This window comes from Cyanistes caeruleus, chromosome 1 (genome assembly GCF_971803275.1).
Source record: "Cyanistes caeruleus chromosome 1, bCyaCae1.hap1.1, whole genome shotgun sequence".
Taxonomy (NCBI): Eukaryota; Metazoa; Chordata; class Aves; order Passeriformes; family Paridae; genus Cyanistes; species Cyanistes caeruleus.
This window is the reverse complement of record NC_141701.1, coordinates 54437084-54581262: the sequence shown is the minus strand read 5'-3', so window position 1 is coordinate 54581262 and position 144179 is coordinate 54437084. Positions and strand designations below refer to the sequence as shown.

The 144179-nt window shown below is 36.1% G+C and overlaps 1 protein-coding gene and 1 long non-coding RNA gene across 3 annotated transcripts; one reads left to right on the top strand and one right to left on the bottom strand.

The window, feature by feature from the left end:
- Window positions 1-38191: 38191 nt before the first annotated feature.
- Window positions 38192-129698, bottom strand: CDH7 (cadherin 7). Of its 2 annotated transcripts, XM_086893608.1 has the most exons (15): window positions 129622-129698; window positions 126077-127344; window positions 125517-125657; window positions 122801-122942; window positions 112292-112699; window positions 81879-82173; window positions 74307-74426; window positions 71820-71987; window positions 70287-70474; window positions 58554-58807; window positions 54660-54796; window positions 52614-52735; window positions 51103-51220; window positions 48823-49074; window positions 38192-41496 (listed from the first exon to the last, which is right to left on the bottom strand). In XM_086893608.1, the coding sequence occupies exons 5-15, from the start codon at window positions 112499-112501 to the stop codon at window positions 41003-41005; spliced, it is 2358 nt and encodes a 785-aa protein (XP_086749734.1). In that variant the 5' UTR covers window positions 112502-112699; window positions 122801-122942; window positions 125517-125657; window positions 126077-127344; window positions 129622-129698; the 3' UTR covers window positions 38192-41002. The 2 variants fall into 2 exon arrangements, with proteins under 2 accessions (XP_086749734.1, XP_086749744.1); XM_086893618.1 differs by lacking the exons at window positions 122801-122942; window positions 125517-125657; window positions 126077-127344; window positions 129622-129698 and adding an exon at window positions 121503-121584.
- On the top strand, window positions 121388-123457 carry LOC147655512 (uncharacterized). The gene is made up of 2 exons (XR_015288220.1): window positions 121388-121534; window positions 122286-123457. It is a non-coding gene; the product is annotated as an uncharacterized LOC147655512 (long non-coding RNA).
- Window positions 129699-144179: the final 14481 nt, after the last annotated feature.

Below are 144179 nucleotides of genomic sequence, written 5' to 3'. Positions count from 1 at the left end.
AGCAAAACTGAGGTATTATTTTGATTTCAAAATATTCAGTTTAACTTAGTCTACCTTGACTTTACACAGGTTTTAAAAATTTCACATTCTCCCCCTATGTAATAAAGTAACTCTCAATAGGGAATTATTGATTTTCTTCAACATCCCACTTTAGGAAAGCCTTGTAGCCACTACTAAATCTACATAACAGTCTGGTTTGATTTTGTAATCCCATAAAAGGAGACATTTCTTCTTTATGTTCTCTTATCTTCCATATTTCTTTCTGCATAGTACAGTGCCATACAGTGCACTGAAATATAATGGATAATTAGATTTCAGAATTCAATTTTTGGCAACAAATGTTACTTGGAGATACATTTTGTCATGCTTTTAAATATATCTGGATAAAATCCCTGGAAAACACTTAGAACTGAAGCTGATTAAGAACATAATTTTCCAAATGTTGGAATTAAAAGCAAAAAATGAAAACTGGAAGATAGTACATTTCTTTTTATGGCATTCTTAAGTATAAAATCAGCATGTAATATATAACAGTTGTCATAATTTTGCCACGTCTCTGAGCAGGATGTATTGTAAACAGCAAACATAACAAGTAGATATTAAAAACAGTGTGAATTTTATCAAAGGACATGAAGACAGTCTGCTGCAGGGCAAAAAGGCTGGTATTTTTCATGTTATTGCATTAAAAACAAAATAATTTGGTCACTAGAAAAGTGACCAATGTCAGCTACTAAATTTTATTCATTTTAGCGAGTCTAGGTATCAATTGCCATAATTATGATTGGCATAGCAAATGTTGACTTTATTAATAGTAATTAATATAAAACCCCAAACCAAAATACTTATCGTATCCTATCCTTCTCTGTCTAATAATATTATTAATATAAAGTGAGTTTAGAGCTACTGAAACAATAAGTTAGTGTTTTATTTTAACTTTTTAATCATTTTCTGTAGGGCAACACAAATGCCAACAGTTAAAATACAAAGATGAATCAAAAGTGAACAGGAAAATTCTAATTCTCTCTAAACTCACTGTGGCCAACCTTCCCACTATGTATAAACTGCATACTAAAATCTTCCCTCTACCAAAAGAAATAGTTTTAAAAATAGCTAGGAAATTAATGACACATCTTTCTGTTCTGCAACACTGAGAATGAGCCAGGGCTGGGCATACATCTGGGACCTATGTGACCCCAGCCATGCTAGTTTCAGCAGCTCTTGTTAGCTGACTTCATCCCAAAGCTGATGATTTGAGTTGCCCAGCAACTCAACTTTGGATTCAGATTTTCTTCCAGAAGCACAGGTTGTGGATGTCATTCCTTTTTCAGTTATTTACAATCTTTGCTATCCAAGAAGTGACACAAAATTGCACTCATTAAGTTGTAAATGTAATTTTTTTTCTCTTTCTGTACTGTTAATTCAAGTAGTTTGTTTTACTTGTTCCCTGGATGTTGCACACACAAAGCCAAATGAAAAAAATAAAAGATCTGATCTCATGCTGCTGTGTACAGCTAGCTGATTCAAGAGGGGAGCACATATAAATAACAATCCCCACTGCAGTAGAAAATATGATACTAAATAAATAAAAAAAATATTAAAAATCTTAAGTGTCTGAGAGCGCAAAATGTATGTAGTAGAACCATAGAACAATTCAGGTCAAAGGGAGTTTCCAGAAGTTGTCATCACTGTCAGAAGGATCCTTTGCTTAAAGCAAGCATAGTCAAACCAAGTTTCTCAGAGTTCTGTCCAGCTAAGCTCTGAACATCCCAAGGATTGGAGACAAGAAGTGTGTAGGCCCCTGTTCCAATATTTTACTACCCTAAAGATAAAATAAACAAGCAAAAAAAAAAAAAAACAAAAACCAAAAATAAAACAAAAAACAAACAAAAAAACCTGAAAAAACTATATAATATATAACTGAAATTTCACATGTGTACAGTTTTTGTCCATGGCCCTTTGTCCTATCACTTTGCACCTTGAGTCTGCCCCTTTTTTGTCCATGGTTGAAGTGGTTGCTGTCCATAAAAACATCCCCCAAAGTTATCTGCTCTCCTGGCTAAACAGGTACTTGTCTCAGTGCTTCCCTATATGCCACATGCTTCAGCTCTCCGCCAGCTTTGTGGCCCTCTACTGGGCTCATTTCACTACATAAGTGTCTTTCTCCTGGTGGTGAGACTAAAACTGGAGAGAGATCTTCAGGTAACAGCCCCAAATGAAACATTTTATACATCTAATTCATTTAATAATTGAAATTCATGGAACTAAAAATAATCTTGAAGTGCCTTCAGTTTGGCTTTGAAAAGTGTAATGTTTCCAGCTTTGTAGATGTCAAAGCAATTTCACTGGCTGATTCAGCTTCAATTTTGGCACAATCAGCAGACTGGCATCTTGAGCAAATAGAACTCAACCAGAATATGAAGAAAGAACAGCTTGTTAAGCAAAGAGAATTCAAGGGCAAACAAGGTCTGGTGAGGCAAGAAATGTTTTAAAATTGATACTGAACCTGCATGGATAACAATAGAGTGAGCTGAAAAAGCTAGAAAATGTGCTGACCTATCTCAGTGTTAGTGTTTAGGTATGTGGAAAATAATTTGTCCTTAGAAGACCAATAAGAAGCAGCCACGAGGATAACCAGAGGGCTGGAGCACTTCTCCTATGAAGACAGGCCAAGAATTGTGCAGTCTAGAGAAGAGAAGGTTCTGAAGACACCTCCTTGCAGCTTTCAGTGAACTGAAAAGAAGGGACATTATAGGCAAGATGAAGAAAGAGCCTGTAGTGTCAGGGCAAGCAACAATGGTTTTAAGCTAAAATAGGGTAAATTTAGAGTGGACATGCAGAAATTTTTACAGTAAGGTTTTTGAGACGCTAAAAAAGTCACCCAGAGAAATTGTGTGTAGTCCATGACTGAAGCATTCAAGAACAGGCTGGCTGCAGCTTTGAGCAACCTGGTCTATTAGAAGAGGTCCCTGCCCATGGCAGGGGGGTTGAAACGTAATGAATTTTAAGGTCCCTTTCAATTCAAACCATTCTATGATTCTATGAAATGTTAGTAAGTTTTTCAAATCTAAATCATAGTAGATGTGGGGAGCAAACTAAGAAAATATAGCAATTATTACTAAAAGTTTACTACATGTTCATCATCATAAAAATATTAGGGTACCTTGGCTCTTTTTCCTTGTCATCAGAAGGTTCATAACCCTGTGTACAATTAATTTGACACTAATTAAAAACTCTTTAAGTACCAACATCAGTGGAATAATTTTATTTCTTTCAGTGTTGCTTTTAATTTAGCTAGTCCACCCAGCAGAACTGGACATAGAAAAGACAGTTGGACAATAATGATTTTATTACATATTTTAAAAGCTAAAGAAATCAACTTTTTATTTTTTTTTTTCCTGGATAACAATAAAAGTCTGGACCACTCAAAGTAGTCAGTCAAGCCAGAATAGCTAAAGGCAGCAGATAGACAACAAAGAGTGGGAAAACTTATAACAGAACTCCTGGGACATATCAAAATATGTTGGACATAGAAGAAAAAGGCAAAAATTACAAACTCTCAGTATATATGAAGACTTAAACCATTCTGAATTATCTGAATCTGAGAAAAATCACTTTCAATAACAAACTCTAAAACAGGTCTGAAAATCCTCCTGTTGAATAGCTAGGAAAGATGGGACTAGAAAATATACATTTTTTTACCATGGGTTGTATTAAATAATTTCAGTTCTTTCAAATAATTATTTTCTTCAGCAGGATTGTCCCAACATAAAGCAGTACATACAAGGCAGATGATTAAACACCCTTGACAATCCCAACAATAGAACCAAAGTAAATGAAATTACACCTTTGAACGTAATACTGAATTTAAACAAACAAACAAAAAAAACCCACTTGTTTAAATTTTTATACATTATCAGTGTGAAATATCTTAACTAAATACTTTGTTATGTATTAAATGTGTCAGTGAGATTATATGTTGAAATAGTAATTTGATAAGGTAAGTTTTTCTGAGACATCATTTTTCTTTTCAAGTATAAGAAAAGTTACAGTTAAGTCAGATCATTCCAAACTATGGGAGCAAAGGGAAGAATAAATAATAGTTGCCAAACAAAAGGACATATAATACTAGAGTCTTTGTAAAGATTAGATATGTGGAACCAGAAATTATGAAGTCTTGGTTTTCAAATGAAATAATAATTGAAATTGTACAGTAAAATAATGTAGGAGCAAGAGGACAATTCTTATCCACAACAAAAGCCCAGTCCAACCCAAAAATTTCTGTTGCACATCTACAGATGTACAGATGTAGGTACCCTTTGAGAAGAAAGACTTCATACCTCCTCTATTGCTGATAGTGCCCTTTCTTCAGGCTACAATGATCAAGATTTCTAAGAATTTAAAGAAAGGGTTGTGGTAAACAGAAAAATCCAAATCAGGAAGGCAGTTGGAACTGTATGGTTTCTCTTTCTTAGTCTTCAGTTTCACAGCTAGCACTGTGGTTAACACACAGGTGGTTCCAGAAAGTTTTGTCTTGTTCAGTGAGTTAAAAAGAAAAAGAGAGAATGACCCATAGAGGAAGGCTCTGTAGAAAGCAATCTGTGAAAACATAAAAACGTTCTGCCTGATTCATAAAGGTCATTTAGATTCAAGTGCTTTAAATAAATGGATTAGCATAAATGGATTAGTTAGCCAAGGTTTGCACACTACTTTGAAGATATATAGGCTTCATACTTGCTCCTAAATGGACTGCATAAGTCATGCAGAAAGTATTGTTCTCTGAGTCAGTTAACTAATGAGATACGATTTCATTCTTGAGTACTAAATAGTTTTGAGTTAGATATTATATGAATTGTGTGTCCATATGTTCCTAAGTTTATAGGTTTGTTTGTGTTGATGACATATTTACATAAATCTTGTGATTAATTTGCAAACATCTTTAGTTATAGTTATATTCATCTGCTAACAGATAACACTAGACAGGTATTTAAATTAATAAGCAGGCCTTCAGTAAGATTAATTTTTACAAAGTTTCCAATTAGCATGAATCAACTGGTTAGTTGGAAATGTCCAACTCCACGCACATAGTGGAATTGTTTCATATTAGTCAAAAGATAATGTACTAATGTGCTCATGCAATGAAAAAAGATTACATTCTTCAGTGAGAGTAAAGATATATCCTGAGAATTCTCAGTAATTCTATGCCTTCTTTAGAAAAGAAGCAGAGTTCCCAAGTTCCTAAGACTGAGACCAAATGAGGAATATTTACTACTTTATTACTTGTGAATTTCTTTGAAAGATATTCTTACAGACTTTTTTCAGCTTATTTGATCTGCCTCTGTAGCGAAGCTTTCCAACAGCAAGAGCGTATTAGTAGACAATTCCTAAGCAAAGTACTCTCTGTGTATCTAATCTTCATTTCACGCTTTGTGTGCCATTGACTTTGACCTTGTAACTAATAGTAATAAATACCACAGCTCTCTTTGACTGCACCATATTTCAGGGCATACTCTCTAGCAGAATGTCTCAGAAGAACATTACCAGTATGTTATGGGACATATTCTTATGCCTCTATTAGCCATAACAGAGAAGGGAGTGAAATTGGACTCTGGGGAACAGTTTAACCATTGTCTAATGCCAAGACAGATCAGAGTTGTACTGGTGAGCGATCACCTCACCTGTCCACAGAGCCTCAGGGCTCATGGTGAGGGGACGAGGCAGCTTGGAGACAATAATGTGACACTCTGCAAGAATGCAAATTCTGTCACATCAGTGACAATGGCTGGAGATTTATAAGTTATACCTTCATTCTGGTACCTGAATTGAATCCACTCCTGCATAACACCCCTGTAGATTATTTTTTTTTAATCTAATATTATTAGTGTGCCTCATTCTGATGATACGCTACGGTGATAAACCATCAGTGTGCTACTGCTCTGATGAGCAGTTGCTTCAGCATGCCATTGAATCTGTCATGCAAATGATGTATTAATAGGGCATACTTGATGGTGTGTTCTGCAAAAGGTGGCACTGCCTGGAAAACAAAGGGTTCAGGAATGCATTCAATAAGATTGCAAGACAAAAAAGTCAGTCAGCATGTGCTGAATGCTAAAGAGCTGCTTCCCCAGCTACACTGCAGGAACTTATTTTTCTGAACTACTTGTGATGTTATTTTCATGGAAGCCTAACTTGCAGGAAAGAGGCACAAGAAAACAATTTTGAAAAGTACTACTTCAATTGAGATAAAACAACCTGTATAAATGCAGCTTCCTGCCTTTTATCAAGCATGAGGTTTTAATTTCACTCCACAAAGAACAGGGCAGAAAGGAAACTACAGAAACACATTGATTTAGTTCTATGATATAGCTATATTAAAGGGAGTAGAGAGCTGCTTTAATAGATAGATAGGAACCTTACGGACATATTTAACATTTTCCATAAGTAAAGATCACAAGAGCAAATTTTTTTGCTGTGGTATTTTAAATGTCTCCATAGCATAAGTAATACCACAATAAATCTTGTAACTAGTGATCACATCTCCATCCCTATCCTTTATTGTAATCTAGATGAAAGAGAAGAAAATACCTTAACTAAAAATAAAATAAATCTGTGATCTTTGTAAGCACTTTCCCAGGTATTAAATTATGATGAAAATTTAAAAGGCAGAGAATATTTCCATTTTTTAACCTACCTTGGCTTTTTTACTCGAAAAAGTAAATCTTTGAATATGAGATACCTTTGAATTCTAAAGGTTTTGGTTACTTTCCAACTGACCATACTAATATAATCATGCATTTAAAGAAATAAAACCAAATTTAAAAATTTATAAACATCACTCCAAAATTCCTGAAAGTTAAATTAGGAACTTTTTAATCTGATTTGGGAAACCACTTAATAGAAATTTTATCTAATCAAGGTTGAGGTGACAAAATATCTCCACAGTCTTTAGATTTTCCAATTCAATTTTCTAGCAGACAATGAAGAAAATATTAACTTACATTGGACACAAATCTGCTATTTTGTCAAAAAAGTATAGAGTATTATATAGGCATATAATATTATGGATCAAAAGCACATATTTTCTATTACATGTAAGATTGAAAAATGGTGATAAGATTTGTTTGTACCATAATTATACAACTAATGGTACAGAATGTTGCTATGTCATGTAGTTGCAAATAGGATAAAATGTTTTCCAACTACCAGCATTTGGACTGTATTAGTACCACATAAGTACTAATAATTGTCATTACTTTTACAAGAGACTACTGCCTGCTAGTGATAACTATAAGTTTATTCTTCTCTCTTTCTTATGTTATTTACTGTGTTTATTGGTTCATTTTTCTTCCAATTTGACAATGATTAGAAAAGACAGAAGAAAAAAGTTCTAACATGAAGAATCTGTATGTCCAGCTCTTGTTTATTGCTTCAAATTACATCTTTTCACTTCAGCAGCAGAAATAAATATAGAGAAAAATTAAAAAGAAAAACAAATAAACTAAAATAAATCCTTGACATTAAACAGTGATGTTTTAATGTTTGGAAAACATTTTGATTATTGAAATAATTGCTTCCTCTGCTGCTGAAATGTGCTTTCCTATCAATGTTAAACAGTGTTTGTCTGAATGCTGAACACATTTTTTTGGAAGTACTATGTTTGACTATGTGTAATTTTTCTGGGAAGGAAATCAATATCAAATTACAATAAAGACAAGCCTGAAGTAAAAATTGGTTTTGCCTGGCCATTGGGTAGACATCTCACTGGTGAACATTTAAATACATAAACTAACTTTGCAATGTATAATCCTATGAAAAACTTATCAATTCATAATAATGATTTTCTGAAAACATCCAAATTTTGACATTTAGAAGGAATAGTAATTTCTTCAAAAGATCCACCATCTCACCTCTTTTTCTGGTGAATATAATTTAAAATATTTTTTTACAATATAGTATAAAACAAATAAAAGACACTAAAATATTCAAGACAGTTTCTTCCCAATGTACATATTTACTATTTCCTTAATATGTAATACAGTAAATCAAAAGGAATATGAATTTTCAGAGGCACCAGCACTAAGAATAGTTTAAAACCTAAAATGCAGAAATAATCTGAATCCAGCTTTAAAGGGAAATGGTGTTATACAAATTAAAACACAGTTTTTTTCTTAAGGGGTTTAAAATAATGCTTTTACACTTTTAAACTTTCAAATTTTTCACTGAGTTTTTAATCAAGGCAATATCTTTCTGGGAAATTTTTCAGTTTTGATAATTCATTTACTGTCAGAAACATTTCAGTAAAAATTTTCCAATCAATCACTTCATAAGCTGTCTTCTAACTGCTAGCATCTAATTTCCCCATAATATGGTGCCCATCAAAAATGTAAATGTCGTTTCTCTCTTTAAATATAGAGCAATTTTTTTTTTTCTAATAAAACTTTCAAGATTAGGTGAAGAATCGCTGAAAGCAGATTGTTTGCTCATTTTTCATGGCAGACTCCATCCAAGATTTGGATTACTGTTTTCCTTGTGACAAGTTCCCTATGAAATTTCTGGGTAAAAAATACTGCTGTCTATGATCCTGCCTCTTGACATTTCTGGATGGATGGCTGCTTGATCTTCTTCCTGATTTTTGAAGATTTATGGGATACTTCGAATAGCATATTGTTTTCCTAGTCCCTGAGGTAGAATTCCAAAAGTTCTCTCCAGAAAAACTTGATGACTTTGTCCCATCTCTCCTTCCTGTATAAGAAAGCAGGAAAAGAGAGTAAAAAAGTGCACGTCTTTGCAAGTCTTAGTTCTGTAATCATCTGAGTGACTCTTTTCCCGAAACTGAATTCACTGGAGATATTCTATTTTCCTTTTAGCTGGTTAAATGGATACTTGAAGGATCATAACTAGTGTGCAGCCTGGCTCCAACTGTCGGAGGAAGTAAAAAGAGATTTGAGAAAAGATCGGCAGCTTCTCTCCACCAGAAGAATTTTGCATACTCGTGGAAGCATTAAATGTTTCTCCTGCTTTGCTCTTCACTTGTGAAAGCATTCTGAGTAGCTGTTAAGATTTTTTTTTGCACTAGAGGAAAAGCACCACTATAAGGAAAGAGAAACAAGAATATACTTTTAATAATATTTAAGAACAAATTAGAATTTTGGGAATTAATCAGACCAGAACATTAAGGAAGTGGACCCAGAACTTCAAAAATCATCAATCTGAGTTCCTTTACTTACAATATTCAAAAATCTGGGTTAAAAATGTGCATTTTCTAAGAGTCATGTTCAAGAATGCTTCTGGAAAGGAAATTGACAACTGATGTCTAAAAAAACGTGTCATTTTAAAAAATGGTGGTGTAAAATTCTTCACATAGATTAATTTCTAGGGCTTTTGAGTCTTTTTTTTTTCCCCTCATTGTTCTGTTGAGAGATGCAGTGTATCTGGCCAATATTCTGTAGACTGCTTATACATTATTTCAAGGAATGCATTAATTGTTTTTTTCATGTTCTGTAAACAGCAAAAGCAAATATATGTGGACAAATATCTTTTCTTGCAACTGACATAGTGGGGCAACAGTAACTCTTAAAATGATATTTTTAAAAACCAGCACCAAAATCAGCCTGCAATGGGCAGGATTAATGTTTCTTGAATAAGACCTACCTATAGTATAAAGTGCAATTAATCCTTTTATTATCTTAGAACACGTCTCTTATGCATTCATAATAATATTTTAGGTATTGCTAATATAAAATGCTTTCCATTATGAAAGCATAAAGGAAGATAAAAGGTTGCTGAAGACTGCTGATTCTATGGCAACCAATTTTTTCTCTTAATTAAAATGTTTGTATTTAATGTTTTAAAAATACTTTTCACAGAGAGAATATGGGAGACATGGATTGCATTTCTGCAGAGATGTTATGTATAAAGGCATTTTATAGATGTAAAGGAGTGCATAGGAACTTATTTTCAAGTTATATTACTCTTTTCTATAAAATTATTGCTTTAATGAGCCTAACTAAAACATTAGTCAGAACCTGAAGACTGTGAAACAATCTCTTCTTCTATCTCTCTTCATCTCTCCTTTTGTCTCCACCTCTCTTCCTCTCCTCTATTTCTCATAATTAGAAGAAAATTGTTTGACAATATTATGCTAATTAGTAGGCAATGAGCCACTATGAGATGCCTCTATGATACAATCTATAGTTCACATTTTATAGCTTATCTTTCTATGAATGTTCCCTGAAATAAAAAACATATTATTATATTTATTATACAGTGAAATATTATTAAAAAAAAACCAAACAAAAACCAAAACTTATTCTGCTGGTATTCCTCAGTGTAAAATACATTTGTTTTGATTGATCGCTCCTGCAAGCCTGAAATTCAGGTTTTGTTCTGTCTGTGCTGATCTCCTTCCTTTTATACTCGGGTGAAGTTCCAGCTATTAGCATGACACTGACAAAGATGCTGACATGAGGTGTTTGAAACAAAAGTTTTTGAATTATTAATGAAACTACAAGGACAAAATCAAATGATTCAATGGAAGCTGGGATCTTAAAAAGACCAATAATGGGCACTCAATTTTAATGGAGTTCCTAAGAAACACTGAAATGCACCATTTCATTTGCCGTTAACCTTTTTGATATGCTGCTCTTTGGACTTTAAGATCTTTTATAGAGAGTATCTCTTAGTGATAAGGACAGGTGACTGTTCCATTTAAATGAACATGCTTAACTTGAACATGGCAGAGGAGTTAAAATCAGTGTGGGCTGAAAATGAAGAGATACAGCAGCTTTAGAAGATACCACCAGAGACAGAAAGGGGGAGAAGGAGCTGTGCAAAAACAGGCAGCACTTAGTATGCTAAAAAAGAAATAAATAGAAACACCACTCAGAAACAGAACAAATGTAACTTTATCATTAATATAGAGGTCTGTATGTCTTCTCTGAAAAGGTGCTAAGGAGGAGCTTTCTTAGAGCTCATCATGCAGAAATAGGTCTAATCCTAATGGAGGAAGAGTCCACACAATCTAATGCCACTTGAAGCCTTGAGGATGACCACTGATCTCATGTTGTGATGCAGGACCTGGGTCTACAGAATCACAGAATTAGAGACTATTCTGAGTTGAAAGGGATCTACAAGGTTGCTACAGATTTCAACGCCTGGCCCTGCACAGCCCCATCTTCAAGAGTCCCACCATGTCTCTGAGAGTGTTGTCCAAGCACTTCTTGCCCTGTGTCAGGCTGGTGCTGGGACCAGTTCTGTGGGGGGAGCCTGTTCCAGTGCCCAACCACCCTCTGGGTGAAGAACCTTTTCTTAATATACAACTTAAACCTCCCCTGACACAACTTCAAGCCATTCCCTCAGGTTCTGTCACAGGTCACCACAGAGCAGAGATCAGTGCTCACCTCTCCTCTTCCCCTCATGAGGAAGTTGTAGAATGCGATAAGGTCTTCCCCCAGTCTTAATTTCTTCCGGATAAACAGAACAAGTGACCTCAACTGTTCCTCATATGGCTTCCCCTCTAGACCCTTCACCATACTCATGGCTCTCCTTTGGATATTCTATAACAGTTTAATATCTTTCTCATACTGCAGGGCCAAAAACTGCACACAATATTCAAGGCAAGGCTGCACTAGGTGCAGAGCTGATTGGGACAATCCCTTCCCTATTGCTGGACTTCTCTCTGACTGAATGAATCCAACTAGGTTAAGTTTTTAAAGCAAAACTGTAGGGATTTTTATGAAATTTTATAAGCAAAATAATTTTATAAATGATATGATAAAGGTTATTTCAACAACAATTGGCAGAAAAACAGAGTCTTAACTGCCTGAAGTTTTCCTGAACATAAAAACACCTAAAGTTTCTTCTGCTCCCAAAGAGGCTGTTTTACAATCCTCTGATGTCTTCTGGGAAGTTTCTTGAGTCTGTGATTATGAGAAATTTTGGGATGTTATTTTCTTGATGGGTAAGGCAGAAAGAACTGACTGGAAAGAGACTACTAGGAGGTATCTTCCCTGATACTAACCCTTAGCCTTCAAAAATGTACCCACTACAGGAGAGTTGCCTCTGTTCCTTCACGCCATAGGCACGTATACATAGCTGCAATCAGTAGTCACAGAAGCAGCTTATTTTCACTTTTTAATCACAGCCTTCAAAAATACCTCATCATCATGTTGTGTTATCACATTATTCAAAGAATATTTTGTATTCATTCATTTTATGTTTGGGTCACTAACTCTGAAACCTTTTTGTCTATGGTTTTTGGTGAAAACTTTTAAAACTTTTTACAATCATATTTTTTAATTCCCCTAACTCAGTTTGTTCGAGTATGGTGTTAATAATGCCAAAGTTGTTGATTCAATCCATGTATGGGCCACTCACTTAAGTGCTGGACTCTATGACTCTTGTGAGTCCCTTCCAACACAGAATATTCTGTGATTCTGTGTCAGGACAACAGTAATCATTATTCCTTCTTTATTCATCAGATTTTATAATAGTTTTTTTGGGGTTTTTGTTGGTTTTTTTTCTTTTCCTCTTTTTTTCAGTTTGTTGTTTTGGTGGGTGGTTTTGGGATTTTGTGGGGGTGTGGGTGTGCATGTGTGTATATTCAATTTTTCCCTTTTCTTCATTTTGAAATACTTTAATGATACATAAGAATGCTATAGTGGAACATTCTCTGACTAAACTACTTAGAAATTGTCCTAAATTTTTATTGTCTCTATTCAATAATTTCAGTCTGTCTTTGGAGATTCATAAACTCTTGACCTATACTGTTTATACACTTCATAGTCTTGTTGAGGGGGTTGAAAAATGTACTTACTCAAAAGAGGCAAATAAAATTACATTTTCTACAGCAGATGTGATTAAGAAGAATCTCAGTTTTGACATGTGTAAGATTTCTTACTCAATATGAATGAGGAGAAATACGAATAACAAGGAAGAGAGTCTCTGCTGCCATTGCATGGGGTGATTGAAAGAAAAATGTCTATGAAATGCATTTGGAAGTAGGAGTGATCAAAGAGACTATTTCCTGAGGTCTCCTCTCCTCTGTGATACCTTTTTAATAGCAGATCCTGTAGTGCACCTGGAGATTAGGAGCTGTCTGCTTTGTATTTGTACACGTATGGATTAGTTAAAATGTATAAAATCAAGTCTGTATTCAACAGTGAAATTATTTTAAAAGTATTTTATAATTTTAGGAACACTGAATTGAATACTTTTATGACTAAACTTGTGTAAGTGATACTGGAGGGGAATATGTTAAAAAGGGAGAGTTTATGAGTTCAGAGTTTGACTAGAGGAGGGTTTCACTCACAAATATGGACTTGGTTTAAAACCACTACCCACTCTTTTCAAGATGTCTATTGAAAGTGTGTTGTTTTTTAGAAGTAATTTTGAACAGCTGTTAATTAGGAGAGATTTGATATAAAATATGTAAAAATTTCTGCTCCAGACCTACCACTTAAGGCAGGTGTTTTTACTCAGTAGTCACTTACATAAATATTCCTTGCTGGAATTTACTACAGCACCCAGACACAGGAAGCTTTATGACTGTTTTAGGGGCTGGTGCCATCTAATAAGAACATTAATCTTGCTCACATCACTTTTCCAGTGTTGCAGAGCAGAATGAGTTAAATGATGTGAGCAGCACAGCTGATTTGTTAAAGCTTGTGCAGCAGCAGCCTTGAAGCTGATCACGCGACAAGAACCGCGTCCGAGAAGAGGAAACATTGCATCCTGCTCATGAATGCGGCATAACCTCAGCACCCTCTGTTCAGGAGGCGAGCACAGTAACAAGTAAGCAATAAGCATTAAGTGGAGCATCTTATCACAGCTTTGGAAAGTATAAAATGAAGTGCTTGAAACCAATAGAAGTCTTTGCGTTAACGCTGCAGTGTCCGCGCCCTATTTTGTAGGCATTTCAGGACATTAGTATTTAAATCTGCATGGTGTTCCTTTTGGTGTGTCTTATCCCTTCAGGATAAGAAGAAACCCTTCAATTTTGGTTCAGTGACTATGAGATTGAGAACCGCTGTTAGGAAAGAGCTTAACATTCACAGCTTCCACACATTTGGTAGGAAACTGTCTTGTAAGACAAAAATCTAAGCAATACAATAAACAATAAACATTAAAAAAAGCCTCTCCAAAACATGTCTCTAGTCAAATTCCAAGCTCTTATATTTTGCAAAAATTTATTTCATGCTTTGTAGAAATATCAAATGAGTAGTGATTTTCTAGTGCTGCTAACAGCAGGAGGTCAGAAGTAGGAGTAAATAAAGTGGAATTTTAAGTGATAAAAAGTCCAAGAGATTATACTCTCTTGTCCCCACATGTACATTCCCCATTTTGCAACTGGAAGCTGAGTTATTTACAAGTGACTTGCATCACTTCCATTCAGATTTCTCATATTATTTTTATTTCTTGCAGGTAGAAAAAAACAAGCCTTTCTTGCCAGCCTTCAGTTATTTAGAATATTTTATTTTTTTGCCCCTAAAATGTGTCATTGTCAACATAACTACTGCATGTGACCATATAGGTGGATGGTTACTTGTTAAAAGGAGGGACATCCGTAAAACTGATGAAGGGACCATGCAGTGCACAAATAAGGTTTGCAGTCTTGGGCTCCTACCTGTATTTACTTTCCCAAACAAGTAGCCTGCTTTGCAAAATCTTTGAATCCCAAGGATTTTACTGGGAAGTAAAAGAAACTTATTAATCTTCATATCCACTGAAGATTAGCATTATTCCCATACTTCTTACTGAAATCTAAACACATTTCTGCTAATTCTATATTCAAAAGGGTTTCTTCATACCCATCTCATCTGTAAGAACCTCTTCAATATTTATCTCTAACAAAGAAAATGCATTTTTTTTCTTACATATCTTTAGGGGGGCAACAAAACATTCAGTAATAATCTTCTTTCTGTGATAGGATATGAAAACATACAGAATGAGATTAAAATTAAATTGTTAAAACTGAAACTCTTAGAACTCTTGTTTGGGGAAATAAATTAATGAGCTCTTTATGTCTGTATTTCCTCCTAACTCAAAAATGCAGCAAGTACTCTCCAATGTTAATAAATCTTAGAGAGTAATACTAAACTGTGATTTATAGGTTGGTCCCCAAGGAAGTCAGTAATGTTCTTTCAGTATCTCTTGGGCTTCTAAAGGCTTATGCACTCAAGAGAGATTTGATTGCTTGGCAAAGATAATGATAAAAAGGACTTGAAAAACTTGCAGAAACATAAAGATCAAGTATGAAAGAGGAAATTTGGTGCAAAACATACCTGCCACATTTTCTTCCTAGTTACAGCACCTTCAAAAGTGTGAAGTTTCTATGTATGATGTGAAGAGAAATGCAGAAAAAAATCAGTAGCTTGTTAAGAAAATTGTTGGGATGTCAGTTAGCTCACAAAAGGATATATCTTTGTAAAGGATTTTGTGAATGACAGCTGTTCCTCTCACCAGTAACTGATGAAATGGAGGTGACTGCTCACAGAATAGCAATGGCAATATGAGGGGCAAAGGAAGAAAATGTGACAAAATGTACAAGTAATATAATACTTGGCAATCAGAAGAAGAAAAAGGTGATGAATATACTAATTGTTCTTCAGATTTTATATTCTTATGTTACTTCATCAGCAAAATAAAAGCAAAGTATCAGATTAAATACCAAGTAGAAGTCCATGTAGTCATTTTAAATTTGAGATAAAACTAAATTAAAAATGATGAAGGGTCACAGGATTTTCAGAATAAACATTAAATTCACTACTGATCAGAGGCCTGTCCTTATCAAGTTCATTATAATTCATAGAAGCATAGATAACTAGGCTCAAACAAAACCCTGAAGCTCACCAAGTCAAGCCTTCTACTGAAAGCAGGGTTAAATTCAAACTGAGATCAAAAGTCTCATAGTCTTAAATCAATTGCTCATTGTCCACCTGAATTTTGAGTAACTGCCAATAATGATAGCTGAGGGACTGGGAAATTCCAAACTGATAAACATGAATTTCAACAGCTTGAGCTAAAAAGCCAATCTTTTGGCAAGCCTTATGTACTTATATATATTCATATTTTTTGTGAATTGAGGAAGGTTGAGTGCTTAGCCCATATTCCCTAGTCTGCTACACTGTAATTCATCTTTAAAAGAGATTAGGTTAGCTCCAGCCTGTACTGTGAAATAAAAAGTCTTGTGCTGTACAACTTGGGCTTGTAATGCTGAGAGTTATGCTGACGAGGGCAACTTTAAGTGTGCCTATACCTGACACAATATACAAAAGAAATAAAAGCCCATCAGCATAGCAGCTCATTGGAGGAAATGCTCTGACTCAGAAGGAAGTTTCAGAAATAAATTAAAGGAATCAAAGGAGAGCAGAAAGTAGTTTACATTTTAAAAGTGAGGAAGACCTGATGAGGCAGCAAATATCCACTAGAGAAAATTCATTGCTCAAACATCTCAAAAAAGGCAAGACATAGACGATAAGCTATTGCTAAGGAATTCTTCATATTCTGATCCCAACACAGGCATAACTTTAATGTTAGCAGCAGCTGGGGAAGACATTGTCTATAGAAGGAAAAAAATCTATCATTATTATTATTATTGAAAGTATTAGAAATAAAAGGCTCAATGGGACTATCCTTTTCATGTTCCGTGCATTGTGTCTTATCCTTCCCCAGAGTAGTCCTTAACATTTCTTTTTTCTGCAGACTAAAATACCTTTCTTGCTTCCATGCCTAACATTTCTTTCTGCTTGGGAGAAATTAAGTCCAAATGCCCTAAAACCAATAAACAGTAACAAAAGTTAAATTCAGGGTGCACTTTGATGTAGATATTTCCACATTTGTTAGCTCCCAAGAACTGTCATTATCCCAGATCGTTTTAATCTTCTGGCAAGTACCAGTGGCCCACACCAGTAGCCTGCAAGCATTTACTGTCACAGCTGAGGCCCCCAAAAGTTGTGTGAAGGACCACTCAGAGGGAAAAGCCAGGGACATAAGAAACCACGGGAAAGTGCATGAATGTTGGCAGTCAGTAAGTCATTACCAGCTTGGCCTTAGTCTGAGTTCAGATGAAAAGTGGTGGTGGGTTCAAAAGTTTAGTTTTCACAAATACTCTATTTTTTCTAGGTAAGAATATTACTTGTCATTACAGCCTTTTCTCACTGTCATCCACTAAGTGCTTTTTGTTCAGAAGGAGCTTGGTTCTCTTCATATATTTCAATTTCAGAATAAATATTTTGATTTTCAGTTGCTAAAATCCTATCTGGAAAACAGAAGAAGTGAACAGTAGTCTCTAAAAGCAAGGAGGACAGATTTCTTTTTTTTATTTCTTTTTTATTTTCTTTGTATTCTTTGAATAAGAAAAGAGTATGTTTGCCATCAGAACTTCACGAAATATAGTTTCCCAGAAAGCTTCTGTTTTTCCATATGTGGCTTTTCTGGAAGTGGGGATCGCTAGGCTGAGATGATGATCAAAAGCAGCACTGTCCTTGTTCTGTCTGTGCCTGTCCCCACAGCCCTGCCTTGGGCTCCAATAAGAAGGAGATGCCCGATGCCAGGGGCTGGGGCTGCCCCAGTGCCCTCCTGGCTGCCAGGCTCCTCAGCTGTCACAGAGCCCCAACACCCTCCTGCCAAATAATCAGGAATGAAACTGCAGATCCTTTTCCACGTGTTCAGCCTGTGTATGAGCTTACTATAGCAGAGTTATAAAAATTAAATAAATACTGAACAGGAACAAGAAAATGAGAGATCCTTAATTGTTTTCAATTAATTTTAATTGCTGACATTTTAAGCAGCAATTTAGATACCTGAGTTCTTCCCTTCTCTGTCTCTAGATGACATTGTGATTTATGCTAGTTTTTTATTGCTTTGGGTCCTCTCAGTGCTGTTTAAAAAAGAAGAGCTTTAACAGGTGAAAAGTTTAAAATCCATTTTAGTCAAGTGAGACATGGAGACAGGATAGCATTTGAAAGCTTAGAAGTTTATTTCAAGGAGGGAAAAGGGATAAAAGGAGGCAGCTCATCAGCAGTAGACTGAAATCCACCTTGCCAGTTTTGTGTATTTGTGTTATATATAGCCACTGCTGCCACACACACATCATGCACTGTACAAAAACAACCTTTGGAACCATTGGGACTAATAAAAAGAAAGAGGTTTTTCCTGACATAAAAATGGGGTTGGTTGTTTTTTCTTCACTTTGGCTGCTGTGGCTGTTGTTAAAATAGGACAAATATTTTAAGGTAAATCTTATTAAACAAGATGGAAGAAGACCAGCAGCCCAAACTGACAATAAAAGGCATGTGGAGTTTTAGATACCATAATCCATTTATAAGTATAGTCATTTTTCAGATGAATATTTCTTAAGATGCCACTTGCAAACACTTGCAAAACTCCCTGCAGTCGTCAGCTAGATTTGTCCCACGTACTTCCCTATCCTTCACTGTGTAAATGCTGACACCTTGCTCTTTTCTTAAATCCACAAGCCATTAATTACTGACAACTTGCCTTCTACCTCTGAGGTACCTTAGTGACTATAAGATCTATTCCAAGTTCAAAGTTAACCATCTTATGCTATGTCAGGGCTTTGCTGCTGCTGCAGCTGTTTGCAGATAAATAATTGAATGTTCCACCTATCTCATCTGAATCAATGTCTGTCTTATTCTACCTGTGCAGCTCCACACCACTGACAGACTTCTTGGTGCCAGTGTTTCCAGCATTATAGCCTGCACAGTCATTTTTTATGCACATTAGCCATTATGATCGAAAACTTTGATAATCTGCTTGTTTCCTGTCAAGATATACTGCCAAAAAAAAATCCCTCTGCAGCCCTCATGGTCAAAAATCACTAAATGATCAGTGATGTGTTCAGTGAAAATGGGAATGAGTTAGATTGATTTTCCTGAAAGGCAGAATTTTTATGTATTACGAATAAATAATTAAAGATTCCTATAACTTAATACTTCAATTTAACAATTAAAATATGCTTCCACCAAATGTCCATATTTATACAAAATTGTTACATATTTTACTTAGATGAAGGTGCAGCTGGAGCTTTATGAGACACCAGTTTTCTATAAATATAAAAATTAGGTAATTATCACTGTTGTGCAGCAGTAATAAGCACAGCTGGGAAATGCTGCTGCAGTTGTTTCTTTGGCTACAAAGCTAAATTTCAGACTTGCAGGTTCTCTCTAGTTTTCATCTGTTTTTTTATCCTACGTGGAATAAAACAGCTTCAGCATATCAGACTTAAACCTGTGCCTTGTCTGTACATCTGGCTGTCTGTGGCATGTTCCAGGACAGAGAAAATGGAGTTAGTATGATTGTTTCTGTGCCTGTGGATCAAGCCACAGACCTCATTCAGAACTGAATCATTGATATGCCTAAGCAAAAGATGAAACTGAAAACAACAGCACTTTACTCCCTCTCCTCCCTCCCCTGCTGTAAATTTCCTAGCTGTTACAATTAAAAACTGGAATTATCTTTTAAGCCTTTCATTCTTCTTTTGTCTTTCTTTTTCTCCTTCCCTATTTTTTATTGAGTAATCAAAGAACGGTGGTGTTTAAACTAATGGGCAGTATGCAAGAATGCTAACTATGCAATGATAGACAGCTAAACTGAACTAATATTCAGGAGGCTCTAATTACTTTGAAATTATATAGACACATAGGCACCTGGTTGCTAACATTTTAAATTGTCACCTGCTAATTAAATGTGAGACATTCACGTACAGATTTCATTTATAGCTTGTAGAGCTTGAAGCTTGTTCCTGACTTGGTAGAAATTGCAGTCGTTTTTTGGCTTTTTAAAAGAAAATAGGCATTTAATTGAGGTATTTCTCTTTACTTACTCTCACTTTGTATTTCTGGAACCAATATGGAGCTGTTTTTTCTACTCCTTCCAACATAAGAGGGTCAGACGGTCCTTCTTTGTAGTGCATTCTCCATGATCTGATATGATTGTTCTTAATATAGAATTTACATTATCAGTACAGCTCCCTTTGGAAAGAAGATGTCCCCAAAAGCTGATTGGAAGAGTGACCTTTGTTGCCCTGTTGCACTGGCCTTCCAAGTTGGTTGTCAATGCAGAGGACAGCTGCCTTTCATACTGTGTAATCCATTGTAGGTGTATTTCATTCCTCATCCTTTTTTGGTTTTATAACCAAGAAGTAAATATTACTTATTGAATATGTAACTTTGATACAGTTTTATTTTTTGCAAATTACATTGAGAAGGAAATCATGTAACAACCAAGTCAAAATATCCACTAAAACTTTACTGAATTCCACAGGATTTTCAAGTGTTCAAGGTTTGTGAAGAATGAAAACACAGAGCAAATTGTATACTCTTGACAGAAGGCATTTGTTTAATTTCTGTTAAAGAAGACATTTATGAAACTTGTTCATAGTCTGGCTGCACTTCAGCTTCTGGCAATCTCTCTTCTAAACCTCTATGAAAACCACTATCTGTGGTAAACCACTATCTGTGAAACAAATTTCAGGGACCGCATCCTGATTAGTTATTTGGGTTACTGGGAGGGGGGGGGGGGTTGTTTATTTTGTCTTGTTTTGTCATCAGCTCATGCAGAAGGAAAATATGTGATGAAATAGAAAACAGAAAAAAAACAAAAATAGAGAAAGTGGGAAGTAATGTCATAACTTAGTAGAAAAATTGTAGCAAAACTTTGTGCAGGCCCTGTAGGAGAGAAAGATGATTTTATTAAAAAGTAAACAAAATGGAAACAAATAAATAAATAAATATACTCGATTACATTAGTTCACATTGACAGCCAGGCTCACATACTCACAGGCATCAAGAGTTTTGTAGTTTAGCATCCTCTTCAGTGTGCAATGACCTTCTTATACAATAGTAGCTGGCCCCAAGATGATACAGTTTCCAAAGAACAACTCATCACCTCCTCAGTTTTTCTTCCCCATTTTTCATGTGTCTAGTGGACCCTTAGAGATTAATCTCTCCATCTTATTCAACTTCTACAGTCCTTCAGAATTTACTCAGTTATTTGCCTATAGAATAGGATGTTTTGAAAATCAGTGCTACATGCTATCAGCATGTGCTGTTCTTATAGGTTTAGTGTTCTGCTTTTCATTCCATCGCTTCTGTAGCAGAAAAATCCTGTTCTCCATTCACACCAATCTTAATGATTTTACTGCAGTTCCATAGAAAGTTGCAGAACCAATTTCCTCTCAACTAATTGTGTCAACTAATAGATTAAAGTCATCTCTCAAAATGCAATAGCCTGGTTTTGTAAGTAAACTGTGCCAATAAGTAAGCATTACTGCCTTTTCAGATGTGACAGATGAGGAATATACATGAACTCATAATGGTCCTTGGTTCTCTGATGAGTAAACTTATCATTACCAAAGAAGATGAAGTCACTGAAGTATGTTTATACAGCAATTGGTAGTTTGTTTTGAGGAAAACAAAGTATGAGTAGAATAAAATTAAATAAAGCAGGAAGAACATATATGCCTAGAGATGTGAAAGTGCTTTCCATTCTCGACTTTCATCTGGGTGGTACAGACTAGGATATACCATCTGCCTTGTGTCCTAGAAATACAATTCTCATCTCAAGCCTAGAAAAGTTTTTTGAGAACCTTTCAGCACATCCTCTACTTGCTAGGTGTTTTCTAAACCAATTTTTCACTTTTGATTACAGGGCCTTTAGTCTGAACTATAGCCATTCTTAACATTTTTGTGGAACTTCATCTCATCTATGTGTTAGCATACCTCTCCAGATTTTCAAGGCTTCCTTGAATGACATCATCTTCTTATCTAAAATGCTGATGTAGTATTAGAAATTATTCACATAAATATGTTGTCACTTCTCAAAAGCACAGCAGAACCTGGATATTTTATATTTGCTGCAGTTTCATCCAAACTGCAGTTATTACCACATATGAGTAAGACTGTGTGAGGAGGAAGGAGAACATAAATGACAGATGATTACTCTCCATTATAGTGCTGAAAAGCAGCCAGTTACACCCTTCTTTGCTGTAGACCTCTACTTTCAATCTGTGAATAAAAATTTAAGTATGAATGAAAAACACAGAGCTGATCACATCTTGTAAAGGATTTTGTGGGGCCATATGCAATAACAAGCACACAAACCCTGTTGAAATTGGAAAACTGCAGTTCTTCACTGTAAACTTCCCTTCAAATATATGACAAATTGATTAAGGTGTAGCAAGATATACTCAAAAACTATAAAAGATTAACAGATCTTTTAATTAAATGTTGTATAATCATTCCATGTGTTAGATATTTTGGTTCCCTAGCACTCTAAACAAAGTACTAACAAGTACATTACAGCACCCCAAAATAATACAAAAGTTTAGAAGTTTAGAAGTTTTCTAAATATGTGTATATGTTTTAAATAGTACTTCTGCAGAGATGGGAAAGTAGCATTTTATACAGGTATACCATAAAAATGTAATTTTAAATGGATTTGAATGCATTGGTAATCCATTGGAAAATTTTATACAGTTTGAATATTTTAACATCTGTCTGAATTCATAATTAAAAAAATGCTTAATGGTATTGCAAACACTAGTGAGTACTCATGAAAATGCATATGTTACTTCTTATTCTGTATTTTCTCACTTAAATATTGATCATAAGGAAAGAATCTTCTTCCCTGTCTTTCTTGGTCTGATTCCACACTGCCTTAGGTAATCACTATCTTGTGTGCAAAGAAGTGTGGGTTTGATCAGAATAGTAGCATTTTACATGCAAACTGAAAAGCTATAAAAAATTGCAGAGGCTTCAGGCACTAAAAAAATTGGATTCCCTGCCTAGGTTGGATTGTATACTGCTGGCTAGTACCCAGTTTTGCAAAGGTAAAAGATGCACAGAAGATTTATAGACAGCTGTTCTGTCAGGCAGTGAAACTTTAAAGCCATACTTCCTCTTTCTCCTTCTGGTTTCTTACCAACTTATTTTTGTTCTTGTTTTTACTAACATACAGAACCACATATCACCCTACAGGAAGCATATATAGAGTTTGTCAGAAGACTGAACTTATTTTCCTGGCAAACTTATGCTAGTAATAATTAAAAAAGCCTATGTCAAGTAAAAAATCACCTAAAATAACTAACTGCTGGTGTTGGAAAAGTTATGGCTCTGCATGTCTTCCTTCACTGACTCATCCCCTGAACGTTACACCTGCTTTGGGGAATTACTGTTCAGAAAGGCACATTGTGTTACCTCGGAAACAGCTGTGACTGCATGTGTATATTTAGATAGAAGGTATTTCACTTCCTTCACATTTCTGTCTGATATGCCATTTACTTTGTGTTTAAGCTGTTAATGCAGTCAGCCCTTTGCTATCACATCTGCTTTCTTGAATCTACCCAGCTGCAAGAGATGGTCTTGCAAATATGTACCTCTGCTGACACTGCCACATTTCTGTTATTTCCAAAATTTCTACAGAAGAAAGAGTAAAAGAATATTATTAACATATTTAGGACCAGAAAGATAAATTCTATGCACCATCTTTAGAGAATTCAATATTTCATTAAGACAGGTCATCTAATAAAATCACACAAGGTGACTTCATTTCCTTTCATTTCACTTCACAATTGAGGACAAGGGTACTTGTCTGTAAGACAGATCCTTGGCAGGAATGAAGTATAGCTAGGTACAAAGGAGACTAGAATTATGGAATCTTATTTTTGTTACGGGAATTGAATTGTTGTGTGGCCTTGGGTAAGTAATTTAAATTGTCCATGTCCAAGATCCTTAGCGTCCTGTTTCAATAGAGTTTTAATAGTTGACTAAATGCTACTGAGCTTCAAAAATACCTTGGATCCTTCACACACAACACATAATATATATTTGAAATATTTCACTAACATTATTATTTTTATTATACATTGACCTTTCCCTAATTAGGGGAAACAGATGCATTACTGATTTAAATGCAGCATGATTCTGCTGTGAGTGATTCTAATATTTTAAGTCATTCTGCTTTCTGTATAATAATGATATTTACTTCAAAAATATGTATTTCATAAAGCTGATATGTAAAAATTAGTGCTTTAAATGTGATAACAAAAGAACTGAGAAAATACATCCAGCAATTTCCTGCTACTGTCTTGCCATGATAGAGCAGGAAAAAGTGGTGAAGAAAACTATTAAGAAAAAGTTGATATCTTCATACAGATCTGCTTCCAAAACGGTCTACATTTATTTTTGCATATAAATGTGCAAAATAAATAAATATGCAAAATAAACTGTTGATTGAAATTATGTTTATTCCTTCAGTATTAAACATATGATTTTCTCCTTCCTTAATCTCAGTTTACCTTTTTATTTTTATCTAACAAGCTTCTTTTTCTTTTTTCTCATTTCTCTTTTAGAGTCCTGTAAAGAAAAATATTGCATGTGTCTTCTGGATCTCTTGTTCTTTTCTATTTAGTGATATATAGAGAGCAGCATCAGTCATCATAACACAGTGATGAAGACTCCTGTGTGCAAATATCATGAGGCTATTCCTGCCAGCCTGAGCTGTCTTTTCCCAATTAACTAATGGCAAAGCGATCTTGAATGACACATAGTAGAGGAATGATAAGAGGTAGTTTCAGATATTCAGCCAGAAATGAGAGAAAATGAAAAAAGTGAGATAAGTTCTAGTAAAGAGAAAAAAAAAAAAAAAAAGAAAAAAGAGAAAAGAAAATTCAGAGCAGCTTAACTAAAATTGGTGGTTTAAGAGGTATATACATTTGCAGTGTTTAAGGCACTCTAACTGGCACTATAACTTCTAGGATTTTGTTCTTTGCCATGTCAAATTTCAGAATGTTGTTTTAATACCCTAAAAAACAAGGGTTACACAAAATGGGGTACTACTTCTGTAATCATGTGGGAAAAGAAAAGTCAATAACATAGCTTAAATGCATATTTAAATTCAAGTAAGTAAGGAAAGTAAGTAAAGTAAGTAAGCTTGCAGGGGAAAAAAGAGTTCTATAGCAGCAGGGGTTGGTGTTCACCATTTGTAGATAGAATTGTATCTTCTTGGACAGGCACTGGGAAACCTAAACTCAAAAGTCATAATAGTATGTTCTTTCACCCAACTGAAGATTTCAGTATTTCATCATCAGATCAAAAGCTACAAAAATGCACAGAAATAAAGCCGAGAATATCAAAGACGTTGACACTGTCCTAGATTACAGGAAGAATATGAGCATTTGTCAGATGAAACTATCTAGGTAAGGAGATTGAAAATAAATTGAAACAAATTTCCAATGTTTTCTGACAGTCAGTTTTTGATTACTTCCTGACTATTACTTCAATGATATATGAGGATCACTTCAGTATCTAAGTACCTAAATATCTAAAGTATGTAAATACCGTGTAGATACTTGAAAAATGATCAGTATTCCTAGTGCTACTTTTGAACCTGTACTGCAGTCAGTGATCAGTCTCCAAATGCGTTTTGGGAAGAATGAAAGGCAGAATACCAAAAGAAAAGCAAATTTATTTGTCTAGGACACAGTCTTGGTGACATGTAAATTGTGTGTAGTACCAAAAAGCAGGGTTGGCATTTTTGATCAGCGAAACCCTTATGTTTATTTCAAAAACCTTTGAAAATTTGCATATAATGAATTATATTACATTATATGAATACACATAATCCTTCATCACAAGAACTGAGATTTTTGTTTTATGTAATCCTTTTTTGTCTAATCTTTTCAACTTCAGTGTTAGAGCCAAAATCATTAGAAACCTTATCCCAGAACCTTACTTAGAAACACCTTTCTGATTGTAATGACATTATTCATAACCATCTCAAATCCCTCTGCATAGGACATGCATAGGCATTGTCTTCTAGAGGCAGATCATTCTTTTCCTTCTTACATTTTCACACTTATAAAGAAGGTAATCTTCACTCCACATGTGTTTTACTATCTCTTCCAACATGAATTCATAGGGATTTTTTCCATTTTTACAGTCATACTTATTGTCTTTTTCTCTATCAAATTCAGATAAATTTTACCTTTTATTAGCTGACTAATATTGTATACAATATTTTGAGTAAGATCATGACAGTATGTTCAAAAATAGGAGTAATATTTTCCTATCTGTAATGAGAATTCCTTGTTTGAAGCACAACAGGATATTATTATTATTTTCACAACCATGTCACAGTCATCCTGTTACTCACCAATGTATTCAAGTTTTCCTTTTCCTTCTTGCATACAATGAATGTAGTTTACATTTACAGGCTCAAATTCTAATTAATCATAAATTATTTATCTTTAGATTTTTTTTTTATTTAATTAAATTTGATTTCCATTGCTTTAGCTCCCAAGTTCATCCAACTCCTTCCACTTACTGATCAGGTTTGGATAACACTTTCTACTTTCTAACACTTCCACATTTCAGGGTGCCCACTTACTTCCTGCATAAAAGTCTCTAATGGAAATATTAAACATATCTACCACAAGAAGAAGGACTGAGGGAAATAATTGTCTAATTTCTTCCCAGTCTGATCTGTTTAACTCAACTGTTGCCATGTTCCTGTTGCCTTGCTATTCATAATTCCTAATGAATATGAATCCACTCCTCTATAGGGAAGTGTATGAAGTGCTTTGTAACTCTAGACAGATTGGAATGACTTGACTACAATGACCTAATAGATCAGCTGTCACAAAATATTTATATTATGTGTATTTCCAAAAAATATATATAGAGTGAATCCACTGTGCTAGATAATAATTTTATAACTTACTCAAGGGTCCACAAAGTTGCATGGATTTAGCAATTTTTTCTCATAGCAAAAATATGTTCTAGGCCATTATGCAGCACCACAGCCTGTTATGTGCATATATCTGATGTACTCACAGTGATGTGTTTTCTTCTTTTCATTCAGAGAGCATTTCCATCATTCATTCATAGTACTAGACTTTAAATTTCAAATTATGTTTCTTTAAAGAGCTATATTTCTCAAGTCAGACACTAAATGACTATTTTGATTGTTTTTAGGATTTGAAATCCAAGTTTTAATTCCCTTTCAGATATCCTGAAATTAGCCACGTAATTTTTTTGTCATCGTTTAATTTCTTACTTTTTTTAATTATAATTGGTTACTATTTTTTTTTTCTGTATAGCAGTTAATTTGAAAAAATTAAGTCTGAGGCAAAATTATTCCTTTGGCCATTGGAATAGATTAACATTGATCTTTTCTCCTTTCTGAGCATATATTAGTGTCATTTTTCTTCTGTTTCCTTTTCCTGCTGTCCCTTTTCTATTTTTATCTTTGTCACTGACAGATGTAATTTTCTTTAAAAGATTCAGCTTAACTGTATTTTGACTATTTTCATTTTGTTTCTATGCTTCCTTGAAATTTTGTCATTGGAAAATTTATTGTAGAGTCTTTTTCCATACTTTGTCATTGTTTTCCTAATAATTGTTTGGACTTATGTTATGTTTTTTGTGTTGGTTTTCTTCTCATTCAGTAATGCTTCCACTTCTTCCATATGAGTTCTCTCCAGCTTTGAATGAAAGATCATGCTCAAATTTGACCTTTTTTACAGAAAATATTTCTTTGCTTATTCCATTCCAATAGTTGTGCTCATCATTCAAGCCAATCAACATCATCAATTGGAAATAAAAAAGTCAGAGGCTAATTTTTGTCTTACATTTCAAAATATCAGATTGCTTTCTGTGCCTAACTCTGTTATAAATATGCTTTCTGATCTAAAAGAACTTACTTCTCTGCTTCATTTCAGCACTTGGTAGAGATATCTGCCCTCTCCATGTGCAAGAATAATTTGTCCCTAAAGTTATTATGATATCTATTTTTAAGTATATGCCTAGAAAATTATAGTGTTTTAGACCTGTTTTACTTGTTACTTCCAGAGTTTTACAGAGCTTATTCCATAGTGAGCTTCTTATTTCTTATAGGTAAAAGGAAACAAAAAAGTGAGGAGAAAGGAAGACTCTGGAACTTTATCAAAACCTGGATTTAAAGTCTATCTAAAAACATATCTCATTTAATGATTACTTCTGACACAATTTGAACATAACTGATAGATGTTTTGAAAGTTGAGCAAGGTAGGATATTAAATATCAGAAAGGTTTTATGACTGACCTTCACTTGAATTATCTTTGCTTAGTCAACAATCTTCTTTTGTTTCCACTGCTATAAGAAAAATGCTGAATTAACAGTTCATTAACATCTAAAGCTTTCTTGTTCTTGCTCTGTGATGGCTAATACAGCTGGTGTGACTAAAAAAATAGGCCTGAAGGAATTTTGTAATCAGATGGACAGAGGGAGGATATTTTATTCTGTGTGTTGCTTTAGTTCTTTTTGTCTTCTTTGAAATTGCTGAAAAAGTTGTTAAATTAATGGTCAGCAGTTATGTGAGGACTTACACTCTATGACCTAGTTTCAAAACAAAATTTATTTGACACAGGCTCCCTGATTGTCACCTGAGTGTAACGCAATGTCATTCAAATATTATTGACTAACAACTGTTTCCTACTCCGTTCACATAAGTAGGTTTTTCTTCCTAATTCACTATTAACTTTCTGAGGCACAAAATCCATTGTCTTACTCCATCCTTACACTATACAGTGTCACAGCTTCTTAAAAAGCTTTTCTTTTAGAATTCATAGGATATGAATATATTATATTAATATATGTGTACATTCACAGAATACACATGCAGAGGAAGAAAACATAAGGTAGCATATTGGTTTTATGTCTTTTGCCTGCCTTTTATACAAAGGAAAAATTCTGATCTCATGTAAATAGCTATGGAGAAAACTGTTGAAGATGGATCTAGAAGGCAACACTACCAGAAGCAAAGATTACAAAACCCATTCCTGAAATCTAATTTTGCAACTCAAATAGTGAGAGTGCCTGGTATATCTTAGCCTTTTAGAGACTGAAAGATTGTATAACAAAACTGATTTATTAAAGGAAAAAAGAAGACAAGGGGAATAAGGAGAGGAGAAATAACAGAAAAAAGTGGAATATGGTTTTAACAGAAGTCTGTAAAATCATGTGAAATGTCATTTATTTCCAAGCTCCCAACATGGCTAACCTCCATAAAACTGGTGTACTGTCACTGCTAATTGATCTTTATATTTTATGCTAATATTATATTTTAGATATATTTTAGAAATAGGAGAAGGTTAAATTTATTTCTTGCAGATTATAATTTATATATTTGTTCTTCCATGTTCAATTACATTTTCTGAAGTGCTCTAAGTTTAGTAATTCATACTTAACAGCTCTCTGATGAATACACTCAGTTGTATACAAGATGTGCTGTTTCTAAGCTGGTTAAAGTTGCATCCTTTTAACCTAACATCATATTGTCTTGTACACACTCAGTCTTCTGCCTGTTGGGTGTAAATAATACCTCTCTATGTCCTTGGACAGTATGTATAAAACCCGTTACATTTGTTGTCTGTCTTGTCAGTAGGATCTCACTTATAGAAAAAGCATTTAAAAATAAAAATAATAAGTTGTTTCAGGAGGTACTGCAGTTTTATCTGAAGCCCAGGTAGTTTGCTAATCTTCTAAAGACAAGATTCTCTGATTTATTCTCCTGTTCATATTGTCAAAAAATTAGATTTTATAGGAGACTAAATAGTAAAAATAAGAGCCTTATTGATGTTCTTCATCCTGCACATGGAGTGCATTGGTTTAATGCTGTCTGGATGCCAGGTGCCCACCAAAGCTGCTCTATCACTCACCTCCAAAACTGGAGAGAGGAGAGAAAATATAGGAAGCTAAGGATGGGAATCACTCACTGGTTACAGTCATAGGTAGAGCAGAATCAGCTTGGGGTTATTAATGGAATTTATTGCCAACAAAATCAGAGCAGGATAATGAAAAGCAAAATAAATGTTAAAAACGTCATTCCCCCACCCCTCCCTCCTTCCCAGCTCTACTGCCTCGCACCCAGTGGTGCAGGAAAACAAGTAATGGAGGTTATGGTCAACTCTTCACACGTTGTTTCTGCCAGTGCTTGGGGAGAGGAATCTCTCTCTGCAAACTTCTCCAGTGTAAATCCTTCTCACAGGCTACAGGTCTTCATGAACTGATCAAGAGTGGGTCCCTTCGCACAGGGTGCAGTCCTTCAGGCACACCCTGCTCCAGCATGGATTCCTCACAGGTCGCAAGTCCCACCAGGAAATCCCCTATTCCAAGGACTGCAGGGAGACAGCTGCCTCACCACAGGTTGCAGGGGAATCTCAGCTTCAGCAGCTGGAGCACCTCCTCTCCCTCTTTCTCCAATGATCTTTGGTGTCTACACAGTTGTTACTCTCACATATTTTCACCCTGCTTTTCTCTGGCCACAATTACATCTCCACAATAACTTTTTTCCCTCTAAATGCATTATTGCAGAGGGGATACCACCATTTCTGACTGGCTTGACCTTTGCCAGTGGCACATCCGATCTTGGAGCCAGCTGGCATTGGCTCTGCTGGACTTGAGGAAGCTTCTGTCAGCTTCTCACAGAAGCACCCCCTGTAGCCCCCTGCTGTTAAACCTGACCAAACAAACCCAATACACAGAGAAGAAAGAAGGCATAGATAATTAGAAACTTTAAAAGACTTCCTTTTTAAATGCCAAAAATTTCCCAAGAATAATTAAGGAGACTTTCTAAAGAATTTAGCTTACAGAGTTTTAATGTGACTTTTGCTGATAAAGGTTTATGCAATGCTTTGGTTGTTTGTTGACAACTAGATTTCCTAAGGTAGAGACTTTTGTCATATTCCACTGTCTAAGGGGTGTTGTCCTCAGATGTCTGGTCTCTGGGGAATTTGGAAGATGAGGGTTCAGTTCTGATCATGGCCCTTAAGAGGTCTTTAGCTATCCCACTGCCATTGATCATGTGCCTAAATACTGCTAAAATTCTGAGGCTGAATATGCTGAAAACCATATTGTTCTCCGGGTCAGTTCGCTGCTGCTCTAGTGTCAAATATGGCACCAAATAATTGCCACCATATTGCACAAAATCTTAGCTATAAGAAGACAAATAAAACAACTGTAGTTGCAAAAAAATCCTCTTTGAGAACTTTGAACTCACGTCTTATGTTTCTCTGGGCCTTGTTTTTATTTTTTCTTTCTCTTAAGCATGTTGAAAGCAAACAGTGGAACAAATGTTCTGTGAGATCCCATTTAGTCCAGAAAATAATTTTGCTGTCAGATATTGGCATCCTTTTTAGTTTACTCAGAAAAAAATATAAGCAGTCCAGATTTATTGGCCTGAATCTTGATGAATTATTTCACACATTATTTTTGGACAGCATGGTCACCTTTAAATCTAATAGTGTGTTAATTTCTTCTGTATCAATTGGTTTATATAATTTCAATTTGCCAAAAAATTACAGAAATAAGGTGATAGACTAAAACTTGCTTTTCTACTGAAGTTGATAAGAGCTTACATGAATTGCCTCCACTCTGGTTTTCTAAGAGAGTAGTGATTTTGCTTTTTTAACCTGATGATTCCTTAGGCACATGGCAGATTAATCTTAGAGATATCATTTGGTGAGGTAGTCTGTTCAAGGCCATTAGATTTTCTCACATTGCTTTGCCAATAAAACTTGCTAGTGAGGGAGCCTTTAATTTCTTTAATTTCTGATTTCCAACAAGAGGACAGATTTTCAAATTTACAAAGCCATTGGGTTTTCTTATGATTAAATGGCAAGCAAGATGAATTAATTATCCCTCTTCAGATGGAGCTTCCATGTCAATAAATTTTTTATTTTTTAATCTCATATTAGTTAAACCATAAGGTTTTAAAGATAGATGTTTTACTTTAGGATTGGGTATTAACAAGCTTCAGCTGTTGAAATAAGTTAGCTGAGGAGAACATACATTCTCAAAACCTTTCTGGTTACTTGCAAATATGTCTTCTTTCATATTAAAGCATCAATCAAGTATTTGTCTTTACCTCCTTGTATAATATATTCCTTCAAAGGAAGGCTATGTAGCCTTCTTTTACTTCAGTACAAAGTATACTAGTCCTCCAAATTATTTGTGTGGCAATGTTCTGTTGCCAGTTTGAGAGACTTCTTACTTTGATGACAGAATGACTAAGCAAATTAGTTTAATGGCTCTTTCTTTGAAACTCTATGAATTATAAAATGTCTGAAGTTAAAGTATTGGAAACCATTTTGTGTGCTTCCCCCCTCCCCACCCCCACCGAGCACTCCATCGCATTGTTTATGACTATCACATTGCGTTTGTATGCCTTCTTAATGCCAGACTTGTTTGTTTTCTGAAGCTTCCTTGCCATCCTATATACAGCATTGAGATTTCATTGTTGCTGACATTGACTAGGGAGTAGTTTACTCCACATTTTTGCCAGGGATTAAATAAATTAACAAAACAAACAAGCAGTTATGTAAAAGTTGCCATATTATATTCATTCTCCAAAATACTGGAAGTCCTTTGTTCCTCTTCAGGTCTTTTTGTCAACAGGTGACAAAGATGGATCAATCAGTGCCAGAGATCAGATCACTGACAAATCTGGGCAGATACTTCGATATTCTGATTCCAAGACCAGCAATGTCTCTTTTTGACAGCATCATTGCTATTAGTAGTAAGAGTAACATCAGTATTGCTGTTCTGTTTTTATGGCTTAATCGACATCTGTGACCAGTGGTATGAACCACCAGACACAGGGAACTCACAAAGTTACATCTCTTCTCTAGGAAATACCAGCTAGAGGAAGAGATGAGCAGTGGAAGGATGAAGAGTGAGGCAGCAAGACATTGTCATTTACTGTAGGGAAAAGACTGAGGCAAAAATTAAAGAAAACTGGGAAGTTATAACAGTACGGAAAGAATAGGGGGGGAATGCAATTGCTGTTCCTTGGATGGAATGTAGCCAACATGCCCGACTTCCCACACACAATATATGGGAAAGGAGGGATGAAACTGAAAGAGGAGCAGAGTGGAGAAATGATGACCAAGCTCAGCTGAAATCCTTGCAGAGGAGGGAACTCAGTGATTTTTTTTTAGATGAAAAGCCACATATCAGCTTTCTACCAAGGGAGATAAAAAGAGTCTTGCTGTTGAACCAGAAACCAGGGTGAAATCACTCTCATCATAAATAATATTGATGTCCATCTCCATCCCAAAGTTATATCAGATATAATAGCGATCCTCTATCCCAAAGCTACCTGTCTCCAGGATATAAGCACTCCTCTCTGAGCATGATATATGTCTAGAGTTACTCAAGCTCCACCTAGACACAAAGAAATATTACAAAAGTTAATATTTGGGAGAAGTTAGGGAAGACTCCATGATAACTGCCAGAATCAGCTGACAAGCTGAACATGTCTCCTCCCTCATGGTGATGTCTATCAGGTGAGAATCACTCTATGCACACTGAATTATTATCACTAGCTAATGTTTTTAGGGATTAGAGCTTATTCATATCCTGTTTTGAGTAAGTTTTTGCAGTCAAATACTATCACCAGAAATCTTTGTGCCTTAACCTTTTAACCTTACAATTTACTATTATACCAATAATATTATTCTGTAAATTGTTCATGTGAGTCCTTCAAGGGTGCTGGCAGTCACTGGCAGTGGGTTATGCTCTTGGCTGCAGGGGCCTGGGAGGGGATCTCTCCTACGCTGCTGGTGTGTGTCCTTGAACAAGTTAATTGAACAGCCCCCTTTTTCAGGGGGCTGCTCAGTGGAGAGTCCCCTAATGGGATACTGACAAACTGGTTGGGCACAAGGATCTTGGCTTTCCTGAGGTCCTGACACACAAATCAGGCACAAGGGCTTTGACGAAATCTTCCCTTCCATGTGCCATTCAGCATGGTCCTCCCATACCATCAGTCTTATCTATACTGTAGGTGAGGCCAGACTTCAGACTGCCAGTCAGCCACAGCTTTGGTCTGTGTTTGCTTTACCTCCTCATGAATGCAAAATTGATCAGAAGGCAACACACAGGCTTCTCATTCTGGTCTGAGAAAGCATAAGAAAGAATGCAAACAGTGCTTGGTAAAGGACAACAGTCTTTGCAGGTGGTGTTTAGGAAAACACTCAAGGAGTGATGTTACATTTAACCAATGATGGTGGGCGTGTTGCTTTAATGACCAATGAGAGTTTTACCTCTCAGACCTTCTCGAACTTGTCTATAAAAGAAGATTAAGAGTAATAAACTTTGCTCTCTTGGACAATGCAGCTGAGAGAGTCATGTCATACTGCTTCATCATTCCCAAAACAGTGAGACAAGACTGATTAGAATGAGCACCATTGACAGATGCCTTCTGGGTTTCTATCTGGCTTTCAGTTGAAGTCAATTGGATTTTCATCCATATTCACTACAGGTGTTAAATTCAAAGAGCTTGCCCTTTCTGACTTCTCTGCATATATCTACCTGTTCCCAGAAAGAGAAGAAGTATGGATTGCTAATTACCTCTGTTTATTTCCAAGGAACAGTGGCTTCTGAATATTTAAATAACTGCACATTTTATAGTAGCTATTTGAATTAAAAGCCCTTCACGGAGATGCTATGTGAATGAGCCAAGTTGGTCTACATTAATCTCTGAGTCTCAATAAAGTATATTGACCTGCACTAAGCTACAATAAAAAAAATATGTTGTACATACTATATTAACCTATTTTTCATGATCAGCTGCTACTAACTATCATTTTATCATATTATTTTATTTTGTTATCACATACTAACTTCCACTAAAGATAAGTCAAATCACAAACTACTAGAAACAGAAGGGGAAAAAACATGAACAAATATCCAGAAAAAATCAGTAGCTTCATCAACAGGTTGCATGTCCTATGAGAGCTTTATGCATGTGTTCCTCACATCTAGAACAGGAAACCTTCATGTCTTGACCAACTGAAAATTTCTTATTAAGATTATCAGTTATGTGTTTAATCTCTCCCCTTAATAACTCTTTCTTTATATTTGAATAAGAAGATGAGGCCAGGCCAGGCCAAGAACTGTAGACTGTTGGAAAATAACGTTTCACAGGATGGAAATATTATTTCCTGAAAGGAAATTGTAATTCAGTAAAACATTATTTTTTCACATCAGTTGATCATCTATAAAAAAAAAAAACAAAAACAAAAACAAAAAAAAAAACCACAGAAAAAACTTGATACTTTTAACCTGTCATTTTTTTTTTTTTTGCTACAGCCCTTTTCTGTGATTTAACAAAATCTGAAGCATCAGTAAGGCAAAATATTTGAATTGAGAAGATTATGGTTAATCTGAATTGTACCTGCAGTTACTGAAGTCAGTAAAGCTACAGATAGTCCCACAGTCTGAGGGAAATATAATAATTTAATTCTGATAGCCTGAAAATTCCGTATGTTATTTATTTTAATGAGAAAATGTTTGTGTTTTGCTTTGGTTTGGTTTTGTTCTCCAGGCAGTATTTTACCATTGATATTTCATCAAATATAAACCCTTCCTAACACTGTATTTAGCATGTGCAGAAATTATCTTTATGAGCAGGGGTACTACTCAGTACAGCAAGGTAATGTGTACTGTGCTACTGGTAGTAAGTAAGTAGCTTATGAAATTAAAACATCCTATAAAGCTGCATGCATTACCATTCTAAGAGGCTGTGTCTTCCAATACAGAAAAGTCGTTAGAAGAGATTGTGTAAAAAGAAATGGTATCCAACTCAAAGCAGCAATCCCCCATCCTGACAGTGTAAATGATCATTTATCTGTCTCCGCTTGCAGTGTATAAATCTTGACACCTCTTGAAAGCCATAAGGAGATCTGCCAAGTACTTCAACATGCTCAAGATTTTGCCTAGCATTTTGTTGGTGAATCAGTAAACACTTCTTTCTCCATAAAATTTCGACAGTCTGATGACAATAATAAAGGATGTCCTGATCATTAAGGAAATAGAAGGACATTAAAATTCAGACTGAATATTCTTGTCAGACTCAAATGGTCTAATGCAGCTTGAATATCTGGCTCGATATCACACTATCTTAATTTATTAGTAGTTGGTCTCAAAGAAAGGAAAAGCTACCAGTGTATGAGGAATACTAAAGCAGAGCAGTAATTAAAATGCTGCATTAAATGTCAGTGCACATAGGGGCTTCTTGTACTGGGGCTGTTTTACTTTGCAATTTTTCCTTCTTCTTCTGTGCATCTACATCATGACTTAAATAATTATGATGAAACAAAGTTACAGGTAACAAACCTTGACAATTCTAAAATATGATTTCATTAAATGTGTAAAAATTGCTGATAATAATGCTGGAATATTTTAAAGTTTCAAGCTGCGATCCATGTCTTTATTTGAATGGTGTTAATACCAGCTTAAGTATGGAATCTGTGAGTTTGTGTTTCAAGAAAATGACAGATTAGTTTCATTGCAGTCTGTTGATCCTCTGTTTATCTTTTTCTTCACAGCTTCTTGACATCAAAGAGAGGGAACACCTCAGGACTTTCTTTTTGCTATTAACAGTACAGTAAAAGGTGGGTTTGGAGTCAAAATAGAAGAAAAGTCAGGATATACATGGCCGGCATGGTTTTGACCAAAGGAAAACAAACCAAATAAATTCAATGAAAAAGGTCAGGTCATTGAAATATAAGCATTCCAGCAAGAATACCAATTTTAACACTAACACAAACATAAACAAACAAGCAAACCTCACCCCTCCCCCCCCCCAAACGACAACAACTTCACAGGTCTGAGGTAGAATGATCTAGGCATTCAAGACATAATCCGAAAAGAATATGAGAATAGAATGATAAGGTAAAGAAAAAGTAATAAACAATAAAATATATAATAAAAATATATTTTTAGCTTCATTAAAAGTGAACTGAAGAATAATTATTGGTATGGAAGAAATCATTCAGGGGTGAAAACATATCTTAGGATGTATCTGAAAAACTTAGCTGTTGTTCTGGCAGACTTAAGGATAGCATAGTTAAGAAAGCAATTTTTAGAGCTCTTGGTACCTTGTAGACTTTCCCATTTCTGTCAAATAAAGTGACATTTCTGTCTTTAGCAATTCGCTTTTAGTGTCACAGACCAGTAAAAATATACTTGACCCCGTCTATCGCTAATGAGGTGAAGCCAACAATGCCTCAAAGCAGTATTACTCTGCATAGATTCTAAAGTAGAACAAAAATAATCTATATGCAAAAAATTAAAATCAGTCACATGACAGACTGCAACCAAGAATTTAATACTAGATTTGATATAGGTAATCGTGCTCACCTTTCAACTCTTTAAGGATCTTAAAAGCCAATGTAATTGTATGCTTGATTTATATTCATATTTATTTCCTTTTCAGAATGACAAACTATGACTTTTCTTTATATCATACAAGAGTATCTGTCCATAAAAAATAAGATATATTTTATAATATGTTTTCATCCAAAATGTCTAAAAGTAAAAATATAGGAAACATTTCTATTAATTATTGCTAGCACTAAAAGGGTAAACAGAAAAAAAAAATTGAGAAAAGACCTTAACTAAAAAGGTACATTGTAATGAATCGTCCCTCTCCGTTTCGAAACTGCAAATAAAAGAAAGAGTAAAAAGGAAGTTGGGTTTTTCCCTCCCATAATTCTTAGGGAGTATGAGAAATTTGAGTTGGTACCATCAAAGTTCATGAGTGAACTTTGTGCAGTCACCTACAGTGATTGTACTAAACAACCATCAGAATTAGAAGGCTTAGGAGGGCCTGTGCTATGTCTTAGTGGGAATATAACCTAAAGTACACTAAATTTATTCTTTTGAATAAGGAATATAAATCAGAATGTCCATTCTTTGAGTCTCTTGAAGTCCATTGATTCCAAGAGGAACTGAAAGCAACTGGTCAAAACAGAGGAAGAAGTCTTTACCACGAGTCTTCTTCAAACAGCTTAATTTTATGTAAGGGTATTCTAGCAGCACTTTTAAAACTGTGCACTTTTCAAGATTCTTGGAATTCTCAATTTAAAATAAGCCTATTCAATTGGCATATGGCAGAAGGAAAGACAAAGTTATTCCACTATAAGATGGGAGTGATTTCTATGTTTGACATATTTTTTATCTAGGATTTATGGCCTCTAGTTTATACCGAAGCTGTTCAGAAAGTTAAAAAAATAAATATGATTGGAAGTCTGTTTAAGGGGCTGTTCTAATTAATTTTCCCAAATAATTTCATTACCTTTCCAGGACAGAGAAAATATTTTCTATTATATTTTATATTATTTAGTCAGTAGAATATACTTTATGCCATCCAGCTATGCAACACAAATAAGACTCAATGAAAGAATTTGAATTGGATTACAAACTGTAAAAACCTACAATTGCAGTAATTTTTGACGAGCATTATATAGTGTGTATATTACGCACACCCTATGTATATTCTAGGGTAATATCTGTCCTCAAACACAAGGGATTTCCACCTTCCTTTCTTACTGCAACAACACTATCAGTAGACAAGCATGTAGAACATAACTGTAAACTTAATTAGAAGTTAGAATTAGATTAGAACTGTGCAACAGAAAACATATATATGCAAGAGTTTCTACGATATCAGAATAAAACTTTTTTTTTTTTTTTTCCTGTAGGAAGCACACCAAAAAACCCCCACCCTAACATAGTTTCTTAATAGTGGAGATTTTTGAGTTTTTTACAGATACAGAGGGTGGAAAACCAAGGAAATTGGGCTGTTTACTCTAAATCACATTTAAATCTCCTGTGAATGTTATGTGCTAAAATCAGCATTTTTGACATTTTAATCCAGATGCATGAATTATCTTCCCACAAAGAACAAGGAGATTAATGAAAAACTGTTCTCTCACAAGCTTGCTGACTTAATACCTGCTTGAATCCTGCAGCATATCTCGCTCTCATTAAACTGTATACACATGGTTCTTTTTTTTCTATTTTTTAATATTTTTATTGAAAATCTTACATGTATGACTAAAAGTCATGGACGATATCTTTCAGTTCCATTACAAAATCTGTCATATATATATATATGCCTATATATATATATTTCATACAACTAGAAGCAAATCTACTGAATTATGAAACAATGATTGTCTATTAAAATGTAACTCAAATTATGTTGTAGATGATTAAAATTATTTTTCTTTTCTGTTGGAGCTGAAGGCCACTTTCACATAGTTAATTGATAATGCTGGGCTGCAAAAATTACAAAGCCTTAATGATAATTTCCCATCCCCCAGCCTCACATCACTCATACATTAGAATTTCAGTACAAGGATCCTTCTCTCAGAAAGAAGTACTTTTAGAGTGAGCATCATCCTCTGTGGAGCACCTTCTGTTCACAAATACAGTTCTGTAAACAATTCTGTGTACCTTTCAGTAATTGTAGGCAGGTCAAGTCATTTCAAGTTAGGTACAAGCAAAAAATTTGCAGGAACAGACTCTAATTTAGGAACTCATCTACATTGTATCTAAAACAAAAAAAAAAATCTGAAAGAATACCTAAACCCACTATTTTACTTGAATATATGCCTTATTATGTAGTAATAAATCATGAAAGATGAAGTATAAATATTGTCAGAATCATAAAAAAGTTGTCTTATTCTAAGAAATCCTACTTCAAAATCATACAGTATATTAACCAACTATAGTTTTCCTTCTGTTTTGGCACTCCTGAACGAGCATAGAAATTATGTGTAGTGAGTTAACACCTTGGGGAAATAATACTTATGTGCAGCAGGATCTAAAGATGACTGCTGAAGTTAATAGTATTACATTGCTTAACATAAGAAAGAAATAGAAAAATCTTTTACTGTGATTCATCAGCAGCAAAAGAGAAGGGGAAGGAGAAAAGCAAGGTGTTTACAGTCTTTGAAGTCTACAGCATGTTTAACCTTGAAAATTAAATCTTGCATTAAAGACACTCCCAGCTACCTCTGCAGTCTTCTTTCAAAAAATTGAATGTACAAATATTCTCTTTAAATGTCTCAGACTTTGTAATGGCTCAGAAGAACAACTGCACATCCTTGGAGCTGCTCTCCTTTCTGTGGGTGAATGGTGGGTGGCATTGTTTACTGTAATTTCTCCACTTCCATGCTTCATTTCCTACATTTATCTGAGATTGGAGAAAAATCAGCATGTTCTGACAAGTCTAAAACCATGAGGCAGTAAAATGGACCTGAATTTAGTGGAGATTGGAGTTCCAAAATAAATACAACACTTTATGTCAAACAATAATAAAAAAGGATAAATTCTCCTGTACAAATCAGAAGAGAGAATAAAAAATAGCAAATAGATAGCAACACCTTTTTTATACCTACATGGGCATCACAAAACTTCCCAACCATAAGATTACATGTCCATATTTATCATTTTATGTCGATTTTCGTCTACTTCGTAAGTTGATGACACACTGTGGAATTTCTTAGTAATAACAATATTTTCTCAAAAACTACTCAGAAAATTAAAGAGATTTCTAATTAAATAGCTCTGAAAACAAGCAGGGAGAAACACAAAAAATATATTTCCTGGGCTTTTCTTTGTTTTCATCAGTTCTTCTGCTTTTGTTCTGGTAAGATGTATGCACAGAGTAAAGAACATTTGCTAAAAAACCCTTGCCTGTGCAAATACCATGAACTGTATTATTTTTATTGATATTGTATTTAGTAATATATTTTAAAATTTCTTTCTTCTTAAAACAGAGACTCTGCATTCTCAATATAGCAATACTGTGAAGGCATCTACAGAGTATCACCAGCTCACTGAGGTGACTGTATAACACACTCTTGAAAGTGAGTTGCCTCTGCAGGTATTTGAGGGTTGCTATCTATTTGAACGTGGCAGAGCATTTCATTTTATCAAAAATGCCACCAAACGCTCATATTCTGTGTGGTCAGTGCAGTCCCTAGGACAGGTCTAATGAAGATATGTTCCACCAAGGAAAGAAGAAGAAAAAAAAAAAAAAGGAAAAAACCTAAAATTTTAAAAATGGAGAAATATTTACAACTTTCCTCAGTCTGTCAGGTTGAGTTTTCTGTTTTAATATTCTTCAGTGCATTTTCAGAGAAAGGTTCCAAGGCTAGGAGTATAAGCAGTCTGGTCCAGTCCCATACATATCTGCAAGCCTTTTAAAACGAGGGCCCCAGTCACTGAGGTAATCGTAGTTCTGGTCAGAGTTTGAGCTGATGGAATCTAAAGAACTGAGTGACTCTGCCACCGAGCCGTTCCCCTCAAATGCATACGTCTGCAGGGAGTCGTAGGGTGGCGCGCAGGGGTCCACGTCAGCTTCTTTTAGTCTTTCCCAGATAAATTCCCTAAAAATGACATTATCTGGGATACTTTTAAAAGTTGGTCTGCTCAAGAACTGAATCTCAGGTGTCACGTCCCTTCTGGTCTTGGTGTCCCGCATGATGTTGAGGTTCCTCAAGGCAGCCATGTCAAAAGCCTCTGTGTCTTCTTCTCCACCACCCTCGTCGTCGTACCTGACAATGTTTTCTCTGATATCTCTCTCTTCATCAAAAATGAGGGGCTCTTTTTTCCGTCGCCTCATGGTGACAATCAGCAAGACAAGAACTGGAAAAAAGAAAAGCAAGAGCTTTATCAGTGCTGAAGTTTTCTCGTATTTTCCTAATGTTGGAAGCACTTATTAATTTATATGGCAAAGACCAAAGGAAATAGCAAGCAATTTATGTGATTAGATGTGAAACCTAGCAGATTGTGAAATAACGTTTAAACCATAAGCTTTTTAGACACTAAAGAATCTATTTCCCAAATCATTTAGGTATAGCATCTTCGTCTCGAATTCTAATATTATATATTGTCTTCTAAACATAAATTTCAGTACTAGTTCTGTCTGACTATGACAATCTCAAACCAAAAAATTATAACAACTAAAAAAAAATAATTAAAAAAAAATACCTTTACCTGAACCCTTAAATGCCCAAGGGGTAAAAGCATATTCATAAATTGATGGAACAGAAATAAAAAAAATGTAGTTTGGGAAGTGACTGAACTAAAGTCACTGCACCAATATTTGCTGAATAAAAATAAAGTTAAAAAGAATTTATATAGGAGAACACTGAATTTTTAAGCAATGTGTAAAATAAGACTGTCTTAAGTCATGGAATAAAACCATCTCTATATAAGATCTCACTTTCCTGAAAAGTGCAAAGTATTGCACTTGAAATTTATGCCTTATATCTAATGAGAACTGCTAGGGCTAGAGTTTACTGGATGAACCAGTACTGCAAATGTAATTGGTTATTTAATTTTAGCTCTTAAAGTTTCTTTCAGCTTGAAAGCTAATACTGAACTGCAGTTAGTACTAGGCAAAAGCACTGCAAGAAACTAGCTCAAGGCTCCTCTTGTTCTAATACAGTTTTGGTAGAGAAACAACACTGGTGACACACAAACTATGGAACCAATACTATGAATATTGCACCCATCTGTGAGACATGATGGAGTGTGAATCATCCACCTAGAAAATAATTAATACTATATTGCAGCATCTGGATAACATTTGCTGAGTTAATGCCAGTCCTAGGAAATCACAGGCATCACTGTGATTGTAAAAATAACAGTATATTGAAAAGTGTCACTCCACATTTAATTAACCTCTTCTGATTTTATGATTATTTTTAATGTTAAGAATATGTGATTATGTGCACTGATAACATTTTCAGTCTTACAATGCCAATTAAATGTTGTAGAAACATATGGAAAAGCAAAAGCTAAAAAGTGATAGATATAAAATTAAGATTGAGGTTCCCTAGGTACTCCCAAAAGTGGCTTCCACAAACTGCATGATGCAGGACTATCATTCTTGAAAGCCTTTTCATGGAGGAATCTTAAAATCAGTATCAATCTAGTCATTATGAGGAATGACTTAATATAAGGACCACTTGGCTAGAATAAACCAGTAACTTGCACAAGCAAGAAAGCTGTCTACAGATATTATGGTAATATTTAGAACTGGCTAAAGCTGGAGATGCCTTTCTGCACTATTTTTATTTCCCTTCGGAGCCACACATCTAAAAATAAAACTGCAACTACATTTCTTTTGCCCTAAATTTTTTGAAAAATATATTAGGCAACAATTCTTTCCTCTTTTCTCAGTAGCTACCAAGCATATATCCAATAATCCATCCACTAATACATGTCTTGTGACTATAGTACTACATAATCAGCATCAGCCTTTCACATTTTTTGCCCCTGGCATCCACCTGATTCATCCTTTATGTATTGAATTCAGAAGCCACTAGTTTGGGGCATTTTGCTTTGAACAATATTTACATAAGCAGTTTAATAATATGAAATATTGACCTTTAAAGTGACATTTGTGGAATTTCAAAACATTCTGATATTTGTATAATACAAATTAAGCTGTAAATTATACAGCAGAGAATATAAAATTGTCACCAGATAAAATTGCACTCCACTCTTAATATGTTTCCTTATTGTAAAAGATTTTTTAAAATGAAATTAGCTTGCTGACAATACAAATAGATATTTAAACCAAGATTTCTATTGACATAACTTCATAATTATTATTTTTAACATTTACTGCTACATTTTTATTGCCATAAAAGTAAGCAGCTAATAATTTACTTTACTCAAGTGTAAATGCATTTTTACTCTACTGTCCCTCTTAACATACTTCATGTTGAAAGTTAAAGACATGCTAATAAGTGTAAAATAAGAAACTTAGTAGGAAGGTCTGCCTAAAGGTACAATAAAAATCAAGATACAATGAATGTTTTATATAGTGTTCCTTCTACCTCTCACACTTGCTTGAAGCCAAGAAAAATATGGAGTCTTTCTAAAGGTTAAATATTTTAGCATTTAGATGACTTTATAAGATTATTAATTTCCAGTCTTTCCAACAGCCATGAACAATAAAGTTTAACCTCTAAATGAACAAAGCTTTAGCTGCACTGCAGGAGCTGCAGAGATGAATACAAGTCCTAAACAATTTTCACTGCTATCTAAATCAAATGCAAATGATTTTAAAGTTTTTTCATTTCTCATTAAGTCATGGTGGGTTTTTATTTCCTACATTTATGACAAAAGCAGAGATTAAGTTAGTAATTAGGACTCTCTGAATTTCTAAAAACCTAATTTCATGATTCTTAGAGAAGAAATAATACAGTGGAAAACCTTTAGGCACATGTGTATTGCACATCAAGGGCACTAGATTGGCTCCATACTGATACACCCAACTTATACTAAGGAGATGACAATACAGATTTTGTATGTGATGTAACAAATAAACAAATTAATCGATATTTTAAGCAACTAATAACCAGAATTAACAAAGACAGATTTAAATTAACCTTTTAATTCTTCTGGTTTACTTGATTTTTTTAAAAATATTGATTTCCTTTAATAGTTACAATAGCCAAGAAAAAAAGATTTGTTTGTCTTTATATTAGCTGTGGTAATACACAGTTTTATCCTTGTATTTAGTATACATTTAATGCTAATATTTGTAGTTTCAGTACACCCAAATCAGTCTTTTAGCAAACACCTTTGAATGCAAGAGTGGACTTTTGCTTTGCCACTTCTCAGTGTGCTTTCTGGAATTACCATGAAATTTCCATTTTGGTATGATCTGGTAATAAGTCAGGTTTAGTTCAGCTGAACATATTTCTCTGGTTTAGTATTAATTTTCCCTTTTGTACTCAAGGCAACTGCAACATAATTGTAAGGAAGCCATAAAAGTCGTGAGACGCCCTGAGGGAGAAGACTACATGCAGAGCTGTACAGAAAGGCACAGAGCTAAATCACAAGCATTACCATGCTTTGTATACAGTACACCCCTAAGCCAGGAATTTACTATAGCAATAAGCCACATCAGCTGCGAGCAGATCTGCACACTGGTTTATGCCTTAGGTGTGTCATGATTCATAAAGCTGATGATTGGAGATCCTCAGCCATACAAGCAGTGCACTAATAACCTATTTAGTTATACCTTGCAGTTGCCAGTACAGTCAGATAAGGTTTGGGGATTACAGAGGCCAAGACTCAGGAAACTTGAATTTAATTCCCACTTAACAAGCTTCACTTATACCTGTTGTTTAATCAGTTTGGAATGATATTTGCAAAGTGACTGTGACCTTTAAATGCCCACACTGAGTGACCCTAATCAGCTCCCTAACTTTCCAAAAACAGCTGCTGCATTTCATACTCAACCACTTCCTGGAAATGTTGCTTTCAGTACCTCTAGTTAATTGTTTTCCCCTGTTACACATTTATCACTTTAAAACTGCAAGGCCAAACCATACAATATTACACAGTCACATTCTGTACACGTTATACCTATTAAGAGACTAGGATCCTTATGACTCAAACTATTTCTTCTTGTTTACAAATCACAGTTATGTGTTCTGATTTAATTTGGGTTTTGCAGGTATTTTGATAATGATAACAGATTTGCTGTCTTTCAACTGAAAAAAAAATATTTAAAGCTGTATTTTCAAGTCTTATCAACATATTATTCTCATAAACTATAGTGCTACACCAATAGGAAGTTTTTTCAGTCTTCCTAAAAGAATAAGTGACACTAATAAATTACCTTCAGAAATATGAAAGACAAAAATAACAAAAAAGTATTGTGCCAATCTAGCTTTCAATATAATCAATACAAAGAAAATACTTAACCTCTCAAATGCGATTAGGTTCTCTACAGGTGATTATTGTGCTTGTGTGATTTTATGTAAACATTTTATGCTGAGATGTTGTTACAATAGCAATTACTGTTTCTGGAAGATGCTAACTGAAAAACAAATTACCTTGAATTAAATTACCATATAATTTTCAGAAAAGTTAAAAAATTCCTACTTACTTTCTTCAAAATTATGTGCAGTCCAAAATTAAAAAAACTGCCTTTTCATATGCTTTTTACTATTTTTTAGATTTTTTTTCTTTCTGTAAAACTTAGTCTTACTTCATAATTGGAAGGCTGCTTTGTGAAATTAAAAAAGTACTAGAATTTTCTTGTAAAATAAAAATTACAGCTTAAACTCCATCAGTCAGTATGAAGATTGAAAGAGAATTTGTTTTTAAATGTTTTTGACTTTTAAAAATGATTTTATTTTGAAAAAATAATCTATACCTAGTCTATACTAGTCTATATTAGTCTATATATGCAATTTTCATAAAGGAGTGTGATTTAATAATTTTCTTCCTTCTTAGAGTTAGTGAAAACATTGTGCGTATCTAAAAATGATTGGCTTCTTAAATAAAAGTAGTAACACTAAGAAATTCCACTGAGACAATCTGGTCTTGGTAAAGATTAATAGTTATATACCAGCCATAGGCATGTATGGGGCAAGATAAAAAGTATATCATACTAACTTTGAGAAAGTAAGAGCTGGTTGAGAATTCTAGACAGAATGGATGTACTCATTCTATGCAAATTTCATGCTTTCTCTGCTTTACAATTGGCACCCACATTAAGATGACATTGATTAATGTGACTGGATTTGCACTGCGTGTTAATCTCGAGTTAGGAAAAGATATTGATCCAGTAGACTGTATCCCTTTTCACTGATAAAGTCTTACACAAAAACATGCATCTCTTGTCCCAGTCCTGGAACCACTTGCCAACAGCTGAAGCCTGTTTTTTATGCTGTACTAGCGGAACTTCAGCATTTTTCTCAGGAATGTATGCAAAGAGCAAAAGGGAAAAGAGTAATTCCTAGAAATACCACCATGCAGCTGTTCCCAGAAAACATACTCTAGGAGAAAATGAGAGAAGAAGAAAGGCTCTGGGACCAGACTAGCAGCTGGGTTTCACTGGGAATCAGTGATGCTTAAGTACCTCTTCCTTGTGAACATGTGGCTGAGACTAAAACAGCATACAGTATCAAAATGCAACACTCAAAGCCAGGGTTACCATACAAACACAGCCTAACCTGTTCCTGCAGCTTTGAACTGTACTCAAAAGGAACAGTTTAGGCTGGAAGTGATGATGGCACATACAAATGTCGTTTTTGGATAAAAAGTGTTGATGCCTTCAGACAGAAGACATTGGAAACCCAAAGTCTTTGACAAATAAAATCAGTGGTGAGGTGGTAATATGCAAGATTTTTTTACCAAACCCTTGTTCAGAACACTTTAATAATAAGTGGAATAAAATCTCAAATTTGTGTGTTTACTGGTTGTATTCGACCCCTGGTATACCAAGTAAAATAAGCAAGTTATTTGGTGCCAACATGCTATGTCTCTTCTCAATGGTCTTCTTGAAATCCTACTGCTTCTATTTAAGTCAAGTTTATGACCAGATCAAGCTACAAGGTACCTACAGCAGTTTCCCATGCAATTTTCAGAAACTCCCTTCTCATATATAACAAAAATAGTGACATTTCATTTCAGGATCAAATGAATTGCTATGGTTACAGGAATTTTATTCCTAAGTATATTGGACTAAAGTTTAAAGAGGGTGTTTTTTCACTGATACTAATGCCAGTTGATATAAGGCAATATTTTTATATCTTTTTGAACTCTAACATTTAGCTTCATGTCCAAATAAAGTTCATTTGTGTACAGAAATTGGCTAGAAATGCTACTAGAAAAATGGTATTTAAAAAGGTTCGTTAAAACTTTTGGCAATAATTCCCTTCCATTTCTTAAACCTAGGCCTAACCATGTGTTGAGCGAGAATAAAGTCTTATGGTGTTAGATTTTTTTTTATGTCACGGAGATGGAAAACTTTAGAAATGCCACCTCCTATATGTATATATAGCTACTGGGTGAGTTGGTTGAGTTCATTGCAGAGGTAGTGATTTTTATTACTCTGTAAAAAAAGTATGAAACAGGTTTTTCCTTTTTGGAGTCCTTTAGAAGTATTTTAGTAGAAGGAACACTTCCTTCTAATGTTTTCCAGCGACATGAATCAGAGTGAGAAAGAAGACATATCTATACGGGGTAGAAGTGCTGCCATGAACAGAAGTTTGGACACGAGTCTCTTGATTTGACCTATCCAAATTACTTTGATAAGAGTGGCAGATAAAACACCACTGGGATTGCACCAACATAAGTGGTCTTCTCCCTTTCCTTAGATTGGTATGCAGAGATAGGGAATAGAAAAATTTCTTCATTGATAGCAACACTGAGGAAAATTCTTATGTGCTAAACTGGATATCCTTGTTAACATATGAATTTTCAGAGAAAAAGCAAAACTTCACTTTTGCTTACCTTATCCTTCATCTTTATTTCTTGATTTGACCCCTTACTTTCCCATTTATTGTTTAATGACTAGGTATTACATGAGAAATGCTAGGCAAACTAGGATGTTGACACCATTCCACTCTTTTCAAATGCCTTTTATCTAGTTGCAGTTTCAATGTTCAACATAAAATCCAGCTGTGCTACCATTTGCAGAAGTAACAAAAGATCACTCTGTAGATGATGTCAGTTAATTATGATTCTTAGCAGTAAATTGCATCTGCTATATTTTCTGAATATCTTTTGTTCTATGCAAATCAATAAACGTTTAAAAACTGTAATGGCTGTGGAAAACGGATACACTGATGTTGGTTATATGGTGAGTATGCTAAACCAAATGCTTCCATAAACTGTCTTATCTTTTAAATAATAAATACATAATAAATTATATATATAAATAATAAATTTGATGCAAGTCATTTTTTTTTCTTTTATTGCTATTTCTTATATCTGTCTGGAGGCAGCTTGATATAGAAACAAGCTATCTAAATCGATAATCTCAATCCAAAGGGGTTTTTTTTGAGCTAATGATGCAAAATGCTGCTCTTTCTTGAGTACTATCTGCTCCAGTTCACAGAAATCGGGGTGGAGGGGAATGTTGAAGCTTATATGCATGTATCTTTTTCTATGATGCATTGAATGGAAAACAAGGGTAACAGAAAGAAGACATACCTAGCAGTGTCAAGACACAAGCCAATATTGCTATCAGGGCTCCAGTGCTAAGTCCTGCAGGCAAGATGTAAGCTTCTGCATTGCACGTCTGAGCAATGCCATCTGCATCACAGTCACAGACCCTGATGGTGAGAGTATTAGTGCTACTAAGGGAGGGTGATCCACTGTCCACTATGAATATTGGCAGGTAGAAAACAGACTGTTCCTGTCTTCGAAACCCATTTCTTTTGGTTAATACTGTCGCAGTATTATCTAGATAAAAGAATAAAAAGACAAAATGTATTATAAAATACATAACTTTTCTAAAACACAAGCCTATAAATACTATAGCCTTCTACTTAAAGACTTTATAAAAACATTCATATTATTTCAACAAGTTTACCTTTCCAGTTGTATAGTTTTTAATCTGCAGAGGTAAAATCAATTTAGATATCACACACTACTAAACAAGAAGATTTCTATTTTCAAAAAAAGAATATTTTAAAAATGCAGAGGTCCGTTTGTTTTTATCTAAGCTTACATTTTCACAGTCTGGATAGACAGCCGAAGAACCGATCATTATAAAAAGAAAAAAAATACCCTTCAGTGATCAGATTAGGTATCTAAATACACGTTTCCAGTTAATTTACAAACATCTATTTCAACTATTTACAGATATAGATATCGTATTAATGGAAGCAATGACCATATTAATAGGAAAATAGGTTCTGAAGATCAATGAAATGTTATTTGAATGAAAAAAATATTCCAGTCTGTGCACAAACAAGGTAATTGTGCTACTGTTTTCAGACTCTTCTGAGATCAAGATGGCCATTATAATCAGTCGAAAATGTATAGTTTGACACTGGTCTGAGTTATGTGATTAAAAAGCCTGTGTGTTCAAGAACATATGTGCAAAACTCACTGCATACAACACAATTTGGGAGCTCCTGAGAAGTAGGGAGTTACATCCCCCAAGATGCATAGAAATGTTCATTCAGTTGGTCTATCTGCTTACCTAGCTATCCATAGACAGATATAACTGGCAGTCAGTAAAGTTATCTCATTGTGTCATCCATTATGTTCTAATTGGCTAAATATGCAAAAACCTCTTGATATAACATAACATGAGACATGCATAAAATTAACTAATGTTGAATGAGGCAGCTGCTGCTGTGTCTTATACCTCCACTGATTTTATGGGCATTACAAAAGTCTATTATTACTCTTATCAAATTATAAGTTCTCTGGAAGAGGGTCTCTTTTCATTAACTGCTTTACAGTTCTCATGATTTCAGATTTCTGAACAGTCCTATTCTAATGCACTTTTATTATTTTGATCATTGCTACTATTAGAGTCTTCAGTTTTAAGCTGCAAGCTGCTCATATGAAGAAAATTAAGCATTTCATTAACTACATGTAAGGTAAGGCAATGAAGAGCTGCATGAAAGAACTTTTTTAGGTCACACATTATACTTACTGTATATTATTCAAAGTCTGCCTGTACAAACAGTGTCCTTCAGTGTCCATATGTTTGTTTTTCTTGTTTTACTAATAGGATGACTCTGTAGCTCTGGCTAAGTACTGATCCACAAAAGAGCAATGCAAGAGCAATACCGTGTCTAGTTAGTTCTGTTTGCTACAGCTAATAGCTAAACTGCCTGACACGTGCCCAGCTGCTGTACTGTGCAGTGCAACTAATGAGGGCAGTAATTAGAGTGTGTTCTCAGATATTTTAACTAACAGAAATGGGATGTCAGTGGGAGTCTTTGAGGAAACAGTCATAAGAAGTCTGTGCAAATATTATAGGCAGCTTTCATTATTAAAAGCATTCTTCAAAAGGGGATATACTTAGTTACTGAAAATATGTATTTTTCTAAAAACAAAACAAAATCCCCACAAATCACAGAACATCTCCATCTATCATGCACTCATTTTTTATGTCCTGAGTTGTATTAATAAGACATGAATTCCTGGACATTTTTCAGTCACTGCCCCAAGATAAAATCTAATTTAGATAAAAACCTATAAATACAGGGAAAAATGTGAAGAGTGACTGATGGGGGGGTGGAGGGGAAGGAAAGATTTAAAGATTTTATGCTGCTCTGTTTGGCTCAAGGCTTTAAATGATTCAAACAACAGCTTAATTCCTTTGACAAATAGTCTACAGATAAAATTATTTGGCAGGCTGATTGTAGTTTATGTCCTTACCAGAACACAAGTTTATGTAGGTCATAATAAGTATGCAGCATTGAAATGGAAGGCTAGTGGTGAGTATTTGCCAAATCAAAATTTTCTTACCTTTGTTGTCTTGCAATGTAAAATTGTGGTTATTTGCTGCCTCTGCTGTTAAACTGAAGTAGAACTGATGGCCATTTGGTGGGTCATCCTTATCAATTGCACTAATTTTTTGGATCACCTGTTTTGAGATACATCAGGGTTTCATTGGAACATATGTACATGTACGTTACCTAACCACTCTGTTACCTATCAAAATATCAACCCTTCCTTAAGTTCTAATCATCTTGCATTTTGGTCTTCTAAACTCTTAAGCATGCAGAGATTGTTAATGGGTGACTCAACTCCTTACCTGTAACAAATTTATTGGCCAAAACAATGCTCTGCAGGGTCTGGGAGAAAGTTAGGTCCTGTCATTTATCAAAGCTTGGAGTAATAAATTATATAGCAGTGGAAGAATTATCTTCTGGATGGTTCTTAGTGCAGTTATCAGTGGCTGCAATCAATGTTGCAAACCTTCACATGGAAACCGTGATGTTTTTGAGCATTTGAATTAATGTACTTTTTTTTTATATATATAATAAAAACCAGAAAGGCACATCATAAGTATATTATTATTTTCTGGAATTTCACTACTATTATTTTTTAAATTTAATTTTCTAAAATTCTGTCAAAATCTATCTCTAAAGAAAGTGTCACCACTACTTAAAAATCCACAAAAATTGGAAATTCCGATTCTCTGTTCCAGTTCCGATCAGAGCACAGGGAAAACGGGGAGCCTCAACAAGAGCATGAATACTCTGTGTTTCTCGTGAACACAAGCTAATAATCATGGTGGGTTTTTTATCAGAATTTAAATTATGAGTTGATTTTGAAATGTGCAGTAAACATCTACTGCAGGAATGACAATACACTGGGAGAAGGCAAAAAAGTGCGAAGTCTTCCAGGAAATATGTGGGATCTATGCAGTTGCAGCATCTTCTAGTTTTCTGGAAGTGGGAAGAGAGACTGAGAAAGCACATGGATTTTGTGAGGTCTTCCAAAGTAGAGATGAAAAGGCCAAATATAAGGGACACTATGGACAAACAAGTGATAGATTTAGTATAAGTCTAGGACCACTTGGAAGATATTTGGGTAGTTAAAAATATAGAAATAAAAAATAGAAATATATTCCCCTTGTTAAACTGTCCCCTTATGGTCCATACTTCCTAGGGGGATTAAAAGTGTCTACTCATTTTCAGAATGGTGGGCATTTAGTCTCAGAATAACCCTTGTGTTACTGCTTCCCACTTCTCAAAAAAATTAGGAGGAAGTATACATTCTCAGTATTATTCAAAATTAGGTGAGTTAAGCAAAATACATCTGTTATACAAGTAAAAAAGCCAGAGATTTTAACACTACTTTCAACAAATATTTTTTATACCTTCATCTTTCTTATTGTTTGCTTGTACTGCTCATCAGAGCCTCATTTCTACCGTTATAAAATGATTTTTCTTTGTCTTAGAGTTGGAAGACTTTAATAAGGAATGGCTGTTTATCTGGTAAAAATAAACATAAAACCCATCAAGACATACCTGACCAGGCTGAGCATTTTCACAGACTGTTGTCTCATACTCCATGGCAAACTCAGGGGCATTGTCATTGATGTCAAGGATTGTGATGGCTACATAGCCTCTCCCAATCTGTGCTGGATTCTCTGTAGGAAAATGTCCAATAAAACAATTAAGAGGAGATCCTTGCAAGTTATTCTGAAGGTCATTATCTTTTTCACTTGCATTCTTCTTTTGGATATGCATGTCAAATCAATTATAATCCCTCTCTCAAATACAAAGGAAGCTGTTGTCTTGATCTTCCAGACCAACATTTATGTGCTCCAGCTGCTTCAATTAACCTAAGATTTTACTTTCAGGATAAACTGGAAATCTAACTCACTAATCACAGTATCGAATTAAATCACATGGAAGGATAAGAGCAAGATGATATAAAATCATCACCAAGCTAGCCCAGACATCACTATTCATACTGGGAATAGCAGGACTATTATGGGTTAAACTTTTTTTTTTTTTTTCATGAACTTTAGATGGATTAGTCTATTAAGAAGTCAAAATCAGAATTTTATCAGCTACGTGTCAGAGAAAAGAAGGCTGCATTCTGAAGCAAATCCCAAAGTATTTACAGTGCACACACAGCTAAGCATTTCAACACAGTCATTAATATATTGAACAGCTTAAATACAAATCACACCCTAAATTGATACACATTTCTAGCTAAACTCAGAGTATATTCAGTTTCCAATGTCATAGTTTAACCTTAAACACTAATTATATTTTGGACTAAGCATAGGGACATCAGTCAGTGCAATACTTCTTTTGTCTCTCTTTTGGAGCAGGGAATAGAGTTGTTATAGTCCTTTTTTACCAAAAATGTTGGTATTAGGGGTGCAGCAGGACAAAATGAAAAACTTTACAAAACTTGAAATATGTATCTATCATTTTATAGTGTTGTGCAACCACATATAAATAAATATTTTAAGCACCTAAATGTAAATCACAAAGTGGTTTTTTTTTCATTTGTTTGTTTTTATACCACATGTGAAATACCAAAGTAAGCCATTTTGACACCAAAATTTTCGTCTGTTGAACTAAACTTATTGAAAATCAAGCAGGCATGAATATAAGTTAGTACAGTTACTTGCGTTCCTTGACTGTCATTTTTGTCAGGTATTCATTCCCCTTGTCTATCTCATCAGTTTTGCTACCACCCAGGAAAAATTTTGTTTTTAATTTTGGGTTTTTAGACCAAAATTCTACTTGTGATCAAGTAGAATAATACAAGATAAATTCATAGAGACACTAAATGATAAATCTTAACTTTCCGGTTAAATGTTAAATTAAGCTCACTGAAATCAAGAAATGATGATTTTTACAACAACAAGCCAGAAAACTGATAATGTTTCTATTATCACAGCCCAACAGAGCAGTAATAAAGATAAAATTTAAAGATATAAATTCTTCAAATATAAAAACACTTCAAAAAACGTATTCAGAGCATAAGTTTAGGTTTGAACCTGCATTAGAAGAATTCCTGTATCCATTTGAAGCATTGCATTTTTTTAACACTTTTCATCTTACACCAAAAAAAGATACCAAGTACAAAATGACTTCTACAGTGGTACCTTACAGTCAAAATGAAACCACATTAGCATTCACATCCCCTTTTTTAATACCTTCTGAGAATGCTGTGGTTGACCAACAGCAATCAGCTCTGACAGCCCTCACTTAGATGGGGTAATCACTCTCCCCCATCTTCTATATCACCTTTCCTGTAATCAGACTTAGTGTGAGACTGCTGACTTAACATATTTCTTGCACTTTGTAACTTTGTACTTGTCTTTCTAAAGACAAAAGAATACACAAGGTGTGAAGGGAATGAAAGAGCAAACACCTAAACTGTTGTATTTTAAAATTTTTATCATATAGATTTCTTTTGCATTAAGTAGTAAGTTATTTTTATCTGCCAAAGCTTGCAACTGCCAGAATTTCTCTGAATGAAGCTCATCAAAACCAAGCCTGAAGCTTTACACATAAACTGTAGATAAAAATCTTTCTATGGATACTTACGACTTTCCATGGCCAAAACTGTGATATTATGAACAGCATTAGTTTCCCTGTCCAAAGATTTGGCAGTTGTAATGACTCCACTGTTGGCATCAATATTGAAATACCTCTCCAGGTCTGTGTTTCGATCTATCGAATACCTAGGTAAAGGAGGACAGAAAGTTTTCATTTATGTTCAATTACAGCTCGTAAAAATATTTCACTGATTTCTTATTAGAGGGAAAGCATTTCCACTGTTTCCTCAGTTTGACCATTGCTCAGTCGAGTTTCCCTGGGGCGCTGAGAGAAGCAAAGCCACATGCAAAGGTGAGAGAATTACACAGTGACTTGTGCTGACAGCAGCAGGCTCCACTCCCACAGTGTTAAGTGAGGTTATAGGTATTCTTCTTTTCTTTTCTTCTCTTTCCTCCTCTCTGCTGTAAAGCAAACTCAGGAATTAATCAAACGGTATCCTCCTGAGAGCCAGCTAAGGAGAAGGTGAGTTGGAATTTGCTACAAGGCTGTACCATCCAGGCACTGATCCCATGGGGGCTGGCAACCTGAGCGCAGAGCTTTCTATCATCAGCAGAAGAGCCCCTGAGTCACCCAGAGCTGCAGGGGAAGAGGGAAAAAGGAAAGATGATGCAGACTAGGGTCAAGAGATTGCATGTGATAACTGCCAGCTCACAGTGCTTTACTGTCATTAGACAAACAGGGACTCATGCCCTTAACTCTTTGGCTTAACATTACTTTACCTCCCAATTTGTTTTAGGAAGGGGATCCCCTTAGGAGCTCCTTAGAAAACTGAAAGTAGCATAAGAAGAAAGGTTAAAATACCTAAGGGTGATTTGTTTATATCAGTTTTGAGAGTAAGGGACAGTTGATTAGAAAGATTTAGATTTACAGTTGGAATATTCTTGACATTAGATTTATTATTGGGTTAGATTCTTGCACTCTTATTTAGGTCAAGTATGTACTCCAGAGCACTTCCTTACACTCAGGATGAATTAAAATGTCTGAACCAGATCAAGTAGTATCATTGCAATTACTGACAGAGTGATGATATATTAGATTATTGATATAACATAAACCAAATTCTTTGAACAGCATGGAAAGAAAGAATTATGCAAAGCAATTAAAAACTGGGACTTCCTGGACACAGTGATTTTATGAAACTATTTGTTCTGTGTTGTAATATATCATCCTTTTTACTGTATTGCTGTGTTTTTGTTTATCCCTCTTAAGTGTGCAATCTAAGTGCAGAGCCTTTGTCAAATAATTAGAAATGTTTTGCTGTATTGTCTCACATCGAGAGAGAGTATGAGCTGTTACAACAGTAACAGCATTTTTTGTGGATTACCACTTTCCCTCTTTCACCTTTTTCTTTTCTTCTTTCACTTTGTCTTAACTGTAGGCCATTTCTCACTTGTTTCTTGCCAGAACTGCTGTTTATTTGGTCAGCAATGCTCTACAGCTGCTTTGTGGCTGGCAAGTTTCCCCTCGAGACTATACCTGTCACCTCTGCTATGTAGTCAATCTTGGCAGGCCTCATAGCTGAGATTCAATCTCCTGCCAGATTTCCCTTAGAAATCCTTAGATTTCCCAGTTATTAAGACTATCACTATGCAGCTTGAAGAGTCAAAGGATAAGAAGTAAAAGAAAAGGAGAAAGAGAAATGGAGGAGGACATGGAGAGGTGAGAAAGAAGAAAAGGAAGAAAGCAGTAAAGGAGGGAGACAGGGAAAGAGGGAGGAAAAGTAAACAAGTTATATAAATTGGATGACAGATCCTTATGAAACAAGGAGAAGAATAATTTTATTCATAGGAAGCAAGCAGTTTCCCTTATTTATAAGCATTGTATCCATACTTCAATTCTAAAAAAAATATTTTAAATACATTTAATCCTTTAATTCCTCACAGCCATAGTACTTGGAAATCTTTGAGCTGCAGGAGTTTTAAATCCTTTATTTAAGCTAGTTCAAACATCAATAGTGCTCTGGTCCTTATGAGATAACCTCTTATTTTCAAAACATTTATTATTTTCCGTAGTCCTTGGTATTGTCAAGGTTCTGTATCTGTTCTTGTAATTTCAACATTTTATGAATTGTAACAAATCTAGTTTTTAATCAGTATCAATATAATCCAATGTTTGGAAGTTGGAATACTTATTTATAGATTAATAGTTTAAACTCCTTAAACAGATCATGAAAAGTTTTATGCATTAATCCTACTTAGCACATTCCAATTTTAGGTGAATCTGTCTCTGATGTATCATAGCATATGTAGAACAGCTTTAAATTTTATGATCTTTCAGTACTTTTGACCATGTACATAGCAGGTTCACAAGTATATTGATAAATCCTCACTACTTTTCTTTTTAACTCTCCCTAAAATTTCAAGAAACTTTGAAACAGAAGAAATCTTCAAAATGTTAGCAGGTGGTATAATTACTTTTTATGCTGGAATTGTAAAAATTAACCAGATCAAGGCCAACAAACTCATCTTTATGTTTGCAAAGGAGTCAAAAGAATTCTGAGCATGGCCTGCACTAGTGGAACTGTGTTTAAGCCTGTTCTAAATGATTCTGGTAACCAGATATCATACACCAGATGCTAACATTGGTGCCAAAAAGTACTTCCACAGCAAAGATAAATTTCACAAGTAAATCCATGCCAAAGATTCATCTAGGACTTGTTTATACATGATAGGAATCAGCTATTTTGAATATGCTGCAAATATATAACGAAAAAGATAGAACACTTGCATCACCTCTAGGAGTGAAACATATGCTTTACTTTTGCAACATAAGATCTCTGCTTTAGAAATTACACTAGATTCCCAAGCTCCCATTTTCAATGCATGAAAGATTTAACATTACCAAAACAAGTGACACCCAAACAAATACCCACAAAGATCTTTCCTATGTATGCCCTATGTGAGCAATAAAAACAGAAGAAACTAAGCAGTAACTTTTAATGGTATATGAGTTCCTCCCCCTGCAGGTGTTTAAATTCACAGAATTCCTAAGTTATAACCATTACTCTCTAGACGCTTTGCATGTTCCTTTGAGAATTAATAATACTACTCTGCATAAGAAAAATAACAAGTAGTTCATTAGTGATTTAGCTAAGGTGGTGAGTCTTTGCCCTTGAGATCTGACCTTAGATACATGCAAACAAGATTGAGAATTTTGTTCTCTTATGATTTCTTAATGATCTTGGACATTGTATTGTGTAAGACCTGCGGGTTTTTCAGACACTGAAGACAAAGAAAAAGGGCCTTGACAGTTTAAGAATCTCCAGTGATCATATCTCTTCCCGTTCAAATGGAAGATACTTGGCCACAGTAAAAGTTACAAAACCAAAAGCCTTTAACTATCCTGATTGGAACAGGATGCATTTCATCCCGTCCACTTCTCTCATCTACAGATTTCTTACTAATGTTTCCTGCCATGGGACCTCAGCTCCATGTGGGAACTGATGTCCCATTACCTTCTCATTCCTAGTGGACACAGACTATGAATCATTATTCAAGCATGCATGTATATTATAGATATAATTTTTGATCCTGGTTGATTTAAGAGAATATAACTTGCTAAAGATAATAATAGACTCTTCCTAAGCGTAGAGAGTAATAAATATGAGCAATATTTTTAGGTGAATTTTTCATTTGGGATTCTGAAACTTTATCTTCTCTTCTTTGCTTCACAGAGATTTCAATTTTTTTTTTTTTTTTCCCAGAGGTTCTGTAGTTCAGGTTATAAAAGTTAAACCATGCAAACTCATAGAACATCTGAATCTCCCTCTGCAAAGGAAGAACGCTTATTAATTACTTTCAGTGTAACCAAATACCTTCCCAGCACAAGATGAACGGCTTCAATGCAAAGGATGAATAAATAATTAAGATGTCTTACAATTACCTGACAGGACTATTTGAGGCATCTGGATCATGGGCCGCTACAGTTCCGATGATGGTGCCGACCTTTGCTGCTTCAGACACCACCATGGAGTACAGACGTGAAGTAAACACAGGCGGTTCATCAACATCTTCTACGATTATCTTCACTGTTGTCATATCACTGAAGGGCCCCAGGCTCAGGAAACGAGGGTCAACATGCATATTGGCTGCTTCTATCCTCAAGGTATAGCTTGTCTTAGCTTCAAAATCCAGCTCCTATGCAGGTAAAATTATTTGGAAGCTTTATTATTCAGTGTTGTTGTTTTGCTTAAAACTTTCAGTAAGTATAAAATGAAATGAGCTTTGCCATTTGTACACAAACAGCACTTCTGACTGACTGACCATAGTTGATGGTTCACTTTTTAGCTTTCTCAAAACACTATTTGCAGAGTCTCACTAGTGAATAGTCTGCAATTACTTTAGTGGTAAAGACAGTTCTCTCTTGTGAGTGAAACAAATTTATGAGATGATGGCAAAACTTTCTGTAACTTCTGTGAGGACCAGATTCTCACTGATTATTTCACTATTGTGAATTAATACTTATTTTTGTCTCACTAAAATTTTATCTAAGCTAATGGCAAATAAACTGTAGCATACTACCCAGACATAAGAACTCAATATAATCTTTAAAGGTTACTTACAGGTGAAAACACCTCATTCGGAAAATTATGGGTGGGATTTTTTTTATTTTTTTTTTTTAAATTGAATTTACTGGTTTTTGCATAGTATTAGGATTGACTAAACAATTTTTTCTCCAAGCTCTTATAAATTTGTGTAGAAAATGTGGCAATGACTTAAATGACACTGCTTATATCACAATATTTTGTACTGAGATTGTTTTGGTTTGTTTTTATTATTAAGCAAAATACACAAATTTTTATATCTTCCTTGTGCTTTAATTTTTAATTTTTTGATTTTCCTCAGTGGAAGTACAGTTTCTTTTATAATAAATACTGTGTTAGAATCAAAACCTACCCCCACAACAAATGAGATATCTGTGATCTGAGGTTATTCAGATTCTTCAGAAATAAGAAAATTTTATTTGAGATAAAAATAATTTTAGCTCACAGAAAATTACTGAAAGAAAGCATCAAGTCAATATTAGAGCCATTTACCCTGTCTCTATAGTCTTAGTTGGTCAGCTTGCACCAAATATCCAGTTAACTATTCCTTTAAAATTCCAAGTTTAAGTCATTAAAAACAACAGTAAAACACCTAGCTGAATCACTTCTAAAGCTGTGGTCTGGTTACTCAACCACATCTTCAAACTACAATTCCAAGTGTATAAAACAGATTAAAAATGTTTTTCTGCAGTTCTGCTACTGAATACATCACAGGGATCTGAGATGTGCTTGCAAATTAATCCTCCAGCATCTGTGAAACATTCCAGTTTTCACTCAGAGGAGCAGCAGAGGTGAAACACACATCTGTTGACCTACAAGAGCCTAAGTTCTCCATCTAGTTACAGTCGGATAAATCCCAAATGAGCATCTTAAAGTCAGTGATTATGTTGATGCTATAATACAGCTGCAAACAGTCTAGATTTAAATATGAAAGATGAAGTGCAGCACAGCACACTCAGAAAGGCACTGAACTTTTACAAACTCTGTGTGGCAGCAAAAGGCTTCTCCATTTGGGAATACATGTGATCCTCATATTATGCAAGCACTTCTTGAACTGAATCAAAGCTGCAGTACCCACAGCTCTTGGAAAACAGATATGCTGAAATAGAAAGTTTGTCTGGATACTGGTCCCTGTACTGGATACAGTTGGTCAGTATTCATTAGTAAAGTATGTTTAATAGTTTTTTTTATTTTCACTTTGGTTTTATATTTAAAGTACAATACATGTGTTATGAAACAACCTCACAGCCATATTGCAAATGTGATGTTGGAATAAGGAAAATTGACCCAGAAACTTCATTCTGCAGTGATAACAATTAGGCAAATGATATGACTAGATGAGGACAAACAAGCACACAAATATCTTAAGACATCACATTATCTAATAAAAGCAAAATATTAATTAAAAAATTAAAACTTAAAAAACCAGCATAATAAATAAAGAAACAATAATTTGAAAAATGTCAAAGGCGAAAGGCTAACATTTGTTGAACTAAAAAAAAACCAACAAAAAAAAAAACACCAAAACCAAAACTCACCATCAATAAACAAAAGCACTGGCCCTTTAGCAAACAGTATATTTGCAGTCAGAATGTACAAAAGTATGTAGTGGAGAAATGAAAGCTAATTTAGCCTCATTAATGAGGGGTATCTCTTGAAATTGTGTGATTGAGATTGCAGTGACACCTAATCGAACACATGGAAACATATCATGAGACTGCAGAGAAGTTAGCTGTTTCTGACGTACTAATGTAAACAGCACAGTCCTTCAATGTAAAGAAATGATTAAATTTCTGATTTAATAGGCAAAATGTATACCATATATGTACTCAAAAAATTATATAAATTTTAGTTTTATTTTAATAGACCAACACAACAAAAAAGAAATACTTAAAATAATTTTAAGACACTCCCATGTTTCTATATTGATTAAAGAAGACTCCTTTAAAATTTTATTAACTGAAATAATAAATAAGTGTTTTTTCATAAGAATTTTTATCATAAGGGAGTGTTAGACTAGTAGGGAATTCACCAAAAATACACATTCATTAGAAAAGTATTTCCTTATAGAAAAGGTAGAAAAACTAACAGTGGTTCAGATACATATTCTAAACAGCCTTACTTACTAAGTGCATGTTCAACCTTCTCTAACATAGCCATGTACATCTGAGAAAATCACCATATGGTCCTTAGTGTGACTGTAGCAAAATTATTCCAGGAAAGATATCAGCTGGTGAATGCCTGTTTTTCACCAGTCACTAGTAAGGGAGTCTCAATAACTGAAAGAAGCAAACATCTGTTCTCAGCAACATGAATCCTTCCCTAGGATTCCCTCAGATATCTTCTGGTACTCAGTGCTGCTGGCATTATTCAAAATATATAAGGATCCTTGTTAATGAAAAAATAAATAAATAAATTTTAAAGATCTAATCTATGGATGTATGCAGTAGATAAGAGTTGGTGTTTAGAAGAGGGTATTTATGGATTGACTGATGGATTTTACAATATCCAGTGATTTTATTTTCAGTATTGTTATTTTCAATTCTTTCTAGCAGAGCCTGTTGTCTGTCTTGGGGTGTGGCAATGTCTACAAAAGCAACAGTCATCATCCTCAATCTGTTGCTCTAAAATATACAACCTCATATACTGTGGGGAATACAGAGGTGTCAATCAGGGTTTGAGGTCAAACATAATCTCAGAAAATCAAACAAAATATCTAAAGCATGATTAATGTGAAAGAGCTCTTGACCTGGTGTAAACATTTCAACATTTCTTAGCTAATATTATGAAGAAATTGCACGCTACATACACTAAGGAAAGACTGATAAAACGAAAGGAAAATATTTTATTTTTTTTGTTTCTTCTTATCTAGTTATCATTGGTGTCTGCTATACAGAGAGCATTATTTAAATGGCTTTTGGATCATGCCTTCATTATTTCCTGCTATAACAAAAGCACAAGATTCCAGTGATGGAACACCAAGTTCGCAGTCTTCAAATCACTACATCAATGGTGAAGGTTAAAGGGACAACATATATTTCAGTTCTTCAGTACAGTGAATAGAACTTCATTAATATCTGTGCATTAGTATTATCTGATTAGATCCTGCGCAGGATCCATTAATCTTTCCTTTTGTGAGGTCTGTCTTCTTTTTTTCTTCTTTTCCTTTTAAGGGATAAGAAATTTATCCTTTCTGAAGGAAATTGCAAAACAAGTCTTCTATTTTAGAGAGGCTGGATATGAAGTTATAACTCACAGAAAGCCCATTTTTATAATGTTCATTTTTATTGCATGGTAACTTTGTAATAATATACTTTTCAGAGGTGAAAATCCCATTTTTAAGCCCAGTTGAGGTTTTATATTGAAAACTGCAGTACATCAAACAAATGCACACAATCTCTCAAAGGAACCAGGGAAGCCTCAATTTCTTACATTGTAAACTCCGATACAGAATTGAAAGAATAATTTTTAGCTAAAAAGAAAAAAAAAGAAATGTTAACAATAATGGAAAGATAACTTTTCACTCAAAAGCTTATGCATAAACCCTCTCTTCCCCCCACCCCCATTTTATAATTGCCAATATTGCTTTTAGAACGAACTCAGGTTTTAAAATAATCTCTTAGCAGTCAATTTCTATGAGAAAGTACTTTACAACATTATTTTTCCCTTTAACATTCATACCAGTTGGTGATGGTGGTTGGGCTGTGTATTGAGGGTAGAAATGAAGGCAAAGTGAGCAAGAACTCTACCATGGGAAATCTTAGTGCTTGTCACTTTCAGCAGTCAGACATTACAACCCTCACTCTACAGAGTATTTAGGAGTTTTTGCTCTTTTTTTTTCCCCCTTAAATCCACTAAAATCTCTCTATAGACTTCCAAATGGCTTGAATCACATCTCATGACATTTCAAGAAGTCACAAATGATACATAAAATAAAAATATACCTTGAAGCCTTATTTTATTATTAAATTACCATAACTACTTTAAGTACCAAATATTTGATAAAAGTGTAGGTGGATAATGAGCATCATGTTTTTATCTTAAGATGTTTTTCTACTAAGCTATTAATATTACTTTTGCTACTAAGCTATTAATATTACTGAAGTCTAACTTTAGCCTGCAACTTTGTGGATAAAGTGAGATCTCTACTTATACGATGCTTTTTTTAGTACCCTATTTCTAGTAATAGTGCTTTGGAAACCACAAAAAAATAAGGATTTGTGTACTTTGCTTAGAAAGTAAAGCCAAGGCTCCATTCATGTGTATTACAATCAGGATTCTGTAAAAAATCAAGATGAATTCACTTCAAAATTGTACATAGGTTTACAAGGACACTTCAGAATCTGTTGTATTAAATGACTGAATCATCATTCGCTTCCGTAAATGCTTCTTCAATTCTAAGATTTCTACTGCACAGGAAAATCTGACACATTTTTTAAAACTCCAATATATGCAGAAAAATTATGCTTTTTCTCCAAACACCCTCACCACTGTGAAATTGAGTTATGCAAATGATCTGAGTCCTTACTGAGGGAGCATTGATAGCAGTATGTAAATTACAAATGAAACCACAGGAAGGAATTGATCCTACTCTACAGATGGAGAACTGAGTCACACTGCGAACGAAGAAAAAATGTTGAGATACTTCTAAGAAATATAAATGCTTGATTCCTTTTCATAAACTCTACAACTCTTCCCTTTTTTTTTTCTTTTTTTTTTTTTCTGAAAAGAACACATAAGATGGATGTTTTCCTAAATCTGATTTAAGGACAACTTACAAATCTAGTTTAATTTTACTTTGTAATTGTCAGCCCATGGTTTCAACCTGCGCTCTCTTCACTGAGTTAAAAACTGTCCAGGCTCAAAGATTTGGTAGTGAATGGAGATCCAAACAATTGCCAGCCAATCAGCAGTGATGTTCCTCAGGGCTCAGTGCTCAGTGCAGTCCCAGTTAATATCTATAAATAATTTGGGTAAGGGCACTGACTGCACCTCAGTAAGTTTGCAGATGACACCAAGTTGTGTGGGAGCATTGATCTGCTGGAGGGCAGGGAGGCTCCGTAGAGGAATCTGGATGGGGTGGATCAATGAGCTGGACCACTTGTGTGATATTCAACAACAAAAGTGCGTGGTTCTCTGCCTGAGTGACAACAACCCTCTGCAGTGCTACAGGCTGTGGGCAGAGTGGCTGGAGAACTGCCCATCAGGGGATGCTGATCATGAGCCAGCGTGTACCCAGGTGCCTCAGAAGGTGAATGGCTTGGATCAAACCCAGCATGTCTGGAAGGACCAAAGCAACAACTGCCCACCCCCCTGTACCTGGCACAGGTGAGACCATGCCTTGAGTCCTGTGTCCCTTGCTTGTGCCCCCCACTGAGGAGGTGTTGGAGTGTAGAGGGAAGGGCAATGGAGATGCTGAAGGGTGTAGACAATAAGTTGTCTAAGAAGTGGCTGAAGGAGCTGGAGTTGTTTAGCCTAAAGAAAAGGAGCCTCAGAGGCAGCAGTGTTTTCTCCAGCTCCCTAAAAAGAGATTGTGGTGAGGTGGGGGGTCAGCCTCTTCTTCTAGGCAGCTAGGGATAGCACAAGACAACACAGCCACAAAATTTTCCAGGTAAAGGTTCAGGCTGGGTGGGCATCATGAAGACTTTTTTTCACTGAAAGGGTACTTATGCATAGACTTCCCAGGGGATCATCATCCCTGGAAGCATTCAAGAAATGACTGGATGAGGCGCTATAGTTCAACTGACATGGTGGTGTTCATCAAAGATTGGACTTGATGAATTTGGAGGTCTCTTCCAATCTTAATGATGCTATCTTATGATTCTATTCTCTTCTATTCTGTTCTATGATTTATCACAGAGACTGTGATACAGTATGGAGGTTAACCAAACTCTCTTATAATTTGCAACATCATAATTGTAGCATGAACCGCTCTGAACAGGATAAAAATAAGAAAGATTTCTTCTGTCTCATTTGACAAGCAAGAACTTTTCATTTGTTTGTTAGTATTATTTAACAAAAGAAAAGTCAGTAAATAAAGATGTGGGAAGATTTCCATGGGGACTTGAAACTGCTAGGCAACAAATTGTATGAACATACTAGGTTACAGGAAAAGACCCTTATTATCTTTCCTACCTCTTTCCCACCCTTCATTTAAGCTGAGAATACAGGTCTCATTCACTTGTTATTTATAACTTCTGAAGAAAAATGAAAGACCAAGAAAAAGAAAGTCAAAATTTGTCTTCTAGAATTTTTCATATCCTATTTCAAGTAATGAAATAGCTGAAAATAGCCTAAAAATGATTTACACGCTTATATCCCATTATAGATACATGCTGGATATATTTTTATATATGAAATTGGTTAACATATTGCAGAAGACAGTAGATTCTATTTAAGTGCCAATAACCAAATAAATGGTTCAACACTGTTTTACTAGCTTCTATCATTAGATGAACTTTTAGCTTTTCTAATCTTACAAAAAACAATTCTACCCAGAAGTAACATGCTGTTATTATGTAAGCCATAAATTCATTAACAAAATTAGTTCTTGTTCCAAAGATTTTAAAAATGTTTTCTGTGGGGTTCTTCATTTATTTGTTTTTGTTTGATTGGTTTATTTTGGTTTGTTGTTTTTTTTTTTTTGGTAGGGGGTGGTGGTTTTTTGTTTCAAAGGAACTTAAGCAGCTCCCTGGAATATGTGAATTACTTATTCATTTAATTTTGACTCAAATTTCCCAACAGGGATAAAATAAGGTGTGATGAGTATGTGAAAGCCCATACGGCTGTAAAAACTGTACAGATACAGCACACATGCTTTTTAGTTGTACTGCATAAGGCAGTACAATCCCACTCTTTGAAAAGAAAAGAACCAAGTGGATAGAAACACAGACAAAGCATTCTTCCCCTGTCTGCTTCCATATGGACAAGGGAGTAATTACAAGAGTGCCAGACTATTGCCAAAATGTTATTTTGACTGAGGTTTAGTCTAGTTGCTAACCTACACTGACATTAGGCACTAGGTAGAAACAGTACTAGCATGTTCTGGAGCATGTAATCCCTAGTCCTGCCATGGCTATACAAACTATGAGCAGAACTACCACTCCTACTCAGAAAACAGCAGTGTTCTCAAAATGTTAGGAGAAAAATCCATCCTGAATAAACTGTGCAAGCCAGAGAGATATCTGGGTTTGTAGCAGTGCAGGAGAGTTATTAAGGAAGGAATACACACTATATATTTCAATGATTATCAGTATTAATAGTAAAAAGGCTTTTTTTTTTCCCCCACTGACATTTTGAAGTCTCTTTGTTGCAGTGTACAGAAAAGAAATATGTTCAAACAGGCACGGAAATAAATCAAAAAAAATTAAACAAAACCCAAACCTATTCACTGGTAATCTTGAGATACACCTAACCATGTAACATTTTTCTCATTATAATATCATGGTACTTGGTATCTCTGTTTCAAACCAGATCATTTTCTTGCAGTTTTTGCTCATCCCTGGGCATTTTTTTTAATATTGCATAAAATGAATATTGTGGAATAAGAGTAAGAAAGAACATAAAAATCTGTCTTTACACAATGAATTTTTAAATCTCAATTATTTTCCTTCTCTTTTCTTTTATTCTTACAAAAACCCTCTTTTTTTTAAATTTAATGCTACATATGTGTTAGAAGAAGTGTTAGTTTTGAGTGAGGAAGTCAACTTTCAAAATTGTCTTGAAGTGGTTATCCTTCTAAAAACAGAAAGCAAAATCCTCAGCTTGTGTTTGGAACTCGGATAACCAGGTGCCAAACTTTCTCCAACAACACCCAGCATAAAAATGAATGGAAAAGTGCCTTCAGCTGCTCAGTTACTGCTGGTGATGTTCATGCCCAGCCTGCTGAGCTTTATGTACAACTGCAGCAGAAGCATGCAAAACTAAAGCACCCATTTGCATTTAGAACCAAAGCTTGCCTTTTCATAAGTCTTTGCCTTGGCGTTTTACTGCCTGATGTGTACACAGACATGTCATCCAAGCATATAAATAATCAAAAGTTGAAAAGGATAGGCATGCATTTTGAGGCTGAGCTGCTTTTCAATACCTCAGCTGATTTTAGGGTATGAAAAGTAGAAAGGTAATTGCACTCAGAGGAGTACAGAACATCATGTGCTGGACAGTAAAATTTTTAGGCAGATTCCAGACTACAAACTTAATTTCTTCCATGATTTCTTACTAACAAGCATACATTATCATGCAGGGATAATGTGACTCCATAGTGAACTGGAAGGTAAGGCTCAGAAACCCACTTAACTTGCATACACAGTTATTAATGGTCTTTAATTCAATTTATTGTCCAGAAGACAGTGTAGTTGCCTGATTCCTGTGCTTCAATTCCTCACTTCTATCCTAGACAATGTTCTTTACAGGGTGGGCAGGGATAGTCTCTCAGGACTGGGAAAAGCACAAGGTTCCCTGGAGTCAAAATGAAAAGCTAAGGACATCCTGAGGTTTGGGAGACAGCCACCAGCATGGAGAATCACCTTTGCGTATGTCAGAGTATGTTGGCGAGTCTGGGTGAAGTGCAGTCGGTTTTCTCCAGAGCAGAATAGTTCTGTGCTTTGCATTGGTAGCTGGAAAGGTATTGACAACACACCAGTTTTTTGGCTACTGCCAAGTAGTGCTGGCACAGCATCAGTGCTGTCTTTCCAACATTTCCCACACAGATGGGCAAGATCTTGGGAGGAGCCACAGCCAGAACAGTGGACCCAAAGTGACCAAATAGATATGGCATAGGGCATCTGCTCAGATATAAAACATAAGAGAAAGGTGGAGGAGATGGAGTGGGGGAGTGGGCATTCATTATTTACATCCTTTGCCTCCTGATGAAATTGTCACTTGAACTGAATCCCTGCCTCCCAGGAAGTGGCTGGGCATCTCCATAAGTAATAAGATCTGTTTTTTTTGCTTTTCTTGGCATGTATGTGACCTTCAGTTTTGCATTTGTAAACTCCTCTTTTCTCGAACCACAAGGTTCTTCCCATCTTATTTTGTCACACTCTCCTGCTGGAAAGGAGGTGATAGACTGGCTTGGTGGGCATCTGGCACTAGCCAAGGACTACCTACCACACAGAGGAAAGTAGGTCAAAAATAGTAGGAAAATTAGAGAAAAGGTCTAACACTGCAGAGAAAGAAGTCTGGATTCTTGTGTCAAAATACAGCAGTATGTAGGTATAAAAATTATTAACAGATTAGACCATTTGATCATGTCAACAATTTGTACCCTTTTAATGTATTTCAGCAGCTATTTCATAGAGCACTTCTCTGCACAAATATTCAGTAGTGCAAAGTCCAGTTCAGCTCCCTAGATAAAATGATTATAGAAATAACAAATGTCAATTATTTGGTCCACTCTATAGCACTGTAATCAGGATACTCCAGGAACAAATAAACAACAAAACCATACTAAAAAATGGGAATTAACTCACAAGTTCTCATATTAGATCACTGAAGACCCTGACTGATTCAGTGTTGCTAATTGTGGCACCAGTAAATGTTCTCCCTCTAGTATAGGCACATTTCTCTCAAATCCTTGCCCAAAAACTTTAAATGAGCAAGCTGAAGGAGCCACATTGAATTTGGCTGTTGAACAAGAAGACTACTAACTTTTCATCACTTGTATTTCAAACGTGCTAAGCAGAAGTACATTTTGCAAGAAGACTAAGATGGGTGTTTTTTCCTTGAAAAAAGATGATTCACATTACACATATTATGATCTTTCAAGGGTGAACATGCTTCATTTGTTGTGACATCTATGGATGATTACCAGCTCTCAACAGGTGATTACCAGCTCTGAACAAGTGTTAAGGACATCAGAGAATTAACCCATTGCTTTGCAACATCTTGTAGTCTTAACTTCTTTCAGAGGAGAAATATAACTGAAGCTCTATATTGTTTGGAGAAGAAATTGATACACCAGAGAAGGGGGAAAAAAACCCAACACAAGACAAAAAAAAGCCAGCCCCCAACGGATATGTGAGGTCTACAAAGATTTTAAAGAATACATAGGGAAGAAAAATCTGTTACGGAATAATAATAATAAGTACAAACATAGGTCCTTGTTTGGACACACAGATCCATGTATTCCAAAGTGCCAAGTCATTCCCACATTTTAAGGATATTAAATTGTTGAGGAATCAATTCAGTGTAGGCCACTGGGTAAGCAGCTGCAGTGGGAGCTGCAGGCTGAGCTCTGGCTGGGAATCCCAGGCCCTGACATACCACCCTTTGCATAACAAATGTCACAGGAACCTTGCCAAGCATTCACACATTAAGAGTATGAAATTATATGATAGATTATTCTAAGGTGTTGTATTTCTTTTACGTTCAAAAAAAATCTAAATTTTCTTGAAAAATATTTCAGCACATTTTTACTTTTTAAAGGAGTAGTCTAAAAATATGTTGCAGCAATGTAAGAAAGCTCAGTTTTAATAATTTGTATCAACATGATTTTTCAATTTCATAATGATTTCTAACTGCACACGTAGAAAGCTACAAAGAAAAAAATACATATTTAAATTTTTCAGGGGTTTTTGAAACAATATTTTTAATAATACATGATCTTGTAAACCTACTACTTTTACTGGTACATAATTTTAAATCAATAATGTGTGCTTTCTGAATAGTACCACCTCAGCCAAAGACATTTAGATAATTATTTTCATATTTAATTTCAGGATCCATTTTTTATTTGGAGCTTCAATTTTTTGCTGCAAGATATATTTTCACACTTTCCACTATTTAATACTAAGATAAATGAAATTAAAGTTTAGATTCCTATTCGAATGCAGTGTTTTTAAACATCCTCCTCAGGATGATGTTTTAAAGACAGGTCTTGTCAAAGAAAATACAGAATATTTTTCAGCATAAGTCATTAAAAACCTCAAAATCACAAAGTTAAATCAAGATGAAATACATTAATGGAAACATTTACAGCAGACAAGGCTCTTAGAAACAACAGCTCATGCTCTCATTACTTGCCTTCAACTTGAAGAGTTCCAAACAGAATCAGTGGGTAAAATCAGACTCACCTTCTGAATAGTTATGATTCCCTCCTGGGTGTCTTTGTCAACAGAAATTTTGAATACTCCCAAACCATCACCATCCACAATCTTGTACTCCATTTCAGCATTAGGTCCAACATCTGCATCTGCAGCTTTTATTCTGGCCACCACAGAAGCCACTGGCAAAGACTCTGGGACATTATACTGATATGATCCTGCAAAATTTAAAAAGTTAATGAATTCAGAGTCTTCTGGGACTGAAACTCAAAAAAAAAAAAATAAAAAAAAAATATAGCTCTCTTAAATCCACCTTCCTTTAAATCATGTGCCTGAACCTGTACTTAGGCTACAAGAATATATTCCTTAGTTTTGAAATAGAATTGCCCTTTTTGTTAGGTTTTCTTTGTGATAGGCTCTAAGTACAGCAGGCATAACTTCTTATGAAAAGAGAAGTATAAGGCAAAAATTGCAACAATAAGATTTAAAAGTTAAATGCAAATTATGATTTGAGTCCCTGATAATGCAGTTTTACTTTGTTTTCCAGAAAAGAGGAAAGAGAAGCAAATAAGTAAAATAATATCAATACCAAAACCTTTTATTCTACATATATATTCTATATGTATAATATTCTATTATTTTATAGCTGTATATCTTGATTAGTCAGTTCACAATCTTAATATTAGAAACTAATATATGTTAATTTCTTTAACAGTAAGTGCACAATCTTGAGAATTCTAGCTTTTTTTATTCAAGCACAATATGCTGTCAAAAGGGTATCAGAATGCATTCTGTAGGCAATCCCTCACCTTCAAAAACAACTCCAGTTATTCTATTATTATTTCAAGCAGCTGGTGGCTTGAAACAACAGGAAATCTATTATGTACAGATCCATTTTTTCCATCGTTGGAGGTGAGGCTGGAGCCAACATGAATGTATCCTTCACATTACTTTAATTTTATGCTACCATGTTTTTTTTGCTGTGTTTTATTTTTTATTTCTTTTTTTAGAAAAAAGCACCCCAGACAGAATTCTATGAATAAACTGAGCTCTTCTGGTTTGAGCATACAACTGTGTTCTCCTTTCTTTAGGTTAGGGTGAGAGCCACCTTGGTCACGGAAATCAAATGGAGGGAAGGTGACTTTCACGATTAACCCTTTAGGAAACAATGTAAGCATATATCAGTTCCAAGGGAATACAAAGAATTAAGGGTCAAATTAAAGAATCCTTAAGTCTAAGTGGAAAGACCTAAATATCTATTTGGATATATATATTTTTTTTTGTATATTTATTCATAGAGAAGAAGTAAAATACATTAATGCATGTCCCTTCTGCTGTACACCACTTCATTTCAACTGTGCATTTTCAAATTTACATGAGGCAAACCAAAACAGTGCAATAATAATAATAATAATAATAATAATAATAATAATAATGTTTAAGTCAGTGTTTAACAAAGTACTTAACATGGAAAATAAGCACTTTTTGTTTAGAAATAGCACAGTTAGAAAACAGCAGTGTGTAGGAATACTACACAAGTCACGTATTTACGAGGTAACTTACTGCGTGGAAAGCGGGGTGGGTTGTCATTAACATCAGTCAGGGTGACAGTTACAGATGTAGTCCCTGACAATCCCCCATTCTGCCCAACCATGTCCTTTGCTTGGATAACTAAGAGGTACTGGTCCTTGGCTTCTCTGTCCATATTCGGAAGGGCAGTCTTGATAACACCTGCAGAAAGAAAAGGTGTCAACGATCGAGCAAGTAAAAAATATGCTACTGTGAAAGCTGAGTTTGCCTTTAAAAGGGAACAGCAGATCAGTGATCACAGCAAGAGTGGAATGAATTAATTCCAACACTAATATAACAGGTATTGACTAGGAGTTGCACTGACATACCAGTAGTTTATTTTAAAGAGTCACCAAATCCACCAATTTTTATTTAGTACTAGATTCACTGGGTAATGCTGTGCATGATTGTGTTTTCCAACTATCTACACCCTGAACAAGTCTTCGAAATGTCTTGGGTAACACTTCCTTCCTTGGAAGGTGTACTCTTCTGTATTTGATTTCCCACTCTTTTAGAGCGAGGAAGAACAGCATATTCTGCATTCATTTTTAAAATTCTAAGGTCAAGATTCATTTCATTATCTTTTGAATACCCATTCAAGACATTAACTCTCACCAATACTGATAGCCTGCCACACTTTGCAGATATATGAAATTACCGTATTTTGCCATATATTGGATTTACCAATATCCACTTCTAAATATAGGCATAATTAAGGGATATTTTTTTATTTATTAATGCAATACTTAAATATCTGAAATAGGTTTTTTTATGTCCATTTGATGATCTGCATAATTAATTAAGTAGTAATTAATTGACCTGAAATGACAACTAGAAGAAAATTCCATGTTTCATCCTTTCAGCTATGCTGATATACATCCTAAAATAAATATGCTTTCTCAAAATATGATGATTTTATGAATATTTCATGCTCAGTACATAGTACAGATGCTAACCCTGATTTCCAGAGAGGCAGCCGTTTGCTCCTCCAGCACTTAGTGTCAGCAGTAAAAGAAACATAAACAAACTAAATAAAGAAAAGGCACATTGGGACACATATCTCTTCATCTGCTATTTGCTGAATGTTTGTTTAGAGTTTTATTTCTTTTTTCCCTTATGAATGTTGGACCTGCCATTAATCACCTCTGGGTTGAAACATTTATTTCACATACAGACTGCCTGGCACTATTTCACCCATTTTTCAAGACATGTAGAAATACAATTAATAGACAATTTAGTAGTGTTACTGTTTCTACCTTGCTTCTCTTGGCATGCTTGTTCTTCTGTCACAGTTAAATTACCAGCCAAAGTTACCCAATCATTTGGAAGAAAACTGTCATGCACACAGGAAATTTGAGTATCACATTAAAGTGATGAAAATGTATGCAAACACTCCAGTCTGATTTCTTCAAGATTTTCATTTAGCAGAAACTACCATATTATTGTTCAAGGGCTGCCTGCAGTCATTATCACAACATACATGGTACATAAACACACATGGAGAGGTAGAAAGAGAAACAGAGAGAAAACCACTATAAATCATACCCATCAGAGGGAAAAGGAGAGTGCTATATATCCCTGCTGAGCATGGATCTGTTGCAATATGAGGATAATTATAGTACTTATTTCTGCAAATTAAGATGTTGCTAAATAGAGTGTAACCTTTTGGTCACAACATTGGGACTCAAGTCTGATTCACATCACAGATTGTTTATGATAAAAAGGGTAATTTTTTTTTTTCCTCTTTTGTCTCAGCTTTGCTATATACAAAATGAAGGTTATAACTCTTCTTGTAGGTGTAAGTGAAGGCTCAACCACTAAACTGAAATGAGTAGAGCAGGAACCTAGTTTCCTTCTTTATGAAATGATACAGTAGAATGTGCAATATATATTAAAACAACAGAGGATTAAAATTTGCATTTTGTTGTGGTTTCAAAATATTCACAAAACTTCAAGAAAATTGTAAAAACAAAGTTTCACCAGTAATATGCTTTGAGAGTGGCAGAAAAATATTATACCTGATCAGCATAAGAAGCACAGTGCTTTCTTCTTCTAATTAATAAAGAAGGGATTTGTTTCCCACAACAAAACTTCAGTTTGAAAAGTAGAATGGACAGTAACTATTCCTTAAATCTATTATTATGGAACCTGGCTGTGTGACACTTAGATATTTCTGAAATCTGAAAATATATTCAATGTATTTTGAAATTTTCACTGATAAGAGAGATGACAATGAGCAGCAGACCAAGCAGCTGGTGGATTGAAAATACATTAAATTCTATTCCAGCCAAGTCTGTTTATGACATAGTTCAGATGTGTGGCTTTCATAAACTATTCTAAAGAATAAGAGATTAAAAGATCAACAAAACCCGAATGTATTCAATTAACCAAGAGGTCATATTAATATAAGTTCCTAGCAATTTTTAATGCACATTTTCCTCTTTTTATCAGCATTACTGCAAAGGGTTTATGTAAGTTTACCTGTTTTGGGCTCCACAGAGAAGTAAGGCTGTCCTTGCAATATGCTGTAGACCACTCGAGCACTGTTGCCATAAGTAGGATCATCTGCATCAGTGGCTGTCACTTGAACCACAGAGGTACCTGTAAAATGTTTGAGGGACTTTTGCACATGAAAGACAGAAAAATCTGAAATACACTTACTGAATATGCTATGCCAGTACATATCTAGAACAGTGTGAGGTGACTTTTTCACAACTGTTCATCATTTCCTGACTCCGTTCAGTGTATCAGGTTCTATTTGTAAACTAGGAGTATCAGCTATTACAAAATTCCATCTTCCCAAACAGTCACAGACATTGACTTACAGCAGTAAAAACCATCTCACTCATTAGCTCCTCCTCTCCATCTCTGCCTTTGCTTGGTGGAGGATATGTCAGCAAAATTTCTGTAATGTAGTAGTAGCTTTCCTTTTAAGAAAAGTCTGTGTGCTGAAATTGTAGTGACTCATTAGAAATTCAAACATACATATACATGTTTTACAATTTTTGATAAATGTACACAAAATTATTGTTAGCCTATGAAATTACTTACTGCTTCATAAAGAGATGGCTGAATAGTTTCTTTCCCAGCTCAGAGAAAACCTGGTGAAAGCTCTCTAAATTTCTTTAAAAAGCAGTAATTCCCTTCAATAATCTGCAATACTGATTTCCTTCAATCCTTCCTATCTGCAACATCAGTTGTGGTAATCTATTGTGGTAAAGATTCCTTGAGCAAGAACTATCTCTATATTGAGAGGAATAAGGAAGCAAAATTTCTAACTGGCTGATAAAAAGGTTGTATTTCGTAAGGACCTTATTCTGTTTCCAGCTCCTATTCATTATGTTCTCCATGTCAGTTCCCATTTGTTTTGTTCTATGCGACAGCTTCCATGGTGTATGCTGAGAGCAGAATAAAATAACACCCGGGAGCCAGGGCCTTGGCCATGGTCACCACCCGTTGATAGACAGAAAAGATTATTTTTCTCACTGGCAGATTGTCTGGAACATTCAGACCTTCCATTGAACAGCACAGGGACCCATTTGGAGGTGAGATTGCAAATTAATATTGTAACAATTTGGCAGATGCCCAGTAAAGGTCTTCAAGAGAAGACCAGATTGCTTCAAAGACTTTATTTAGACACACAATTAGAGAAAAACACTTGTTAAACACAGTGTTCATTTTCTGAAAGGACACATTTTTGACATGTGAAAATGAGACCAGCCTTGAAAGTCCTGAAATCACTATTTAAGAACAAATTGCAATAGCAAGTGTCCAGGGTTAACTTCACATAAATTGTATTCTGGTCAGTTTAACTTGGAATTTTCAGAAAATGGGATAAAGTTTTGAAATTCTTTTTATCTTATATAGTATGTCTCCCATCCATTTTCCTCATCTTTTCCATTCTCAGTTAAGTAGAACAACATGAATGGAGCCTGGGACTAGGCTGAAAGTTTAGAGACAGGATTAAGTGCAGTCCTCCATAAAATGGAACAAAGAATGGGTCCTGCTTGAAAGAATTCTGACCAGAAATGATCATTAATAAGATAAATTTATTCAGGTTATGGCCTAGTTAGCCACGTTCCTGATCTCTGTTCCTGAAGTATCCATGACAAAGTATTATGATTGCAGTTCTATTTAAACGCAATTTTTCTCTCCTGTGACCTGTCTGATACTTTTGGACAGGGAAAAGGTTCTTCCCAACCTGAAATTTCACATGCAACTATTAAGTAGATGGAAAGTTTAAAAAGAAAATTGGTAGTTAATCCATCAAGTCATTTATCAGTTATAGGACTTAAAATACATCCATTTTCTGTTCACCAGTAACTAAGAACTTTGATTCAGTATGTCAAACTGATTTTACAGATTACACTATAATGTAATTTCATACAGGGACCTATTTTAAACTTGCCAAAGTCTATCCAGCTTTTGAGAACAAGGGTATCATAATGACTGTTTGACATCCTGTGCTCTTTGTGAAAGCCAAGCTTACCACATTTACAAAGTCACTAAGCCCTGCCAATGAAGCTTACAATGTCTGCAAATATTGGCAAAAGTGCTTATGAACCTCACGCACAGTTATTTCTTTGCCCCCTGCTCTAGCTGCTTTCAAAGGCTCCAGACCAATACAAGATCAAAGAAATTACAAGCTCTGCAATCTCAGCACAGACATTTTTGAAATGCTGCAAGTTTGGAAGTGCTTGTTTGCTGTAAAAATCTATTGATGCAGCAAACAAGCCCTCTACATTCCAGGAAATTAATAAAGTCATTATCTGAATCTAATTGTCTCTCTCCTAAAATACATCAATCCTTCAAAAAAGGGTGGTTCTTAAGTAGAAATTCTAACATCAAATCTTTCTGCGATAATTCCTTTTAAATGTAACCAATAACTAAAAAACAATGATACTTTTCCAGTCCCTCTGTGCTAATCAACTTCTTTTAAACATCAGTGGGGGAAAGATCTGAAACCCATCCTATTGTCATTATTTTTTTACTAATTGTACACACAAATAAAAAAGAGCTTCTGAAGCCCAATGCTGAGTGGGAGATTTCTGCACAACATTTCTTTCAAGAATTTGCAAGATAACAGAAGGTATTCTAACTATGTGAAAAGTCCTATGTGTAGGAAATCTGTTCCAAGGAAACAAAATGCACAGAAAAATCTGTATTTGAGGATTTCAAGAGATTTTTCCAGAAGAAGCAGATTGCTCTTGAAGAACAGGAATTCCTTCAGAGTATGATAATTGCTATGCACTGCTGTCCTAATCCTTCTGCAATGGATTGATGTCAAATTAAAATACTTACTTCCCCTTTAAAAAACCCAAACCATAAGGTAGTGGGGATACTTACGGAGAGTAAATAAACCTAAACCTGTGAGGAAAAATGGGTAGCTGCATCGTAGTACAAGTACATCATTGTACAGGGGTTTGTGTTCCTGCACTGAAATTGTCCTCCTTGTATCCCTGAATGCTTTGCCTTACCCTCTAGCAGTCGCAGTCAGCTGTCATCCAAGATTATGCATCCAAGATTAGGATTTACAGGTAACAGGGTTATCCATCAGCAAATGGTAACACACCTTTACTCCACCTTTACTCCACTCACAAAATGAGTATGCCAATAAATGCTGTTTAGTCACCACTATTCAGAGACCTGGAGTGCAAGTGTGCCTTGACCCTACCCCAAACTTTCATTAGTGCATTTCAAACTGCAGCTTTGCATCTGTAACTTAAATTATTACTTACAGTTTGTGTATTTTTGTATGGGTGGCTAAAAAAAAATTAATATGCATTATTTATTTTAAAAATAGCTTTCTCTTTTAAAGATGGATTCCTCTAAAATGATTTTTTTCTACAGTTATGCCTTTTTAACAAAGCTTGGATATCAGTTCATTTAAAAGAATTCTACATGTAGCAACTTCATAAATTTTTTCAACAATTGTATCAAGTACTGAGAAAAAAAATCTGTGCTGCTTATCGAAGTGTTCCATGTAATTCTTTTTTTGATAGTAGCTAGTAACAGACTTAATTCTGTGCGACTGCCACAGATTTCTTGTTTTATTTTCCAGAATTTTTAAGATAATTTGTAACATAATATTTAATAGAGATTGGTAGAGATTACTAAATTACAGTAATCTTAGAATTTGACCTATTTATACTGATACAAGGGTAAAAGGACAGGCGGATATTTGCAGAGAGGACCTTGAATTTAGAATGTTATTTGCACTTAAATATAGCCAAGTCAAGGCTCAACAATGTTCCTGACACTGCAGAGATTAACCTTTTCTGTGATAGGAAGAGAAAAAGCTAAACTGGTTGCTGAAATTTGGGATGGAGATCCTTTGAAGGGATCCATTTTGAATCTCTAAGTGTATTATTTTAGAAACATCTACAGAGCTTTTTAGAAATATTGCTAGTAGCTTGCAGTATATTTTATGCAAATTTTGAAATAATGTTTTATGAGAAATGATTCTGTGCCTTCTGTTTTAATTGGTGAGATCATTCAAAGGAAAACTGGTTTCTAAAACTAGATTAACAAATGGCTAATTTTTAAACTGCACAAACTCTTATCAATTGAATTTTAGCTAATTAACAAATTGAAAATGGAGTTTTAAGGCAGTCAGTTATGAAAAGTAATTATTTTATATCAATTAACGATGTGTACTATGTGTAACACACAAAACAATTACATGATGGCACCACATTTTTACATGGTATCAGCTGCTACTAAAAACATTAAACACCTTTACTATCAAGTTATCCAGAAGTCCTGCATAATCCTTGCATACAACAATCCAGACTGGCTCTGCTCTGTGCCCTTGGGTATTTCTATGCTTTTACCACTAGGTCTCACCCACAGCTGATGCAACAGTGATTCCACAAACTTTCCTCTCCAGTAGTATTAAAAGGGACAGTCAGAATCCTCTTCACCTCCTCCCTCCCCTCCCACTGCCAAGTTACATTGCCATCACCTGGGAAAAAACCTCAAGAATGATTCCAGCTAAGCAGCAAGGTCAAAGACAAAGGGAAGTAGAGGTGGCTTGTGCTTGGAGAGGGACACTTCATGCATGCTCTCAAAGCCCACTACACTCTGTATCAAAGATTTAAGCCTGATACAGTGCTTTTGCTTTTTCTCTTTGCTATATAATTCAGATATTTCTATACATCTTAGTCAGGGTAATAAACATGGCAAGAGAGGTATTTGTTGTGCTGGGTAACAAGAAAAGTTGTTGATATGGCTGGAGAGCAGAGAAGATTAAATAAACCAAAACTATGTTGGGCACTGGAATTCTCATCCCTACTTCCCTTGGCTATAAGTCAAACAGACCAGTATCCTTTTGTTTGAAACATAATGCTGCTCAGTTTTTCAAGTACCAGGACACACTTTAAAAATATATAACAAAAACAAATCCTTATGATTTTCAGATAAGCCATATCTTTGGGGGGTTTGCCATGAATAGATTTACAAGCCATCAAGATATTTACTCTATCAGGATAATCAATATAATTGGGTCTGACCCAAATATAATTTGAACCTGACCTGAAGTCATTTCAGATAAAAGAAGAGATTGACTTCAATTAGCCTTAGATAATGTCCAAAAATATTTGTCAAATAAAATACAGAACCATTATACTTGCATAACCAGCCTGTAGGTTAAAGGTTATAGTTTTCCTAGCTTTACAGTTAATTTGGGTTTATAATCTTGTGATTTCTTTCATTTCCTTTAATATCCAATTAAAAATCCCTGTCATGGATATAATTTTAAACAAAATAGGAGAGAGATACTTTCTGTCTCCTTAATATTTCATGGATGCTCTAGGTGATTAATTAAAAATTATGTTTTATGAATAAAGTATGAATTGCTGTAGCTATGTAAGACAAAATGCTACAAAGTGTGACAAAGTGTGACAAAGGAATTACATAGTAATCCTTAACTCTGTAACAATGGAACTCTAACAATTTGGTAGGTGTGTGATACTAAGCATGATGTTTAAAAGGTGAAGTTTCAGGAAGTTCATGAATTTGAAACCACTCTTAGTTGACACAAATCTCAGTGAGTGCACAAATCTCAGTTAATAATTTTGCATAATACTTCACCTGAATTGAAAATACATTTGGTGTTGTGTGGTCCATATGGGAGAGAATTTATTTTACTCCTTTATGATGTAAAGATTCAAGAAAATATGCAAAGCGATTCATTTTGAAAAATACTCCTTATATTCTCTTCTGCACACAGTGCACTCCCCATGGATTGATTTCCAATATATTTGTGGACCAAATGGAGCATAGGTAGGAGTAGTGGTACGGATTTGTACGTGTAGGTGAACCTTATATATCTGTAGTAGTTGTCTGTACGTCAATATGTCAGTGCAATAAAAGACAGAGGTGATAAATGCAAGAGTGAAATATGGAGATAATTTCTTTTCAGGCTATAAGACAAAAGTGAAAAAAAAAATCTAATAGCTGTTGCATGCTGCATCTTACTTAAATAATCTTATTCTAAAATAAAAGGGCAACTTTTGATAAAAAAGATGTTTTTTAACACAACATATTTTTGAAGTGGATTATTTAGGTTTTATGGTCTTAGATTATCTGTTCTCTAGATTTTTTTCAGGGTCCAGGCTTAAAAAGCTTCCAGCAATATACCACAACTTAATCTCCTCCCTGTTACTCTGAAAAAGGTTTGGTGTCTGTCTTTCTTCCAAGGCTAATCTTGCTTCTTCAATCATCCACACAGTACTCGAGTGACAATGAGCAAATGCCAAGTATCAATGAGAAATAGTGCTTATGCTTACTGCTTAGTAAAATAAATGTATGGAAAACTCATTAGCAATGTTTTACTTATCTTATATTGACTCTTAAGCTGAGTTTCAAATATATAAGCAATGTTTGCTGCTGATTGCTGCAGGCACTTAGGTAGGGAAGATTCTTTTTCTCTCTCTAGTTCTAATTTAGATGCACTGCTTAACAGTCAAAAACACAGGAGATCATACTGAAGAAACTATAGCAAATTTTATAGTAGCCTTACTGTAAGACTACCACATTTTAATATGGTTTAAAATCAGTCAAGCAAAGAAAATCTTTATTTCAATCACCACAGAACTCTCTCAAGCTGAAGTGAGCCTTCCCATGTATATATTTGTAGTAAAGTAAGTTGGTTTTTTTTGTTTTGTTTGGAGTTTTTTGTGTTTGGTATTTTTGTGTGTGTGTGTGTGTGTGTGTGTGTGTGTGTGTTTTTGTTGTTTTTTCCTTGTTTTTGTTTTTGTTCTTGTTTTTGTGCTTGCATTTATAATTTCACCTAAAAGTAACATTTACCAAAACATTTCTGGGCCAAGCTTTAATCTGGTCTAAAAGAGCTTCCAAAGGAACAGTGGCACCTGACAATGGATGAGCATTTGGTCACTTTAGAATGACGAGATAATGGATTCAATTTTGAAATCCTTCCCTAATTCAAGCTCAGGAAAAATCAGCATTTCTTAGTTTCCAAAAAAGGGTCTGAAGCATCTAAAACCCATTCTTTTCTGATTTCAGTAGAACTTTGAACTATTTCAAGTTGTACCCCATTTCCTGTTGCTTGCCTATATTCTCCAGAAACTGGGATTTCAGTGTATGGAAAAATATCCAATAAACTATTACTAAATTGTGCAAAACTTACAAAAAATTATACTATTCATTAGCAGGAATTTGAAGAGTTTGTTATGAACAGACCTTATCTGAATGAAATCATAAATTATAACCTCTGAGTACCATAACATAGGTGTGAAACTTATTACTCTTAATGGGAATTATAAAACAAAGCCTCTGGGCCCTGGAATAAGAAATGCGCCATAAAATGGTTATCTGAATCCTTGCATAGTTATTTGAGTTTCACAACATTTTTGAAAGGGTAAATACTTAATCTAGCATGTTATTTCCAGTTAAAGCCTGAAATATCTAACTGTTGCAGGTGCCTCATAGATAATTAAGTAGCTGAATGTGAAACAGTAAAAAATAATGAAACTTTTAAAAAGGCAATAGGAACAAATTTCCCACAACACCAACAGTGTATTTTGCACTTACCCACAGGAGACATCTCAGGAACTCCAGCAGTGTAGGGACCATCCAGAAATTTTGGCTCATTGTCATTGATGTCCTGAATCTTAATGACGAACTCAGACTCTGGCTCCACGGGTTTATTAGTCAGCCTATCTAGTGCTTGTGCTCGGAGCGTGTAGTAGGCCTGCTCTTCTCGATCCAGCCTCTTTGTAGCATGAATATCCCCCGTGTTCTCATCAATAATGAAAATGGAACTTGCCCCTTCGCCTGACAAGATGTATTTGATGGAACCATCTCCTTTATCAACATCAGAGTGAAGCTGGTGAAAAATTGATGAGAGATGAGATTAACTTACAAGAGAGTCAGTGGCATGGAGATATGTAAAAATAATTCCTATGTTGAGCAGCAGTACATGAAATCTTATTGTTCCTGGAAATATAAGCTGAATGCTTATCAGACACACAGCATGTGAGGGACCATTAGAATCTGTAAATTTGCCCCTTTAAGCAAGAAAACTTCATTCTTTTCGGCAAACAATCTCACTCTTCTCATGCCAGATTTTTACACGTGCAAAATGCATACATATGATCATAACCGTGACTTTATTCCTACCTGAATTTAACCACATTTCTCACTTCAGTTTATAATCCTACTGAAGGGTGAGACTTCAAACAAATGTCAGTATAAACTTAATGTCAGTGTGTGTTTGCTCTTGTGTGTATTTACATATTTCCTCAGTATTTACTGTGGAGAGCAGTAAAACATGTCAAATGTTCCTCATGAAGGAAAGCAGCAGGCAGGTACTGATCTCTTCTGTCTGATGGCCAGTGACAGAATTCAAGAGAATGGCATGAAGCTAAGTCAGGGAGGTTTAGGTTGGATAGCAGGAAAGTTTTTCAGCAAGAGGGTGGTTGGGCAGGCTCTCCAGGGAAGTGGTCACAGCACCAGCCTGCCAAGAGGCATTTGGACAACAGTCTCAGGCACATGGTGACTCTTGTGGTTTCCTGTGCAGAGCCAGGGATTGGACTTGATTATCTTGATGGGTCCCTTCCAGCTCAGCATATTCTATGATTCTATGAAATGAGGTAAAATGTACTGGTTGATAAATTGCTCATTACTATCTGATGGGCCTGTAACTTCAATTCTTCTCTTCCATATCTTGCTTTCCATTATCTAATTACAGAGAAATGCATACTCTGAGAAAGTGTCTTGGCACTTTTGGAAGCACACAGAATTAAAAAACAGGTGCAGTTTCCCTGGGACTACTTATAGTAGGCACACAAGAAATATACTTCAGTAGGTCAAAATGTCTCTTCCATTAGAAAGGCAAGATAGATTTACAGAAAGAAAAATTTTTTCCTCATCACTCAAGGTATTTGAACTTACACAGCAAGATTCCACAGGTTTTTTAGCTCTATTATGTCCACTGAATTTCATCTTTCTGTTACAGAACGCAGACTTAAACACCCCTTACATACTTCTCAACTGTGTATCAGGAACATAATTGATATAGATATCATATTATAGTAACACACACATATGATATATTTAATACTGTACAAGTGAAAAGAATATCAGTAAAATTTAAAGCACTTTCTTGCTTATTAAAAGTGGATTAAATTGTAAATAGCTGAAGACAATGTTAAATATGCTTTGAATTGTTAAATATGCATTTTTCTATCTTATATCTTCTTTGTACCTGTCCTAATTCCATGTTATCTTGAGTTTGGAGGTAAGTCCACTGTCATCACCATCATCATCACAATTTACATCACTAACATTTTTTCCCTATGTTAGGTGTATCACTGACAGTATTCACTTCCCAAATACATGCAGAAAATTGTTATCTTGGGCATGACTTAGCACAGCTGCATAATCTTTTCCTATTTCAGCAGGGAAGTATTCATGCTCAGTTTTGAATTTTTCAGCTGGATAAAAAGCTGCCTATTTCTTACACATTATTTCACTTACACTGTTTGGTTATCTCAGGCAATTAGAGTGCACTCCTCTCTTTTCAGACAGAAATGGAATCTGGAACCTTGGTCTGGATTAGAAAAACAGAACTAGGGTATCTAAATCAGATTAGCTACATTATTTTGAAATATGTTTTATCCTTATTCTGCTGCTACTTAAATCCAGAGACACCAAAACAAGCCTGAGATTTTTGGTGGATCTCCCCAAACATTTAAAGCCCTACTTCTCTGCACACTCAGGAATAAACAATGCTGACACTGTGAGCAGGCCAAGGTAAAATGTATCTCACATTCAGGCTCTTTCTGGATCTACAAGGCTGGTATTCCTCAGTCCCAGTGGCTGGGGTTTATTGAACAAGCCATACCTCTGTCCAACACACACATCTGACAGCTGTGGCTTTCAATGCTCTTTCAAACTTGACTGGAAGAAGCATCCATCTTCCCTACAGAGTAGCAGTGGCCTGTGCAAGAAAGAATCTAACTTGTCTTTGATTTTGAAGGTTTTTTCCTTCCTCTTTTCTTTCTCTAATACCTACTTCAGGGTGCATAAGTCTCCTGTGTGCTACAGAGGAACTGTGCGGGTTTCACTACGTAGCCAGAATCTTATGGTCTAGGCTGAAATGATGAAAACCACGTTACAAAAGAACTGAGGTTATGTGATACAAAGATGCCATGCCTTTGTCTTTCTTAAGTGATTCTGTTTCTAGCTGGCCTTTCTGTTATGGCTGACACTCTCACATTCTCCATGTAAAGGCTGTTCCACCTTTTCTGGCATATTTTAGGATGGATGCTGGATGAGAGAAAAGCAGAAGACACTGGCATATCCAGCAGCTCATCAGGCAGAGCAGTTTTTTGAACCTTAGAGTTGTACAAGTAAATCTCTTCAAGCAGAGAAAGATTCCATATCTCAGCTGCTGAGAGCAGCACAGTGCTGTCTCGTGGGGTTGGAGCTGTGCCCATCAGAACACTGCAGTGGTCTCAAACTGCAGGGCTGCAGAGCCTTCCCTTCACCTTGTATCTGCATCCAGCCCTATCTCAAATAACTAACCAGCACTGCTTTGAAAAAACAAAAAGAGACCTTCAGGGGAGAAGCCAGTAAATCCTTGAAGATGCACTGAGCAAGGCTTTCACATCCCAGGGAAAGAAGAAATTGTGTAGCTTCAGCATTTCCCATTTGCTCACTCAGTAGCTTGCTGATTAACAACACATTGTTCTTTAAGGAGTTCCACTTTGAGGTCCATAAATCTCCACATGGATTGCACTACAGTGGTTGGTGACCTGGAGTGAAATGCTGAACAGAAACCACTTTTTGGAACGATGCCTTGGTAAGAAAACTGCTACTGCATGGATTAGTAAAGTGATTAGTGAGGACCTTTGTTATTCCAAGGTTAAGGCTCTGGAACTGCAAACTTCTTTGTATCTTTCATTAAAACTTTGTTCTACTAAGAATTTAAAAACAGTGCTGGCCCATGCTCAAATTAGTAATGTACCATTTTCTACCTACTTAACCCCAGGAAGGTGATACAGCTCAAGATTTAGTTTATCTTTGGCACTATAGAACAATCAATTCAGTGTAAAGCACTCTAAAGAGCTTTTTTCAACACTTTTATATGCATTTTAGAGGAGATCTAAGATAACTTAAAAGTACAATACAAGAGAACAATTCAAAAAAGAAAAAGAAATACTTTGCTGAAAAGATTGAGAATTTTGATGCAGTTTTCATGTCACCTATATTCCAGTTTCACATGATATAATTCTTCTATACAGTGATCTTCAAAGTCATTAATGCAGAGGCATCAATGCTTTGAAACTATAAGCAAAATTTTTGAATGTCCTGTATTATATTCATAGCTCTGTTACTACCAAACATGACTACAAAATACCTGTGGTTCCAGCTATTTAATTTAACATCATAAGAAGTGAGAAGTACATTTTTCCATATAATGTTTGCTTTAGAAAACACTTTGTACATTTTTTATTATTGTCATTTTGTCATTATTGTACATTTATTTTGTTTGGTTTTGTTGTAGTTTTGAGGTATTGTTTGCCTATTTTTTAATAAAATACATTAAGTAATAAGACCTGGGATTTTTATTTGTTCTTATTATTAATTTGGCAACAATTATATATAATCATATTAGACCTCAGGACAGTTGTACTTTACAGGAAGGTTCCAGAAAGCTTCTATGGCCATGCCATCTTCTAGCTTGTCTTTCACTCTTCCCACTTTCTACAGGGCCATTCTTTTAGGAGACAGAACTGCAGCTGTAGTTCAATCTGTAGCTGCATATGGGGACTATGACTTTCGAAGTAGAGAGGTTCAAGACAAAGTCACTTTCAAATACTTATTTCAAAAGACATGGAGGACTCACTGGGTAAATCTCATCTGGTTCCATTCTGGGTCATTCCAAACAATTCTTCTTTCAGAATTAGTTTGCATAGATATTGTAAATAAAACACCGTGCTTTCAGAAAGAGGAATGAGAGAGCTGTATGCTTCCAATTAATTTCATCCATTGCCACCTCCACACAATATCCATTATGGTGACTCTCCAGTTTGCCTTGGCTATCAACTAGGCTTTCTTTCAGTATAAGATGCATGATCTAACTCCTATATGCTGACCCTACAGCTTTCTTGTTACATACTGCATACATTTAACATGAAGATTCTAAGAGTTCTGGATTTGGGTGACCCCTGCATGTACAAGAGTACATGAGAACAGGAAAGGGAAGCAACAATCCTCTAGAGAGATGATGCATTTTTTACCACCAGGATAACTTTTGATGCAGTAGGAAAGTTAGCAGAGAGCAAACAGATCTAAGAAAAGCCATGTAAGTTTTGTTGAGGCAGAGGGACAAGGCACATAAAAAGTGGACTTTTTTTTGTTCTTTAGAAAATAATTCATTGAGTGCATTCTGTTGACTTGAACTGAGGCTTAAAAAGCACTTAATCTTTTTAGGCTCTCAGTTTTAGAAAATAATTGTTTGGATATGTGTGAGAGAAGGAAGCAGTCAGCTTCACTAAACAGCAAAGGTGTTATTACCCTAACTCTTTTAACAAACCAAATTTTTACTTATATTTTTTTGGCCCTACAGCAATATAGCATAGTCTAGGGTCTTCCCTAACACATTTATGTCTATGTGGACCTTTAGGGTAGTGATTATTCTAGGGAAACCTAAATGAAATGTTTTTTTCAAAATTCCTAATACTCAATAGTTTTTAGATATTGTCTATCTGTATTTTAAGAGCTGCACAACCAAAGATGATGTCATTTTGTATCACTTGCCAATAAAGTACTAATGCATTATTTTCACTACAGAAGGAGACATTTTTCTCAGCAAGGAGAGATACTGCACTGCATTATTAAAAGCATTTAAAGTATTAAAAGCAGCTTATCTGGCCACTACTCATCTTTTGTATGCCTGAATGGAAGGTTTGCTCTTTTTCTGATTTTCAGTTCAAGCGCCTTTAAAGCAGGTGCAATGTTCATATGCCTCTCTTCTCGGATTTCTCTTCCCTAAAGATCTGTCTTTGCTCTTGTTTCTCTCTGTGCCAGCATGGTTAATGATTCATTGCAGAGTTTATAGATTATTGGTGAAGAAGGAAATCGAAGGGAGATCATGAGGAGCTGATGGTTTTTTGACACTAGCAGAATGACAGAAGTAATGGAGAGAAAGAGATGCACAGGAGAAACATTAGATGCTTCAATACAATTTAGCTTCATTGCTCTCTGAGACCATAGGAAATGCTCCCTCTTTTGCAGAATTAAAAAGTTTTCTCAGGGAGGAGTTGCCTTGTCTGCACCCCATCCTTTCTCTCTATGAAAGTAACTAGAAAGAAGGGAGAGGAATGGAAACTGCCTCCTCTTCATGCCCTGTGCAGCATCCATAGTTATTGGTGATATGGAACTGCAGCTTTATTCCTGGCTCCTCACAAAACGCAAGGAGGCACTAAGAATCAAAAGAAAACATGAAAAAGAAAAAAAATAACACCAAGCCAGAAGCAATCTTCCTGTCCCTTTTATATCCACAATTTAGTATCACAAAACAACTGAGAACAGATTGTGGGAAGAAATTTTTTCTCATGCCACCTTCCTCTCTTTTCTGGGAAGAATTAAAAAGGGTATATAAAGATTAAACATGTAATTTCAAAAATTAAAAAAAGCTAGTCATTTGAAATAAAAACATAATTTTGCCATTTATATTAAATTTTGGTCATCACAACAGACAGGTTCTTAAGACTGCTGTTATTGGATTTTCTTGGAGTCGATATTTACTATGGTTACACATACAAAGTTTTCAAATCTCCTTTCCCCTTATCATTGTTAGTATGTGTTTTGTGATGATTCATAAAGTACTAGATATTTATAGGGTTGGTTTTTAGCTTTCTTGGTATTTTGTTTTTGTTTTTTTTTTTTTGTAACACTGTATTTCTCAACTATCAGGATAATTAATGGTGCAGTGTTGGTGCTTTGGAACAATTTCAATGCAAATAATAACCAATATTTAAAATTCAACTTAGATAATGGAGTTAACATTTCAGTAAAATCTAATGTGCACACATACCACGTTTCTGCAGTGTCTAAGGGCTTCACAAACACATTAGTTACTAATAGGATCATTGTTTTCAGAGGGAGCCATGAAACTATCATTCTTGTAAACTGAAACCATATTTCAGTATCAACAGCCTAAGACATCTTTTTAAATTTATCTTTCAGTCTGATTACAGAAGTCATGTGGGAAAGAAAAAGATTCTTCAACATTTTATTGATGTCAGCAAAGGCCTGTGATTCGTATAATTGACTTTATACCCAGGCACCAGTGAAAGTATTATTCAGTAGATAATGATTTTCTTATAAAAGTCTATTCTCCAAGAAATGTTGAGAAAGTGATAAAGGAGCTCCTGGAGGGCTTTTGTTTGCTTTTGGTTTTATTAATTTATGTAAAACTATAATATAGGCCTAGGCACAGAGAGAAATATGCTGGTCTACATTCTCTGCTTTCAGCATAACAGATAATACTGAGGACAAGAGATCAAGTCAATATAAATGGCTATACCCAAAACTCCAACACTTTCAATTAGAGTTTGAACAGAAGGAATATGCTTGTAATGCTGCCAGAGTTTCCTTGTCTCAGCAATGTTGTCAGCATAGTAAGGAACCAGCACAGACAACTGTGTCACTGTGGCACAATTTGCCATGTTGACGTACTGGCAATTTCATGCACTGTTTTATTGCCTTCAGACTTGCTCTTTGTCAGTCAAGTGCAGAGACAGTCACGAGGGAATACAACAAGGTCTCATGCTGCAGACCACAGTATAACCACATTCTATTTATCTAACACAAGCAGTTGGTGACAGGGTTGCTAAAAATCTGGTGAGCCCAGACAAGACCTCTTCTGACTTCATTTAAAATATCCAAAACAGTATCTGGATTGCTCAGAGCTGACCAAAGACCTAAGAACTTCTGAGACAATTGAGGTCCAGGACATTTCAGAGATCTCATCACATTCAGCACTGACCCTACAGGCTGCCTGAACTCAGACTGCCTCTGAATCATATTTTGTTTTGACACAGGTAATACTAGAGGCCTGTGAATGACCACAAGGCAGACATATATCTGCCCAGGATCACCACAAATGCAATGAGGTCATCAGAAGTTACCTATCAAATTAACACATTTCACATTCAAGGTAAAACCAAGGCACATCCCTTCGGGAGTATCAGTTTTCATCCCACAGATTGCCCTTAATAGTCCTCCTGCCATCAAAATGTATGACATTTTGGTGTAATTTGAACACCCAAGACCTTAATATTCAACAGTATATAAAACCAGTGAGAATAAAGCTTCATCTACAATCAAGGTATTCAGACATTATTAAGAAAGCATAGGATGAGGTAAAATAAACATAAATGTTTAACAGGGAAGAGAGGGAAATTTAAATAAATAAATAAATGGTAAAAATATTCACAATCAAAAGCCAAAATGAATGAGAACGTGGATACATCAGAAGTACAAGAGTAGTACTTCAGAGTAATGTTGTATAACTGTATCAGTGTCTTCTTTTCATATCCTGCTTAATGCAACAGCAATTTTAAAAGATGATTCCCTGAATCTGGTTTATGTCTTTTTACTGAGGGTGTATAACATTACTACTCCAAGTGTAAAAAAAAAAAAAAGAAAAAAGAAAAAAGAAAAAAGAAAAAAGAAAAAAGAAAAAAGAAAAAAGAAAAAAGAAAAAACAAAAAGAAAAAAGAAAAAAGAAAAAAGAAAAAAGAAAAAACAAAAAGAAAAAAGAAAAAAGAAAAAAGCTTTCTCTGGAGGTAAAAAAAAAAAAAAGAGGCTGAAATTTAAATTGCCACTGATTTTAAAATCCTGAAACCAGAGGAGAAAACAAAATAAACATGTATAATGGGGAGAGTAGCATAACTGTCAGCTGACTTTGAATGAACAAGGTATTTTTCTTTAAAAAAACCTGAAACAATCCTTATTTTTCCTGTTAATGCAGTTTTTGAACTCCCTCTTTTCTTCATGCTTCTGTGCCTAAGAAATTAAAATAGCAAGAACTTGTATTAATTTAATACAATTAGCAGTTGGGTTTTACTATTCCCTCCTTCCTCTGTATTTTTTCCAAAATAAAATGTTCAGAAATATTGCTGGAAGAGTTTAGTTAAAGCCCTTATACAGCCTTTATACTTTTAAGTGGTGAATCAGTGCTTCAGGAGGATAATAATCTTATCACCTCAGCCACATGAAATGAAGTGTATATTTAATTTTTCCACCCTTTCGAAAACAGGGGTTAAAGTGGTAAGGGAACTGTGAAACTTCTTTATTTCCTTGATGGCTATTGTTCAAACAAAATTCAAATTAGAAGTACTAAAATTCTAAAACTTTCACTACATAATATTCCACTTAGTATCTAAGTAAGCCCTCAGGGCTTCTAGGTTGAAGACAAAGTTCAGATGAAAAGTTCCCCTAGGAATAACTGATACTGTCATCTAAAGGCTAGCGAGTTGAATAATTAATAGGAAATACTGAAAACTTGACGTGCTAAGAGCATCCATGTAACATTTCTATGGTATCTTTTTCTCTTAATAATACTCAGTTGTGTCTGTAGTGTTCCCTGTCCTCATGTATACTCATGCAATGTAAGTCTTTATATATAGAGAGATTTTGTATCTATTCATACATTTAAGTGCATGTATGTACATGTACACATGAGCATACACACACATACGCACGTACCCTTTCCTTTTCTGTCCTCTTCTTTTCCAGTCTCTGCAGCTGCTGTAGTCACAAATCTGTGCCTTCTCCACTCTGCAGTTTTAATAAGAACACAAAATGCCCTGTGGCGACAGGGAATTGTGCAGCCAGCCCATTAAGTTTACTGCATTTACAGGAGGAACTCAGAAGCAGCTGTTGCTGTGGATGGAGCTGAGTGGGCATATGTAGCTGGCTGAGTATTCTTGAGGAGATTTAATGGGCTATCATCATGACATGTCACTCCCCAAAATGACTACTTGTCATTCACACTCTTAAAAAGACAGTTTGGCAGCTTTGGGAGGTAAAAACCATCTGCATACTGTGCATCATCATGTACTAATTGCATAATATTTATTGGGGGTGGGGGGCCAGCAATACTGTATTGTAGCACCACCAAGAGCCTTTAGATAACATAACATGTTCATAACAAGAACTGGAAAAACAGAGACCTGCTTTCGCCTCATGCACAGGCTTCAAACTTTCAGAAATCAGCTTCCTAGAATGGAAACAGACCACACTGTTTGCAGAAAACATGCACATTGGAATCCTTGTAGAGCTGTTCAATATTCAGCTTTGCGTGGGTTTTTTGGTTTGGTTGTTGGGGTTTTTTTTGGTGGTTGTGGTGGTGTTTGTTTTCTTCCCCACTCTACTCTCAGTCTATCAGTATTTATTCCTTGGAGTACTCATTCTGAATATCTCAGTAACAAAACAGCATAATTGACAAACCAACACATAGAATGGATTTGCCATCTGACTTACTTTTTATACAAAAACAGCTGTTTTTTACTCAAACAGATTTAATTTTTGATTAACGAAACCAGTGACTCAAACCTCATTTATACAAATGCTTAAAACAATTAAATCATGTGAAAATACCACTGCAGTGAAACTATTCACGAATTCCTGAGTATTTATTCTTACTAGCTCTATTTTGGGTCTTACTTTTCCAAGAAAGGGCCTAAGTTCCCTTCCATACATGCCAACAGCATTTCCACATGATCCATATCTATTCATAATGCACCATACAGCTTGCTGTTATGTACTAAACCGACGTATTTGCTGGTCCAGCAGTTTGATTTATTTTGTTGCCAGGAATCACTGAAGCTGTAAGACAAAATTCTCTTAAAGTCACTACACTCTATTTCAGCAGTATAATAAACTTGTTTTAAGGATGCTTCCTCCTTGAATTCCCCACATATGGCTTCTACTAAAGAGTTAAGGCTTAAAAAATGTAGCATGGCAAACAAATAGCAAAGTTCCCATCATACTTCATCAAAAAATATCTCTGGGCTAGCAGATGTCCACCAGCTTGAAAAGGTTTTGTGTGCATAGCAGGTTGCAGAAACAGAATCTTCAAGAAACTTCACTCATCCTTCTTCTCAAATTGCTTCCTCACTATACATGAAATAATCTCTGTTTGCACAGTATTAACACACCTACAGTGGACTGTTTCCTGAGCCTGTATTTTTCTTGAATGAAACACATACATAGATGCACAAATATAAATATATCTATAGCAATATGAAGATTTTCTCTTCTCATACCACTGTACATATTTCTGTTAATTATTATTTCAGAACAGTTTATTTTTAGTTAGTTACTTAGTTATTAGGACCAGACAATGCATGAATGCATTAGCCCTTACATCACAGAAAGAAGGGAAAGAAGGTAAATGAAACAAGAAAGGCAGTAACAGAATTTATGTACCTTCAATAATGAAAATTTAATGCTTTTTCTTTTTTTTTATCTGTCCTTGAAAACAGAAATAAGAAATTAGAATACAAATATGGTAATTGGAAAGTTGTTTCTCCCATAATGCTTTTTCTACTCAGCCATAATAATTTGGGCCTAGGATTTCAACCATGGAAAATGAGAGCACATTAGAGGATCTATTTTTTCATCTCTAACTCTGTAATCTATAGAATTATCTGTAACAGCACTGCACAGGAAAAATAATCATACACACTTCTTGTTTGACTACCATATCAATAATATCAAATTTACAAACAAAAATTCATTTGGTATTAAAGTATTTTCTGAGATAAGATATGTACTTTTACTGAATGTATTTATTTTAGATTGGAAATTATACCTCCCATATTGTCTCTTCTTTGTCAAACTACTGATCTATAGTTTAGAGTGATTATCCTCTTTCTGCTTCAACTATCCAAAATAGCTTGCAGCACTGCTTGGTTGATAATGATTTTTCTCATAGGAACCTGCTTCCAAAGAACATTAGTACCAAGGAATAGACACCCAGAGGGTGTAGAGCTTTTTCCATTTGTTTTCACTTTGGTTTTATGTTGTATCAATTCCTCACATTTAATTTGCTTCTGAAAGTTTAATGCTACTAAGGATTGACTCATAATCTTACCTTTTGTGTTAGTGGGAAGTGCTGACACCCTGACAGACTGGAAGAGAGTGGTAAAATACCTAACTGTAAAGCAGTGTAAGTAACTAGGGCTGTGTGTCTGGAGAAGCTTATAAAGTACTGGACTACAGAAGAGAGTATAATAATATTTTTTTAATGATTAAAGACTTGCAATACAGAAAAAATGTAGTTGACTGGGTCCACATACTCACTAATCTTTAACTTCCTGAAAACAATTATGGACTTGTTAATTAATATTTACAAAACTGCCAGAACAAAACAGAATTTATATGTTAGTCTAAATATTAATTTTAATTTTTAACAAAAATGATAACACAAATGTCAAGATAATGGTGTTACTGTGTTTTTCTTCTTAAAAATTAAGTTCATATTGTCTTTATAACATTCCATAAGTTTGAAAAAATGCAATACTTGATGTTGACTTTCATGAAAAAGATATAGTCAACTTTAAATTGACAATTCTCCACAGAAACAAACTGGCTATATGTTATAAAATATTTCACACCACCCAAGTATTTCCCAAAGCATGTTCAAAAATCTAATGCCAAAGGTCCTCTCCCTAAGATAAATGGTCTACTACTTCTAGACCTAAAGTGCAAAATTAAGATTTTGACACAATGCCCACATTGGACATAATCAATACCTTGGAAGTCATGTGGTGGAGAATGTTACAAGTCCCAGGGCTGACAGTGGGTCAAGGAAATGAGTCAGTAGGAGAGAATTTGAGCACAAAATTTTAGTATAGCATTTAAAAATTAGTGAATTTCATATGAAAAGGGTAGGAATGAATATCTATAGTAAAGAATTATAGTTTCATTGCTAGTATGACAATGTAGATAAAAAACCAATGCGTGGCCATTTAAAGTGGAGTATTAGATACCTTCATATAGATACCTATCTTGTATCTTAAAATGAGTTCAGGTGAAAAAGAGTAAAAGAATCCCTTGGATAATTTTTATCATAAAACACGGGTTACTGTTGCTAGTATGTTTACATTTCATTTAAAATCTGTTTTAGGGTCTGTCTTGATCAAACACCCTAATATTTCTGTAAATGCTTTCCATTAACTACTGTGACCCATTTCTAACTCTGCTGTAAAGTTACAAGTAAAGGTAAAACACTGAATGACAAATAACATGCTCTGTTTTTCAGTAGACCATAGGACAGTTTTTATTTTCTTTCTCCTACTATTATTTATTTCAATGAAGGTAGCTTATCATAATGATTTTTTACCCAAAATTATTTCTCAAGTCCATCCATACACCCATATCTATATTGGCTAGTTAATTCACAGCCCATTTTTCAAAATTCACTTCAAAACCCAGGGAAATTTAACCTGGTGCTACATCAAATTAAACCTTCTTTAGAATTTTCTAAGTTAGGAAACCATCCTTATCCATGTGCATTGTGTCAGGACTCCTTAATAGTCATGAAAGCTGCTACTAAGCATATGCCTAAGTACCTTTCTGAAATAGTGCCTTAACCCCTGTTCAAAGAGGAAGGTTGCTTTAATGAACATGTGTGTCACATATGCCTAATTATAAGAAGCAGCGTTCAAAGATTAAGAGACTTCATTACATAAATTCACACTGTAGCTGCTCAGTATTCAGAACAAGCTGAAGCAGGGTATGCACAGTAAATATGGACACTTGAAAGTCTGCTTGAAACTGTTCAGATCATTTAAAGTGATCCTTTGTGAATAGATACTTTAAGAAGTTTGATTTCTCCCTAGCTTTTTTTGGGGTTTTTTTTTTTTTTTGTTGTTTTTTTTTTTTGTTAAGCCTTCAAACTTGCAGGTCTGCAAGGGTTTTCAGACATAACCAGGCTGACCTCAAGATAGTAATTCATATCTCGATAGGCATTTAAACTCCATAGGATTAAGGTCTGGGAAATAAATGCTTTTAGTGCCCAGGTTTTCTGCTTGTTTTTCAGAAAATATTTGAGGGGGAGGATAATGCCTATTTCAAAGCCATAAAAAACTGTCTTAACATGAACAATACTAGGTTAATTGCAAATCCTCCCAGCTTAGAAGGATTTTAACAGTTCTATGTTATAGGCAGTGCTCTCCTACTGCCTTTTCCTATGGTGGTGTTCATAAAGAGCATTTAACAAAGAAAACCTCATCAAATTCCTCTGCAGTCATTATACCTTGTTTCCTTAAATCATATTTTGACTTTGCAAATGTTGTGACTTATTTCTGAGGCTTCCAGTATTTCACATATATTGAGAATTTTCAATTTCCATAGAGATCCCTCTGATTATCTATAACATATCTTTTGATACCATAAAGGACACTGAAAAGGGTACATAATTCAAATTTTTATGGGGGATCTGATGAAATTACAGCACTCTCACCTAATGATCATCTTCTTGTTGAATCCTTTCTGAGTGAGCTTTGGTTCAATGAAAATAGTGCACACAGTGAGCTACTTATGAGAATACTCCCTGCTTCTGAAACATTGTGGTGAACATGAAGGTACAGGTGCTACTAGACTTGTGCATTCTGCTAGCTGCAAACAAGATCAGACATCTGAGTTTACTCTCATCTACCTCAAATGTTGCAACTCAAATGACTACTATTTTCTCTCATACTTCCGTATACCATCAAGCATCTCCTTAAGGGATCTTTTATTATAGTATCTGATTGTTTTATTATAGTATCTGATCCATTTTATAACTAAATCTGAAAACAATGGATTACTCTTGGAGATTAGAGTTTAAGTCACTATAATACTTGCCCCCAGCATCCCAGACTGATCTTTACTGAGTTTCACTTGATGCAGCATGTAAACTTCACAACCAGATTGTCTGAGCACTCTCAAAGCTTAATTGATCCAATTTGCATGTCTCATCCTGGCAGAATTGTGCATCATTTCTATCCTCTTGGACTAAGTGATCACAATCTAATCACTTTGTATACAAAGCAGATGGAAAGTTTCCAGCTCCTTTGCTATCCTCATGCATGCATCCATATTAAAGCAAGTCTAATTTGACTAACAATCTGAATTTTCTGTATTTTTATAGGATTACTGTCTCATTGATAGACCTTCTGTCACCAATCATAATGTTCAGAACTTTATACTCAAGGCATTCCCACTTTTGCTTTGCAGCTTCTGTGTGGTCCATTAAAATGATCGTTTAATTTAAGGAGGTCCCCTTAGGGAAGTTTTATGCAGCTTGGGGTAAAGCTCTGTGCACTGAAAGAAAGGTACAATTTCTATTAATTGAGGATCCTGTAGTTTTAAGGGAAAACATATAATTAATTATATCCCTATTCGTTAGACTCTGAGCCTTGTACACTAAAAGATAGTGCCAAACTTTTTTATCTGTTAAAAGGAAAATGCTGTTTTCAGTAAATATTTTTCAAATAGTAACTGCTCATGCACATAAAAAAAATCTCTTATTTATGTTATTTTGCTGTACATTTTCTCTTCAAAATTGTGCAAGTTGTCATGTAAACACAATGACATTTTAGTAAATAGTTATGTTGCTCACAAATAGATGAAAGTTACCTTGTGAAAATAACACAAATAAGAGCTCCTGCAAAGAAAAGTCACAAGCAGATTAGTCAAATTAATGAAGGATCTACACACTTCAAATCACTAACATCAAACTTTCTGAAGTGAACTGGAAGTTCTACTTCCTAATCTCACTAGTGGTTCACTGATAGAATTTGTAGTCTCCACCTGTCTAGTTTGTGTATGCCTTCAAACGTCTCTGTGTTTCTTCAGCCACACCCTTTCCACATGTTCCTACCTCTTGAATCCTTTGTCCAATAGTACCCCTGCTCTTCCAGCAGTTTGTTGCTGGCTTATTTTTTTCCTACATACATCCTTTTCATCATCTCTTCCACTTTTCTTCTCTCCATTAACCTCTATTCGTATTTGCTCAATAAAGTTTATAAGAAGGCAAAGAGATTGGTCAGGAATTTTTAGAATTTGTTTTCAGTAAAGAATAGATGAGAAACTCTAAAGCATGTTAGATTGAAGTCATCAATCATTGGTGGTCAGTGCTCATGACAGTTCAAGATAAGGAATACCCTTCGGTTTGCTCTGCAGCTACTTTTAAAATTTGAGAAGACTGGAAAGTAAAACCAGTGCCTATATAAGAGAGCAAAGGAACCAAAATGCACTATTAAATTCTGTAATAATTTTTGTTAAAGGTAAAGCATGCCAGTTCACTTATAAAACCATGATTTTGCATCCATATATACACAAAAATAGTGGTACAAGTGGAAGGATAGTAGGTGTTCAGTAGAAAATATGGTGAATTCAATATAAAACAATGTAAAAAACAAAATTAATTAACCAACTATTCCAAATTAATATTAAAAAAAAATGCATTAGGAGAGTAAACAGAGCTTCCATTAATATGCAGCATGATAAAAAGTAGTAGTATAAAACTGGCAATGCCTTTCTTTGTCTTGCACTTCAGACACAGTGGACAGGTCATATGCAAGCTGATCAAATTGCAGTCTTGGTTGAGTCTTTCCCCTAGCTACACAAGCAAGTCAAACCCCTGCTATCTTCAGATTCTGTTCTCATTTTAAAAATGTAGGGTCCCATAGCTTACAATGGGGTTTTGCAGGTGTAAGTCAGTGGAATATAACAAACAAGTCTCAGTTTGCTGTCTCTCAGCCATGTTAGCTCAGCAGGACTAATGGCAATAATAAGTGGGAAAAAATTATCACTGGAATAGGCAGGTGTTACTCACACATAGGAGTCATCTACTGAGTAACACAGTATAATTTTATGCAGTCATTTTTAAATGCAAATTTTCAGCTAGTCTGTAAACAATCAGACACATATTAAACCATCATATTGTTTGTATGAGTTTCCAAGCCAATGTGAAGACTCAGGGCCCTGAGCAGCTGTTCCCATGTGACAACCTACTGCTTCTTCTGACACTCCACCCTGAAGGTATTTAAATACTGAGAGAAAAAACTTAACAGTATTAAATGCTTTTGTTAAGCCCAAAGTTACAGGAAACATCAGGGAGGGTCTACTGATTACTGAGACGTACAATTTCTGGAATATATACAGAATTACTCTTACCTTGCCTTGAAACACATAATTTATAAAGTGATGTTACCCTCTGCCAAACATTATTAAATAGTGCCTTGATGCTTAAGAAAATCTACCTTATTTTATTGCACTAGTTCTGTTGAAAACCAAAGATGCACTTTGTCTGTGGGCATACACCAAATGTACTGTTCATCCTCAGTTATATCTATATTTTCACCAGATATAAATTACTATGGAAGAAAAAACCTCTGGTTTCACTCCATGACTCTCTACAATGGCACACATATAGCTTCAGTTGAAGTTCTCTTAGCAGTAAAGGTTATTTACAAGTACAGGAGTGTTTGATTCCAGGAAAATTTGTGATATAGCAGATAATTTTGTTCATTCTAATAAATTCAACTCTCCTAACCTTGGAGATGAATCTGCCACATGTCTCCCCTTTATCCTGCTAATTATTTTACAAAGTAATTTTCAAAAAAATTTAATCTGAGACAAAAAATTGTTAGCACTTCCTGTTAAAGCCTCAAACTGTGTTCCAAAATGATATTTGCATTTTAAGCATAATAAAAAGCATGCATCAAATGATCAGAACTGGAAGATGGGCCACTGTCTAAAACACAGATGATAACATAATTTCAGAAGCAAAGGTAGGTATCTTCCCTTTTTTATGTGGTATACAGATACATACCCTTCTATCTTTAAATCAGAAGGATCTGTCATCAGGGTGGACATCTTAATCTTTCCACCTTCCTCACAGTCTCATTTTCTGCTTGGCAGGTATTTTGGAAGCCTGACAAAGCACCTGGGCCCTCAGTCTGTATCATCCCACATAAAAAGCAGTCATTGACTTCACTTTGTGCTACTTAGAAGTAAAATTGCCAAAAAAAATAAAAATCCAGAAAGATGATGCTAGTCATCAGACTAGCAGAATGGACCATCGTTGCCTACCCATCTCTGCTTACTAAAATAAAAGATGAATGGAAATTTTTGAATGTGCTACTGTGACTTAAATAGTGTGGAACAGCATCAATTTTGACAGGACATTGAAATTAGTCTGCACGAAAAAAATTCTCATGCAGCCAGCAAACAGATGGAAGGAAATATAGTTAAATGAAATGATCAATGTCAAAATACCAGTCTAGAAGGAAAGGTGTCTACCAAAGTTCTGAAAACCATGGATGTCATTATTTAATCCCTTTACCTTCCAAGAAAAAATTAGCTTTGTAAGGTGTGGGCTGCCTTCTTTAGTGGTAGACCAGAGAACTCATCATTTTGATTTTTGGCTCTTAATTTGGAAAAAGTCTGGACATGGTCCAGTTACTTCCCTGACAGCTGCACATATTTGCATCCTTCCATCCGTCTGCTGTGAGCTCAGACTTGCTTGGACTCCTCCAGATCTTCATGTTGTTTTTTACTTATCCATGCTTTGTCTTGACCCAGTAATTCTTGGAACATCTACGTATAGAATGCTATTCTGTTCCGTCCTGTGCTGGTTGGCACTCTGCTGCTCATGTTTTAGGCTTTTTTGAACAAATTCCAAATTCTCTAGCCCTCTGCAGTAATGTTTTATAAGAAATATTTACATCTTTCTCATTTTCTATTCATTGTTTCCTTACTCTCATTAAAGAAGCATAAAAGCTTGTTCTACTAGTTTTTGTCTTGATGATGTTTTCTTTTGATGTTTTGTGTCACAGATTACCTTGCTGCACATGGAATTTTCCTCTTTTGATTAAAAATGAACTTTACTTACCTTTTTCTCTCTTTCAAATCCATCTGCTAGTTAACAGACTTACTCCCCTGTATATTTCTCAAACCCAGATGTTACTGGATCTCTGGCTACTTGTCCTCCTTTTCTGTCAATAACCTCCTTTTCCCACGTAACCAAGTCAGGCCCTCTTCCTAGAACCCATGGGGTGGTTTGACATGACCTAAGGAAATGTGTGATCCATATAGATGCACATAGCTTCTTTAGTAAAGAGCACAGGGAATCAAGACCTACACATAAGGTTATCCTCCCCTCAATCCCTGGCCTCACTCAAAAGACTACCTATCATCCATGTGGATGACGACAAGGTGATTTGGACTAGTCAGCATGGGCTCACTAATGAGAAGTCACACTGGATTGATCTAATTGCCTTCTTTAATGAAACAACTTCCTGGAGGGATGAGGGCAGTAGACATTGTCCACTTTGACTTCAGCAAGGCTTTCAGCACTGTCTCTCTCAACATCTCCATAGGCAAACTCAGGAGGTGTGGGTTGAATGAGTGCACAGTGAGGTGGAATGAGAACTGGCTGAACCAGAGGGTTACAGTCAGTGGCACAGGGTGTAGCTGGAGGCCTGTCACTAGTGGTGTCTCCCAAGGTTCAAAACTATGGCCAGTATTTAACTTATTCATCAATGACTTGGATGAAGGTGCAGATGTCTCCTGAGTAAGTTCCCTGATGACACAAAGCTGGGAGGAGTGGCCAATATCCCAGAAGACTGGGCAGCCCTTCTGAGGGACCCCTCGACAGGTTGGAGAGATGAGAAGAGAGGAACTGTCTGAAATTCAGCAAAGGCAAGTGTAGGGTCCTGCCCCGGGTAAGAATGATCCATGGACCAGGACAGACCTACTGGAAAGCAGCTCTTCAGAGAAGGATCTGGGGGTCCTGGGAGACAACAAAATGTCCATGCCATGGGTCAGTGTGTTCTTGTGGCCAAGAAAGCCAGAGCTATCCTGGCCTGCATTAGGAAGAGCACTGCCAGCAGGTCAAGGAAGGTGATCCTGCCCCTCTGCTTAGCCCAGCTGAGGCCACATCTAGAGCGCTGTGTCAAGTTCTGGACTCCTCAGTACAAGAGGGAGCTCCTGGAGTTCCTTGGAGCTCCTGGAACAGGTCAAAGAGAAGGCAACAAAGATGATTAGGGGACTGGAGCACCTCTCTTACCAAGATAGGCTGAGAGAGCTGGGCCTGTTCATCCTCGAGAAGAGATGACTGAAAGGGAACCTCACCAATGTCTATAAGATTCTGAAGAGAGGTATCAAGAAGATGGAGCCAGACTCTTCACAGTAGTTCCAAGCAATAGAACAAGAGGCAACAGGCAGAGACAAGATGCACAGAAGGGTCCACCTCAACACAAGGAAGAATGCTTTTATTGTGCAGGTGACCACATACTGGAATGGGCTACCCACAGAAGTTTTGAATATCCCTCCTTGAAAAAATTCAAGAGCTATCTGGACACAATTCTATGTCATGTGCTCTGCGATGACCTTGTTTGAGCAGGGAGGTTGGACAAGACAACCGACTGTGTTCCCTCCTAACCCATTCTGTGATTAGATTGTTAAACCTTAATCTAAATTTATTTTCTCATTGACTGCTTTGGTATGGTGCTTTCAGTTTTACATCAGGTTCCAGAGTGATAACAACAAAGCAAAATGCTTCATCATGTTCCTTCCCATTTCACACTTACTCTTTTGGCATACTTTTTCTTCTCTTTAACTTTTTCCATCTCTATTTTCCCAAACTAAAACCAACATAGACTAGATTTTTTTTTACATTTTCTTTGAATCTTAAGATAAATCTGAATTAAATAAATGTGTCAGTACTAGCAGGAATTATTCCTCAATGTGAGGTCCCTCCATCGTTTCCTAGACATATATATCCATTTGTGTATATGCTTCATCACTGCTATCATTCTAATTCCTGCATGTTTGCTCCATAAAACCTTGTTTCACATGGCTTCACTTGGTTTGTCAGTCAAACAAATTGAAATGTTTCAACTATTATTTCCTTCGCTTTGGGACTGATACTCACTCAGAAGTATGCTTGATTCAGCATAAAGATAAAAAGAACAGAAAAGCAATAGGGCTTTAAGATTCTCAGCATGGTAGTGGACATGAACTTCCAAAGAAAGAAACAAACATGAATAGTGCAATTTGAATCTTACAATGAGAAAGGAAGTAACAGTTTCACTTGGCTTATTTCCTGTTTAGATGAAGCTACAATAGCATGCTTTTGTTCACAGCTTTTCACTGTCAAGAAGATATTCAGAAAAAGGAGGGGATGAATAAAAGAGCAGTGTGGATGAACACAAGACTATAGTGTTGACTCAAAAGGAAAACCTTTTAAAAATATTGCTTGGCTAAGCAATAGCTAAGTGGTAAAGGGTGAAAGATGGGTGCAAGGATTACAGTCTACATATGCATGAAAATTATGAACATTTAGGAGCAAGTGGAATTATTTAAATAGTTTTTAATATGTAAACTATGTAGAATTACAGCCTTGCCAGGTAAAAAATAAACATAAAAATATGCCAAGCACTTTTCCAAATGCCTGCTATGCCCATATAATGTGTATAGATTGTGTAAGAAAGACAAGTTAAGTATTTTGCTAATTTATGGCATTACGTTTATACTATGATTATGGAAACTTAAGAAATGACCATCTGCTTTTCCCAGCTGTGTCTGAAAACTTTTCATTGTTACAGGATAACAAGCTAAACTTCCCCTAATACAGCACCTGCCTACCTTCTAAGGAAAACGAATTGTCTGATTGCCTAGTCAGCAGGGTTACAGTTTGGTACCTCAGTATGAAGTGTTTAAGCAGCTTATCATCCTTACACATGTACCATCCAACTACCAGATTTCCCATATTTTGGAAGCATTTCAAAGGAAAAATAACTTTTTGGGTTCAATTCTTCTTACACATACTCCATAGCAACAGAATTTTATGTCTCAGTAATCCTAAAGGTAATTTCTCATGATTTACAGAAACAGGAAAACTAAATGAAATAGTATTATTCTGGCACTGTCTTGTGGAATTCATGCAGCAAAATCTGTTAATATCACCTAGAAAATGGCATTAAATTTCTTTCTTTCTAGTCAGAGAGGGCCTAAGAATTTTCTATGATGTAGGTAGGATATTATGTCAGACTGTCCTTAGTTATTCTTAGCATGCACCTTTTCACCCACATGAAATGCCACAATGCATCCCTTTGGTGCTTTAGGAATATTAGAGTACTATATGAAAGGAAGGCACTGTTTCTTCACTGTAAAAATATGGAATATGTTCATATATGTTGCAAATCAATCCTTAGTATTCCTCTTTCACTAACCTACAGAATAAAGCATCAGTTAAAAATTCAATTTTGAAATGACCAGATATTTGTATTGCAAAATTAATATTCTCAAATGGTCTCCTAGGGTCAATAAAACTGATCTGAACATTCTGGACTAAATCTTCTGTTACACTATGAACAGCATAACTTAATAATCAAAACATATTAAGAAACTCTTCTTGAATGTTAAGAATTATCTTCTTCTCCCAGGGGAGAACTCTGAAAAAGATAGCTTGAGACCAAGTCAGTAAGGCATATTTTGTGTTCTCTGGTACATGAGTAGTGGCACCTGAACTTCTATATGCAAAATAGCTATATCTGTCCTGGTATTCCTATTTATCTGGAAGAAAAGATAAAGCTTATTCTTTGCTATGTTTATGACCTGTAGTGTGCTACTACCACACTATGTGCCTTAAACATACATAAATAACAGTATTACTTTTGCAACAGCACAGGGCTGTAGCATTTTTACATTGATAGAACTATTGATGACAGTATTTTTTTTTCAAGAACATATGCAAGAAATAAATATATTCTTCAATGTTATGAACCTATTCACTGATTTTGTTGATCAGTGTCTGTTGCCAATGAGCCTCTTCATTGGCAAAGTTGACACTTGCCTGAGAAGGTTAAGAGGATTCCCATTTATACATTGAGCTCAAGTGATGTATAATTAGGTGTTCACAGCATTTATTTATATCAAATAAACACCCCCCTATCTAATTTTAACTGGCTAATCCTCCTTTTTATAACCTTAATGTTATGAAAGATTAAGCATTATGACATCCTCCAACTTCTGCTCTTGGTATATACCATGACCATGGTTTGGACAGTTTGAACAGAATTAGAGTTCTAGAGCACACACTCCACTGCCTTTTACAAGAGCTACTGATCTCTAATTTACATGACAGTAAGAGTCTCTTCCAGTGCAAGAGTGACAGAGAAGATGCTGGTAACATAAGGTAGCTAATAGTTATTCTAAAAGTACTGAGCAACCTAGTGTATTAATATCCTTCTTCTCTCAGCAGTTCCACCATTAGCACTTTGCTCAGCTATCTCTTCCAAGGAAATGCATAATGATGAGAGAAAAAGATTATACTGAAGAGATTTTCCAGTACTTATCACCAGAGTATTCATGTAAAAGCCAGCTTATTGCACGCAAAGGAACTATTCCCTGATTTTTTTTCAGGAAGCATTGTCCTAGGTCCTCCCTTTAAGTGGTTAAAGTTAGAACTGAAACGTTCACATATGTACCCAGGTGCTATTTTATTAAGTGATTATTGAAAAAAAAAAAAAAAGGGGGGGAGGGGATGTGGGAAAAGGAAATTAAGAAATGTACTATAATATTTAAAAACAAACGTGAAGCAAAGAAATTCAGCAGTATAATTATGACAAGGCAGCAACAGTCCTGGCAGCACTTTTAGATGGTGACACATGGAAAATACTTAATACATGAAATGAATGCCCAATGAGTCTGCAGATAGACATTCATGGCTAACAGAAGATGTATAAGAAAAAAAATGCAGCATAAAAAAGGTAGTATGACAGCAGGCTACAAGATGTAAAACTATAAAGCATATGCACTCTGATATTTTGAAAGCAATTGGAAAACATCCCTTATCTTTTACTGGTCTGTAAGGAGATGTAGCCTTGTACTAACATGGATATTAAATAGGTCAGCACTTAGAAGTTTCAGTCTACTTGTCATCTATAAATACTGGGAAGTAAAGACAGGAAAGAACTATTATATGTTCATAATGTTTTAAAATGTTGTATGAGTCTCATTTTCAGAAAAAGAAATATTCTATCTTCATAGAAAACAACACTAGTGACCCACTATTCTCAAACTATTTTCAGATGTGGATTACTGCTGTAGTTCTCTGAATTCTGTCCTTGCTTCTTAGTCAGCTATTAGCCCTTGCCTTATAAGACCACTGCCTCAGAGCAGGGGTTGTGTTTGCATTTTAGCTAGCAAAATAATTCACAAATGGACTTCCTTAGTCTTAGAACAATGCAAATTCTCAAAGTTCCTGACAGCCATAGTTTTACAGTGCTGTATTTCCAATGCCATTAAGACAGAACTGTGAGACCTGAGGACGGACATAAAACTGGATGCTGGATGACAGCCAATAACGAGAACTAAGGGACCAAGTACAATCTCAGAAGATGAAAAGAAGGAATGTCAGAACATCACTAAAAATGTCAGCTGAACCAGCATCAGCTTGACTGACATCAGAGCTTTAAATCTCATGCTGTCCTGAAAATAAGGAATTTTCTGATAACCAGCCAAGCATACAGGAGTCTCTCATCTACACATAATTGCAAAATTAGCTTTTACTCTTGCTTTTCTATTTTGTCAGAGACTCATAAAATTTAGTTTTCAATAATGCCCAAAAGACACTTTTGCTACAGGGGGCTGCAGGTAGAGCCTCTCAGTCTGCTGAAATACAGAACTAGTATTACAGGATTACATAAATAGCATGGCTGTGCCATTGAACGAAAGATTGCCATGAGGGCTGCCTAATTTACTGATGTTGTCATCACCTTCACTAACCTTCCTCTTCTGTAATGGCACATGTTAAGGATCAATGTTCTATATTATAGAAAGAGATCAAAAAGCTACATGTCCTGGTTCAGTATCCAACCATAAGTCTCTCAACTCTATTATCACTTCTAATAATGAAATTACATACAAATTGTCTTTTAGTGCTAGGGCTTGTGAAATTGTCATCATTTTAAGTCCCTGGCATAAAACCTTCTACAGTATCCATTCAGCTATGAGAGAAGAGGACTTCTGGTAAAGAGGGAAAGAGGAAATTACATTGTAGCTGTGCAGGCTGATGAAATGGACCAGGAAAAGGCAAGAGATTTTAGGTTATCCTTTTGGCTAATTCTTCCTGTGTGCCTTAATCTCACCATTCTCCCCAGAGACACTTTAGCCCTTCCTGCTAAGGAGGGAACATTTGGATTGCCAGTCAGCTCAGGCTAATCCACATAAATTATAGCATGGAATAACACAAAGCCCAAGTGACTATTCAGTGAAGAAAAGTGTGTGATACTGGGAATGGACAGAACAAATTGAAACGGTAAAGTCATACCTGTGCAGTACAACTGAAGCATCACTTCCCCAAGACCTATTCAGTACATAAAGCAAGTAAGCAGGACTTAACTGTTTTCTCTGTTCATTCATTCCATTTGCAGCACTTGTGGTAGGGAAATACTTGACAGGAATGGCATGTCCCATTTTACTTAAAAGGTCAACTCTTATCAATTTTTATAGCAGAGAAAAGCAAAGAGTTCCTGAGATGGATAAATATCAGAAATTCAGCAGATTTTCTTTTTCCCCTTTCATAAATGGCCTTCTGGGAGTATATAAAACAACAGGACTTCAAAGATTATGATAAAAGTAAAGATAACACAAACAGAAAAGGAGGAAAAAATATAACAAAGGGGAAGTTTCTTTGTGAGTTATGCTGTGTGTTTTCCACACAGAGGCCACAAAGATGAAAAATAGTTGGTCTGAATTTGGTTTGTTTGAATATTTTTTCCCAAAACTACATGGGGTAGAAAATGAGCAAAAATCTGCAGAACTGTGGGTACTCTCAGCCAAGAGCTCACTTGCAGAGCAGACATGAACATTTACCTTGCACAGGATACTTGGAGGGGAAAAAAACACAGGCTGAAGCTGAGCAGAGTCCTAGTCCCTGTGGGTGCCTCTGGAAGAAGCAGGAGGGTCAAATCCCTCCAGGGAATTGTGCCTGACTAACCTCCTTCTTCACTATGTGCAAGTGAGGCAGCCCAGTCCTTTTTTTTTATTTAGCTTTTGTAATATCACGCTATGTCCTCTACAGTTCCCAAAATGCCAGTTCAGTCTCAGTTTGACTGAGTGTCCAGCACTTCCACAGTACTCACTGCTTTAAAAGTATTTTAGAAAAGATACTTATTATCTAACTCAGTCAAAATTCATCAGCCACAGCTGAAATTGTCAGGCTATGATTCTATGAAAAGAGCTGTGCTGCTGACTGCATCGGTATGGCCTGAGACAAGGTCACACCACAGATAAATATAGTATGTGAGTAATTCTGTCACCTTATTGATATATTCACAAACACCTTTGAAAACACAAAACATTAACTCAAAACCCCAGTATCCTCCCCTATCCAGCCTCCTTCCCTCAAAAATGAGGAGACTGGAAAAAAACTACCCACTCTCAATGCTAATAATAACATAAACTTGTTATATGGCTGCTTTAAAAACCCTTTCCCCAGCCTGCCTGTTAGTTCTCTTAAAACTTGTAAAATCTGAAAATTCTCTTAAATGACCTAATTTTATAGGAAAAGCTTAAGTTCAATTCATTTTTTTTTCATATGGTCCCTCCTTCTGTACTACTCCAGGAAATAATAATGCAAATATTAGGTTTTATGCACTTTTTTCCATGTTTGAAAATTGAATCCAACAGGTTTATTGACCTTACAACAGGTCAGAAGAGGCAGGTAAAATTGTGTTGGAAGGCAATGACTGTGGGATCTAGAAAACTCTATGCTCTTAGCTCACTCATTTAACCTTTTTTTCTTTATTGTACAGTCTAGAAAATGCAAGTTAGGACTTAAGTTTTACTTTCTTCTACAGTATAAATAAAAACCAACACTCAGGGCATCTTACTAGTTCAATGTGTTATTTTTGAGAATTACCAGTGAGCCTCTCAAAGTTACATACTAATTTCTTGGGTTTGTGCTCAGTTAAAAGTCTCTGTCTTTTATTTTCAGTCCTTCATATGTTAGAGAAATCTCAAGGGAAAAGAAGAGTTCAACTCAGCAAAAAGCTTGAAACTGCCCTGTAACTATACCTAAATTTAGAGCCATTGGAAAAGGAGAGCTGGTTTGGATCCAAAAGAAAACAGTGAAGCCATCTATCAATCAGCATCTCATATGGAGTTCAAAGACTTCTTTCACTTCTTCAAGTTTATTTGAGGCTTCTTTTGTTTGTTTGTTTGTCTTTTTTTTTTTTTTTAGCTTTTTAGTAATAAAAGTGAAATTATAATTGTCAGAGATTTTGTGTCATTATAATCCCTTTCATGAGACTGACACTCTTTCAGCAGAAGATATTAAAAGAAATAATAATTAAAAAACCCCAGCCCACCACACCAAAAAACACCCAAACCCTGAATGCCTGATAGTCATGTAACAAAACCAAAAAAGTATCAACAAAATGTTCAAATTCCACTTTTACTGCACCCCCTTTTGCCACTGTGTACCCATGGAAACTTCAATTACAAGATTGTATACAGCTTTTCAAGTATTCAACACAATAGCATATACTTTTTTCCTAATTTTAGGTGTTTATGTTTCAAATAATTTAAAACTGCTCTATATTATTTTTTTTTTCTTTTGGCCCAAATAGATTCCATTAACGTCATTTATGAGGAAAATATGGAGTAAGGCATTTCACAAAAACATATTACCGAGCAATAGTAAACATTTTCCAGAAAACAGAAGCCAGCTATGCTTCTAGCTGAATAAGCATTACAGTTTAACTGCCTCACCTCCTACATGGCATGTCTGGAAGAGAACAGCGCCTATCCAAACATTTTAATGCGTTAAACGGTTAAATGCTTCAGCCCTTCAAGTGAACATAACATATGCTGTGCTGACCAAAAAGACTCGTATATGGTTCAGTCCACAATCTGATTACATGTTAAGCACCTCCCAAGAGGTGCTTAGAATTACATCCAAGATGATTAAAATTCATATCATAGAGAGGAAAGACCTAAATTTTAAAAGAAGAGAATAAAAAAGGCACCAAACTTCTGTCACCTCTGACTCCTATTAGAGTAAAATTAATGGAACTCCTCCAGAGGTTTCTCCAGAGTCACATGAGAGACAGGCCCTGCTGCCTTAATAAAAAAAAATACATATGCATTTAGAAAAACAAAAAAGGATCTCCAGAAGAAAGGCTGCAGGTATATACATATATATATACACACATCAGGTATAGATGTGAAGCCTTGTCAAACAAATACGAAAGCACTGAAAAATTAAGGGAAGGACTTGTTTTACTGAGGTGAATAGAAATCCTACTACATTATTTACGATGAATAGTGTTTTAGTCTGCATGACCATGTTATTAAAGTGTCAGCATGCAGACACCCAGGAGGACAGAGCTAGTGCTGAACATGGAATTAACATTGGTATTTCACAACTCTTGAATGATTTGCCATGTAACCCTAACATCCCCCAAATGCTGCCTTCCAGCTAGAACTGTCTAGGGCTCTGTAGAATTGAATAGTGGAAGGGAGACAGTATTCCCCTATTACAGATCCATTTCCTTGAGTGTTTCTGAAGCCTTTTTATCTCACAGCCGTTAAAAGCTGGAAGAAGGTCCCTCCTTCTTGGATATGCAGTTAGATTGGCACCCTGCAAAGCCTCCTGAATGTAAGACAGTGCAGGACTGGCCTCCCCAGAAGCAGAGCACTCTGCAAAGTCTGGTTTCTGCTTCCACTCCATTTGATGAGAAAAGTGTGTTATGCCAGCTTTTTGCTTGCTGCAGCTTCCTCACCAAGAAGGGGGGGAAAAAAAAAAAGGAAAAAAACTTTATCCTTCATATCCAAATCTCAGTCTTCCCTGTCCTTACCTGCCTGCAAAGGATTTGAAACAAGAGCAACCATGTTTTCAAGAGGAGAAGAGGGGTAGGAAGGTGATTGCTGCTCACTTCAGAGTGGTGCTACACATAATATGTTAAGACAGAGAAAGAAATTCACTTCTTCACCTTTTTGCTCCCCTGCGTGGGAATGCAGCTTCGGTCATGATTGCACCTCAGCAGCCACACAGTCAAAAGCCTCTACAGTGAGAAGGTTAGGAACTGGGCACATCTTATCTTACAAGATGCTCAGCAAGGACTGTGTTTCTAGGAAGATGGGCTTCCTTATGTAAGTGAAAATTTTTATCTGCTTTTCCTACAAAATGGATTGCTGGTACAAATTCCTGAGCCAACAATTCATACTGATGATACAAACGCAGGCTGGGCACAGAATGTTTCCAAAAAAAAAAAAAAAAAAAAGTTGCATTTTGGAAGATATCTGCTTGTGAATGCTAGGACTCTTGCAAAGGACGGGAAAGAGCAGACTGTGAAACTAAAAATAACCACGTGCATGCAAATATCATGTACTATAGCACTACCGCAGCATTTTTGGCCATAATATAGCAATCGACTGAATATGAGAATTACTACAGATCAAAACTAGTCTTCACTTGAGTATTTCAAGATGCTTCTTTTCCAGGAGAAAAATTCAAATTTGCAAGCCACACTTCTTTCTTTATCAGGGGAAAAGAATGCCAAATAGGCCATTTCCTGAGCCACAAGAGAAACTCCAACCTGGGGACAAATTTGCCTAAAAGACAAACCTGCAGAGACAACCAGCAGCTGTGTGGCATCAAAATGGATACTTCTACATAATGTAAAACTTTACCAAAACTTTCAAGACCAATGTAACACAAGATGACATTTCTGATTCTAGCACACCTTTCTTAAGGCTCCAATTATGCAAAGTACCAGTCCCAATTCAGAAAAGCACCTAAACACAACCATAGCTGCAATCATGAAAGCAGTTCCCTATTTAACTTGATTATTCAGTTGGCATGATTAAATTCTAAGTGCTTAACTGTATTAACACAAACATCAAGGTTTTGTCTCAGTAGGATGAATTAGGTAAACTGAAATTCATTGCACTGGTATATTTGAAGCAGTGGATTTCAGATTACTTCATCTCTTTTTCTGTAAGCATGCTCTTGTGCCAAAAGCTGTCACTCCCCTGTTTTCTATGCATTTGCTGTATTTTAATGAGAAACTCTATTTATTGATTCTGATATTACGGAGAAAATGGGTTTTCCTTTCAGTAAGATGATTACACATAAATGTTACAGAGAAACACAAGAGGGGGTTTTGTTTTGTGGGCTTTTTTTTTCCCCTGCATAATTGCTGAAGGCAGCGTACTACCCACTAGCACAAGGCAGCAAATGAGCTAAGTCCCGGATTCACAGCTGTGCTCAGTGTGCTCCATGTGCAGCGACGGGCGCTCAGAAGGAACCATTTGGGATGCCCTGATGTAAAAGGACTGGCTCTGTGCTGGACCTGTGCCCATCACAGGCGAGGTAAAGCCACAAGGCTGTGCTGTGCACAGAGGACAGTGAGGCCCCCAAGGTGCCAATCTGCCAGCCAGGCAATGTCAAAGAAAAGCAGTAATGCAGACATGCCCTCCTTCTCACTCATCACACCCACAGACGCCTGATTCTTTCTCCCTTGCTTTCAGTAGTGCTGAGTTTTAGGGAGCAAACAACATCATACAGAACTTCTTTTTTTCTGGGACTAGCTGCTAACGCTTACAGAAGAATACTCATCGTTATGTTCAAAAAAGAATACTCACCATTATGTCAATCTGTTTTAAAATCTAGTATGAGTAATAAATATTTTCTTTCTATCAGTGGTGGCAAAACACTTTCATTACTATACTCTGTTAAACCAACAGTGTTAACATGTAGAGCTCTTAAAGAAAATTGCAACAGGAACCTTGCATTCTTACAAGAACGCAATGTGTTGTTGTTTGGGGCTAACAGAACTACAATTTTTATGTTGCATCATATAAACACATCAAAAAGCAAGCATCTGCACCCTCCAAAGTTTATTTAAATCCCCTACCTTTCCTACATAGAGTGGGTCTGTACCCATGTATTCTTCCAGCACAAAAAATTGATTCCACACCCAACTGCGTTTGGTTCTCGTCCTCCCTGATTGAAAATAGGGCTTTGACCTGGACCTTGTGAGCTCTGCTTGATTCATCCCAGAAAGACACAGGAAAAGAGCTAGTATCTGAAGAAAATGGCAAAACTCCACTTTGCCCAACTTCATCTTTTTTTTTTTTTTTTTTTTTTCCTCGGTGAGAGAAAAAACCTTGACCAAAGCAGGCACAATTCCAGTTGTCTCAGTAGCTCTAGCCTCCGGGAGAGTGTCAGCTGGGAGTCCAGAGATAATAATTTGCAGAGTGGTCGATTGGAAGATGTCACCACTGCTGAACAGCCTTCACCAAAGAAATGGTATAATGGGTACCTATCCGGGAAAAAGACAAGAACTGTTGTCAGAATTTTAATTGTTTTTAGAGAATGCAAATTCTTTGCATGCATCATGCATCAAAACTGTTCATTTATTACTTTTCTTCTCATCAACACCAATGAGTTTACATAAATCTCTCAAAGTTTATAGCAAACTTCTTGGATGACATTACTACTGCAGATACAACAGTATTTATAGCCATAAAGTTTTCTCCTAAATGTTCTCTTAATACACATTTTTTTTTCCAGTATAAATGCTAAAATTCCTTCTTTTTAAAATAATCAGAGTAAGTGTGGTTATTAACAGTCATTTGGTTTGATATTTTCTCTTCTGTCTACTCTGGTCTGCTTCACTTGCCATTCCTATGATATAATTACAAACCAGCTATAGGCAGTGAGTTATATTAATGGCAGGGACATATCCTAGTTTAACTCTCTCCCATATAACTCAAAAGTAAAATGAACAAGCATAAGATGAATCAGAACAATTTGATTGATTCTTAGTCACAGTACACCAGATGCTATGATTTGTTCTGATCTGAACCTGACCTGGTAAAAAGCCCTGAGTCTCCCCACTCAATTTCACTACATTCCTAAAGCAAATGTCAGGCACAGTAACAAACATGTTAGACTACTTTATATATTTATACAGAAATACGCCCAGAAAGATCAGAAGATAATGTCATTTTGTATTTTCAATGAAACCTTGATTTAATAACAAATGATTTTTCAGGACTAACACATGTAAATTGGTTTTTATTTAAAAATTTAATTATTTAATAACTCATAGGACTTACTAATAAAAAAAAAATAATTTTTTTTTAGAAACACAAACTTCAATACTTAAACAAGACATTTTTCTGCCTTTTATGACTGTGAGACTTTTCTGCTCATGTGAAAATGTATACCTAGTATAACGTTTTTAAAAGTATAAATTCTGTCAGTCAGAACCAAACATAGCTTTGCCTTTTGGTACAATCACCAGGTAAGCAAAGCTGTCTCTTAAACAGACATTTTCTTTGTCCAAGTGAGCAATAAGGGAGACAAGAAGCATTTACGAGGTGCCAAACATGAAGTGGAAATAAGGGTGAAATTAAAATAGATAACGACATTAATTTGGAGTGAACTGCTGCTACTTAGGAAGCCACGGAAGAAAGAAGATTTCATCCTTTATACTTTTAATTAATCTAAAAAGGCTAGACATTAAATCACATACACATTAAACACTCTGGAGTGATTATCATAGTCCTATCCTTTACTACTAAAACTGAGTGAAATGTGATATCCACTATCTGTTTTCAGTATGTCAGGCTCTTTCAGCTGCAGAACGCCTATGCATCATGCTGCCAAAGGTACCTAGAGGGCAGAAACATGAAACAAATAAAAAGCTCTTCTGATTACAGACTGTATTTAAAGCCTTTTTATAGTAATCCCTTCTGTGGTACTGCCCTGCACCAGAAAGGCTTTGCTTAGAGGCTGGTGGGATAAACCACAAACCCACTGAGCATGTTTGCTAAGCAGCAGCAATTTGAGAGCTTCCATGTAGGAAAATCCAGGCAAAATGAAGAGAATAAGCAAGCCTTACCTAAAGACCCTAATTTTGAAAACATGATGCTACATTTATAAAAGGCATCATTCCAACATGGACCAAAATTCTTCTCACAGCAGGATTAACAAGCAGGTGTCATCCTCGTTAGAAGAGCCTAGTTTGAAATGATTAATCCCAACTACTCATAGCTCAGTTTTGATCTGGCCCTTTGGGTAAATCATGACCATATGACAGTAATTACTGAGAGGGATGCCAATGAGTGTTAAGGAAGTAGCTGTGCTTTCCCTGTGATATGTTTACTTCCTACTGCTCTGTTCAACTACGGTAAGTGTTGTTTGTAGTAGAGGCTGTTTATGCATCCTTGATTTCCCCTCTCTGTGTCTGAGTTACATCATGTTAAAGACATCTGATATTGATAAACTGTCAGTTTATTTCAAAGAGGCAGCAGATTGTTATTTAACAGAGATAAAAATACAAAATGGATTTTCTTAAGAAATGTCAGTAAAACATTTACAATATGTTAGAGTCTTTTCACTAAGCAGTTTGAAATGTCTTGTTCTTGCTCTGAACAGACATTTCAAACCTAGAATTGCTCTAACCTTTATCTCGAACAGTGTTCTCTTATATCCTTTATTTTACACCTGCAGGAAAGTATGAAAGCCACCATATGGAGTGCCATGGTCCCCAGCCACACGCCACAGCACAGAACTGAAAAACGCACCCAAAATACCAACTGAAAAACAGTCCATATGCTAGACAGCACAATCTGATGAAAAGCAGAATACTCACACCTCCTGGAAAGAAAACATTATTGTGGTTTACTCATTCTCAAATACTTTCACCACACAGACTCCAAAATTCCAATTATTTTTATTCAGCTGTGTGGCAGCACTTTCTGCTCTGAAACACTCTTCCTTCCCTTTTTCCTTTTCTTCAGGATAAGTCTTCCTACTCCTCTTAGAGCCCTTTTTTTGGGGGGTTTTATTTATAGCTCTTCCAGCACCCTGTCTTTTATATGCGATGCCTCCAAAAGCAGAAGTCTCTTGTATTTAAAAATCATTTCTGTTTTGGGAATAGTTCTTTATTAAATTGCATTACATTACCTTTCTTACTAAGATAGATAGATAGATAGATAGATAGATAGATAGATGTATACATAGGTAGATAGATACATAGAAACATAGATACATAGACACACATTTTATACAGATTTTTTTAATCAATATTGTCCAAGCATAACTAGCACTTCAACATCACCTGTTCTATAATGTCCTTAAGTATCAAGCCCATAAGACTACATAAGCAATGTCACATCATTCATAAAACTGAAAACTAAGAGGTAGTGTAGGACTTTTTTTCCTCATTAAGGTATAGCTTGAGTGTTCAGGGTTGCACTTGCAGCAGTGGATAAAATTAACACTGACAGCAACAGAGGGTATTCAGTGCACTGATTCCAGTGTCTTCACTGTCATCTGTGTTTACTGACTTGAGTGTAATGGCAAAACTGACCTGCAACCACCCTGTAATTTTTTGTTTAAAGATGCTCTTTTATGAAACTCTGTCTCTTTCTGAAAAACTAAGATTCAGAGTATATAAAACCAAGAAATATTTACACTTTTAATCGATATCATTAACTTCACTAGAATAAAAGTGTACTTTTACATCTTGTTTCTGATCTTCCAAATGCTACTGCCCTCCCCAAACAGGGGTAAACCAAATCATATCTCCTCATTCACACTTTGCCAACCTAAAAAGTAACTTAGGCCTTAAGAAATAAAATTGTAATAACACTGTTAGTGTATTTAAAGCATTAAGCTATAGCTTTCACATCTAAGCTTGTTTTCCTTATCTGCTTTACATGTTGTCCTGGCCATCACAAATATGAAAAATGCAAAGTAAAAGAACTGGTGTGTAATTTGGAGAGTATGTTATGTGATCTGGGGAGTGCAGGTAGCATGTCTTAACTGAAGAGTAACACCCTGTCCAGGTGAATAGCTGTAAGAATAAAAAAACCCCACAAAACCCAAAATAACTAAGCATAAAAAATATTCACAAGATATCCAAACTCTCATGTTCATGTTCTTAAATAGTTGGCTGATATATAAAATCTCAGACTGAAGAATACACATTTGAAAAAAATAATAACCCCTTCATTCAATATACATCATAAACCTTACATTTCCCCCCATCTGCTGTACAAAAATTAAACTATATTTAAGCCACAGTGTTCTGGTGCACACTGCTAATCTGAAAAATGTTACTACTCTACTTTGCCAAAACAATCTGCTAGTGTCAAAAAGACACTATTATGCGCTCTCTCTAAGGGGCAATCTTGATTTGTTGAAAACATTCAGATCATGAATAAGATCCTCAACTTAAAGGAATAGTCTCCCTCACTGCAAGCAATTAAGGGTAATTTACACCCACTGAAAATCTCTCTGAATATTTTCCTTCACTCCATAATTTCTAAAACAACTCATCAAGTCTAGCATTCATTGTTTGTGTGTCACAGTGAGCATCAGTAGATAAGGACAAGTCTCAGAGATACCGTCTTGGAAGCCCTCCTTCCCCACGTCTGAGATTTCCCCAGCCCCTTAGGGCAGTTTACTGAAGGCTCTTGAGATCATTTTTTACCACCTAACCTTCGCAGCCAAAATGCAAATTCCTGCAGACTTCTGCTCACACATTGCTACCAGTGTCACAGTGCCAGCTTAATCTATGAACCATATCATTTTCCTGTCAACCTCTTCAACCCAACAGAGAATTTTGTCCTTCAGTGTATTTTGCCCGAAAGTGTTTCTAATGTGTAAAATGCTTCAGGAAGCAGCAGAAATCCAAACCCTTTTCCATTACTAAACTCCACCAGTCTGGATTGCATTACTCTAGTTTGAAATCTCACTGTCAGCCACTCGTTGGAGTTATAACGGAAGAGTTTACCACTCCTATTTTATTGCCTTCTCTTCCCTCATCTTCCCCCCTGCCCCATTATTCTCATGTCATCAAATTGCTTCAATTTTTGCTACCATTTCAAAATTTACTGCACAAATATGGACCTCACTGACTGAGCAGCCACTTCCTGCTACTAAATCTGGCTTTAGCTTGGTCAACAATACACAGTTATTCCATGGGTTTGTTTTAATTTTTTTTTTGTTTTTTCTCTACTTTAGTCATTCAGTAAAATCAGACCCAGGGTGTTGAAATAATTCCAAGGGTGACTGTTGCCACTGGATCTTGAAACATGATCCCTTAAACAAAGTAGAACCAGGAGGTGAGCCCCTTGACAGCTGGACTGCCCTCACTGAAATATTTATGCTTTGACATTCAATTTTACAATGCCCATTGGACAGGGTGTTACATTTAGTGGCAGAGAAAATTCCCCTTTGTTACAAGCCTGCAGCTCCTCCACATCACACATCCTAAATATTACAGGAGACTCCTTCACAGTCATATGAACAGGAATGTGATCCTTGAGACAAAAAGGTTTTGAGAAGATAACATGTCTAATTACAGTGTCAATTGCAATGTCTGGTTATCACATTTTTCAGGGAAAGAGAAAAAGAAAAGGAGGGTGCCTTAGAGCAAGTGAGGTGGGGACCCTGTGATGAAATGAAGCTCTTCAAGTCAAGGCAGTACGATGAAGCCTATTAACTCCCTGTGCCAGATGACATTACAACTACAGACCACAACCTCCTGCCGCTAACTGGCCTAAATATTCACATGGGAGATCTGTAAATGTAGTGCACATCCTGCAGTCTGCATCTGGTTATCAAGCAAAAAACTATCACTGCTCCAAACATATGGCACTGTTACACTAAACTGGCTCCAATACCCTCTGACTCAGGTGAAAGGACCTGATGAGACAACAGAAAAACACTAGGAACACTGCAATAAATTACATGGCTTAAAAAAAAATGCATAAAGAAAACCAGGTAACAGCTTTTGGTCTTTTATACTGCTCTGCAGTTGATCATAAGATTGCACGTGTCAAGAGTGCTAAATTGTTTGGGTTGTTGGTAAGTTTGTTTTGTTCCCCAAGCAAAATTAACTAAAGAAAGATTTTATTCTTTTTTCCTAATATCATTTTCTCCATGTGAAAGAGTTTTGCTGGTTTTTCACCTTGCCATGGTACACTTGAAAGATCTAAGTTGCTGGGAAGGATTATGCTAATTTGATCAGTTATTGAAAAGAAACGCCAGCAGTATTTGTTGATCTGGGACCAATCAAGGCAAATATTTAAATTTCCACAAGCTCAATTTCTGCAGCCTCATTTCAGCTGAAGAACGTCACATAATGCCTAGGGATGACTTTCTTGCAGAACTGCTGAATTCCCAGAGGAGGCACTCCTGCATTACTGCTTAGAGTTAAGCCTGGTTTGACAGGAAAAACTGAAGTAACCATCTAGTTTATGCGCCCTTCCTCAGATAGAATTTAATGATTTTTATTGCCACAAGAAAACAATGCCCAGTAGTAGCATGAAAGGCGTACATGAAAAGAAATGTGTGTGATAAACTAAAGGAAAAGGAATGGCTCAAGAAAGGCCCTCATTGAAGAACCACTGAACACATCAGATACTGAAGTCATTAGATTGAAAACACACATAAACTTACTAGACATCACTAGGACTGACTCCCAAGCAGTATATTCATCTGTAAACCACTTGAAATTTAAAATATTTTCTATTTCAATCACACATCAGAGTCAATTTGTGAGTTGAATCCCTTTGAGAAAAGGCTTAGCCAGGTTTATAGCAAAGTAGGAATTTAAGTTGGAGTAGAACAATATAAGGTCTTGCATTAGTAATGATTTTCTTCAGTCAAGCCTGAAGAAACAGAAAAATGTGGTACAATGTGTACGGACACACAGTCATATGTGAAAAGGATAGGCGAAAATATATGTGGATATTGTACCCATTCTTCTCATCAAAAAATTCACAGTTAATCTGCAGCTGTACAAATGCTTTACAATTACCTTTTTACGTGAAAAAATGAGAATACTTTGCCATTAAATCAATAGCAAATAATCAATAGTGCCTTGCTATTAAATCAATGCAAGTAGACTTAGGAGAGTTGTGAGGCTGTCATCTGACTTTTAACACAATTCTAATGACCTACATCAGCCTTTAATTACAGTAAATTCTCCCATTATTAGGGTGAAATGTTCCTTGATTAAAACTGCAATCTTTAATGGCTTTTTGCAAGAAAACAGGCTATATTACTGATGTTTGTATTTTCACTCACATTACCTGACACGCATTTCTAACATGCAGTGGTAGCTCAAATTATTATCTTTGATATTTTCCTAATATTCCTGGTAGTTTTAAATCTTTATGGAGTACTCAAACCCTAGATATTGCACATACTTAATATTAAAAGCTGTCAGAGCTAGGCCTTCCCTTACTGTGGATTTTATTGCAATTGTTTTTTAAATCTTACTTAGCCTTTCTTCATGACCCTGAAAAAAGTGTGTTTAGATGTCTAGATTAGATCCCCTGGTAGCTGCAGAGTGAAAAGCTATAAAATTGTGTACAAGGACTTAAAAATAATAGCACTTTTGGTCCCTGGATAGTTCTTTTGGGTTTGTTAAGTGGGTTTTGTGTTCTTTTTTTTCCTCCAAAGATGGTAACACACCCGTTGCACTGAACTAGCTCTAATGAGGCACAATCGTACCATTTCCAAATATTCTCACTCCACTTCTGCATCGTTAAAACTGTTATATTATTGCCCAGAGAAAATCAGCATCACTTTACGGCTGATCTTTGTCTGTTGACCTGTTGTACCTTCAGAAGCTACACGGTAAGCAAACTTCATTTAGTTATGCAACTTTCATGCTCCTGCTCATCTGAACAGCTCTGCACCTGAGATTATGTAGACCCACCTTTCTCAGAAACAAAGTACCTAGCTTTCACCAATAAAAATTCCCTGCAAACTCAAATAGTGTAACAGAGAAACAATTAGTAGATATAATAAAGATAGAAAAGTAAAGTCATGCATCAATGCCAAGGAGAGACTGTTTCAGAAATTGGCATGCTCAAGAGTTTGGCTCTTTTATGTTTTTATAATTTTATCCTGGAAAAGCAATTTATTTTCTGCAAAGCTGCACAATCACCTATGTTTCAGCTGAAAAATGGCAAGTCAGTATGTCTTGTTAGAGAGACTATGAAGTATATTCTGCCCTTTCAAGTCTCTGTTTTGGCTTGAGCAAGTTATCTGTCAGAACATAAGATTTTATCCTTGCAAGGGGAAAAGATTAAAGTATCAGCATTTCAGTTCCCAGAATCAGAGCACATCACAAGTATCCATCTCCCATCCTTTCCCACATCCCAGGGAAGACATCGTTTGTAGAATCTTGGCTCACCTGAACTACTTCACCTTTTGAAAGCAGTATAAAGGCTAAACCATATCTCAAAAAGGGTTTTTTGCCTCCATTAGCAACTAGAAGTCTGAGGATCCAGATGACAAACCTCTTGCTACTGGCGTACACAGCCTATTGTAGGGAAGCAGGACATGTCCGTGTGTGGATATGTGGACGGACTGGGGGACAGGGCGGAGGGGGAAGGGTCAGCATCAGCCAAGCACTGCAGAGCTAGCCTTACCAGCTGAATACTAATCAAAGAACCAGCTCCGGTAATTTCAACATTTGCAAACTCCAGAACATCCTTGACATAGAAGGACGAAAGCTCTGAGAAAGAACTCAGGAAATTTCCTTCTCTCTGCAATCTTTTGCACTGTAGCATCACTGCCAGAGTTCGAGCCCAAGCAAGACAACAGCTTGGGTTTGGCAGAAAGGACTGAGACGGTCAGGAGTTTGAGCTGCCTATATTTTGCAGAAGTCTGTGGTCTTCCCTTCCCCCACCCCACTTCCCCGCTTGTCTGTGAGACTTCTCCAAAGAGTCAAGAGTGATGCTATTGTTCTCTTATTTCTCAGAAGGTGCACACGCGCCTATAGTCCTAGTGCTCTCACTTTCTGCGGTTTCTCCACCACACCTGGTGTTGGGTGCTCCCGCGGCCGGTCCCAGCCGGGCTGCCCGGGCCGCCCCCAGCCCGGGGAACGCGAAACTTACGGCCGCGGCCGTGCCGCCCCCGGCGGCTCCGCAGAGCCGCGGCCCCGCTCCGGGCAGGAGCCGCTCCGGGGCGAGCGGATGCGGGGGAACAGCACGCAGCCCTTCCCTGCACCTGCTCCGACCGCCCTCTGCCTACATGGGAGGGGAAGGGGAAGGAAGGCAAGGAAAGGCACAGGTGCAGCCAGCACTTACCTGCTCCCCCTTTCCCTCGGCTGCCCAGCGCGGTGAGTATTTTAATCCCAAGGGCCGACGGTGCCTCCGCGGCTAAGTGCCGGCGGGATGCTCCCAAGCCGGGGGGGGGCGGGCTGCGGGCGGCGGGGCGCCCACCGGGCATGGGGGCTGCGCGCCCGCCCGTGCTCTCGCCCGCACCCGCGGAGATGGGAGCGCTGCCGCTGCTCCGCTCCTCCTCCTCCACGGCACGGCGCGGCACTGCACAGCCAGCCGCTGGGCACACGATGGGAGAAGTGGGTGCCGGTGCCAAGCCCAGCTCCGACTGGGTGCGGATCGTGGCTGCGGGAGGAGGAGGAAGAGGAGGGAGGGAAGGAGCGGAGAGGGAGGGAGAAGGCAGAGGAGGTGGGGATGCTGCTCTGGGCAGGGGATATCACGGCTCGGTGGCTGGAGCCGGCTGCCAGCTCCGTCCGAGGGCGCGCGGAGGCGGCACAGGGACTCTTTGTAGCTCCCGAAGACCCAGCGGCGGCTATTGAAGCGCGATCCAGGGAGCAAGCAGCCTGCCCGGCCCCACTACCCCCCGCCTCTTCTCCTCCTCCTCCTCCTCCTTGACAGGATATACAGATGGAGTCCTTTGGATAAAAATCAGGAGCCGGGCTAGGGGGTGGGGCGGGAACCAGTCTCTCTGCCTATTTGCATTTGAAACGGGGAGTTGAAGGAGAGACTTCAAGATATTTTTTTTTTCTTTTTTTCTTTTTTTTTTTTTACTTCTCCCCCCACAACCCACCGCGCAATTTGTCCTACAAGCTGCTATTGAGCTTTCGAGGAGTGAAGACAAAGTCGCAAAACTAAACCGAACTTGCGAAGTCCCTGCTTTAAAGCTTTGCCCTTTCAGCCTGCCCAGCCTGCCACTGGTGAAACCCACACTCCCTGCCCTGGCCCGTCCTCCTGCCTGGCGTGGGGCAGCGGCCCGGGCCGGGGTCCCCTCCCCTGGGCAGGGCACGGAGCCACCACCGACCTGCTCGGGGCACCTCAAACGCCGCAGCCCTGCCGCCCTCTGTCTCCCTAGAGCCGCTGTCACGCCTCCCCGGCCACTGTTTATACCGCGGAGGGGTGGTGAGAGGGGAGAAGAGGATTAAAAAAAAGTCAAAAATACGTTGAATAACTAAACCAGGTGCTTTCCCAGAATAAAGGGTGGAGAGAGGCGGGGTGTGCGCACCGGCAGCAGGAGAAGGCTCAGTGTCACTCTGGGGCTGGTGCCCGGCAGCACCCACGCACAGCCCCCGGAGCTGCTCGGGGCAGCCGCTCTGGGAGATGAGTACCTGCTTTGTTTGGACGTGGTCCGGCTGGGAAAGAGGCAGCACAAACTTTCTGCCTCATTTCAGCACTGCTGAAGCCGTTTGGGTCTGCAGAAAGAAACGGATCTACAACTGAAACGTGATCAGCCAGGAGCCAGCACGCCTCCTGAAAAAAAAATAAAAAAATAAATGTAAAAAAAAATAAAAAAAAAAAAAAAAGGAAAAAAAAACAACAACAGAGGTTGCAAATGTTGGCAGAGCTGCTGAACTGGCATTTTCCACGGACAAAAATATTTTTAACACGTACTGTTTTTAGAACAATGGACTGTACCAAGGGCAACTGTAAGATATGCACCTTGGCCAATGTCTTTTGCTTTATGTGTACCATTTTTGAAATTTTGAAATTGAAAACATTTTAAACATGATATAAACAAACTAATAATGTAAATATATAAATACTTTTCATTCCTACTATACATTGTACTATGAAATGTGTTGTCAACACTATTAAATTAATGTGCAGATAAAGTCACTTCAATAAGAAAAAAACAGCAACAAAACAAATGGTTTGGGTTACCAAGGTTTCTTTAAAAATATTTTTAACTTGTGAATTAGTTTTTAGCCTTTGAATACACAAATGCAGCATGCATGACTATTTTAATAAATGTAATATGTAACTTCTATGTGTTTCTTGTCTTTAAGCTTCACTTTCAGATGTGATTTCCAATGTCACCCTTCTAATCAGAGGGAGGCAATTGAACATCATGGCATTTGTGAACTGAAGAAGTGGTTTAAAGAGAGCAACTAGAAGCAATCTACATTTTCCAAGTTGTGGAGTGTCTGTGTGCATGGTTACAACTTAATAAGATGTATTCAGGCAAGAAAATCCTGAAACATGATTGCACACAGTTGCCTAAGATTGTAATTAAGGATTCGCCTTTCCTTTGTTCTCCTTCTCCCAATCCTTAATTCATCTTTTACAAGTTAATCAAAATAAGAGTCTTTGCACTGATCCTTAGAGGATAAGGTTCAAGGACAGATTATCCTTTTTTTTTTTTTTTTTTATCATGAAATATCATAAACACCTCTGCTTTATCTTCTTTCAGATTCATTCAGAGATGTTACCAATGTAACCATGAAAATTTGTCTTTTACCACTTAATTCAGTAGTTACGACTTCAATGATGAAAATGGGATAGTTAAAAACAGAGAAAAAAAAATCTTTGTTTTCAAATAGGATGACATAAAAAAAGGAATCTTTAGGGTGTCATGAGCTTCATAAACTTCAGCTATGATGCTCTTCAGGTTCAAAATACAGACTAAATAGTTGTACAGTCACTTAAAATCATTATAAAGGAAGGACTCTTTCTTATTAATTTTGATTCTGATCCAAATATTACTAATGGAAAAATAGAATAGTCAATTATCACCCAATTAAAAAGCTTTCATGTGTAGCTTCACGGAGTATTTCATGACATCCTTCCTAACAGACCTCTCTCAAGGATGCGCTTTATGTTCCAAAAATCTAGTCCCACAAGCAAAACCTTTTGTTAAGCTGTGTGTCAGTGAAAACATTTGAACTTATTTTCACTCTGTTGAAAATAGGATAGATATTTTTGTCTTATTATTTTTCTAAATGCTTATGTTGTCATATCAAAATAGAATGTATAAAACCCTTTGACTTTCATGGGAGTAACACAGTGACTCCGAGCAAAATATGTGACTAAGCAGACCAATATAATTTCATTGCACAGGCAGAATAAAATATAAAGAAGCAATTATTCTTAGTCACTTTTGGCAATCTACCATTTTTAGTAACATAAGCAAAAGTATATTTTTTAATACAATTTGTTCTTGACTGTCTTGATTGTGGGCTTTTGCCAATGAGTCAGTCCATTCCAACGCATTGACTGGATCATTTTGGCAGGAATCCACACCTACAGCGCTGTTGTGTTTCTAATATGTTTTGTAGTGCATTTACCTATCCCAAGGGGTGTATCACTTCCAGAAGAAAGTCTACAGTTTGTACAAACAAACCTTGGACCGTGCTCTCTTAGGTAGGTGCTGTAAAGAGTAACTGCAGGCATCAAAACACATTGGTACTGGCACCTTTCCCATCTTTTGGGAAGGTGAAACTATCAAGGATGCCTCTTCTCATCACAAGTTATGTTGCTATTTTGTAGAGTGGTTCCATAGGCAGCATTAGGACCACAAAACCCAAAACTGCATGTTCTGAAACATGCTGTTAAATGCTTATTAGACAGTGAGAGCTTTGGTGGCCGCTGCTTATGGAGGATTTTGACCTAAAACGCAAAACAGATTCGTTTAATGGTTGTATTCAGTCCCCTGAGCCACTGACTGTCTCTCAATATTAACATTTCTATCTGTACACTCATTATACACATTCTGAAAAAGAGCAATGTCAGGTAACTGCTACCTAGGTCCTGTTAATGCAATGTGTGGGAAGAAGCAACTTCCATTATGAGCTCAGCAATAGCTTGTAGAGTTGCTTCCATATGAAATGTATTACGCTTAGAGGCAAAATGCTAACTTTTCCTTTTCTTAAAAATTTATGTGGATATTGGTCTTTCATAAAGCAAGCAGGAGAGCTTTCAGTTTAGTATTTTTTTTAAGGAAAACATTTTTTAACACCATTAACACATGATTTTCCTGTACAGGTACAAATTCCTCTGTATGTTACTCTTAGCTAAGCGCTTCAGCTGTCCAGAAATAATACTTACAAGGGGCTACAATTCTGATGTGAATATTTTGCTTCCTGTATCACAGGGGAAGTCAGTGTCCATTGCTGTGGTTGTGTTAGCTCTGATTCCAGTCTAGAACTGAGCAATGTTTTTCTTCAGTCTCTTTTTTTTTTCTCCATTCTACAAATAGCAGAAAGCAAAAAAATAAAGCCTATTGAAATTGAAGACACTTGCGGCCTTTGGCAAGATATTTAACAGGGGGATGTCTCTGCCTTTCTGCATCCTCACAGTTATGGTTTAATTTCCTATTTAAACTTTGAGATTTTTGAGACAATTACAATGTTGCATATATTCCAAGAGTGTTTTCCACCCAATGTATAGCCACAGGGGACCTGTCAAACATTAACAAGTTCAACAACCTGTTCTTTTGAACATATTTTTCAGAATATTCTCTAAAGATATATCAGCCAAAATGACATAATAATATGAACTAAATTACAGTAAATAATAGTGGTGATGGGGGAATTTATGAGGTCATTTTGTGTATCCACAACCACCCATTCTGTTTAGAAAGTGTTACCTTATCAATTCAACATTACCATTAGGGCTCCATCTGTCCCTCTTTGGCTCCTCTCTATCTTCCCTTGAGTTTCCATAATCCTTTGATGACATATTTTGTCCATATATTGGCAAATCTGAGTAACTGATATATTTGCAGGAGTGGTATTCCTCAAAAGTAAATCTAGTTAATCGAAGGCAATGTAACTGTAAAAGTAATAAGAAGTCACAGTTGCCTGAGGTAATAAAAGTGAATGCAGTTAAAAATGGAGTCTATGTTGTCAGGAAGAACAGAGAATAGCAACAAAGGGAGTTGTAGGAAAGGAACTTGTAAAGTTAAGAAACTGTAAATTGAAAATAAGTTTGTTTAATCATAAGAAAGCTGCAAAATTAAAAGATTCTGCTATTGAGGGTAATTTATTAGTCACACACCAGTAAGAACAGCACAAGAATAAATCAACTGAAAAACAAAAACATGGAAAGAATTTTGAAAATGTCACAGGACTATGGTGGCAAACGGCATGTAGGCGGTCAGAAGACTGAAAAGAGAAATGGGGAATTTCATTATGGCCACACAGGAACAGGCTATTTGTGCAAGCAAGGATAGATGGCTTAAAAAAGCCCTAAGACCAGAACGGAGGCTGTGTGGCCAGGCTCCAGATGCTATTCATCATATTATAAGTGGATGTACCAAGCTGGCCAGCGCTGAGATACAGTACAGAGTGACAAAGCTGGCAGTGTGGAGCAATGAGTGCTCTGTAAGAAGTATGGATTACCAATAGAGGAATAAAAAATAAAAATCAGCAGCAGACAAAGAAAGGTGCTGATAATAAAAGCATTAATATTTGTTAAAACACAAGAATTGAATAAAAAAAGTGGGAGACTAGGAATAAGAGATAGGAAATGAGATGAAAGGATTAAAAGAGAGGCAGAATCATTAAAAAACTGGTTTTTTTCTGTTTCATTCAAGAATGATGTCTAAACAAAAAACTATCAAATATAGAGTCAGGGGAGGAGCAGAAAAGAATTCAGTTTCTGAATTCTTTGGATGAAGAGTATGCAAAATACCAACTACTTTTATATCCTTGGAGCCACACTAACATTGCAACAGTGCTAAGTTAAACAGTAACTCTCTATAAGATGTCACGTAGCTGCTTTTGCGAGCATCTCTTGATGAACACAATCATTCAAATTGTGTTCAGAACAGCACGTGGGTCTCAGACTGATGCTTCATGATGGCAAGATCCTGCTGGTGGAGTAGAAGCATCACTGTCCTTAGAATCAGCACTCCTCTCTTTTCTGATGCATGCTGAAAATAAAAAAACAGGTTAGATGCATTTCTGCTGGATATTAAGATACATTCTGCCATGTATTCATACTGTGGCACACCTGATGTAATTTTTTCAGAGGAATTGTCATAGAGAATCACAATTTGTCTGATCCTATGAAAAGCTATACATAGGAAGACCAATTGGCTTCAGGGAGTTTTGCATGCCTCAGAGACATTGCTACTGTGCAGCATCCATCAGAAAATATGCAGCTAAGTTACTTGTGAGAAAAATGCCAATATATACACAATTAAATCAGTAACTTTCCATACCGATTGACATATCAGTATATTTACCTTCAGGTCGGACCTATACTCTGCATCAGCTATAGAAAATTAATATGAATAACTCCCTCACTGACCTCTAAACCCAAACCAGATTTCAGTGCTCCAGTGCGATTTATCAAGACAAGTTTGAACACTTGCACAAACAAAATTGGTGATTACAGCTGCAATTTTAGGAGTATTTTCTGAATAAATGGCCTGAATTATGTATACTTCTGCATCGTAACTAGTATTCAAGATGCTCATAACCTTCCCTGTGTGAAAACTTTAGCTAAGTAAGCAATTTTTTTATTATTATTTGTAGGTTTTTCCCCTGACCACAGCAAAAATTGGACAAGCATTCTCTCTTTCGGAAAAACCCTCCCAAAACTGAAGACAAAAACAAGGCAACAACCCCAAAACACATTTTCAAAATGTAGAGTATTAAAAGCACAAGAAATACTAAAAGCAAGGAGAATGCTAGTGACCCTTCCTTTTCCCCTTCAAGCAACCCAACTTTTCAAGTCTGGTTGTTAAATGAAGTGCTAAACTCCTATACCTGAATATTTATGTTGAAAAAATTCTACACCAGCATGTAAGCAGTTGTATAGGAAGCAGATGGAAATGTCTTCTAAGTGAGTTAGAGAAAAATATGTCACTATCTTCATCATCCTGAACTGCCCACTCTCAAAATTATTTGGTGTGAGTGCTGAAGGAGACATAATTTCATATGTCAATTTTCCACCCAGCTAATGTATCCATCAAATTTTTTATTCCTTAGGAGTGACAACTTAGACATTACTTTTATACTTAAAATGTTAAAAAGCTTATAAATCCCTTAATCCTATCCAGCTTCTACCTTTCCTTGGGATAGATTCTGCATTCATTAAAACCAGTGGGAAAACATTGTTTAGTCAATGAGACAAAAATAAGTTTTATGAAAAACCTAAGTTATTGTTGGTTTGAAAACTAGCTCAGAATACAAAGCACAGCATTTTGTACCACTCGTGCAGAAAGTGATGGAAATCTTTGCAAGTCCCAAATGGTGGACATGAAGATGTAAGTACGAAAGCATTACACCAATGGTTGTGCTGCAAGAATAAAGCTAAAACTTGATCAATCCTTATTTCCTTCTACTTCTACCCATAGCTGTATGTATAAGGGAAAAAAATGGGACGAGGGCAGATGAAAGAAAATAGCAGTTCTGTGGAACTTGCTTCCTCCCACACTTAGCAGGTTAATAATGCCCTAGCACCAGAAGTAATTCATTCAATCCCATTCACTCTTTTATCATATTTTCTCCAATCTGGCCTTTGGAGACATCAGTGCTGGTCACTGGGATGCTGTGCCTAGTCATTCAGCAATACTGACCTTGGTGTTACCAGCCCTGAAAGCCTTGCTTTTTCAAAAGTACTGCTTTTGTCTTCCTCTGAGTTCACTGAAGCTTGTCATATATATTTCTGTTGGGAACTTTCTGGGACAAGGGGTTTTTTTAGGTCAGTCATGGGACACAGAGCACCAGCACCTTTATCTCAGTGTGAAGTACTACCATACAGATATACATTAATAATTTACCACACACATGAGTGTAATACACACGAGTCAGCTACTCTAAGACATCCCATGCCATGAAGCTTGTGCTCATCCATAGATATTCATCTTATTTTGAATTTAATGTGCATGGCCTGATCAGAACAAAATTCAGGAAAACTGGAAGCTCCACAGGATTTCTCTTTGAGGATTCTAGAAATATATTTTGTGTCTACAGACATGTACTTATATCAAGCTTCATTGCAAATATATGTAATTGAATAACTCTACTAGACTTCCTCTGAGTAGCTTTTATTTAATTTACTGTGATTATCCTCAAAATAGGGGAAGTCTGATAAGAATGACTTCATGTATGGGATGCAATATACCTCCTCTGTCTCAAGGCCAACAAAAGAATAGGTGCCTTTTGAGCAGCAGATGCCTGCAGGAGGATAATATACCCACCGGTTACTCAGCTGCTTCATCTGTCATTTTTATGAAGGCATGTCATGGTTGGACAGACCAAAATTGCCTGTGAAAAGCTATGTGAGGAAAAAAGGGAGAGAGAAACAGGTAACTGCCTCTTCCTAAGTGCTGGATGGAATTAATATTTATGGGGGAGGGGGGGAGAGCTCACAGGAAAACAAACATAAGAAATAACTTTGCAAAATATATCTTCATACAATATCAGTCATCTCAATAGTGCTAAAATGCTGCAGTTGCTCCACTGCTATTACTAATTACTTTAAAAGATAAATTGATGTGGAAATTAGAAAGTAACAGATGTGAAGCAATCTTAAGCATAAATTCCTTCACACTTCTTATTAACTGTGGTTAAGATTTTAGTCATCAAACACACTTTATTTCAGACAATAAAAGCAAAGAAAGGAAAATTTAACTGTTCTTCAGTGTTGTAAGTTCACTGAGCTCTGTAATTTGCTGAAGATTTGTTTTCTGACACTTTCACCAGAAAAGGGGAGACTGGGGGAGGGAGTGGAGAAGTATTTCTCCAAAAGCATTCTGACCCACAAAAAAGACCCAACTGTATGTGTTGGGAAACATGTCCAAACACTTCTCCATTTAAGTCTTTCTTCTCTTTCAGCAAAGTGTCAGTAGCTCTTTGAATAGCTATTGGCCTTGGCCAAGACCCTAGTGAAAGGCAACAGATGTTGCTAAGATTGTACCCAGGCTATCCTCTATCCTGTTTCATTTCTGAAAGGGAAAAAGAGAGAAAGGGAGAAGAAAACTTGCATTAAATCACTGGACCATTTTGTACTTCAGCAAATCTGTTTGCACATGCTCGACTGACCTCGCCGAAAAGGCTGAGCCTTTTGCATTCAGCCCGAGGTCAGTCCTAATGCTCTGTTCAGTGGTCCACACTCCTTTCACTAGGAGCAGCTGCCTCTGATTGCTAGAACAAATTGAGGTGATTCAGGCCACCAGCAGGGCCATGGTACAAGTGCTTTTCACCAGAAAGGGAGGGAAAGCTTTAGAACAGGACCAACTGGGGCTGCCCACAATAAACCGTAGGATTAATTTGATACAGTCAATATTAAGACATGCTCTTGCTGAAAAGTGGGCCATAGTGACATAAACTACAAGACAGTTGGACTGAAAGAAGAGGGAAGAAAGTGGTGTTCAAACATTTATTAAGTTACACCTAATTATTTAATTGGGGGACATTTAAAATGGTAATACTGACAGTTCGGGCTTAGGAATGACTTGCTGTTTAACCCCTGGCAGAATATTCTTGGTGTAAATGGGATTCAAGATCAGTTGTATCATCATCTCCCTCACAGTGTTGTTTGAAACATGGAATGCAAGTTCTCCAAATGATTTCTGTAATCAGTTTAAAGAGAAGAACAATCAGCAGCACTATTTCCGACCATATTTACAGACCTGTTTCAGTGACTGGAAGTGGCTACATAGCTGTTATCCAAAAGGAAAAAAAAACAAACCAAAACACAACAAAACAAAACCAAAAAATACAAAACTGAAGATTTGGTATTTACCTCCTTCTAAATTCTCTTCCACCTATGAAAAGAGATAATAGCACAGAACAGGCACTAGCAGGGAGAGATGAAGGCAAAACCCTCCCCCTTTCCCTGGTGGGGGGAAGCTCCTGTGTTACTTGCTTCAGTCCCAGATCACAATATTTTCTGCTGTGTGAAGGATCAGACCAGCAGCTTTTTGAGTCTGAGGCTGAACAAAACAATACAGTACTGCATTAAGGCATGATACCAAGCACTTACCACTTCAAAAGGAAGCATGCTTTGATGCCTCTGAAAGGAAAGCAAAATCTCTACAGATAGATAGGTAATTTTACCAGACTGGTCAAAAAAAAATGAGTGCTAATGTTAATTCATAAAACTGTGGATTTAAGATCAGGGGAAATTAGGAATTGCAGCATTTAGTCTGGCTCTGCATTTAGATGGGATGGCTGGGTGTAGCACACAGCCTTTGAAGTAGAGTTATCCAAAAGGTGGCTTAGTAAGCTGAAGAAGAAAGAAGAAAGATCTTACTATTTACTTAATTAGCAGGTATAGAAACAGAATTTAAGGGAAAATATATGCAAAAAACGTGCCTTTTAGCTCAGAAAAATTGAGATGTAGAAAAGTGTCCAAATAGAATACTAGAATCTGTGATACAGGACTTGACAAAAACAAAAATAAAATTAAAAATATTTTTTAATTACTTGAATTATAGACAAAAAACTGAGGTACATCTCAATCTTCCTTTATTAGCGTTTCATCCTATTACTTGCCACTGTTGTCACATAGAAAAATAGAAAAAAAAGAAAAGCTGCATGTTCAAAGAAAAGTTTTGAGAGAAGACCAGGAGGAGCTGTATTTCAACAGAAAATTCAGTCTTTTATTCTCCTTAAAAACATTAAGTAAGCAAGTAAACATAAAATGAAATCTTCATACCACTTCTTAAAACTTTCTTTTCTTTAAGGCATTGAATATATAACGAGTTTTGAATAGCTGCGTCTAAAAACTCATTCCCAATATGTGGTTTGCAGCTAGGCGAGGGGTGGAATGGTGTGTTTCAGTGATGCTGACAGCAAAGCCAGCTGAGACATTCCTCTTCTCCTTCCTTCCTACCACTGGCACTGGCCCTCACACATGTGATGCCATCCCAGCTGAACAAAGAGTGGGTCTACATTGCAAAACAGATCAGTTCAATAATTCAAGTTAAATCAAGCAATAAAAAAAGAGAAGTTTTCAATTAATTTTATTTAACATGTGTTGCTTCCCTGATCAACTTTACAGCATGAGTCCATATGTAACTATGCAGAACAAAGAGTAGGGACAAGCGGGCAGAAGCAAGTAAACTAAACTTTCAGTTTCTTTCAGAAACTTTCCAAAGATTCCTTCTTTGAGAAGCTGAATGTAAAAGGTATTTGGGCATATCTGCTGTTTTATTACCTGTATTTTATCTCATTCTTCTAGTTGAGTCTCTTCTGGTCTCTTCTGGTCTTTTTCCATGCCTCTGCCAAGTCATAGTATCCTGACATACAGATATTGAATGAGAAAGGGGAAGGAATTGAACCTTACCAAGGTCTTCAGTGGCAAGTTCTGGAGATGGAAATGGGGCCTTCTGGGATTAATCTGACAAGAAAGATCAGAGTCACTTCAGCATGCTTCTGCCTACACTTGCCAGATTTATACAGCATGTAAGCAGGAATGTATGACTGACAGTGTCAAACACTGCTGAGGAGAACAGTAGAAAGGGTATGGGCATTTGCCAGTTGTCAGTCTGATGTGATACAGGCTTTAATAAGATAGGCACTGGGGTATAGAAATGGACTAGATTCATGTTTGACAGAAGCAAATTCTCATTTGGGCTTCTACACAGTTTCTTCTTCTGCATAAAAGAAAATAAAATAGTGAGTGTGCAAGCACTTGTGCCTGCCCTTTCTGGATAGCACAACATATTTTAAAACATAATATCGGTTCCCATGGATTCATTTTGAGGGTACAGGGCTCATTATTCAGGTATGCACATTGTTTTGGTGACATACAAAAGAGTTATATATACATGTGTGTGTGTATGTGTGTGTGTGTGTGTGTATATGCTTCAGCAGAATGTAGCCTAAACCCCAAATATTCAAGCCCTCTAAAATTAAAGCAGATAAGCTACTAGAGAAAAGAAATTTTCAAGACCTCTTCATTAGAGAGAATTCATGGATGGTTATTGCTATGCCATGCTTTAATAAAGGTACCATCCATATCTTATTAGTTGTGCTCCATTGTGTGTACAATGAAATTGTATTCCTTTTCAATACTGAAAGGGACAGGCAAGAACCATACAGATCTGAGTTCCTGTATGTGTATGCCTCCTAATTGGTAGCACTGACCAAAGGTCTATAAGAGTCTCTGATGAGTACAACATGAAAAGGAAAAAAACTACAAAGCTTTTTTTGCTGCAGAGATTTTTACATTCTTAAAGGGTTAGCACTACTTGGGATAGTTAACAAAATACATAATAGAAGCAGGCACTATAACTGATTTAGAATTTCAAGAGCCTTTTGAAAGATTTCTTCTTTTGAGGATATTAAGCAATGAGAGGGGATGATGCACAGTCATGTCATGGATTAAAAACTAATTAGGAGACAGAACACAGAGTAGGAATGTATTCCAGCTCACAACCCAGAAGTGAGTGATTGTTTTTACACAGCAGTGCCAGAGCAAACCTTATTTGCACAAAACTGCACTCATTGCTCTCCAGTATCCTTATAAAATAAAGAAAAATTAAATCAAAACACTATTTCAAAACTTCTTTCCTTTTTCCCTATAACTGGTATAGAGTGATCTTCAACATCCATAGGATACCATGAATTTTAGCTTTGTCTTTGACTAGTTACCTGAAAGAAAGAAGTAAAAAGGAAATTTCAAGATTAGCATAGCATTTCTTTTTCTACCTGAAGCAAGAGGATGAAAACTGAAGGGAAGTGCTCAGCTCTGAAGTGGCTTCTTTCTCTGCAGAGAGCTACACTGGGGGTAGTTGGCATACAGTATGATCACCTTATTTCTTGCTTACATGTGGTACCTACATTTGGCATGTTGGCAATTCCAAGACTGTCAAGAAGACTAGACAGCAGTTCAGAGATTTCTCCCACTATGGATTCATGGGAACACTTCAGGGTAAATTATACCCATTTATCCCTTTTCTAGTGCTTCACAGTGCTCCCTTCAGTAATGATTATTTGCTAACCAGGACCTCTGGCATCCATTAGCATATGGCCATGCTGAAGGGATGGGTGATCCTCGTAATGCCATGCTGGCTGCAGAGGATACCCCAGTGAGAACTCATTATCTCAGTTTCGTTCACAAGCCTCACTCTGGTCCTGGAGGCCACAAACTGCAGGTAGTCACCTAATGAAGTTAGGAGCCTAAGGTAAGGAACTTCTCTACAAAGCAAAAAGCTTTTTACTGGGCAGGGATCTGCTATCCTTTTTAAAACTGAACAGAACATGATAATAGTTACAGTGAATGTAGATTGGAATACTAACAAATTAGGAATGTAATCAAGGATTTAGTATCAACTTCAGGCATGTTTCCACTAAGAAGGGGCTTCCCTCATTCCTGCTCATGCAGTACCATTTTAGTTTTTTCAGAGTATCTTTAAGGTCTATCAAAAATTATCCAAATGAAAGACAAATGAAAGGGTTATGAAGAGTTTTGATCTTGTTTTAGTTTTAAACCCAGAATAAAGAAGTGATTTTTGAGTGAGAGGATTATCTTATAGGCAAAGTTACACTGCACTGTAATCTCCTGAGAGAGAAATAAAACATCTGAGAAATAGAATCAGAACATGTATGCAAAATAGTTGACTGAGAATGAGATAATGGGTAACAGAGGTAATGAAGGTTTTAGGAGATGAAAAAGAGCTAAGGGTTGGAGTAAGTTTGCACACAGCATTTTTCTTTGAGGAACCCTTGCACAATTGTAAGAGTTAGGTTCACTCAATTGCTTCCTTGTACAACTGCCAAAAACCTTTCTTCACCCACATCTACTTGGAGAGCTTTGCTTTTTTTGCACACAATACATCAAGTACTATATTTTTGTACATAGAGACATATTGAAGTGCTTCATGATTCAGGGTTGGATCCCCGGTTGCAACCCAAAATGTATCAAAAGTGGAGGCAGACTATGTGATAAGAAGTGCCTGTGGAGAGGGCTCTAGAACTTCAAAGCATCTGACACTGGCCACTTTCTCAGATAGTGATTCTTCTCAGGATAGGCTTTGGAACTGAATCCGTATCACAATTCCCATGTAATAATAGCATAAGGTGGTCACAAGTGTATATAGTGTGAACATAGAGTCCTGTCTTCACCTTTCTAGAACAATTCAATGATGTGCTCTTTCACACAGGTTTTACCCAAGATGGAAGACTGTATCTATTACTGAACAGTTTTAAATTATGTATTGTGAATGTGGGAAACAGCTAAAGGAGGTGCATGATATTATGGTAAAAATAAGTCTCCTATTATGTAATGCCATGCTTTCTCAAAGCACTTTGAAAGCATGAACTAATACTTAATAGAGTATACATTACTATTATTTTTTATTTGTGAATTACCCTCAACTATTTTACTTGAACAGACAAGAGAAATCAGTGCTAATAATTTCCTATAAAACTCTTTATTATCTTCACCTCTTCCTTTTTGTTGGAATTAAATCACCAATATTTTAAAATAAAATCATTACACAGTTGTTGAATTTAAATATAGTTCTTACTTGGAAGCCAAAATGGTACCCTCACCAGTTCTAAAATCTGTCAGTCATGTTATTTTTAATTTATTTCATTATCCTTCTTTTTTATTTATCATATTGTGAGATTTTCCTAATCCATATCTATGGTTTCATACGTATGGTTTTATATCTATGTGTGTTTGTGCATGTGTACATATATATATATATTTATATATGTATGTATATGTATATGTATATATGTGTATATATATATAAAAATATGAATAGTTCTGTAACTAGTCAGAAAAAGCTCTCACTGAAGTCAAAAAGAATTTTATTAGCCATACAGTGAAGACTTACTATGCAGACTTCTCCCCAAGACAAAGTGTTCCATAAAGTAATATTCCTCAATTTCTCCAGGCTACAAAGGCTTGAAAATATGTCACTGAGTTAAATATCACAAAAAAAACCCTCTCTTCTATTCCAGAAGTTTTCATTAATATGCTAATTTACATATACTATATTTTGACTTCCCTCCATATCTTATGAAATATGATACTTTAATTGGTGTCATTCAAATATAAAAAAAAAAAGTAATTAAGAAAAAAAATAAAAAGGCATAAGTAACAAAAACCCCACAACAACATGTAGGATAATGTGAGACTAAATCACTCTGAGAGAACACATTTTTTAAATACTTGAACTATGGTTTTACTATCTTCTGTTCAGTGTAAAACATTGTTCTCAGTTTGACTAGACCAAAAATATACTTTGGATACTTTTCTATTATTAAGCAATTACAAAGGGGATGTAACTACTTACCAGCTTAGAAGTCTCCAAACCATTTTATGCTGTTACCTAGGATATACAAAAGTGTTTGAATGTTGCTTCAAAGGACAAATTTATAGAGAAATTGTACTTTAAAAGGCAACTCCCAAAAAACCTCTACAGTACAAGGTATATGAAATATTATGTTAGTTAATTAGTATATCAGCTACTCTGATGTAACAAAATAAAACTGATAAAATCTGTCACTTTAGAATTTTGACACTGTAGAAGGGCTGGGGGTTACACCGGTTAACTGACCTTCTCATCGGACACAGTGAAAACACTCACAGAATAGCCACAGAAGAAATCTGCTATAGATTCACATCTAAATATATTTAGGTCTTAGTGGTTCAATTATTCGATCCAATAGCAGCCTTTGCATTTAAAAAAAAAAAAAATATACAGAGGAAAGTAAGTTGAAAGTGATCTGTAATTAACAGAAGAAATCTATAAAAGAATAACAGGAATAAATCATAGTTCAATTATGCTTCAATCTGTTAAAAATTTAAAATATAAAGCATAATCCATGAAAACTTGCATATCCAATGAAATACATTTAGAGTGAGTTTTGGGTTTCTTTTCTTGAAACTTGATTCTGAATTTAGCTTTGGTGACCCAAATAATATTTATGACATCCTGAAATCTTTATAAAGAGAGAGATTAACAAAACATTTTTGTATGAAGTGTAAGAAGGAAATATATTTTCAGAGTTTTTTAACTTCAATTGCTATTTTCAATTGATAAAAGTATCCACCTTGAAAAACCTAAACAATATTTTTCTAGCTTTTTTATGGTCCATTACTACGGCAGTCTTAACATAGAAAGGCATCTAAAGAGCACACAAACTAAATTTATTTGTAAGAAATATCATGGCTACATGGAGTCACTTTGTCCCAAGCATGATCTGTAATTAGAGAGGTTATGGCAGAGGGCATTCCACTACTGCTTGTTACAATGACTTTCAAAAGAAAATATATATTCAGAAGAGCATTTATTCTCAAATGAAAAGAAGAATGATGAAAAAAACCCTGATGTCAGATGAGATTACTACTTTCTTAGAGGCATGAAGGAATTGAACTAGATATCAAATCTCCTCTATACTTTCAAAAATCATAATCATCTGTCCGACACTGAAATATTAAAATCAATTAAAACACTCATCTATTTTACTGTAATGAGAAATGAAGAAACCTTCTAAAAGTAAAAAAAAGAGTAAAAATGCATGGTACTATCTTTAAGAGATAAAATAATGTTTTAATGCAGCATACAGACAGACAAAATAAATGTATTTATAAGAAGAAAAATATTAATTAAAAAAAAAGAAAAGAAAATGGGATCTGAAGGAAGAATTCTCTATATTTATTATGTAGAAATTAAGTCCTTTAATATCTATAGTGAATTTTTAATTCCTTTTGTATAAAGTAATAATCATTGTATTGTGAATACATAGATCTCTCAGCCTTATGGCTGGCTGGAATGAGCATTACAGCATTACAGCTGCAAGTATGTGTTACAACCATGATTTCTAAAACTAATTTTAACTATGTGGAACACTGCACTGATTTGTTAAACCTGAACATAACTCTGCCCCTAGCAAAGATGTTCATACTTAGATGAGCTTGTTGACAGCAAGAATGTCAATATTGTAAGATTTACAGGTTCATGAAGATGTATATGATACTTCATTTCCTAAAATAAAAATACCTCATTCATTCTACTCTTAGATTTTATACATCTGGGGAATAAATTGCAGACTTTGCTATCAAAGTCTGAAATGTAAATACGCATTGAAAATTAGGAGTGCAAGAATATGAAAAATTCAGTTAGTTGCTTGGTTCATCTGTGAGATGTAATAAGAAACCAAAATACAGTCACTTTTCAAGTGAATTTACTTAGTTAAGAAGAAAAAATGCATCAAACTGATCTGCTTGGATGTTACAAGTTAAATCAATAGCCCTACACTTTAGAACTGATGTAGATGATGAATCAACACAAGGCCTATTAAAACGAGTGTAAAAGGGTTAAATTGCAATACATTTATCTATATCTAAATGTATTCACTAGTCTGCACATATAGCTTCTCAAACGAATGATTGGTATGTAATTTGTATGTTTAAAAAACTGCAAATAACATCCTCTGAAATCATACTATTTTTAATTGTAGAGCATCTAAATTTAGACATTTAATGTTTCAAATTTCTTTTTATATTTTTGAATATTAGCCTCTCTTTCTTGTCTAGAGACACCCTCTACTTCACTCTGGGTAGTTGTTTGTATAACTGATGATCAATCTCTCAAAACATAAAATGTTCTCCTGGGCAGAGATCCCAGGTAAGGAATCACAGGAGCTGAAGGATCCAGTGACTAATAGAACTGTGTTTCAAGTCATCCATGGGGTCAGTTGTCTGTGGCACAGCACTGAAGATTGATACCAATAAAATTTATTCTCCACTCAGCTCTCATTTGCTTGAGCCTGAGAATCAGGATTTCAGCTCCATATATTTATTGAATCTCCTCTTTGAAAAGAATTACATAAGCTGCATTTAACCTGGCCTTGGTTTTCTTTAGAGATTACTCAATAACTGATTTGCCCTCCACTTTTGTTTTGACCTCTATTTCGTGTTGATTTGGGGGCATTCTGCTGACAAATTTGCAGCACCACTTTCTTTGCAGCAGCTTGCCCTGTAGCTGAACTCAGTGGAGAGAAAGCACAAGGTATAGGGCTGATAAACTTGCTCTTTTAAAGTGCATCTAAATGACTTTGAAATAGATTTAAATCCCATGCCACAATTTCTTGGATGCATTAACCAGGACCACCCTTGCTTATGTGAAATATAAATGGCAACAAAAAGAAGTGTCAAAAAAGGAGAATGCCAACCCCTGCCCTAACCCCCTCAAAAAAAAAAAAAAAAAAAAAAAAAGTGTCACTAAAATCTCCACAAGGAATTTTAGCTTGGGTAGAATATTGCTTACCTCAGTTTTCACTATACCATCTAAAGAGATGTTGCATCACTGGGCACAAAGCAGGTGTACTGGGTTTGCATGGCCAGGTTTTGGTAGTGGGGGGTGGGGCTACAGGGCAGCATCTGAGAGAAGCTGCCAGAAGCTTCCACCATGTCCAGCAGGGACAATGCCAGCTGGCTCCAAGATGGAAGTGCCATTGGCCAAGACTTGGACGATTAGAAATGGTGGCAATGCCTCTGTGATAACATATTTAAGAAAAAGAAAAGAATAAAAAAGGTTTTGTGCGGATCTAACTGTGACCAGAGAAGAGCAGAGTAAGAATATGTGAAAGAAACAACTACATAGACACCAAGGTCAGTGGAAAAGGAAGTCAGGAGCTGATATTCCCCTGCAGCCTGTGGGACAGCCCACAGTAAAGCAGCTGAGCTCCTGCAGCCCAGTGGGACCATGGGGATGCAGAGATCTGCCTGCAGCCCCTGAAGGACACCCACACTGGAGCATTGGAAGCCTGAGGGGAAGCTGTGAACACACGTTGGAGCAGGCTCCTGGCAGGGACCTGCAGACCTGTGGAGAGAAGAGCTCACACTGGGTCGGGTTTCCTGGTAGTAACTGTGATGCTGTAGGGGACCCACAGTGCAGCAGTCTGTGTCTGAAGGACTGCACCCCATGGAAGAATGACTTACATTGCAGCAGTTCATGGAGAATGGTTGCCCATGGGACAAACTCATGTTAGAATTCATGGAGAACTATATCCCATGGGAGAGACCCCACCCTGGAGCAGTGGAAAGATTCCTCTCCTTGAGCAAAGGCAGAAACAGCATGTGATGAACCAACTACAACCCCCATTCCCTGTCTCTCTGCACTGCTTGGGGGAGGAGGTAGAGCTGGGAAGGATGGTTGGGTGGGGGAAAGGTGTTTTTAAGGTCTTATTTTGCTTCTCATTATCCTTCTCTGATTTTGTTAGTAGTAAATTCAATTAATATCTCTAATTCATGCCTGGTTTGCCCATGATGGTATTTGGTGAGTGATATCTCCTAGTTCTTTTCTCAGTCTACAAACCCTCTGTTAAATTTTCTTTCTCCACTCCACTTAGAAAAGGGAGTGATAGAGAAACTTTTGTGGGTGCCTGGTGTTCAGCCAAGGTGAACCCTCTGCAACAGAGAAAGCCCAACTGTGTTTCAACAGTTATTTCAGAAGTTTGTGATGTTCCTGTGGTTTGTGATGCCTTTAGACCATTTTGGCTACCATTTAGGTCTTATTATTTTTTTAAAGTTTTACCAAAAAAAATTTTTAGGAAATAATATCTGAATAAGACTGAGAAACTTTCTCCACATCATCAAAATCAAATTAGTTTTATTGTGTGGGTCTAGGAGTGAGATACAAATGCAATCCTTTATTCCAGAGAAAGAATTTCAACCTAGAAAATATCCTTATTCAAAAGTTTTTATTTTAACAAGTTTGTTTTAAATCAAGAGTGTACCTGTGGGTTTGTCTTTTCTGGGCTGTCAAACGTTGATACATTTTTCCCTTAAAAACATTTTCTGTTGAATAAGTGATTAACCCTAGAAATTTCATGCAGTGACTCTCTAAGTCATCTAAACAGTAAAAGGATAACTACCCTTTTTTCCACAAGTGTTCTTTTTGAGCTACAGTGGCCACAGGCTTGTCAGAGGGAACTCTCTTTAACAATGATCTTTAGTCATTTACCAAGACACTTGAAAATCAGTACTGCGTTAAAAACCCCAACAAGCCATGCTTAATATTAATGGTGAATATTAACATGATCTCTTTCAGCAATTCCTCCCACATAAAAATTTCTAGAATTCAATTGAAAGCTGTACTTGAAGAACACAATTTTCTCAACAGAACTCGCTTGTCTTATGTAGGACCATGTGAACTATTTTGCCAAAAACAATTGCTTTTCACAGTTCTACTCTGAGCCGCAGAGTCTTACTTTCTGAAGTTTATCATTTATATACTTCAGAAAATAAAAATTATTGTTTCTACTTGTGTGAAACTTTCTACCTGAGGTTCAAATATTGTTTCCTTATACTTTCATTTCACAATCTTTGCGATAATGAATAACACCATTATGATCTTATAGATGGAAAAATTTGGGAAAAAAAAATACTGATAACTTAGATGCTAGAAGTCTTTAGAAGAAATATACACTGGACAATGGAGTAGATTATTAATAAATATATAAGCTAGGTGACTGTGCAAGTATATTTCCATGTAGTTATTTACAAAACTTATAGGTTTTTTTTATGGTTGTCAGGAAAACTTAGACATGTCTTTGAGCATACAAAAAATGTTTGTCTGATACATCCTGGACCTGGTGTTGCAGCTAATACTACACAACATTTCTTTCTTCATCTTCCCAGACAGAGACACAGCAGCCTGAGCAAGGTCCCAGGAGGGCCTGTGGGCATCTACTGGGAGTTCCCACTTACTTTAGATCCAAGAAATGTCTAGCTAGTGCATTGATTGCTTAGTTGTTGTATGTTGTCAAACAGCAGTAGCCTTATTGTTTACAGCATGTTGTGGTCAAATTGTGCTGAACCTTAGTAAGAAAGCAAAAGAGGAAAAGATATCTCAGACTGCTTTTTCACCCATTGTATTCAGATGACTGCATGATGAGCCACAGTGGATCAGAGCAGGCTAACACATGTGACATAATCCAGACAATTTATCTAGTTGCGTGGGTTTAAGTGTAAGTTTGGATATTATTTTGAAACACATGTGTCCTAGATCTATGGATTAACAGATTGCGAAATGTTTTTGTTGCTTTTTTTTTTTGCCTCATGAAAGAAAAATACTGAAGCAAAAGTGATGACTAAAGTTTTAGCTTGCATATTTTTCAGATTCTGCACTACCTAGGTGTATAGTTTGAACTTCATATTAAGTGTTAGTGAGCTCTCTTCACACAGTAGGTAGGCAAAACAATTCCTTTTCTAGCTTGATACCAAGGACAAACGTTACAACTTTCAGGCCCTAAAGCATAAATGGTGGACTGAAGGGAGAAAACAAGAAGCATGGGACTTCATGGCCTGAAGATGTGATTGGACAATTAACCCCAATATGCAGATGGATCAAAACTTTTATAAAAATGAGAGACCTCATGACCATTTTGTGACCGTTTTTGGTCCGTCTTGGGTGTAGCCCCGGACAGCTTCTGTACTGCCCAAGGTGTACCCTTTAAGGCCTCTCAATAAATACCTACTTTATTCTTAATTTTGTCCAGCCTCTCTTCTAGGTCAGCCTTCTCAAGGAATCAAAGGCATGCCAAAGGAGGGAACATTGTGCTAACGTAAGATTTCAAACATGTCGATGTCTATTCCAGAAAATTCCAGTGAAGTCAATAACATTATTCTGCTTTCATACTATCTGAGTCCAATGTTGTTCTTGAGTTCCTCTGGTATCACCCCAAACAAAAGAAAGCTGAACATTTTTGGTAATGTTCTTTGAGAGGAGCATACTACGATGTATTTTCCCTGATACAGAAAGGGCTAATTCACATGCAATACACCAGCACACTATATTTCACATTCCCACTCAGAAATATACACATGTACTCACTCTCACAAGAGTATACAGTAGCTGCAGTCAGATTTATGTCTCTGTGGAGCAATTTGAAGGAGTGTGATCCAGAAACTAAGCTGAACATTAAGCCTGGAGGAGCTGTTAAGCAACAAGGCTTTGCTGATTAAAACATGAACTTTATTTTAGTTTGTTTAATTCATTTTGCATTCGGGTGTTTTATGTTAATTAACTCTTATGCAATTTTTATTAAATTTACTTTAGTCCCTAAATGAATATTTCAAGTTTCTATTGATAATTGTTTATTGACTATAGAACCCACATTGAATGTATTGCCACATTTTATTCACAACACATTTACGAAAAAGAAGAGTTTCTCTGTGGTCAAGGACAAGGATAGAAATTCAGGAGGTATAAATATAAATGGAAATCTGCATTGTACTCTCTGTGTAGGCTGGAAAGCTACAACTTCTTTAGACTGGGATAATGACTGATTTTTGGAAGAGTAGCAAGTCATAATCTTTCAATGCTTGGAGGAAGATACCCTTGGAAGACCTAGTTAGAGGACGCTCAAGCAAATAGTAGGCCCTCAAAATGAAATAATTTGAAAGATTCTGCTTTGTCCTGTAGTGGAGCATAGGGAGAGTTACCTGGAGGAAAACCCAAAACTTTTGGATTTCAATCTCCTCATTTGTATTTGGTCATGGTTGCCTGCATGTTTGAAGTGCTTCAAATTCTATAATGCCTTATGGAACAGATTCAGTTCTGGTATAAGCAGATACAGTTTGACTGGCAGTTGTACTACAACACTGGGTAATCTTTTAAGTAATAAGTACTATCAGTAATGACATTATTAAAAAGCATTACTATCTTAGCTTTGCAGTGCAAGGCAGAGTGGAAAGATGATCTTGTTGTTACAGGACAGAAGTTATGAGTTCAATATCCAATATCCAGGTTTATTATACACTTACTTAGCAAGCCAGGGGTAGTGT

Bases quoted from the DNA above. Each gene is read 5' to 3' on its own strand.
- CDH7 (XM_086893608.1), bottom strand. From the start codon at position 112,501: ATGAAGTTGGGCAAAGTGGAGTTTTGCCATTTTCTTCAGATACTAGCT. The intron at 74,427-81,878 runs GTAAGTGCAAAA...AACATTTTACAG, and splicing joins TCCTGAGATGTCTCCTGTGG to GTACCTCTGTGGTTCAAGTG. The intron at 41,497-48,822 runs GTATGTCTTCTT...TCTTTTTTCCAG, and splicing joins TTGTGTCTTGACACTGCTAG to TTCTTGTCTTGCTGATTGTC.